The 111,820-nt window shown below is 36.0% G+C and overlaps 1 protein-coding gene across 1 annotated transcript; it reads right to left on the bottom strand.

The window, feature by feature from the left end:
• Window positions 1-11,996: 11,996 nt before the first annotated feature.
• On the bottom strand, window positions 11,997-111,530 carry LOC149803237 (lysosomal alpha-mannosidase-like). The gene is made up of 26 exons (XM_089952879.1): window positions 111,114-111,530; window positions 108,803-108,905; window positions 105,751-105,924; window positions 104,832-105,025; window positions 99,061-99,169; window positions 97,359-97,456; window positions 91,383-91,454; window positions 90,653-90,769; window positions 82,788-82,994; window positions 81,532-81,604; window positions 80,716-80,755; window positions 75,066-75,135; window positions 73,893-74,012; window positions 72,688-72,804; window positions 64,231-64,363; window positions 61,657-61,730; window positions 53,082-53,300; window positions 46,553-46,677; window positions 37,198-37,299; window positions 31,147-31,234; window positions 29,028-29,114; window positions 27,339-27,429; window positions 19,310-19,455; window positions 16,572-16,745; window positions 14,846-15,014; window positions 11,997-12,426 (listed from the first exon to the last, which is right to left on the bottom strand). Exons 1-26 carry the CDS (start codon window positions 111,204-111,206, stop codon window positions 12,290-12,292), a joined length of 3,132 nt encoding a protein of 1,043 aa, XP_089809005.1. The 5' UTR covers window positions 111,207-111,530; the 3' UTR covers window positions 11,997-12,289.
• Between the last annotated feature and the right edge of the window lie 290 nt (window positions 111,531-111,820).

Genomic DNA, 111,820 nt, shown 5'->3' with positions numbered 1-111,820 from the left:
TGCTAAGTGCCAAGTGAGGCATCTGCCAGTACCATTTTTATAAATCTTTGGTATGACTTGGTCGGAGTTCGAACCCGCGACCTTCCACATACGAGACAGATGCTCTATCCTCTTAGGCTACCGGAGTGGTCAATTGAAAATTAAATTTGAAAATTATTAGTGTCATTGGCCAGGTGATATCCAAATGAATTTAAGGTCAAACAGTTCTTTTATTTGTCTGATATCCACTCTTTCATTACAGCACAGTGTGCCAGTGATCATGGAACGACAGGTTTAACTGTGATTGGCACCAGCTGTTTCTCATCAAACCGCTATAATGATAAGAAGTTAGCTATTGAGGTATGGACACATACATTCACATAAAGTGGAGGAATTATTCACCACTTATTGTGAAGGCTGTTCTTAATGGTGTTTAAATAATTCCCGAAGTGCTGGTTTATTAACTCTGTGTTGGGGCGAAGCACTTGCCATTGTGGTTGCTTAACGCAGATGATGGGGTACTTCAATTCCTTGCGATTCTGTTGCTAGATTGACCAGGTTAGTCCAGTATTCCCTATTTTAGTGGAATAATCACGACGAGACACTCAGATTCATTTAATTTCTGTATCATGTTCAGAATATATGGTGCTGGAGAAATGTATACATTCTGTTATTCTAATCTATAGAAAGCATCAATTATTCAGATATTTGGGCCCAGGACTGGTGAGACAAATGTTGAGGGTTTTGGAATTCCACTTTGTCCCAGTAGGTCCATCATAGGTCGATCCCACTGAGTGTCTGTTGAGTAAAAACTGAGAGATGAAGAGACCATTCTGTTTGTACTAGTTCCTTTTTGCAGAACGAGTTGGCCAATATATTAGCCAGCTTAGTAAATGTTGAACTTAAGTGTGAACTGTTGCTTTAGACACAAATCTACAAAATCCCAAACAAGAATACAAAGATCTAAGTACTTGTTCCGCTTTGCTGTTGAATATGTGTCACCACAGTGGATTTATTGGACAGAGAGAGAACTCCATTCTCGCATAGATTCCCAAGCTACCATTGAAAAGCTTTCAAAACGGTTTCCATCTCGATGAAGACGACATGTACATAATGATGCTGCGGGGGCCACGCTCCTTTGGAGCTCGAAATGGCAGGCAACATGCTCACCCTAGTTCTATGTATTCGCATCTGTAGTGATCGTGCTTGCCTGACGGTTGTGCTAGCAGAGATATCGCGAGTCCAAAGTGGTTTCCCTGCCTTCGTGATGTAATCTCGTATTGTTGTAGACTGTGAGATTTGTCCCACTGGTCACAGGTTTGGCCTCCCCCTGGACCATGTAATCATTTAGATGGTGGCCAAATAAAGCGACCAAGGACTAAGATCTCCGCTAACGCATTGAGCGAACCCTGGCTGGTGAAGGAATTCTTTAGCAGATGGATTGCTCCAAATAGGCATGGAACCTACAATTGCATGAATTAAATTCTCAATCCAGGGTGACACATCCTTTTTACTTGAACATTGATTCCAGACTTAGTCGACTGAATCTTAAATGGGTACGAGTTCGGAGATGTTCTTATTGACAAGAACATTGCATAGTCTCCACAATGGACGGCGTAAGGACCCATTATTGTATTCCATCGCAAACCCAAGAGCATCACAGAACTCAGTGAATCCACCTAGGTTGCTGACCAACTGATAAGTTTTGAGTTGTAGGTACGCTGAAAGTGATACCGAGTACCAACAGAATTACTGATGGGTCCCCATATCGTGGTGGTAAATCTTCCCCATTCAGCCATGCAAGATTGGAACCTTCTCTAAATCGGGATCTGTGATAACAGTGGAATGAGGGTATTGTGTGTATGTCATTTGAGACAGGGAACGCTGGTGAAAATGATCGACCACCCTCTGACTCTTCTACTTAGGGAATTGTAAGATTGTTTCCCCAGTATCATGCACTGTATGGACATCCCTGTGACCTTTGTTGGTTGCCTTGCATATCCCTCTGTTGTAGCCGAGACTGAGAGGGATGGTGGCATGTGCAAATTCCGTCAACTTGATCATTAAAGAGTTGAATAAATGATGAAGGTTGTGAGCGTATATTGGGCCATGATTTGTCTGTAAAGTGGAGGTAGAGAGCATTGCATCTTTCCCCCCATATTTTTTAAGTTTATAGCTGCTATTACGGCTATAACATGGTCTGCCTCAATGTTATGAAGTGCACCACTCTATGAATCTGCTCTCGCTTATTCTGGTGAGATTTATGGTGGGAGAATGTAAGCTGTGTTCTGCCTACTGAGGATCGTCATAAACATTAGATGCAATGTTGATCTACAGTCACGACATTGTGAATCAACTCATGGATACCCCAATGGAAAACAGTGATATCATTTGTGATAAACATCCGTAGATGCTTGGAACATGTAATTGATGATGTACCCAGTCCCAAAGCGTCAGTAAATTTTCTGATTGCTCAAGCAATTAAATCCAGTATCTTCTGTACAAAATTTCATCTGATATCAGAACTGTAGACCCGAAAAGTGATGTAGAAAAATGAGGACAGAAGTTTGATTGGATTGTATGGGAAACTTCAGTTTAAGCCTGCATGATGGAGTTTCACTCATCCAAGTGAGATCTAAAAACGATGAAGAAACTTGAATGCCATTTTCTTCGTTCATGGATTAAGGTAGTGAAGTCAATGTCTCCTGCGCTACCTGTGAAGTAGATGAAAAAGAATATTGATGATGGTGGCCCACTCTACGTCCTGTACTTATTAGTCAGACTCCATTACTTCTAATGTGTCACTAAGTAGAATCTCTTTGGTTGGCAGAGGCTTGAGGGTGAATAAAGAAGACATTTCTTGAAACGGAGGCCCCAAGATGAACATCATAGATCAAAGGTGTTTTGAGGTACCTTGGGGGTAAGATTAATCCATGAGGGTGTCTATACATAGTATATGTCTTCCACAGGGAGTGCCCAGCAGCACTATGCAGTTAGACTGATACATTTGAGTGCCTGTATAGACTGGGTGTCATCTATAAGAAATGCCTAACTGCTAGCAATATGCGAGTTAGACTCATCCATATATAACTGGTTTCATGAAATTGGTTCTAGGGTATTATGGCACTAAACCCCACATAATACAAGTGATGAAACTGGACAAGTTTGTTCTTCTGGTGGCTGATAGTGTATGATCCATTGTGGTTGTTGCCCATTGCCATCAGAGTTATATGGACAAGTCCAGTCGTGAAAGAACATTGAGCATCTTGGCTGGTTTGACATTGTCCAGTTCTTGAGGTTGGGATGGAGTATGAATATTGATCCACGTATCTGATCCATAATTCTGACATGCAAGGCTGTAACTGATGCTTGTTGCTGCTTTCCATCTTGCTGCCCAGAAAAGATGTGGTTCTAACCCTTGCATGCAAGATGTTTTTGTCCCCCAAGCCGTGATTGTCTTCTGTCCATAATATGCAAGTCTGACTTGTATTCAAGTGATGACGACAGAGAAAATTTTACATACTGAGTGGTTGTCAGACTAGTCTGTCCATCGTCTAAATCTGCACGACAAAACAGAGCAGACCTTTTATATATATATATATATATATATATATATATATATATATATATATATATATAGTATAGTATAGTGCACGTCCTGCTTTATGAACTTGTGAGTAACCTTGCATTTACGCACAATGATAAATACCTTAACCGGGTGCATGTGACCTGTACAGGCAGAATTAGAGCACTGCTATTAATATTTAGAAAGTGGATGCTAAATAATAGATTCTTTTAAAAAATAACCTGTAGACATGTGAATTTGACTGGCTGTACAGGTAAAACCACTGCAGCATAGCATAGAATATTAACATTAATGAAATGGAAGGAAACTAGTCAATTCTTATTACAGCTTATCTATAGGAAGGCCCACTTGTTTGATTGCCTATACAAAACAAAGTCATGCAATCATCGCTTATTGTAAAATGCATGAGCTGAATGCTACGGGATGTATAGAAAACTTACCTGTACTCATCCAACCAGAGGGGAATCTGTACAGTAATTTAAACAAGTTTTCTATCTAAAACACAAAAACCTGTACATAAAAAAGAACTGAAGAACCATTGTTGACACTTATGAAGAAGGTGCTACAACATCCATTATGAGATAATTTAACCTGTAGGAAAATGACCAAAAACATTCTATACAGGAAAAATCAATAAAGAGTCACATACACAACTATGAACTGGTGCTAGCAGACACCCTGATGAAGGGGATATGCATTAATATAGATCAACTCACAATAATACCTGTAAGGAAGACTCAATGACAGCCTATACAGGTAAATTCAGTGAAGCTTGCCACAAAGACTGTAATAATGCATTGGTAAAGAAAACTTACCTGTATGTATCTGGTTGAGGCAGAAATTATACATATGTTAAGAGTTTTCTATAGCCTACTACAGACCTGCATGCATATATAAATTAAAACTATAACCAGAACTATTGGGAAGTCATATAGGCTACCTGTACAAGTACATAAATAGTATTAAGTGATGACAAAGAGATAATTGTAAAGGCAAAACTTTGTCGACATAGGAAGAAAGTAAAGTTGGAAATATTATAGCTGGAATATACTTCCCTTTTGAAGTGAATGTGTGTAAGTGTGATTTAGATTTTTAACATAACTTTAAAAAAAATCACTATAAGGTCTGCAGTGTGGCAGTTTATAGTGATGTCTAGCACTGGGGCATCATGCCGCAGACATGTAGCTTGATGTCCCAACCATTCACATTATCCTGACACCAAAACCACAAGATATCCTGAAAACCACAAGATATCATAGAGAACAAGGAGCAGAATTTTACAACCACCAAAATAAAACAATAAATCATGCACAACTTTAAAATGATTACTATATCTAGCTACACAGCATGTGGAAAAAACATACAACTTTTAAAATACTAAAGTTCCATCAACTGTAGAAGGTCAGACTTTACTAAAGAAGAATGTGTTAATGAAGATGGTTTAGAAATAGACCACATTAAAATAGACCACATTATTCATCACCTTTCCACTAGACTAATGCTAGGTATCAACAGATCTAGAAAGATGTGGAAATGCCATCAAAGAAAGAGCAGAAGAACAGCATAAAATAGTTAAATCATTTTTAATTCATAATTGAGAAATGATAATCACTGCAACAGCTGCAAAGCATGTGATTAATGGAACAAAGTCATCAGTAACAATGCAACCAGTACACGTTTATTTTTCAAGCATTTTGTTTCAGATTCTTTGTTGTTTTGTCCTTTTGAAATCTAAATGTTAGAATGTCATTAAACAAAAAGTCCAGATGGAAGAAAAGGGGAATAATCCCCTGAAGTATCCAATTCTGTTTAATGTCATACTGACATGTTTAAGTTCATTTTGTATATTATCCAAGTTGTAAAGTGCAACAAAACTGCTTATGATTGATGTCACATTGTGAATTACAATATTTAACAATGATATTTACATTTTAACACCGACAGCATTTGCAATTATTTCTATTGCCTTCTATATTTGTTTTGGATCAATATTTTTTTACCACTTCTTCGTCAAGTTTTTGCCAGTTATGTATTTGTTCCATTCACAATAGTTATGTTCAATTCCAGTTTTGAACTCTTCTATTTCTGTAGAAACTTTGCAATTGCTAATTTTGTCTTTTAAAAATCCCATATTTTGTTCAGTTTGTGATGTTGTCATTTCATTGTTATTCAAACAACAAAAAATTAAAGTTGTTTCAATGGTCTTTATTACATACATTGAGGTGTAATAATTGCTGAAGGTAGTGATTATTAAACGAGTGTGTGTATGTGTGTGATCTGGATTTTTAACATAGCTTTAACAATTATTCAATCATATCACTATGATGTTTGCAGTGTGGCAGTTTATAGTGGTATAACATTGAGGCATCATGCCACATACATGTAGCATGATGTCCCACCCAGCTGCATTATCCCGACACAAGGCTGACCAGTCCTAACACTAATTTCTTAATGCATAGTCAAGCAGATGTTAGTACCATTTTTTAGTAAGTCTTTGGTATGACTCTGCTGTGGTTCGAACCTGTGACCTCCCACATCTGAGGTGGATGCTCTAACCACTGGGCCACCAAAGCAGTTGATTATTAAAAGAAAGAATCTGAAAATACTGCATATGATGATTATGATGTTCCAAACAGAAGTTGAAAATACTTGCTAATGGCTTTGTTGATCAAATTATATGTTTTGGTACAAGACAACACCTTATCAATAAATGTGCTATACTGAAACTATTCACAAATTCTGGATATATAAAGTGTGGTCTGAAATTACAAGAAAATATGCAAGAGGTATGTATAGAGATAGTAAGGGCAATGGACACACAAGGCCATATACACATCTGATGAAATGTTATCATGTTCAGTAAAGAACAAAGAATTAAATACTGAAGATTTATCAAATAAATTAACTGTTCATACCAAATGAAGTTCATAATAGATTAAAGAAAGAGAGAGACAAACAAAAGAAACACAACCTCAATATCTGATTGAACCTGAGGAAACAGAGATGCAACATTTCAGTCTTACAAATCAACAAATAGTAAATTCTGACCTGTGGATTTGGACAGTATGAAGAAAGGGAGATGGGAGGTCATACTAAAGTTGTTGTAACTGCAACCTGAAAAACAGAAGCTCTCTAAATAGAGCTCAAACATCATGTCAACCAAGTTAAAATGCCTGAAGAAGAAATAATGTAAGAAACAAATATTCATAATAATTTGTTTACAAAATAAACTAGACAAGGTAAAAGAACTAGTTGGAAATAAGAAAATAATGGAAAGGTAAAATCTCTTTATTCAAAGGTCTTTCAATAGCTAAATAGGTACTGCAATAGGTATGCTCTATTGCTATTACTTCAATAGTTATATAGGTACTGCAATAGGTATGCTGTCTATTGCCAATACTGTCAATAGCTATATAGTTACTGCAATATTTTTGCCCTGTCTATTGCTAATACTGTCAATAGCTATATAGGTACTGTAATATGTATGCCCTGTCTATTGCAAATACTGTCAATAGCTATTTAGTTACTGCAATATTTATGCCCTGTCTATTGCCAATACAGTCAATAGTTATATAGGTATTGTAATATGTATGCCCTGTCTATTGCAAATACTGTCAATAGCTATATAGGTACTGCAATGGGTATGCTGTCTATTTCCATTACTGTTAGAGGTGTTTTTAACTAGTGGTAGGGGAGCTGGCAATTTTGAACCAGATGTATACAGTGCATTTATCCAAAGTCATTGATTTGTAACCAGACTTTGTCTTCCATCCTATTTCAAAAGGAAGCTTTAGCAGATCCATCAGTCATTAGCATAAATATAAATGACTGTTGGATTTTTTATAATGGTTGATATATATTTATTCACTTTCTGGCGTGTTTCATTACAAGGAGGAGGAAACACTAAAGTAGAAAAATATTCATCATAATTGTAATCCAAACTGTCCATTTTTGAAGGATGTTTTTCTTTAAATATCATGTGGAAAATACATAGATTTTGATTTCCCACTGCGATGTTGATACTGAAACTAGTCTACTAAGTTTTACAAACATAGTGTTTGGGACACTGCACAGACATGTGACTTGATCAATTTGCAAATTTGTAAGCAATAGCATGACATAAGCCACAAGTAAAAGAATTATATTCATGTGGTGTTTGAAGTCTGACATTTGAATATAGCCCATCATGTCACAAAGCCACACGCACCTTAAACCAGTAAGCTGGATTGTGAACAAATACATGTATAAATACAAGCTTTAAAGTAGCACAACTTTAAACAAAAAAACAATATCTATATCTACATAGCTGAATTCACCCTGGGGTACATTTTGGTTTTATTCTAAGAGTACAATGTGAGAATGGCTGATACACTGCTTTAAAAAATACAGTTTGTGTCAAACATGTTCAGGCTAAGATTTTTTTGTGCATAAATAACTTACATCCAACTGCCCAGCAATTGAAAAATTGCAACTAAAACATAGTATTCCAGATTTGAAGCCAGAGGTGTGTGTCAATTAAACTGTGAGATAGTGAGAGAAATAAATGTGATATAGTTGCATCCATCAATAAGTAAGCATGACAACACTCTTAGTTGCATCCATCAATAAGTAAGCATGACAACATTCTTAGTTGCTTCCATCAATAAGTAAACATGACAACACTCTTAGTTGCTTCCATCAATAAACATGACAACACTCTTAGTTGCTCCCATCAATAAGTAAGCATGACAACACTCTTAGTTGCTTCCATCAATAAGTAAGCATGACAACACTCTTAGTTGCTTCAATCAATAAGTAAGCATGACAACACCCTTGGTTGCTTCAATCAATAAGTAAGCATGATAACACTCTTAGTTGCTTCCATCAATAAGTAAGCATGACAACACTCTTAGTTGCTTCCATCAATAAGCAGCATGACAACACTTTTAGTTGATTCCATCAATAAACATGACATCACTCTTAGTTGCTTCCATCGATAAATATGACAACACTCTTAGTTGCTTCTATCAATAAGTAAGCATGACAACACCTTGGTTGCTTCCATCAATAAGTAAGCATGACAACACTCTTAGTTGCTTCCATCAATAAGTAGCATGACAACACTCTTAGTTGCTTCCATCAATAAACATGACATCACTCTTAGTTGCTTCAATCAATAAATGTGACAACACTCTTAGTTGCTTCTATCAATAAGTAAGCATGACAACACTCTTAGTTGCTTCCATCAATAAGTAAGCATGACAACACTCTTAGTTGCTTCTATCAATAAGTAAGCATGACAACACTCTTAGTTGCTTCCATCAATAAGTAAGCATGACAACACTCTTAGTTGCTTCCATCAATAAGTAGCATGACAACACTCTTAGTTGCTTCCATCAATAAACATGACAACACTCTTAGTTGCTTCCATCAATAAGTAAGCATGACAACACCCTTGGTTGCTTCCATCAATAAGTAAGCATGACAACACTCTTAGTTGCTTCCATCAATAAGTAAGCATGACAACACCTTGGTTGCTTCCATCAATAAGTAAGCATGACAACACTCTTAGTTGCTTCCATCAATAAGTAAGCATGACAACACTCTTAGTTGCTTCCATCAATAAACATGACATCACTCTTAGTTGCTTCAATCAATAAATGTGACAACACTCTTAGTTGCTTCTATCAATAAGCAAGCATGACAACACTCTTAGTTGCTTCCATCAATAAGTAAGCATGACAACACTCTTAGTTGCTTCCATCAATAAGTAGCATGACAACACTCTTAGTTGCTTCCATCAATAAACATGACAACACTCTTAGTTGCTTCCATCAATAAGTAAGCATGACAACACTCTTAGATAAAGGCATACTGGACATTTTTGAAAAACATGAGCAACTACATCAGATTTCAGTTACATTTTGTAGACATCTAGAATCATTGATTCACTAGACACAAAAAAGTCAATACAATTAATATCACAGCTGCAAATAAGTCACTGTAGACTTTGTTAAACATTAAGACCTTGAGTTTTTATCTAAGACATTCCTATGAATGTTTGATCTTCTCTTGTGAACACTTGTGGAATCTCTACTCCACAGTAATCTCATGTGACATCTGATATTTCCTTGATACAACCAGATCCAAATGATTAAACCACTTACACACTTATAAAACAATATTTCATAACCATTTTATTCACCTATCCTTATTCAGTCACCAAGTAAAGTTGTAGGTAAATTTCAATGATCATCCACTGACACAAAACAGGAGATATACTTAAATCACAATTTTATTCAAAAACCTGAGCAATGGACATTGTGACTGCAATGTCTCACTTTTTATAATATTTGCTGCGAGACAAAAATGTTGTCAATGTGCAGATGACTGTCACAGAATATGGCAAAGAAATAACTTGGTTTTGTCTTAAAACAATTAGACTATTTCTCGTTGTACATGTGTACAACGTTATATAGGGTGAATATGTTTTTCCAGGTAAGCGACTGTATATCATGTACCTAGCCACAGATTACTTGTGTCGGGTATCATGACTAACATGAGGTGCACAGGTATTCTACCCCGACTTGTACTCACTCTCCTACGGATTTAAGTAAGACGAATCACGAAAAACCACACTGGTCATTTTTGGATCACGTCAAGGAGTATACACTCTCCTTTATTCTCTAGCCATAGGGGTAAGTGTTAAATTTACATTCTATTTATTTGATAGGCGAAGCTTATTCAGTTTGTACTGTGTTATCGCGTAATAATGTTTATTACAATGCAGATTTTTAAAAGTAATATCATATATATAGAAATTATGCATAAACTATTATGGTAGCTGACCGTGACTGTAGCCGTGAATGTATATGAAATGTTATTGTGAATATAACTAGAGTGGTCCAAAGCTGTACGAAGCATTCTAAAGTTTCTTGGAGTCATCTGGAGCTTCCAGAGCAATGCTGTCTGTTGTGATAACATTATTGTGAATCTTAGTCGTGATAAGATTATTTTGAATCTTAATCGTGTCAAAGATTATTTTGAATCTTAGTCGTGTCAAAGATTATTGTGAATCTTTAGTTGTGTCAAAGATTATTGTGAATCTTTAGTTGTGTCAAAGATTATTGTGAATCTTTAGTTGTGTCAAAGATTATTGTGAATCTTTAGTTGTGTCAAAGATTATTGTGAATCTTTAGTTGTGTCAAAGATTATTGTGAATCTTAAGTTGCTTCAAAGACTATTTTTGAATCTTTATAATTTTGTTCTTGTTGAACAACATACTGTTTAAGGGGTAAGTGCAGCCCATGAGGGTTCTTGGATCTGCACTTCATTTTATTCAATATTTGTTCTGTTTATTTTCAATTGTATTTTTACATCATATATTTATCATTATTAACTCATTCATAAATTTCCATCTTTTTTACATTGTGTTTGGCTTGTTCATTTCGTCCAAAAACCCACTCGGTTACAATTCTGTGACAATGACAAATACTCCTTCCTCAGTACCAGTGAGTGAGATTTATCATATAGTTATTTTTGGATATACTGTAATGAGTTTATGTACACATGACATATAGGACTGAGAATTAAGATGGAAAAGAACTAGTGCAATTTGAATTGGTGCATTACCAAAATTTAAAAATTATTATAAATCTGAATTGTCTGTTGCTGTTGTTTTGGGTCTTAATGCCATTTCTCAGTGCAAGATAGGCTATATACACCAGCCAGAATAAGTGGTGGAGGAAGGACCCATGAAAACCCAGTAAGAACAACCGATTCATGTGAAGCTACTGGCTGTTCTCACATTGGCCAAGCCTGAGACTCACACCCATGCAGACAGAGGTGAGATGGCAGTGATTGGTAAAAGTAAGTTCTTTAGACCATTTGGCCACTAGTCTCTTGAATTGTCTCCCTTGACAAATAAAAATTTGACTTGAATGGGCTTTGGAGATATATTGTTTACACTACTTTTGCTAAGATCATAAAATGTATTACTATTATTAGTAATAAAAATTATATCTGGTTAAAAAAATGGAAGCTATACCATAAGGTATGGATGAACTAAAATCCCTTCAAGACAAGAATTACAGCTGGGACACTAAGAGAAATGACTTGTTATTTATTTTATTGCTGAATCATTCATAAAAAACTGGTACATCACTAAGCATGTAACCTAAAGCACATTGTTTACTGAAGTTCAAAAGAATGAAGTAATCTAATTATTTTAGTATTGGAAGAAATCACTTCTATTTTGCAAATTTTATGCTGAAGTTTGAAAACTTCCTCTGCAATACTGTAAGAATAATTGTTGTTGAACTTATAAATGTAATCAGGTTGTTCTGCTGAAAGAGTATCTGCACTTCACCCACATGAATAATACTGAACAATGAAAACAATAAATGCATTATCAGCTGGCACAGTTAAAAGTTCTATAAGTAAAACACAAATATGAAAATAAAAGCACTTTAATTTTATTATGCATACACAGCATTTTATTTTGTTTAATGGAACATAGGTATTGAAAGAAGCAAGGATAAACTCTGTACAAGTGCATGTATGCGCATGCATTTGTGTGTGCGAATATTCATAAATTTGTTTTACAATGAATGTTAATCTACTCTTCAATCATGCACACTTCAGTATAAACTTAACATAGCATGGTAATATGAATTTTTCCATCAATTATCAATATCAAATTAATGAATGATTAAATTCTTTATTCCACAACAACAAAAAATGAAATCAAGAGAAGACTGAGAACTTGTTTTTTGTGCTTGGTGGATGTCCATCAGCCAGATTTACTTGGAAGGTACGTATCTGCATTGGGTTAAGAGTAACTGTTAGTGGGTCCTGGTCAAACGTCCAAACTGCATCTTTGGCTGTAATAATAATAATAATAATAATAATAATAATCTTCTTTATCTTAACTCAATATTTAAATCAAACTCTGGATAAACAAGAACCTGGATGACTAAGTCTGGGTTATGCCAAACTGGGTGGCATACATGTGATTCTGATAATTTGATACATTTGTGTAAAAAAGGTTTGGATAAACAAGATTTGACTCTATTAAATAATTATTTAATTGCTCAGTTAAATGATTAGGAACAATCCTCATCATTTCATCTTCAAGATGGATATTTCTGACATTCTGAAATTTATTGGTATCCAAATATACCCATTATATTAAAGAATCTGACAAACAGAGATCTGAAACATAAATCAATGATTATCTATCATAAATATCCAATCAAAATAGTTTTCCACAGCATTACTATTTAAACAGTTATTTCCTGAACTTAAATCCTCAAATATGAAAAATGTATATAAAATACTTCTTAAGAATACTCATTGTGTTTGGTCATGAATGGTTCTTGCCGCTCATGGATATACTATGATTCCATTTCGTTTGTGAAATATTTGAAAGAAAAAAGGTAAGCACATTCACAATGTCAATTATCACAAAGTAAGGGTTGTAATACAATGCATACTAAAATGTATGTATCATACAAAGTCATGTCTCACAAAGTAAAGGTTGCAATAAGATGCACAGTAAAATATGTGTCATACAATATGTCATGTGTCACAAAGTTAGGGGTGCAATACAATGTATAGTAAAATGTATCATAGCAATATGTCATGTATATTACAAAGGGATGCAATATGATGCATAGTAAAATGTATCATATAATACATCATGTATCACAAAGGGCTGCAACAGTAAAATGTATGCATCATACAATATGTCCTCTATCGCAAAGGGCTGCAATATGACACACAGTAAAATGTATGTATCATACAATATATGTATCACAAAGGGCTGTAATATGACACATAGTAAAATGTATGTATCATACAATATGTCCTCTTTCACAAAGGGCTGCAATATGACACATAGTAAAATGTATGTATCATACAATATATGTATCACAAAAGGCTGCAATATGACACATAGTCAAATGTATGTATCACACCATATATCATGCATCACAAAGTAAGGGTTGCAATATGATGCATAATAAAATATGTATCATATGGTTGGCTGGCGATGCATCTTGCGGAACAAAGTGATGAATGTGTACAATTCCTATGTGACCCAGGTTTGTTATGACTGAGTGTGCGAGTGAATGATCGATCAGTGCATAAAGCACATGAAGAGGACAATAACAGTGAGCATCTGGCACCTGATAAAAGCCCTAGGCACCTGTCCCATTGGTTGGAGACAAAAAACGTCTTGCTCATCTTGTATAGGCCTAAGGTGGCAATCACAATTAGAGAGAACTGTAACATTTGAATATTTGGGGTCATCGTGTCTGGTGTGTTATCGTGTTGATATTGAAATACTGGCATGCAGGTTGTGTATTGTTGTGTATTGTATTTAATCTGTTTTGTTTCAGTATTGTATATTTAAGTATTCGTTCTGTCTTGTTGTAGGTTTTTCTTTTTTCTCATACGTTTCCCTGATGGATAATAAACCCCACGACTTGCGAGTGTTGTGTTTATTTATTTTATGCAACGCCCAGCTCAAACCTACCATGATTTTCATCCTTTATTAAACAGGCAATGGCTAAGAAAGAATTCTAATAATCTTCTCTGACTTTTAATACCAATCTCTAAAATATCTAGGATCAATGAAATAGTGTATGGTATTGAATTATGTATTAGCAACATTCGATGGAAAATGGACCATGCAATGTGCAGTGTGTGCCATCAATTAATAAGAGATTTCACTTTTAAAAACAGGAATACTCAAAATGAATTTGCCTGGTTTGTAATATCTGAACTACATTGCAAGCAGCTCACACATAAGGAGCATAAGAGAAATAATAAAAAAAGAACTGGTCCAGAATGTCTTTTAGTGTCAATTTATTTCAATCTATTTTTGTGCTTTTGACTAAATTGTTAATTTTGTTGGTCCATCAAAATTCTACTGAATATAGGTGTCCATTTTCATAAATTGACCCTTTTCCATTGGGTCTTTAAATTCATGGCTTGTAGCTACTATGAAATCCATAAAAATGGTACCATAAAAACAAAACAATATATACTTGTAGCTATTATGAAATCCATACAAATGGTACCATACAAACAAAACTGAATATATACTTGCTTGTAAGCTGGGTTCAACCTAAAAAAATCTACTCTGATCCATCAATTCAAAATGCACCAGCACATTAGGGTCAATGTTGTTTATTCAACTGATAACTCCTAACAAAATGTATAGACCCATATATGTTGTCATATTATGCAATGACAGATCTAGGCCTGTGCAGTTCACAGTTGGGGCATATACAGTACCAGTGTGTTTGGGTGACACTCTATCTTTGGCACGCCATTTGAAGAAGCTGTTTTTCTTTTCTTGCTCCTTTGCTTTATTCCACTTGAGTCGATTCAGCTGGGAGAGTGGCAAGTTGGCACCCAATGTCAGCTCCACTATGCTCTCAATGGTAAATGGCACAAAGAGATCCTGGAAAAAAAAAATGAAACTTAGACAAAGGTATGACAGAATACCATGACTCATTTGCAGGCAGTTCTATATTGCTTCCAAAATCTTCTATAAAATCAGAACCATTGTTGATGAACACTGATAGCTATGTCTAGTCATTTTACAATACTGATAAAAAGTTCTTTCACCAATGGAATAAAATCTTGTATCCAAATTACAAACAAACATGTTTATTGTAAAATCTTCAAGATTTCATTAGCTGTTATCATCTGGAAAAGGTTGATTCATCTGCAAAATATGGCAGTTTTAGGTAAAGATGAGTAATTTCAGAATGTATGTTATACTAATCTGGACTCATTTGTTTTCTGAAGTAGCACATTTGTATACTTTTAACTTAATGACATTATCATTAGAATTTAAGTTTGTGGAGGGGAAGAAAGTTCAGATGTCTTCACAGACAAATCAAGTTTCATTGGGTAAATTCCAAGTGTGTGAGGACTTTTTTTACTGAAGCACTTATACATGGGCAAATAGTGAAAATCAAGCAATCATAAAAACCACGAACACTGGTTTGGTTTTGGTTTTGTGGGGTTTAATGCCATTTTTCAGCACTTGATAGGTTATACACGGCAGCCAATATATTTGGAAGAAAGAACCTGGTAAGACCCACAGAATGAACCACTGATCCACAGGAAGTTACTGACAAGCTTTGTCACATACCAATGTTGTTTGCAGAGTCAAGACTCAAACTCATGTGGACTGTGGTGAGATGGGTGAGTCACCTGTGAAGGCACCTTAGACTACCTGGGCCACCTGAACCAAAGTTGGTATTGAACAAATAAAAATGAATTCACATGATATAATTCATGTGATACTGTTTACAAATAAATATTAAATCAATGCATTCCCATATTAAATAATGCTGATTTGGCAAGAATTAAACAATTCACAATCTGTGCAAACAAAATTAAAATCATCAGTACCCTTCTTTTGAGAAGAAAAAGTTGATAAACCTCCTCCAAGCTTTTCATAAACAAAGGCTAAAATTCACATAATATTTCTCCTTTAAGCTGCCTTAAAAGTTTTGAAGAAATGTCACATGAATTATAGTGACCTCAGTGTGATAATTAATTTATGGAAATCTGTTTCAGGATCAAATCGTCTGCGTTATACACTAGTATTACTGCCCATAAAAATATCATAAAAAATATCTTTGGTCACAATTATTCTACCTTAATTACCATATATGCTTGTGAATGAATCCAACTGCAAACAATAGTTACCCTGATCTGCTGTCACATGATGCACTGGCATATTAGGGTTTATGCTGTTCAGTCTATTGATTACTCCTCACAAACTACATAGATCCTAATCTGTCAGTGTATACATGAGATTACAAATCTGGCTCTGTGCAGTTGGCAGCTGAACTCAACTTAGACATATAATTTTTCAAAATTTGACAAAACATAAAGACTTTGAAAATTGTTTCTTTTCCTAACAATGTTCACTTCCTCTCAGTGTTAAAGTGCCTGGTTTGCACTCATTATTTTGTTTCCTTTCCTACCAATACACACTTACACTCAGTGATACGGTGGCTGGTTTAGACAGGTCAGGATCCTCGCCATTCTCATAGATATGCTCCAGTCGAATGAGGTATGGCTGTGATGTTGATGGCGTGAAAGCAGGTCCACCCCACTGCTCCAGGGTCAGCATGTGGACGTTGGCAGGAAGCTCCTGCTTCAGGCCTGACCACTGGGGAAGAAATGATACAATCAAGTCAGTTCTTTCTTATCGATTCCAACCAGCTTGCAACATATGAATAAAATCTAGTGCCATCTGATCAAGCAGTTTTTGAGAAATTGTATGAAGTTTTTTTCCTAGATAACCTTCCATGCTCAATAGCTAATGCTCGATAGTAGCTAATACTGGCAATTTACATGACAATTTTATTCATATGGTACTGTTTGAACAGTTAACGAGGCACAACAAAAACCAAATAGGTTACCATTTTCTCTTACTGAAGTAAAAACTATCATACTTCACATAGTGTGGCAGTCATGTTGGTGTAACCGTAATTTATCCGACTTTTCTGTGTGGAGATAAAGTCAATTTATTAAACTTTTTAACAATATACAAATTAAAAATACTCTAATGATTTTAGCACCGGCATTTTATTGTGCTGTCATAGTTCTGAATTAAGTCTGTCAGATATGTAATGCAAACAAGTCGTTCTTGTGGCTCGAAAATATGTAACACTGCCAATTTATATCAAGTTTGTGACCAAAATCAGCACACCATATAGCAAATTCATAACTTTTCAAACACCAGATATGCAATTTTAACAGAAATGATCAACAGCTTATGAGGTATAAATTTCTGTCAATTTTGTTATTTCTAGATTTCAATTTTTGGAGAGCTCCTGGTGTAATATCTTGGGTTTTATGGGGAAAAATATAAATTCTTAACATATTTGTAATCGGGTAATCTTCCTATATCACACATCAAATCTAAATTTTAATTTTTTAAAAATTTCTATCATCTAGTTGAAATATTCCATCCATCAAATGGCTGAGCAAGAAATGCAAGCCTGAAGACACTGACCAAGGTCGTGTCAAGTTTCAGGCTGATTGGATTAAAGTCTTCCCTGGCATTGCAGATGTATCCAAGTTAGGATCTTCACTTGCTTTTTGTGTGTGTGTGTGTGATTACGATTTTTAACGCAGCTTTAACAATTTTTCAGTCATATCGCTATGATGTCTGCAGTGTGGCAGTTTATAGTGATGTCCAGCACTGGGGCATCATGCCGCAGACATGTAGCATGAGTCCTACCCAGTCACATTACCCAACACCAGGCCGACCAGTCCTAATACTAACCTCCTAATGCTGAGTGCCAAGCGAGGCAGCTATTAGTACCATTTTTCTAAGTCTTTGGTATGACTTGGCCAGGGATTGAACCCACAACCTCCAGCTTCCCAGACGGATGCTCTAACCACTAGGCCACTGGAGCGGTCACATGCTTTTTGTAAAATATGCAGTAAAGACATTAAAGTGGTGGTGTCGAGCATGTATCATCTGGATGAACACTTCAGGACAAAACTGAATGAAAGAAATTTTGAAATGAAAAGTGTGTGATTAAGATTTTTAATGTAGCTTTTAACAATTTTTCAGTCATATTGCTATGATGTATGCAGTGTGGCAGTTTATAGTGATGTCTAGCACTGGGGCATCATGCCACAGACATGTAGCATCATGCCCCACCCAGTCACATTATCCTGACACCAGGCAGACCAGTCCTAACACTAACCTCTTAATGCTGAGCGCCTAGCGAGGCAGTTGTTAGTACCATTTTTGTAAGTCTTTGGTATGACTCGACAGGGGTTCAAACCCATGACCTTCCACATCTGAGGTGGACACTTTAAGCACTATGCTACCGAAGCAGTCTTGATATGAAGAAGGGAGCATCCATCAAAATCTTCTTTGCTCAGCAAAAGCAGGAACATGATTGTGTTATTAAATAAAAAGAATGAAATAAGAGTTTCAGAAATGTAAATAATTATGTAAATATGTGTTTAAAATACTTTGTGTATAGCATTTGTTGTTTCAAAACTGTTGATCTTATATAATCTATGAATACAATTTTTCAGGTAAGTTTTTTTTTGGTCTTTGTAAGGTTTTTATTGGTCTGGTGTAAAGGTTTTCATCTCAAGGGGTTGACACCTATGCCATTGTGTTGAAGTAGTTACACGTGGGTAAATAGTATATATCAAGTTTTTCTTTGGTTAAACGTGAAGACTTAACATAGTGCTGAAGTTGTTACACATAGGTAAATAGTGAATATAAAGTTTTTCTTTGGTTAAACATGAAGACTTAACATAGTGCTGAAGTTGTTACACATGGGTAAATAGTATATATCAAGTTTATCCTTTATTAAATGTGAGAGGCTATCATTGTTGTGAAGTAGTTACACATGGGTAAATAAAGAACATCAAATTTATCCTTGGTTAAATGTGAGGACTTAACATTGTGTTGAATTAGTTACACATGGGGTAAATAGAGAACATCAAGTTTGTTGCTGGTTAAATGTTAGTGCCTACCACTGTGCTGAAGAAGTTAAACATGGATAAATAGAGAACATCAAGTTTGTTATTAGTTAAATGTTAGTGCCTACCACTGTGTTGAATTAGTTACATATGGGTAAATAGTGAACATCAAGTGTAATCTTGGTTACATGCAAGGACATACCATAGTGTTGAATTAGTTACATATGGGTAAATAGTGAACCTCAAGTGTAATCTTGGTTACATGCAAGGACATACCATAGTGTTGAAATTGTTGTTCCACTCCTCTAATGTGTAGTCCATACTGGCAAAAGATACAATGGGTGACATGTAGCCCTGCAGTGCCATGTCTCTATGAAGACGAGCAGAACCTGCTATATTGTCCAGAATCAAATGGTGCTTACCTGGTCAGAGAAGTAAGTGCATTATGTAACTATTATGTAAAAGTGCAGATTTGTTCAAACATAAAATCAAAGGTAGTTCAGAATTATCATATTTTGTAATTAATTAATGCTTCTCAAATAAGTAATTGTATATTTATTTATGATTAACATTCTCAAAAGTATTTTAAATGAACATTTCATGGTCTTATCATGAAAGTAACTTACATAGCAGTAATACATCAGTCAAGAGGTCATTTAAGTTTCCAAAAATAAATTCAATTCTGTTCCCCTGGGACAGAACCATTTTACATACCTGATCTCTACTTTGTAGTGTACAGTAGCCACTGTAGACATTATTTATCATGCAGAAAAATGAAGTTCAAACTGAAGTGATCTTGTTAATGTAATGATGACATCATTTTTCTCTTTACAATTTAACTTCAATAAAAAATTTTAATTGAATTATAATTGACAATACCTACCATAAAAGCCACAATTTTTTAAAAACCCTACGACTACTGCATGTAATGAGTTTTATTCAGGACTTTAAATTATTAGGACTTGTTCCTGTAATTCCTGGATTATTTTGGGATTTAATTCACAATATCGTAAGTTCTTTTTTCTCATTTTCACTTTGTATTCTAGGAAAAACAATTATTTGTTAAATATTACAAAGCTTGTTGTCTTTCACTCTTTTCTGTTATTTATTTTAAGAGCGTAGATTCGTAACAATATGAAAATCCATGAATTCAAGTAAACGGCACATTTTCTTCCATCTTTGGTGCTGACTTTCTTTGCTGAAGGGTGTTTTAATGGCTGAGCTTGGTCCTAATACTACTACATTGGAGTGTGACACCTGGGATGAGTAGGATTCTTACCTGCTAAGGAGGGGAGAATGGAGTAAACTCAAACTCTTGCTTTCTGTTCAACCATAACACATGATGGTTCATTTATTAAGAACACTGAATAAAGTTGCAGTTCATATTCATGACAGAATACTATCACTGTCTTGCGGTTCAGTTTGGTATATTATAATTTCACACAAGGTCATGGTATACATTAGCACTATACTAATCATTCATTATATTATTACTTCTTTCAATGAATGAAAATTATATAAGATTTATCATATTTGGATTTACTACATTGCGACTGTATTGCTCCAAGAATGAAAAAAGTTTTTTATTTTGCAGTACATAGCGTGTCATGCTGTTGCTCATAACAATGGTTCAGAAACTGTGTTATGCACTGTTACAATATTACCAAGGTAGACTGTATGACAAGGCAGTCAACACGTGTACATACCAAAGAAATAAAGAAGAGTAAACCAAACTTAAATGACATGATGTATAAAAATTAAACAACAGGGGCTATAAACACACTGAGTATGTATCATACAGTCTTAAATGGTCAACTAGAACTTGTCATTAGTCAAATTATCAAGGATGCCAGTCACCAGCAGTGATACTCCCTAATTTCACTAACTCAAAACATGTCGACTATACCAGCTAACAATTATTCGAAGAAGAAAACAAAACATAGAATCATAGAAAATTTTAATGTTAACTCACTTGAAAAATTTGCTAGTAATGCACTGAATAACAAATGAAAAAAATCGAGACCAAATTGGGTGGCTTGCAAGAATTGTGTGCATGTATATTTCACTCCCTAAATGCAGGTTATTACAGTGCATTGCTTTTGTGGAAGATTGTAGCTATCTTGCTTTGATGAAGGGTATATAATGTAATTGAAGTCACCATAAAAGGCCAACTTTGGAGGACCAAACAAATACCCATTAATGCAACAGCAACATTCAAGCACTTTATACATAATTTTGGCCTTTCTAAGAAATATTCTTTCATGTATTGTTAAAACCTTTAAATTATTCATTGCATCCTGAAAAATTGTCTATACACTGATATAGAATTAAATGGCAAGCCCTCTTTTGGAGTCTTAAAAGTATTATTATGTTTGAATTAGAAGTATTATCCCAAATTATATTACAATAGACCAGATACGGCTGAATATAACTTTTATAAAAGACGACCCTATACTGAAGAGGAATGTATGTTTTAATTTTCCTCAGTAGCCAAAGATAAGAATTAACCTTTTTTGAAACATGTTCAATGTGAATAGACAAAGTAAGATTGTTATCTATGAATACACCAAGAATTTTATCATAAGAGGTTATATTAAGGCTCACAATGACAAACAGAACCTGGAGTTTGTTGCTATCTAACCATGCATTTTTGTTTTGTTGTAAATAGTAAGGCTTTTGTTTTTCCTGCATTTATGATCTTACTGTTTTTCTTGCACCATACTTTAAGTTTGCTGAAAACAACTTATCATTTATTTTCAAATACAATTTGGTTTTATCCATCTCAGACAGTGTATTATCATCTGCACAGAGGTCAGTGGAAGTTCCTATCTTAAGCAGCAAGTTGTTGATAAATAGAATGAATAACAGAGGTCCAAGGATAGAGCCCTGTGGTACTCCATAATTAATATTTTTACTTTCAGAAGATGACCATTTAAAGATACATTTTGCACTCTATCCATCAATCAATAAATCAATTTAGAGAGTTTTCATTGCATTGATAGATTTTCAGTTTTTCAAGCAAAATTTCATGTTCCACAATATCAAAAGCCTTATGAAAATCAACCATAATGGTGCCTACAATTTAATAATAATAATAATAATAATAATAATAATAATAATGAGGACTTTGTATAGTGCCTACAATTTACTCCATTATCTAATGGTTTCAGCCATTTATCAATCACAGACATAAGTGCAGTTTCACAAAAGTGATTCCATCCTCAGCCAGACTTATTATCACGAAAAAGGTTATAAGTATTTAAACAGCTGAGAAAAGAATCAAGTAACTTTTTTCAAGTAATTTGGAAAGACAAGGAAGTATAGAGATGGGTTTTGCTTTATTGCAGCTAAAGTTTTGTAGGAGATCCTGCCTGGCTGTTGTTTTAAAGGGGCATGTTTGTTTACTTCTTATATGAAAAGACATGTCTAAGTATCTAAAGCATTATTAATATCTTCCATGGAATTTGTTTCAGATCTTCTAGGAATTTAACAGTATCAAAGTTTTGAAAAGATCTATAAGTAATGGATTTATGGATGTTATTTTTCTTTGATCTGCCAATGACTTTTTGTTAGAAAAATTGCAAAGTGGTCACTTAAACCAATTTTTGAAACCATTTACTTCCAAAACATTTTCTTTTTGTATTAGTATAAATATGGTCTATAATTTTTGTTGTTGGAGGTAGATGTTATTCGATTGGGTTCATTTACTAGTTGCTTCATACCTAATGAAGCAATAAATCCATCCAATTCAGTTGTATTTGATTACTGAGAAGGTCTCTTTTTATACTATTTAGAATGTAAAATTCATTTTCTTCTTACGATATTTGTTTTATTTTAAGTTCAAAGCATTCACACCAATCAGTGTGTGATGATGGGGGTCTGCACACAAAATACACCTAAGTAGGGCTTAGCTTTTTCTAGAGTAATCTGTAGCCAAATGGATTCTGTTTCCTGTATTTCTAGGCATTCCCTTCTTTTAATAACAGTACCAGTTCTAACATACACAAGGAGCACACCTCCTCCTGCTTTCCTATCCCTATGATTAGGTTAGTCAGAGCCACTGATAGAGAAGAAATGTTCACCCTGATTTTCTGTTAACATTGTTTCAGAGAGTCCAAATAAATGGATATTATTATTTGGAGAGGTTAGCAATAACTTCACTAGATCCATCTTTCCACAAATACCCTGAATATTGAAATGACCTATGTGTAAACCCTTACCAGAAATTCCTAAATTCATGAAATTTACACAATTTCTGTCACAGGCACTCAAGAAGTCATTAACAGTATTAAAACTATGATCACAATGATCATTACTACAATTATCATTACTGTATAAAACATAAGTTTTTCTTTTCATTACATTCAACTTCTAATCCAACGAAGTTACTACTTGTATTTACACTATGTATTTACACTATGTAAAATACAAGAACTTAGCTCAGAAGCATTTACACATTCATTGAAATCAGAAACACTACAACAGCATTTATTATTTTTATATTCACATTTGAATTGACAGCTACACTTGAATATGTAAAAGTAGCCAGTAAACTTCCACATTTAGAACACAGAGCTATCTGCAATGGGATCAAAGGATGCTTGCTGTATACGACAGTCCTTGATTAGTCCTCAAGCTGAAGAGTCTACTTGTGGAGTTGAGATGGCCTCATTGCCATCTACCTATTCCACAAATCTAATGTGAGCTTTGCCTTGTGTTCAAAGCCACCACACTGATAGCACTGAATTGTCCATTCTTTGCCTGCATTCCTGTAGTGAATGTTTGGTCTCCTCACAGTTATCACATCCCTGAGTGTATTGATATGGCTGACCATGGTGTCAATAGCTATCTTAACTTTCATTGGGTTTATAGTGACTGCTGAAGTTTGTAATACGGCTACAAGATGAGACTATATGAATGACTGCATTTATATTATTTACCAGTTTTCCACCCCTTTGGGTGGAAATTATCTCTTTTTCCCACTAAATGTTGCATCACTTGCCTTCCTCATCCAAGAAACTCATGTAATTGTAAACAATATCATACTCCCATTAACATGCCAGTCTTCAGATGACCTCACTGGTATCCCACACATAACAAATCTCCCTGGGGGCCATCTCACACAATGCAACATGATAGCTTTGATGTTGCTTATGGATGTGTGTCAGTAACTGGTTATATAGTTCTTCAAAAGGTTCTAGATCAGTCCCTTCACTGGCATTGTTCCTTCCAATACAGAGGACAATTTTTGTAAACTTGAAGAGATCATACATATATCTTCCAGTATCATCTCTTTTTTAGTACCTGAAATAGCATGCTTTATAACACAGTGCCTCAGTCCTGTGCTGTTAATTTTATGTAACATGAAATACCAATAAGGAGGATCTTATCCCTGGTTGTAGAAAGCAAAGTATTATGTTTGCTTTGCATTGATATAGACTGTCTCTATGGTGGGTGGTAGAAAGCAAAGTATTATGTTCGCTTTGCACTGATGTAGACTGTCTCTGTGGTGGGTGGTAGAAAGCAAAGTATTATGTTCGCTTTGCACTGATGTAGACTGTCTCTGTGGTGGGTGGTAGAAAGCAAAGTATTACGTTTGCTTTGTATTGATGTTGATTGTCTCTATGGTGGGTGGTAGAAAGCAAAGTATTACATTTGCTTTGCATTGATGTAGATTGTCTCTATGGTGGGTGGTAGAAAGCAAAGTATTACATTTGCTATGCATTGATGTAGATTGTCTCTATGGTGGGTGGTAGAAAGCAAAGTATTACATTTGCTATGCATTGATCTAGACTGTCTCTATGGTGATTTATTAATCTTAACTTTATCAATACTGTCTGAGTCAGTGGCAGAGTTGGAAAACTGCATTGGGTTTTCTTTTGGCATACTTCAAGTTTAGGAGCAATGGTTTGTGCTAATAGTCAAAGGTTTCTCTCTCTAGGCAGCTAATTTAAGCTTCTCATTTATTAGCTTGTCAATCTGTTTTTGCATCTTACCCACTTGCTTCTGCAGTGTTTGTATAAGTCAGCAGCAGGTCAGTATTACACATACATGGACAGTGGCTAAGGAGTTAGAGTCACCTGAGTGCTATTACTTGCAGTAACCCTAGAAAATGGGTTAGTTCTCTCATCAGATAATTCCTGTTTTCCATGACTACACCCTCATTCGAATCCACTATATCTAATAAACATGTGCAACTGAAACTATCCTCCCTTATAGGGGATTTTAAAAGATCAGTGGCCATTCTGATGAAGTTCTAATCTTTCCATTTCATTGACCCTAAACTTATCACCTCTATTAGGCTTTCAACACAATTAAAACTTAGTACACATTTTAGTCCATCAGCATGTGCTGCAGTAGTAAACTGAGCTGAAGCAAAAGTGAATTCCATCTTAATTTATTCCAGGAACTGACGGAAAAATCCTGTTGTGAAAAATGTTATTGTGAGATTGGATGAATTTAAATGGTGTACATTGTAGATGATACCCTCTAAAATACCCTCTCGCTGTACAACTGAGGAATTTAAATGGTCTACATTGTAGATGATACCCACTAAAATACCCTCTCGCTGTACAACTGATGAATTTAAATGGTGTACATTGTACATGATACCCTCTAAATACCCTCTCGCTGTACAACTGATGAATTTAAATGGTGTACATTGTACATGATGCCCTCTAAATACCCTCTCGCTGTACAACTGAGGAATTTAAATGGTGTACATTGTAGATGATACCCTCTAAAATACCCTCTTGCTGTACAACTGAGGAATTTAAATGGTGTACATTGTAGATGATACCCTCTAAAATACCCTCTCGCTGTATGACTGAGGAATTTAAATGGTGTACATTGTAGATGATACCCACTATAATACCCTCTCACTGTACAACTGATGAATTTAAATGGTGTACATTGTACATGATACCCTCTAAATACTCTCTCGCTGTACAACTGAGGAATTTAAATGGTGTCAATTGTATATGATACCCTCTAAATACCCTCTCGTTGTACAACTGAGGAATTTAAATGGTGTCAATTGTAGATGATACCCTCTAAAATACCCTCTCGCTGTACAACTGAGGAATTTAAATGGTGTACACTGTAGATGATACCCTCTAAAATACCCTCTCGCTGTATGACTGAGGAATTTAAATGGTGTACATTGTAGATGATACCCTCTAAAATACCCTCTCACTGTACAACTGAGGAATTTAAATGGTGTACATTGTAGATGATACCCACTAAAATACCCTCTCGCTGTACAACTGATGAATTTAAATGGTGTACATTGTAGATGATACCCTCTAAAATACCCTCTCGCGGTACAACTGAGGAATTTAAATGGTGTCCATTGTAGATGATGCCCACTAAAATACCCTCTTGCTTTACAACTGACATGTGTTCAATAGCATTATATAAAAGATTTATGATTAAAGTGTTACTTATAGAGCCCTTGCCTACATAATCACCTGCATATGACAGTGAGGTCAAGGAAACCTAGTCAAATGATATTTATGATGATCAGACCATGACAATTTATAAAAGACGATGGAGGATTTCAGAACTTTATAGGATGATGATGAATTCTTGGGTTTTTTACCAGATGACATTAGATAGTGGCAGTCATGGGATACTGTGAATCACACCAAAAAAAATCAGACATATCTTTCATTACTTATTTGTAAGACGTATGGAATTAATAAACATATTATTATGGGATATTATGAATCAGATCATTCTGACCTAGTTTATACCGATATGTGGCCTATAATTGATTTCATTGATTTATCATATAAATGGATCTAAAATGTCAAGCATTATGTATTTTAAGGATTTAATTAGGACAAATTGTACATTGTCAATTTATTTGTGACATATTCTCTTCAATAATATCATTGTATTTTACACTGGTTCTGTTATTTTCCATCTATCCACCCACCCACCCAATCAAATCCTTGAAATAGATCATCATCAGAAGATCTCCCCCTCCATATTTTGTCTGTAATCACATCTGGCTGGTTTGTCTGTGTGTTGCAATACAAAATAGGCCAACAGTCTAAATGTATGCATAAAATGAAGTACAGATGAGAAAATTCATAACTATGCATTCAAACAAAATTGATTTATCTCTTATTAATCTTATTATGTAATTTTGCTTTCTTTTCATGAAAAGTTTCCTTCGTCTAATTTCATAGTTACCTTCTCTGCATTCTGAACCAACATAAAATACAAAACTTTATCAAATTTTTGTTTGTCTACATGTATGACCAATAAATGATTAACATATATTAATCAAAACACTCACCTCGAACAATAAGACCTTCCCCATCAGCCCCTGTTTCATTCAGCGGTTCTCCCACTCCCAGAGAATCATCATTCAGAACACGACGATGCACCTATGAAGAAGGAAAGCTACATGAAATTATTTTTTTATGTGCCCCTTAACAGAACAGTGCAAGCCAGCAACAAAGTTTGGTAAAGGGACTTACTGTAGAATAAAACTTTTCTTTTGCAGAAACCCATTTCTCCTTGAGTCACAATTTACTTGAGCTTTGACCTTTGACTACAAAATGAATAGGCCTCTCTAGTAACTTAAGTGGAAGCTCTCCAAAAACGTTGGTCAAGGTACATTGGCTAGAACTAAAGTCATTATACAAAACTTTATCTTCTTTCAGTCAATCTGAAATCATTAGACATCTTTCTTATCCAAACTATCAGCCCTCCGCAAACATTGATGATAGTACATGGTAAAGAACTATAAGTTCTTATGCAGAAAACATTTTTCATTTTTTAGCCACAGGGACCTTGATCTCAGACCCTTTTATCACATAATCAATAGGCTTCTTTCTTATTCTAGCTGTAAGCCAGCCCAAAAAGTTTAGTCCAGGTTTGTTATGTAAAATTAAAGTTATTGTGCAGAAACCATTTTTCTTCTTCCACTTAGAGTAACATTGTTCTTCGACCTTTGGCCCCCAAAATCGATAGGTTTCTTTCTGAGCCTACAAAAACATGTTTAATCAGGTCTGTTATGTCAAACTAATTTTGCTGTGTGGAAACAATTCTCTCCTTTCAGCCACAATGACCTTGACCTTAGATGTTTTGAGCCTAAAATCGATAAACTTCTTTCTTACCCGAGTGCAAGCTGTCCACAAAGTTTAGTTTGGTCCAAGTCGGTGATGTAGAAAAAAAGTTACTGTGCAGAAACTTGTTTTCTTCTTTCAGTCACAGTGATCTTGGCCATTAACCTTTTGACCAAAATCAAAGGGCTTCTTCTTTACGATAAATGCAATCTATTTACAAAACTGGAAATGGTTTTGATGGTGAAGAACTTTTTAAAGAAGAGCGAAATGATCTGGATTAGGTTTGGTGGTAAGACAATTTTTAAAATTAGATTTGTTCTGCCATGAATATGTTCGTCATATTAGTTAAAACCTGCCCTTTTGACAAGCTGGATGAACCTTTCAACCCCATGGCAAATTTTTTGTCCGTTTATTTTATCTTCAAGTCATCAGGGAAAATATATGTTCATACATGAGTAACAGTGTAAGCCAGCCTATACAATGCTAAGGGATGGAGTAACAATGTAAGCCAGCCTATACAATGCTACGGGATGGAGTAATGATGTAAGGCAGCCTATACAATGCTAAGGGATGGAGAAACAATGTAAGCCAGCCTATACAATGCTACGGGATGGAGTAACAATGTAAGCCAGCCTATACAATGCTAAGGGATGGAGTAACAATGTAAGCCAGCCTATACAATGCTACGGGATGGATCAACAATGTAAGCCAGCCTATACAATGCTAAGGGATGGAGTAACAATGTAAGCCAGCCTATACAATGCTACGGGATGGAGTAACAATGTAAGCCAGCCTATACAATGCTACGGGATGGATCAAGTGTTAAAGCGGGAAAACAGATTTAAAAGCCCTAACTGTTCATACATTTTGGATTCAATGTTTTTGTGTGTCTGTACATCTATTTTCAATCTCACCATAAGCTCCAAGCTGCCATCACTAAGACTGCTGCCCCCTTCAGATCTGTCAGTCAGCACTGTCAGCTGCACATTCTGCGCCATATCCTTTGATCAAAAAGAAGGAAGCAATTAAGTGTTCATAATTCAAACAATGTCAATAGATTGAGAATACTGCAGAGGCAAAAGTATGACGGTTAATTTGTAAAGGAATGGCAAATTTTGAATTTATATCTTGAAATCTAAGTTACTGTAATTTTCTCAACATACATCAACATTTTATTCCAAGAGATGAAGAAGTACAGCATATGTGTTGGTAGCAGCCAATAAATATTATTCTCCATATCCCAGGTTGTGGCTTGAAGGCTTAAGGAATATACCAGTATGTCTTAGAGTTGTGAAAATTCTATTACTTATTATCAACAAATCTAAAAAGGGGTGATATGAATTCAACTTATTTATCTGGGATCACAGCTAAGCAGAATCCCTCTGTAACTGTACTTGGTTTATGCCCACAGCTGCATGAAGAACTCAGATGGCATCAGTCACATACGTGCTCTAACAATGTGAACTATAGCAAAATCTGTGACAGAACATCTAACAAATAAACAGTCCTCATTCTACTTGTGAAACAAAGCTATCTTTTGACATTACCCTCAAAACAAGTTGACAAATTATTCAAACAAGTCCTTGTTAACTGTCTCCATTCAGGAAATTAGTATTGGTTTAACATTTACAATAAATTAGAAATAGTAGCAACCTTTCATGTTATCAGTTCCAGGTTCGTAAATAAATGACATGTTTGTGCATTTGTTACATTATAATGAATTGCTTTAAATTTACTGCATCCCCAATTCTTTCTTATATAGAACCAGATCTCATTACAGGGACCAAGATCAAACTGACTCAAATTTTTGTTGTTGACATCATCACTGAAGGATTCTAAAGTATAAAATTGAAGTGGAATGAATAATGTGTTGAAAATTACGATTCTGAGCTAAGACAAAACACAAAATTAAAAGAGATCATTGCTGATCTAATCAATCTTTATCCAGAATTTAACCTTATAGTATGGTCTTTCTTGAATACATATACGACAGTTATGTGAATATATGCTGGTTATGTGCCTAATATATTAATAAATATTCATTAAACATCTTTCCATACCGATTACATAACTTTGTGGGATAGCTTATATCAATGAAAAAGGAAACTTTTGAGCACCTTGAAACAAAGTATATAAAACAAATGGTCATAGGGCAAAATTGTGATCTGAAAGAATGAGATTTACTAATAATGCAATACTGCATATAATATTTTTTGGAATAAACAAGGTGATACTGTGAATGATGTGTAAGTAATGTACACAATAGTACACATCTCCTGGTAAACTCTGAATGGCCTGTAATTTATCAAGTGTTTATTTACCTTACCTTTATTCATGATGAACAAATCAGAAAATATGCACATACAAAAAAATAACAATAAAACAACCACAGTCATTTACAACAGTTTACTAACATGGTAACTAAACAAGAGCTGGTCACTGCTCTGTGACATATGGCAGTCATGCTGATTTCATCTTTACATTTTTGTGTTTGCCACTGTTGGGACACAGAAAACGTTTTTTTCTAACATGCAGACAAGTCTTGGGACTTACAAAATAATAATTATATTTTTTCCTGTACCAAGATTTACCATCATTACGGTACTATAATAGGAATGTTCAAGAGTCTCAATAAATTTATGAAACAGTGATTCAGACTAAAAAAAATTTAAAAATCATCTTATTTTTATTGTTGCTCTAAATAATGTATAAATCCACAGTAGTTAAAATATGGTTTCTAATTTCCTGCATGTCAAGTATGAGTTTTTTTGGTCTCAGTGTTTCATGACAACAAGGTCAGGTTTTCAGTAATATGAAGTACATGAATGGGATACCAATCCATTGCAAGTACACTCCTAACCTAACACCTGTATCCATTTACAAGTTCAACAAGAGTAGTGCTATACACCTTGGTCTGATTAAATTAACAATGAGATGTGACCTGGTCACACAATACTGTAATCTACCACTAGGCCATGATATCAAACTCAAAATATTCCACTACCTTAAACTCCTTCTCCAAGTGTACCCTACCTGTATGTAGATCCTACTGTTGACAGGATAATAGTTCCCTGCAACTTGTTCTGTTTGATTAAATGACCAGGTCTCTCGGTAATCCAGCCTGAAAGAAAATTAAATTATGGATCAAGAAAAACTATAGGTATAACTAAAGAAAACGTATACCATGTTGAGCAATTTGTTCATGTAAACATACACTTGCTACTTCCACATCACATACTTACCCAATAATGAGTTGAATTTATACTAAAAGAAAAAGCGAATAGTTCTTCTGAAATTAAGTTTGATGATTTATCTTCTGATTATGACTGTATCATAATAATTGCCCACTGAACTTAGACACAAAGACACAGTGATCATATTCAAGAGGGCTCTCAAAACTCACTTATTTCAACTGCAAGAACAAATTTAAAGACCTAATAATGTTTCTTACCTGAAATATTCTCAGCATGTTTTTATTTTTTAATGTTTTTCTAATTTTATGTTGTTTGTTTTTGTAATAATATTATTTTTTTCTTATCTAACAGGTGTTGTCTAATGTTGTAAAGCGCTTAGAGCTTCTAAAGATTAGGCGCTATACAAAGTCCTCATTATTATTATTATATACACTTAGATAAAAACTGCAATAGTTGGATTAAAAATTCTGTCCTCCAGCTGTAAGTGTAAAATAGCAATAACTTGTCCACAAAAATCATGACAACACAAAGATTTGTTTATGTGGTCATGTTTAGATAATGACCATAATATGTACAAAGTTTTGCAACGATTCATAAAAAAGTGCAAGACAAACAGTTGGATAAGTTGTACTAGCATGATTGTGCATGAAGCTATAAGAGAAAAATAGTGTTGTGCACTGCTACAAGACAAAAAATAGTGCCATACAATGCTAAAAGAGAAAACAGTGTCATACACTATATTAAGCTACAAGACAAAAATAGTGTCATACTCTGCATTAAACAAGATAGTGTCATACACTGCTAAAAGAGAAAACAGTGTCATAAACCACATTAAGCTACAAGACAAAAATAGTGTTATACATTGCATTCAACAAGATAAAATAGTGTCATGCAGTGCTAGTAGACAAAACATATTGTTATACACTACATTAAGATCAAGATATAAAACAGTGTCATACACTGCATTAAATGACAAGACAAGACAGTAATATGCACTGTTAGTAGAAAAAAATAATGGCAAACACTACATTAAGCACAAGACAAAAAAAGTGTTATACACTGCATTAACCTATAAGACAAAAAAATAGTGTCATATACTGCATTAACCTACTAGATGAAAGACAGTGACATACACTGCATTAAGACACTAGACAAAAGACAGTGACATACACTGCATTATGATACTAGACAAAAGACAGTGACATACACTACATTAAGATACTAGACAAAAGACAGTGACATACACTGCACTAAGACACTAAACAAAAGACAGTGACACACTGCATTATGATACTAGATGAAAGACAGTGACATACACTGCATTATGATACTAGATGAAAGACAGTGACATACACTGCATTAAGATACTAAACAAGAGTGACATACTGCATTAAGATACTAAACAAAAGTAACATACACTGCATTAAGATACTAGACAAAAAAGTGTGACATACACTGCATTATGATACTAGACAAAAGACAGTGACATACACTGCATTAAGATACTAGACAAAAGACAGTGATATACACTGCATTATGATACTAGACAAAAGACAGTGACATACACTGCATTAAGATACTAGACAAAAGACAGTGATATACACTGCATTAAGATACTAGACAAGAGTGACATACACTGCATTAAGATACTAGACAAAAGACAGGGATATACACTACATTATGATACTAGACAAAAGACAGTGACATACACTGCATTAAGATACTAGACAAAAGAGTGATACAAACTGCATTAAGATACTAGACAAAAGAGTGATATACACTGCATTATGATACTAGACAAAAGACAGTGACATACACTGCATTAAGATACTAGACAAAAGAGTGATATACACTGCATTAAGATACTAGACAAAAGAGTGATATACACTGCATTAAGATACTAGACAAAAGAGTGACATACACTGCATTAAGATACTAGACAAAAAGGTCAGTAAAAAAAATTGCAGGATGAGCATGCTATTTAGCAAGTTTCATGGCAATCCATCAATATATGCAAAACCAGCTGCACTAATGAGATTGTTTGACACACTATATTAAACTACGAGATCAAAGTAAATATAACAAATATACTGTGGATGCAACATTTTTTATATGTGCACCTTTATAACCATAATATTTGCTAAGTTTTTCATGATACAAGTTTTAGGAAACTTGTTCTGTGAGCTTCTTCCATGGGCTTCAACATGTTTTCTTATTGAACACTAGTAAGGAAGTTAATTTTTTCAAACTACTAGCATGACAAATTAATTATCCATTTTTTCTGACTACTAATCCCTAATGCAAGGTTGTTTGTTGAAAAGGTCTATTTACCATCAAAGGGTCTGAACAAGCTGCCAAATGGAAACAATAAATGAACAATTATTACTTGTTCTGAATTCTATGCAGTGTGTTTGTCAACTGCATACACAAAATACATTTTGCATTAGATGTAAATATTTCACTCTGATAGTTCAAAACATACTGCAATGAGTAAGGAATAAATAACAATCATGTGATAACTGGTTCCACATGGCAAGTGGTGTAGAACCTATAAACACCCAAATAGCCCATTCCACCAAACATACATCTTATGTACGATACATCTTACAAAGCTATAGCCATATTACCATAGGCACTATTCAACTGTCTTAGTCTATTATGTTTATATTCATCAGTCTGCAAGAGAAAATAATTGAAAAAATAAATAAAATGGCAACTGTGTTACTTTGATAACCGAAGTAAGGCAAGCTGGCTTCCAGCAATGGAAATTGTTATTTAACAATTACAAAGGCATTGACTACTGCAACCTACATAATAACTGCTGTCATAAACATTAAAATCAAACCAAACAATTTATTACTTCCCAAAATGACATTTATCTTGAAACAGTCAATTAGGAGTAAGCATGGCATGGGCAACATCAGTTACTATGACGTCCACATAGCTTTGAATAGATAAAGGCATTTATGACATTTTGAGACAATGAGGAGTTATTTTCATATTGGGAGAAGTATTAATTGGCATTGGGGGGATGACATACTTTTGAACTTTTTAGCCATTATTCAAAGTGAGCAATATGTTCACATAAATCTACTCAACTTCTCCCACATCGCACCTCTACCTTCAGAATGGAAATGAGACCATATTTAAGAAAAAAAGCACACAACTCTGCAAAAAAAGCATAATATGTACATTATAAAGCAACCCAATGAAAACAGCAAGATTAGTTGCATTTACACAATTCTATCATACAATGCATCCTACTGTAAGTCAACAGGGTAGTAACTGTTACAAGAAGAGGCTGAAGTAGGCCTGATATCACATACCAGAGTGACTGACACGTGACAGTTTGTGAATGCAAATTCACACATGCACTGTAGTGGGAAGAAGAAAAAAAATTAAAATACTTGCAACATTGCCTATTAATGCTAGTATCATTTATCATTTTTACTAGACAATATATATATATATATATATATATATATATATATATATATATATATATATATATATATATACATACATACAGTATGACCCCGCTATAACACAGTAGTTGGGAGCCATAGAACCCAACCATATTATAGGCCAAACCATATTATAAGAAACCAGGTCAGTTAGCTCAAGAAAATGATGCATGTACCCCAAAAAATTGCAGGGGGGTTATGTAATAAATGCGGGCAGTAAAATATGTGCCTCATTGGCACAGTTACCATCTTAAATCGATGCATATTAAATGAGAAATACATCTGTAGTGAAAACAGAGAAGGCATAAATAATAGTTTACTTTATTTAGAGAACCACGAATTGGAACATATACGTGAATACTGTTTATATATACATGTCTAATGTATAGCATGAATAGAGTATCAACACCATGTACCCACCCGTGAATCTCATCATATACAATGAATCCAAAATACAAGTGATTCCATCGAAAATAAGCACAAACAGATTTAAAATATTCAATAATTTTGTCACAGGTCATAATGGTCTGAATTCAGTGGAAAAACATAACACAATCAAGTTTCGAATGATGAAGCACATTTACTTTTCAGTACATCCCAAGTCAGTGAAAGTTAGTTTGCATTTTAACTGCTGTTGGTAGCGTTCATAAGCATAAACTTTTTCCCTGCAAAAAGGAAACTTTCACGGCAGAGTTAACATGTTCCAGTCACGTTTGAAAATGCAAAAATCCATCAGATTCCATTACTTTTATTTAAGTTTGGTACTGACTTCCTTTGAAGAAAAGTTCTTTGTTTTTATTGAAGATTGTAGTCAGCTTTCTTTGATGAAGGGTGCATCTGCTATTGATGTCACCAATAAAGACCAGCTTTAGAGACCCAAACAAATGCCCATTTTTTATTGTGACGGCAACATCAAATAATTGTACTGCATGATTTTTTCTTCTCCATTTGCTAAGCACATTTTCATAACAATTGATGTTTCAAAGGTAATCTGTTTCCTTGGAAATTTCAGCAAACTTATTTATCTGGATACCATTTTAAAAAGGAATTGGCCATTGTTTGAACTAGTCTAGTTATCTGGATACTACTTTAAAAAGGAATTGGCCATCATTTGGACTAGTCTAGTTATCTGGATACTATTTTAAAAAGGAATTGGCTGTTGTTTGGACTAGTCTAGTTATCTGGATACCATTTTAAAAAGGAATTGGCCATCATTTGGACTAGTCTAGTTATCTAGATACCATTTTGAAAAGGAATTGGCCATCGTTTGGACTAGTCTAGTTATCTGGATACCATTTTCAAAAGGAATTGGCCATCGTTTGGACTAGTCTAGTTACTGTTCCTCCCTGCCTATTGAATAAAATAATTAGAAATTTTTTTTGTAATAAAAAATTTACATTTGTGGTAGCAGTGTGTTGCTGCCTTCCACGCATGTGTCAGAAATTTAGTAAAGGGTCAACGGACGATAGAGACGCAGGTGTTCTGGTCTGATGACAGGGATGATTACAGGAAATATGAGTGTTCTGAAGGATTTAATTCTGAGTGAAAGGAAGAGGAATTTTACTTACCATCCACATACAAATGCCAGTCTTTGTAAATACATTAATTACTAGAGATCAGCCGAAAATCCGACGAAAGATAGATTACGAGATAATGCCTTGTCCAGTTGATCTCCATTAACAGAAATGTCAACAACAAAAAAGTAGATATCTCACAACATACAGAACTCATGCTAGATGTCAGGATAAGCAGATTATGATATAACAATGCACTGTTTCGATGCTTTGTCAATATGGATAAAGAATTTGTTTATGTAACAACAGATAAATTTCAGTGCATTTTTATATCCAGTTTGCGGCTTCCTTTCATGGGGCCTCTAAGTTTTCCTCTCTAAACCAATGGTTATATATACAAGCTTAAACAGCCAACAATGTCGGCAATACAAAAAATCACCAGATGGTATATTTTGCCACCAATAAGGACATAAAATCAAAGTCTGCGACACTGGTGACACCCTACGCAATCCCAAACATTTTATATGCTATTTTTCGTACTTTTAAGAAGAAAAAAACTATTATTCATAAGCGATCTCTTCTCCAAAATGATAATAAACTTTGTACATTTCTTCTTACTTTAAAGAAAGATTTTGTCTTCATAAATGAGAAAAATACATGTATATGAAATTTCGAGAGCCACACCATGACCGTGTTATATCCAAATTCGGGTTATAATGGAGTGTGCTATAGCGGGGTCACATTATGTGTGTGTGTGTGTGTGTGTGTGTCTGTGTCTGTGTCTCTGTGTGTGTGTGTGTGTGTAGTGTAAAAACTGCCCACTACAAAAAGCACCGACATGTACCAACTGACAGTAAATCTCCTATTCAGACCCATCAAGACTGGAGATTACGAAAACAATTCACTACTTACACTCTTTTCAGAATTTCTCTGCCATTTGCATCAGTGTAGAATGTCTTGTCCGTTTTCAGTTTGGTGTTATATCTAGCAATGACCTCTTTGCCATAATTATCCCTGAAATAGAAATGTTTATGTTCTACTATTTCATCCAACTGGATACATCTATATGCAGCATGACAATCTTTGATCAAAAGGACTCTATGAAATACAATATTTTTAACTGTTAGACCTAAACAGGAGCAAAATTAAGTTTTGCCAACCCAACCCCTCAACTAATCTTGGACTAATTGTGAATTATATATATATGTGTGTGAGTGTATGTATAGCGGGCATAACTATGGAGAAGATGCATTGGACCATGATGATAGAAATAATATAAATTAATGTCTGCCAACACTTAAATCAATTCATCAGTGGCTGTGGGACAAGCAGCTCACAAATATAGTGTCCTACATATATATAACATCTGCAAAATGTGCATGTTGACCTCATGCCATGCTTCAACGGTCTCCATGGAAAAATGTTTGTACAAAACATGCGCATATACATACAGGATGGATGGACTGGCCTAATGCTATATGCACCTGCATTATCATGACTGCTGCATAAAAATTTTTGTGCTCTTCTGATATGAAATAGCAAATTTTTAAGTAAATTATGTTTATCTGAGAAGGCCTACCAAATCACACCATGTTAGGAATATTAGCCTGCTACCTCGTGAATCCAACCCTACTAAAAGATGAAAAATCGTCTTTCCCTGTCAATATTAAAAGACAAAGGTCAATAGCTCTTATCCATTACTTCCCCTTAGCACCACCTGCTGTTGCTAATTTTTATCTGAGCAAGATTCTAATAATGCTTGCATTGCAGGGTGGTTGGGAGGGTTTTTAAGTAATAATAATAATAATAATGATAATAGACAACACATATAAGATATAAAACATATAATGATATGATTACAAAAACAAACACCATGAAATTAGAAAACATAATGTGATTAGGTTACTATACTCTGAGAAACATAATTTACTTAAACATTTGCTTTTAAGGGTTTTTAAGTAATGTGATTGGGTCTCTATTCTCTGAGAAAGATAATTTACTTAAAAGTTTGTTTTTTCCTTCAAAATATTCCTCAATCACATTATGTTAGGAGAATAAATAATAGGAGGAAGGGATGCTGAGCATCTGACCTCTACCTTTTGGTATCATTGATGGGAAGAATAGCTGAATTCCCCCATGTCAGTGCTAACCCATTCTTCTTATTACATAAGCAACACAGCCTGGGGTCACTTGACTTGGCTGACAGCAACCAATTCTTGGCAACTAGGCCTGGTTGTATAAGAAGGACTACCGAACAATCCAAACTGAACAGAAGATAGTTCAGGTCAACTGAATGGGCATGTAGCTCAAGCTATCAGGAAGCATGTCTTGTATGATAGGAACTTTAGTGAAGCATGAACAAGAGGTTCAAACTTGCTTGAGTTGAGCCAAGTTAGAACCCAAGAAAAATTCCATTTTGGAATCAATGCTATGGATTTTGGTTGCTGGAGATCAAATTGTCAAACAGATATGAGATATATTTATCATGTCCAATGTCACATCTGCCATGATGTCAGAATGTGTCTGAGATCACAGATCCCTGAGAATGTGAACAGAATTTTGCATGGCGGCTGCTCTCGACCTTGCTATGGAAGAAAGTGATCAGGGACACTGATTGACTACCAACATATGGTAATCTGTTCTGGGCTACGAATTCTGATGGTATATTGAGAACCACCGAACTCTCAAGTCTGAACTGTTGAAACTAAAGCTATAAATACATGGTCTACATGAGAGTGACTTTAGCGATGTGTAGGCCAGAAGTTTGATGGGGTTTGAATTTAGCCATTATAAAAAGCCCTGACTGGATCCCTTTATAGACAAATAAGGGATATGGGTCAAGATCTGATAGGTCTCTATCCCACCCAAACATGTTGTCATGATGCCGGAATGTGTCCAATATCATAAGGCAGTAGCCTTTGGTAGCGATTGGGGTCCAATGTTTCTCCTCCAAGAACAGAACCAGAGAAAGTTGGCCAGTTAAGGGAGAGAGATCTCCACAAATGAAGGTTTGAATTGTCTGACTCACAAGACTGTCCTGGTAAAAGCCATGCATGTAGAAGAAGAGGGCAGTCAATTCAGGCTGGCCGGAATCTTCCTGGGTGTATTATCATGGGAAAAATAGATCAGTGATACAGGTCTTGTGGCCTCAATGAGGGGCTATTGTTGTCATCCTGCCATTCTGATCCCATAATTGTAGCACCATAGGACGGGTGGCAGACAACCCCTCCCAGATGGATGACTGCATCTCACAGCCCAAGCTGCTGTGTCTGGAACTGGGGAGACAAAGGTGGGTAGCTGTTGACTCCACCTTGTCACCAAGTGGTTGATTATTGGATGCCCTTGAAGTGTGTAAATCCGAGTGATGACCAATTGATGCAGGGGTCATTCCATGTGAAGGACCTGAACTCTTCTGGATTGATTCTTGGTGAAGCCACTGATGCAGCCAGAAGGTGTCTGATTTGTATGTTGAAATGGAGATTGTTGCACCCATCACAGAAAATGCCAGATCAGAACACAGGGCAAATGGTCTGGTACCTCCCTGTTTGAGGATATAGGTTGCCACCACAGTGTTGTTGGATTGAAAGAGGTCTGTTTTGCTCCAGGACTGATCTTTACAGAAATGAAAGGTACTGATGAAAGCCTTTCTTTCTATAATATTGATGCATTGAGGCTATTCCCCAGGTGTCACTAACAATAGTGAAGGTCAGCAGCAGGAGGGTACTCGCACCATGTGTGCTGGCGGCAGTACTTTACATTATTTCCACCTGGGCTTCTTCAGCAGGATTCCAATGGTCAGCCAGCCTGGATTGACCCACTGACATGGGAGTGATTGAATTTCAGGTGTGATCATGACTGCTTGATTAAGACGATGTAAAACGGGGTGCCAATGTTCTGGCAAGGCCCGCATAATTATACTGCCAAGCACACTGTCGTATAATAGCCGAGGAGTTGAAAGAGATCTCCCGATGAAATCCAAGTCTTGATGGAAACAAACTCGAAGAGTTTGATGATTCTGGGAGTGTGAGCACAAGGGGATGTGCCAGATTCTGGATGGTTAATAAGTCTGTGCCCAAATGGATAAAATTCTGGGATTTACAGAGGTCTGCTGTCGATGTAGATGAAGTTGCCCAGAACAGGAAGATGGTGGAATCCCTTGTGTGAGTGAAAGTGCAGGGGTTGATGATGGCTGAAGGGAAGAAGAGTGAGTTGATGATGGTGTGGCAGTAAGCAGAACCTGGAAACTAGCAATAGACGGGGTGGATAGGGATGTGGAAGTATACATTTGTCAGATCAAGGCTAATGGCATACTTGCCCCATCTGACAGAGAGGCGGAATTACATTCCCTTTCCCATCCTGAATAGGGTGAGGAGACCCCAGTCGATGATGGGCCTTCACCTGCTGTATGTATTCCAAAAGCAACAGTCTTAAGTAACTCACTGGAGAATGTGTCCTTAGCACAAGCTCCTGTGCCTTTTATAAGCGACCATATCCTCTGTTATTGAAAGGCATCAATCTCCTGATCTGATGGTGAACGGGCAAGGTTGATGAACGAAACCTGAAACCCCTCCGACTGACCTGGATCAGCCCCCACCTCTTAGGAACCAGAGAGGTCCAGAGAGCTCAAATCGGTTTCATACAGACACTGTACTGCTGCATGATAGGGGTCAATGAGGGTGCACATGTGACTATTGAGGACTTATCACCCTCAATGTGTATGAGGTTCTCATCTGGCTTGTCTTCAAGGTCAGCATAAGTCATGATGGGTGACCTTGATGACTCCACTGATCATGTTAAATTAATCAAGGAATTTATTTCAACTAGAATATTTTAGATGACATGGTGCAAAGTCTGCAATATTTGCAGAACAATCGGTACCCTCACCCCCTCGTAGAAGAGGTGGGATATTTTCGTCTTAATCTTTGGCTATATTTAGATTTAGGCTGTCGTACATCACCTCATTTCAATTTCAACGTAAAATGTATCAAGGAATCCATTGGAGAAGGAATCTCTGAGATGACGCTGTACAAAATGTGCAATATTATCAAAATATTGTGTTTACCCTTTTCCTTCATCTTTGGCTATTAGTAAAAATATCTGTAAAAATAATTATATGATGAACTGGTGGTTAAGCTTGAATACAAGATAACGACTGCTATACTTCAAATCAAAAGTATTAGTAAAGTTCATATTGTGTCCTTAAGAAAGAGAATATTAAAGAAATAAATGTGCCGCAGTTAGATTAATTAGGTCTCTCCATGTGAGGCCATTTGTTTTGATCACAAGACAATATGGCGTCGGCGTTAGCCTGACTTAGTATAGCGGAGTGCAACGTGGAGAGCATACTAAGCAGGCAAGCAGACTACTGTTGGTATTGCCCACACTGCCATCCTTTCCAGCACTGCTGGCATCACTGTCCTTTCGGGGCCCCGAGTGGCCGAGTGGTCTAAAGTGCTCTCCGTTACGGATCACTGCCATCTCACCTCTGTCTGCGTGGGTTCGAGTCTCGGATTCGGCTAATGTGGGTATGTGAGAAAGCTTGCCAGTAGCTTCTCGTGGGTCAGTGGTTCTTTCCGGGGTTTTCCCGGGTTCTTCCTCCACCATTAATACTGGCCGCCATGTATAGCCTATCGTGTGCTGAAAAATGGCGTTAAACCCTACAACAACAACAACAACAACACTGTCCTTTCCCACACTGTGAGCATCGACACATCTAGCCTTTCCAATACTGTTGGCATTGCCAGACTACCAGCACCATCACTGCATATATGTTGGCCTGGAACACACCTGTGCCAGCCGCTCCAAAGCCTTTGTTGGGCAGATGTCTCATTGAAATTGCTGGTGAGATAATGATATGTTGCAGGCTGCCCAGCTAGATGGATGGATTTATCACTAAGATCCCCATAATCACTGTGTGGCTCGACCATTCCGGTCAAGAGATTTCCATGCTGGGACAGCTGCTGGACGGCTATTAATGTCAAGGCAACCACCAGTGTTGGCTGGACGGCTGGTGTCGGTGTGGCAGTATTATTATTATTTTGGTCTAGCTGATCAATTGCTAATCCAATGCATACTGACTTACCAGCCCGAAAGCCATACTCTGACATATAGAGGCTTAGACCATCTTGGTTGCTTAAAATTGGGGATTATTCCCCTAATGGTTTGCTCAGATTGATGAGAGTGAGTCTTTGACTGCTGTACCAATTGACACATCTTATCTGGTGATGGATGGTCACCTCCTTTATCCTCTCCCTCCCCTGACGTGACAGTATATGTTGGTTCCATGCAATGGACTACAGCCGGGGGAAAGGGGTGAATCCATTGTCCCCCACAAGGCTTGATTTGGGGTGGAGACAAAGGATGTCAGAGGTATCCTGCCATGACCTCGAATTGTCTCTCTTTCCCCTTTACCACTTTCTGAAGTACAGCAGTGCATGAGATTTCCAACCAAACACTGTATATTTAGCTCCTTCCCTTCAATGCTGAACATGACAATCTTTGTGCATGTGATGCTTGTAGTAAACATTCCTCCTGAAACAACACAAGATGAAAGAAAATAAAGCATAGATTAGCAAATTGGTATATGACTAACAAGCTAATAGTATAAATCATCTAACTCGGCAGCCCAGACTACATATATAAATGCTTTATATCAGAAACAATGTATACATAACATAAGTCATGGTGGAATTCCATGCTTCGAAATTGCACAATGATCGATTAAATTAATATTCTGCAGAAATTACACAAAAGACACAAACTAAAGCAGAAGCTGGTAATGGGTTGAAAGTACTTGGTCGCTAAAACACTGCCATAGCAAACAGACACATGAACAAGTCGTATCATAAAGGTATGTACTATATTAAGCTTAAACACAATGCATAGTTAATAGAGAAGGGACAATGTGTACATATTATAAACCAAACTAGTCATGGTAGGCTACCATGCTTTGATGCAAGAAACACACCGAAGTAGAAACTAGTAATATGTTGAAATTACCAGGTCGCTGAAACAAAACACTTTCATGACTACATGTTATAGACGCTGTGTAACAGAAACAATGAATACATAACATAAACAAAACAGGAGTCATGGTAAACTTCCATTCTCTGAAGTGGCCTGTAAAACATTTAATTGATATATGCTGAAATGACACAAGACACAGAAAATAAAGCAGAAACTAGTAATGTGTTAAGTTACTAAAAACACTGTCATAACTAGCAGACCAGTAAAGTGTCATATCAGAAACATATGGCCCTTTTTAAAACTTATGCCCCATGCTTAGTTAATAATTAAACAATAATTTTATCAGAACAGCATGACATATAAAATCAAGCCTAATTATCAGAATGTTGATATTACGAGCTCCGTAGTGGATGAAGCAAGCGAATAAAGTAAAATGTACACTAACCCATAATGACCTTGTGTAAAGTCAATGATAGTGTGTGGGATGTTGGTCCTACAAAACAAAATCCTGATAAGTAACAAATCTCTCAAAATATTAGCAGACAATTGTAAAATGAAGCATACAACCTGCACTAGATCAATAAATCTGTACCATAAAAGCAAAATGTACACTGGATGGGTCCATAGGAACACAAAAAGGGGCTGGATTGTCCTAGGCTATTGCACTACATGTGTCTCAGCACACATCGAGGCTAAAAACTGGTGACACCTGTGGTATCAATGGAAGGTAATGGGCAAGTGTTACTGCCCTTTATTTATCTAAATATAGACAGGATAAGATGATTTTCTTCTTTTTCTAGGGTTGGATTCATGAGGTAGCAGGTTAATAGTCCTAATGTAATGTGATAGGGGAATGTTTTCAAAGGAGAAATAGGGGAATGTTTTCAAAGGAGAAATGTGAGCAAAACATCGCACGCATCCATTCCATACAATTATTACAGGTGGAGAGACTATCCTAAGCTAGCATGAACATTTGCACCCACACTCTTAACCCTGCCCACCGTTAATACCTGTGATTAGACAAAGCATGACAATGGCATAAATAGTTGAAATCGGTCAAGTGAAGTGAATGCCCTGAATTATGAAACATGCATGTGAAAATGCATAAGGAAAACAAATGATCATTTACTCAATATAACTTTAAAAAAAAGGTTCAATACTAAGCTGAATTGTAAGTGCTACAGACCCATGGAAGGTAAATAATATGGTGCCTTAATAGATTAAATTAAAACAAAATTATACAAAGCACAAAATATATCCATCTACTATGAAGATAGAGCAAGATTTATACAGAAAAACACATGGAGTATAACTTCCAAAAGGTGAAAACACCAGGGAATTGGTTGCAAGATCTTGATTACGGTATACTGACATGCAGAAGTAGTAACTGACAACTGATGTGATTTGGTGTCAATCACTCTCATAGAGAGAATGGCTTTTTAGCCCTTCGATATACATGTAGCAAAGTTACCCAGTGCAGTGCACTATAAACAGAACACCTGTTACCTATTCGACTCCATATAAATAGGCCAGCCTGTTAAATGTTAAGCAGTAGTATCTGTTACATTTAACATCGATTTTAACCATTTAAAATTTTTGGTACACATATAGTATGTACGGAAAGGTTTAAAAGTAAAATCTGCTCTTTATAGCTGTATAATTATTTTTCAGGAAGAAATTTTATGTGCTTTAAAATCTTGAGAGAACTCATTCACTGTCAAGTCAGTGAAGCCGTGTGACCAATTGTTACTGCCATTTCTCATACTCTAAATTTACAAGTTCTTTGTCTGTGTTTACATCATTAAATCAGCTAAATATGATAATTTATAAAACTAATTGCTGCCTACATCAATATCAGAGCCTTTGCTTAAGTTACTGAAGCTTTCATAGTTGTGATTCTAATCGTGAAAGGTCAAGTAAGTACTAACAAAATCCGTGGCCTCCATTTTTGTGGGTGGAGAATATGATCCAGCTACTTAAAAAAGCAGATTTCGACCAGATCTTAAACAGTGACCACGTGATCTGACTGTCATTCACACCAATGAATGTAGTATCTAACAGGGGGTTTTCTTCGATGGCTGGTGTTTACAGCAGGCGTCAAAAGGCACTTCCATGAGAATGGTGTAGCGGTGTCAAAAGGCACTTGTATTCGAATCGGGTAGACATGTCAAAAGGAACTTGCATCAGGTAACGGGTTAACACTTTTGTTGCTAAAACAAACCAATGTGAGCTTGTGAGGGTTTGCAAGGTTGTGGATGTACCACTAATGTATCATCATTGGTATTTGAAGAAGAAAAATATTTTCCAAGATGAAGAGATCCATCAAGTTTCATGTCAGTGCATACAACAGTGCCAGAGAAACTGTGCAAACTGCAAAGACTTAATGCTAATGATAATGACAACAATGATTCAGAAAAGCAATCTCTATGTCTCACCTATGAAATAGGTGAGACAAACATTCATTGCAGTTAAACACTAAGAGTACACAACTGATTATTAGTATTAAAGAGTAAAGTGACATTCCGTATGATTTTAATTTTTTTTTATAGCAAAACAACTCACTACTCTCTTTAATGTGTGTGTGTGTGAGATTTGGATTTTTAACGTAGCTTTAAAAATCTTTCAGTCACATTGCTATGATGTCTGCAGAGTGGCAGTTTATAGTGATGTCTAGCACTGGGTCATTATGTCACAGACATGTAGCATGATGTCCCACCCAGTCACATTATCCTGACACCGGGCCGACCAGTCCTAACACTGACCTCTTAATACTGAGATCCTAGTGAGACAGCTGTTAGTATCATTTATGTAAGTCTTTAGCATGACTTGGTTGCAGTTTATACCCATAACCTTCCGCATTCGAGTCCAATGCTCTAACCACTATGCCACTCGAGCAGTACATTAATCTGTAGGTTAATGAATATACTCCCTTAGAAGTCAACTCCAACTGTAAAGAACATACAGCCTAATCTACCACTGGCACTCAGGTTTATGCTGCTTGTTCTACTGATTACTCCTAACTTCAATGACCCATATCTGGGTCTGTACAGTTGTAATTTGATTTATAAGTGAGTACATATGGTAATTCAGAATGAAGTTCATATCATCACATTAAGACTTCTCTAATTCTGGTTCCTCTCCTTAAATTATCAAATCATGTCTTAGTAAATTTCAGAAAATTGGAAGTACTTAGTGTCTGAAGTGTTGAGAAAGAGTCTTGAGGATCAGAAGTGTTAAAGAATACAGGGCCTAAGATGTACTTATAAATAGCAAATGAAAAAGTGCCAGAAAACAACTGTACGTGATATCAATAGGGCCAACGGTCCATTCTGCTTCAACATATGGAGCATCTGAATCTGCATACATCCGGATCACCTGGACTGCCGTATTTCCAAAATATGTATGTACCTCACTCACCACTGGACCCTGAAGATGAAAAAAATGAACAGTAATTTATAGTCCATTTATTTGATATATAGGTCAGCCAAATTAATTTAGTGGTTTTACCTTCCATCAACAGACTTGGAATGCCTGGAATAAAGAAGATAATTTGTTATCATCAGGCATACAAAATACATAAACAAAATAGCATCTTTTCAAGAGGACAAGAATCTGATAAATAATCCATAAAAAGGTTAAACCATGATCTTGTAAAGCTGTATGAAGTTTGGTAACTGCACCAATAATATATGCATGTGTAAGAGGTATGTGTACATATTTCTGTCAAGTGTTTATACCTATTCCAAAAATAAAAGTTTACACAACAACAACAAAATTGTAGCTGATATATTTATTTTTCAACTGTATTAATGATATATCCATCTATTTACAACTTTGGCATAGTGGCTAAGGACCTGCATCTGTGCAACTAGCTATGGAGCTGCATATACCAATCAAGGGGCAACTAACTATGGAGTTGCAACAGGACTGCAACTAACTATGGAGATGGATGTACCAATCATGGTTTAACTAACTATGATGTTGCAACAGGGACTGCAACTAGCTATGGAGCTGGATGTACCAATCATGGTTCAACTAACTATGGAGTTGCAACAGGGACTGCAACTAGCTATGGAGCTGGATGTACCAATCATGGTTCAACTAACTATGGAGTTGCAACAGGGACATTAACTCTGAGCATGCAACTGGCTAAGGAACTGCACTCAGAAACTGAACTACTGCAAGTAACTAAGGATCTGATGGAGGTAAAGGTAGTACTGGGGACAAGATAATGAAGTAACACAAAATTAAGCCCCAACTGAAGTGCAAATGAAGTCATCAGATGAAACTGCAGTGTCCCCAATATATAGTTATCTTTGTTACATTTTTGTAAAAAAAATTTTAAATGAAGGAAACAATGTAGCAAATCTCACATACATGGCAAATATAATACATGAAAACATTCTGCATGTCCTAGATAGAGACACATGTGCGCATAAGTAAAGCATATTACAAAGTTCTGACCAAATGAAAACTGAAAATTCAACTATGAACACAGAGATGTTTGTACTTGCTGCAAAAAAATGTCCAGACACATTAATATACCTGGTATAACAGTCAGACGACTGTCAAGCTAAAGTCTTGATCAGGTGATCTATGTGGACACCAGCTGCTGAATAATCATCCATTAGAAAATGTCAAACATGAAAGGCTTGTAGGTGTGTCCATAGATAATAATTTATTATGGAATGACCACATTGATAAGCTTTGGAAAACACTGTCATCCAAAATTGCCCTTCTCAGCAGAATCAAGAAATATTTACCTATGGAAACTCACAATCTATACTACAAGTCATATAGTCTTCCAACAATGGATTATTGTTCTAACGTATGGGAAAACTGTGCTAAATCTGAACTTGACAGGATTTATAAACTTCAGAAATGAGCAGCACATGTAATTTTAGATGCATCTGTTGATCATCCCTCAAAATGATTATTTACAGAACTCAATTATGGTTCACAACATATGACAGGATAGATTTTGACAAGGCAGTTCTTTAATATAAATGTCTACATGGAACTGCACCAGAGTATCTTCAGGACTTATTCAGGCCTTTTTCAACACAATACCAGTTGAGATCAATATCACATGGAAACCTTCTACCACCAAAACCAATAACAGAGCAATTTAAAAAGAGTTTACCATACTCTGGTACAGTTCTGTGGAATAAGCTTCCACTACATGTAAAATCTGCTGAAAATATTAGAGTATTTAAGAAGAGATATCATAAGCATATATATGTTTCTAATAGATAATGGAATTTAGTATCTTAAAAATAAACATGTTAAAATAAACAGTAATTATTGCTATCTTCATATGATGTACATTGTTATACTTTCCTTAAGAGTGCCTCAAGGGAGAATAGTCCTTGACTAATGAGTCACCCTCTAAAAATAAAGCATTTATTATATTATTATTATTATATTTGCAGCACAAATATGAAATGAGTGTCCATTACACAAGTTTTGATCGGCATGAAGAGTCTGCAATGAACTGCGTAAAGTATTACGAGCAACAATCATGTCAGTGCCTGGTTAGATGGATCCACAAACAATGGGTCCATAGGAAGGGCACCCATGCATTTACGCACTTGCAGAAATTCCAACATCACTAAATAGGGTTATACAGAGTTGCTTGTATTGTAATAAAACAAAGTAATCCCTCTGCAGAAAGGAACAGTTTTGGAGGATTTAAGTTTCAAAGTAAAATAATTAGCAGCATCAGAGACATCTTGAAGACATAAATGGAGCACAGTATCAAACTTGCCAGTGGAAACCATGAATTCACCACACCCTAAAAAGCCAAAACTGCAACACATGACACTACTTCCATCAAGAGATCCATATATGGTGAAAAATGTCCTGAACTGAAATAGGAAGCACAACTGCCTGAGCATCTAAAAGTTAAAGGTAGCTTTGGTCTGTTAAGATTCGATCGCAACCATTTAACTTCACTCAAAATAGTGAACAAACAAAAGCATTGATGTCCCTCTGGCTGTAAAATTGGGTTTGGAAGTCGACTCTTTAGATATGTGAAACAAATTGCATACAAGGAAAGTTTAGTTGTGTTGTAGCACAATTTCCGCATTCCATAACAATGAGCTACATAATGAAGAAGAGTATCCTCAGAAAGTCTGAGGAAGTCCCGAGCCTGGGTGTTTCCCAGTAATAACCATGAAATTGAGGAAATGCTGCAGGCCAGATTGATAAGATATCTGTGTTGCAGGGCTGATGGCAGCATCCCAAAGATGACTAATAACATCAGTTAATACATAATCTTGTGCAGACTTGGGCATGTTTCCAGAATCCACTTGCTTCTAGTGCAAGCTTATGAAATCTGCTCCACAGAAAACAAGATAAAGAATCAGCAATGCCATTTTTTACACCTGGCAAGTATCGGGCAGTCACAATATAACTGTGAATCATAGCACATAGTGTGAGTCTCCACAAGAGTCTCATGATAAGTGGGTTCTTTGAGCAACTTTTGTTAATTATAGCAACTGTTTCCTAATTGGCACAGTTAAAGATAATTTTTTGGGACGTCCAATTATGACCCCAAAGCACAGAAGCTGCAACAACTAGTTATATTCAAGAAAAGCCACTGATGACTCATTATCATGAAAAGAAATACTATTAGGCCATTTACCTACAAACCATTTCCTTTGAAAGTAAGCACCAAAGTCATGAATGGAAGATGCATCAGTATACAGTTCGAAGTCTGCAAAAATGAAGGATATGCCATTCCATTTCTGAAGAAAGGATTGCCACATTTCTAATTCATGTCTGCATTCAGTATCCAGATACAAATAATGATACAGTTCTTTGATGTAGGCAATAACTAAAGGTAAGACACAAAAGTTCTGCCCTGCACAATAATCATGGATGCAAAATTAAGATGCCCATGTAAACTCAAGAGTTCTTTCTTTGTACTCTTTTTCCGATGTAAAATCTGCCAAATAGTAGCAATGATCCTGTCAATTTTTTCCTTTGGTAAATGAGCTTCCATTTTATTAGTGTCCAACACAATTCCCAGATACTAAAGAACATGACATGGGGAGAAAGTGGGGTATTTAGTTATGCAAATATCAAAGTGATAAGTGCCATGGTGCGGTCAGCATCTGCATCAGGAAAATCTATTGCCAAGTAATCATCTAATAGATTACACAAATTACTGATACCATAGTTCTTCTTTACAATCCAGCAGATGGCTAAATCAATGAATAATTTTTAACTTGATCTACATCCAAAAACAAGACGAGTAAAAAAGAAATATTGATTCAAGTGTTTTACACCCTGAAGGCACCACTGAGAGGGTTTCACAGGTATAAGTTTAAATGCATCTGTTATATTGGCCTTACACATCCAAGAACCACGTCCCAAAGCCTGCAACATTTGATCATCAATCGTTAAATAGGTTATAGAACATTTTCCCCTATCAATAAGATCATTGATGCTCATGATATCTGAGCAGTGAGGGGCTGTCATGTCAACAACAGGTCTCTTTTTACCAAGGGGCTGACATGTCAACAACAGGTCTCTTTTTACCAAGGGGCTGACATGTCAACAACAGGTCTCTTTTCACCAAGGGGCTGACATGTCAACAACAAGTCTCATTTTACCAGAGTATTTGCCCTCAACAATACCAAGTGGATTGGTTCTGTAAATGTCAGAAGGGGAAACAGAAAATGGACTGAAAAGATAACTTTTGTCCAACTCTGTCTGTAACAATTCGGAAACCATACTGGGTTGTTTACATGCTATCAGATTGTTCTTATATTCCTGACTCTGTAGTACAGGAGCTTTTAAGCCAATGTCAAAACCCTCACTCAAACATACAATTAATGTTTCAACTACTGATTTGTCATGATAATCTTTTAGTTCACGTGCAAGTTGCATAATGTTAATTTTAATGGAAGCCTTCAAAGGAAGGTCTGAGATTAGTAGTCATTTTCCACAGCGCACTTTAGGATGTTCCTTCTTACAATTAAGTAAACATATTTATGAGTGCATTTTTCATGCCTGCAGCCTGTTTCTGAATTAAAATTATTACATATTTCCTTTCCTTAAAAAAAGGGCATGTATGTCCACGTTTATCAGAATTCCTGTCCTGAGGCAATTTATGTGGGTCCAGATCCTTTTTTAAACAGGTTTGATGGGCACCGTGGGGAGAAATGGTTCAAGTTATTACAGTAATTACATGAAGTAACTTTTCTCCCAGCTGAAATATTTGAGAAAATATAATTATCCTGTATGCCCCAGTTAATCCCAAGTTTATGTTATACAAACATAGCAACTGCTCTTGCTGAGAAAGCACAATGATAATCATAGAGAACGCTTCCTCCAAATTTCATTGCAATTTAATTTATCTCTCTCTCTCATACTTATCAAGTTCCTTCCTATGATTTGGTTACACCTCACACATAATAGTTTGATATTTGGAGAATGCTGTTAGGAATTCTCCTAAAGTCAGTGATCGAGATAGGTGTAGATCAGTATTCTGAAACTGGACTTTCTGCCCATTTGACTGACTGGCTCAAACACTCCTAGTGTCAACATTAGGAAGTAGTAAAGAAGCTAAATTCACATCCTTAACAGTCAGAATTTGCTGCCTAATATGGTCTGGCACAGTCTCAACATGAGGTAAGGACTGTGAAGGAACACCCACCATTGCCACTAGAGATGTGTGAAAAGTCATCTCCTGTCCACTTTTTCCATTGCCATGGGCTGCAAAACCAATTCATCTTGCTCAACAGGGAATCAACTGTTTTTGTCAAGGAGGCAGTAGCCACCACCATGTTGGATATGACCACATGATCAGATATCGCCAGCAGGGGGTGTGAGCCAGAAGTCACATGACCACAACTGTCTGGCCTAGATGATATTCCATTGGTCTGGAGCTCCTCCACTCCAGACACATTGCGAATAATACCATCAATCTCAGATGGTGATGTGATAGTTGCTGAAAGTTGCCTTCTTTTCCTTCTGTTGTGCTCAAAGAGTTGAATTAGAGCTGACTTTTGTGGGCGGGGCTTCATACCATTACAAACAAATCTCCGTTCTCAACTGTTCCAAAGTCCAGTTCCCTGGATTTTCCATATCATAACGTGGAATGTGAGCTGATCTGCCACTATCCAGTAAACTTTCAGCATTCCCATGCATCAGCAAGCACAAACAAGTTGTTATCCTTGTTTAGGCAATGTCTATTTAAATCAAGGGCAGAGATCATGAAATGAAAAAAAATCCAAGTAAATGAGCTTAAATTGTTCTGCACACAATGAAGTACACCAGTGCTATCATTGGGAATATGATCCAGACAGGATCCACGATGAAAACAGAATAATTACTGCAGCAGAAAATGTACATAATCACATGTGATGCACAAGGACTGGTGGTACATGACCCCCATGCAAGACAACAAAGACCCCCTCATTTCTACATATAGATAGAGGCCTATGACATCATACAGTGAATCATCAAATAAACTTATCTGAGTGAACTGGTGATACAATATAGAGCAATTGTAAACAGCATCAAAACCATTTGACTTCCATATGAATGGAGAGGAGAGGCTAGAAGGAATTTTGCCCTTAATTTATTTGAGAATGTCACAAATTTGAAGAAACTAATGCATATACACTGACAACCATCATACAAATATGCTCAATAAAGGTGTGCCTCAACCCCAAACCACAGGCTTCTTTAATAGTCTTTATCTGAACTTTATTTTTACAACCATAAACAATCTTTGCATGACTCACTAGAGGTAACTAACATGTACCAAAATCACATCAAGCTACATTAAGTACAGTTTAGAAGACATGTAATCTTACCTTGATATAGTATGCCGTACTAGGTCCAAAACTATGTGCCTGGGAGTCATTAGGCCTGAAGACATAAGCTCCTGAGGCCTGAAATATATCTCTACTATTGTTACCCGGGAAACTGTAGTAGAAAAGGAACTCTGAGGTGACATTTATGTCCTGGTTTTTGCGAAGATTTTTCATGTGTTCCAGTCTACCAGTGCTCCCATTAAATTTGAGAGACAAATGCTGAAAAATAGAAAGAATTTAAAAGACATTTAAAGAAGTCTACTCTAATTTATTTGCCCGAGTGCTTATCTAATGGTAATATATCATCCTGAATGGGTCAATTAACTGATGACAGAAGCTTTAATTTGTTTATCCAAAATAATGGTTAATCTCTTCTTCTTAATGAGCATGAATATCTTATAAATTGGTTCACTGTTGACTGTATATTTCTCAATTTTAAACCAGATAATTATAAAAATATGTTGTAAATTTGTCAAGAAATGGAAAGAAAGAGATTTCAAACAGATCTGTCATGTTGGGTCTTATTATTGTGTTAATTTCATTACAATGCTAAAATCAATTGCATGGTGATGATAATCAAACTATAATTGAGCCACACTGATAACAACTGACTCTAAGTGTCAAAGGACAAGATATGGTCCCAAGATTAGAAAGGACAAGATATGGTCGCAAGATTAGAAAGGACAAGATATGGTCCCAAGATTAGAAACAATTCTTAGACTGAATCAATTAAAAACTCAGATGACTGATGGGCTAACTAGGTATTAATAATTAATCTGACCAACAAACAGAATAGAGGAAAAGGCCCAGAATCAAAACACTGCAGTAAAATACATCTAACCAAAGTCAGTGAAACATTATATATATATATATATATATATATATATATATATATATATATATATATACACACACATACATACACACACACACACACACACACACACAGACTCACACTGATGGTTATGTGTGTTTGTGCATGTGTTTTGGATTTTTAATGTAGCTTTAAAAACATTTCAGTCACATCACTATGTCTGCAGTGTAACAGTTTATAGTGATGTCTAGCTAGCACTGGGACATCATGCTGCAGATATGTAGCATGATGTCCCACCCAGTCACATTATCCTGACACTAGAATGACCAGTTCTAACACTAACCTCTTAATGCTGAGCACCAAGTGAGGCTGCTGCTAGTACCATTATTGTAAGTCTTTGGTATGATTCAGCTGAGGTTCAAACACATGACCTCCTGCATCCGGGGCAGATGCTCCAACCACTAGGCCACCAGACCGGTCTATATGGTCACGAGATAAATGCAAAATCTTAACCAAGCTAGCACAGTGTGAAATGCAGGCCACAGGGAACCAGTCAAAACATACCTAAACTGAAAATTACCCCAGTCAAAATGTACTCATACTGAAACATACCCAAGCCAAAACTTACTCAAGTCAAAAGGTACCCTAGTCAAGATGTACCCAGATTAAACATGACCCACTCACTTTAAATAATGACATAATTTTAGTGTATTGTTTCATATGACAGTGACTGGTCTGATGAGCAATGGAAATCGGCATATGCAATGGAACTATCTTAACTTATGATGTAGCTCCGACACACATTAAGAAATACATGTTTAAGTTAAGAAGTATAATTTCAATATTTTTGTGTTGTGTTTGCAGGTGGAGAAAATTCTACCAACTGATATGAACCATGCTTGATGAGTTTTCAATAGATTCTTTATTTTTTAGTTGCATTCCATTTTTCCATTTCATATTTTATTTTATTTCCATTGCATTCCATTTTTCCATTCCTTGGTTTAGTCATACCAGCTTAAATCATCAGCAATACTTCTTTTTGTTAAATACTAATGATTTTAAGGGGTATTTATAAAATATTTAGCTGCATTAAAATCCATATATAATCCGACAAACTTTTAGATTAATCAGATCAGCTTAACTTGACAAATTCAACACCTGCAATCCACTCAAATCCAATGTAACACTTGTAATCCACCCAAATCCACTGTAACACCTGCAATCAACCCAAATACAATTTAACACCAGCAATCCACCCAAATCCACTGTAACACCTGCAATCCACCCAAATCCAATGTAACATCTGCAATCCACCCAAACCCACTGTAACACCTGCAATCCACCCAAATCCAATGTAACATCTGCAATCCACCCAAATCCAATGTAACATCTGCAATCCACCCAAATCCACTGTAACACCTGCAATCCACCCAAATCCAATGTAACATCTGCAATCCACCCAAATCCAATGTAATGTTCAGCAGAGATGTTAATTATCATTAAAAAGTTCACTGGCCAACAATTTTCCTGCATTATATGCTCTTGCATCTGTTTGCATGGAAGTCCAATAAAATGCAATTATTACATTAATCAAATGTATCACATATGGACAAGTGAACTGGAAATATGTGCTGACTCACAAGAAAATATCACCTAAATCCAGCTAAATTTATGGTGCTTCTGTTCTTGGTATTTTCTGCATTTTTTGATCATGAGCAATGGAAATTATGGAAAATAATGGAAATAAAATAAAATACAAAATGGAAAAATGGAATGCAATGCAAATAAAGACACAATGGAAATTATTTTTGTGTTTTATTTTTTTTAATTATAAAAAGTCAAATGTAAGCTTTTTAGTCATCAGATGGATGTTTTGACATGGGTATGTTTTGACTTGGGTATGTTTTGACATGGGTATGTTTTGACTTGGGTACGTTTTGACTTAGGTATGTTTTGACATGGGTATGTTTTGACTTGGGTACGTTTTGGTCTGGGTACATTTTGACGGGTATGTTTTGACATGAGTATGTTTTGACTTGGGTACATTCTGGTCTGGGTACATTTTGACGGGTATGTTTTGACTTCAGTACGTTTTGGTCTGGGTATGTTTTGACTTGCATACGTTTCGTTTTGGGTAAGTTTTGACTTTGGTACATTTTGACTTGGGTACATTTTGACTTGGGTACGTTTTGAATTAAGTATGTTTTGGTCTGGGCCTGTTTTGACTTGGGTATGGTTTGATTTGGGTACATTTTGACTTGAGTATGTTTCGGTCTGGGTACATTTTGACTTGGGTATGTTTTGACTTGGGTTATGTTTCGGTTTGGGTACGTTTTGACTGTAAACCGGCCACACTGACCTTCCACTATGCTAAGGGTGTGGTACTAACAGAGATGCATACAATCATCTAGTTTGATGATTTTAACATGAACAAAGATTCAGAAATAAACTTTAAACACAAAATTGAACCAAAGTCACAGTGACCTAATTTTATGATGATGCTGTAGTACTCATCAAGATGCATCCCCTCATCAAATTTCATGATTCTAGGTATAACAGTAATTATACAGTGTGCAATAAAGCAAACATTTTAGTTTAAGAATACTTACCCAATCACACTAACATTAGAAAAGGTCCACTACCTCTCAAATCCAGAAATCATGAAAATACAAAAACTTTAACCCTTCCAGACTATACAGGTGGCACTCTACAGTTTTGTATTTTGCAATGGGTTAGATTTTAAAGTATATATCCTGATGTCATGCCGATGGCGCCATTATAGGTAAACTGGGCTGTCACCGATCCACTATGAGGACTCTATCCATTGTCATTTCATCATCCCTGACATATCATGGGCAACTGCAACCTCACAGAGCCCATCACTCTCCAGGATGTAGACCACAGCCAATATCCATGTTACTGTATGTCTCGCCCTGGTCTTGAACACATGGTTGTTGAGTCCATCTTGGAACCCCTCTGCCTTGGCCATTGTCTTGCAAGACTTCACCCCCTGTGATATCATGTTACCACCAACCTATTTTACACATAGGTTGGAAAACTCATGGTGGGAGAAGTGTCTTAAATCTTCCCTTGCAAGATTTGTCTTGCACACTGCCTGTCCAGTCCTAGAAAATTCTTAATGCTGAATGTCAAGTGAAGTAGCTCTTGATGCCCTATTTTTTATTTATTCTCTTTTTCTAAGATCTAAGGAAAGATTCATATCCAGGACTTCTTGCATATGATGAGATTCTCTAACCACCAGACCACTGAAGTGGATACTGGTACAACTACCACTAATGTACAGGCAATAGATTACATCACTGCTGAAATGAAGATTGTCAGGACATTAAGACCAGCAAAGAAACTCGAAGAGCTAACCCATGAGACGTTCACTCATGACCTTAAATGGTCTATATATAAAAATATTGCATTTGTGACCTCTCAGTTGATTGAATAAATTTCAAAACTGTTGGGGGTGGGGGGGGGGAGGGGTAAGCATCACCCAAAAAACCCTCCCAACTGACTTATAGTGTATCTACAGTCCTGGCTTCTGGGTCTAGGACTGTAAAGATGTGGAGTTTGTGACTGCACCTTGTCGCAAATATTTCTGTCAAAGAACTTCGACAAAGTGCTCCATAGGTGAACAAGTCTGCTGAAAGATCTATGGATGGTCAGACCATTCTGTGCAGAAGGTCTGGCCCATTGTCAACAATAAAATCAGCAACAACACTGAGTTTGCCAGGGATATGTCTGAAAATGGACTGTTATATTCATATGTGCACACCAGTACATAAAGTCGCAAATTATAAATCACATATCTTGTTATTTTGTACCCAATGTTTGAGGAGGTAAGCCTTCTCATCATAATGAGGACAACTATTCCATGTACCTGATCCTTCCAGAAAGGAAATATATTTACTATGTCTATATTCTGTCTCCATGTTTAACCTCAGTGCAGTTATGTCACTGAGGTTTATGATTCACCTGAGATTTCTCTTGGCCTTTGTCCAGTGTTTGATCTCCAATCTTTTTGCTGATGACCATTCCATTTTGGACTGACTTGGCCTGAAAGCCAGTGCAGGCAGCAAGGCAAGCTGGAGAGGAAGTTCTTGTGATGCATGCTTCTGTGCCTCCTCCATTATACTGCCAAGCAATGGCATGCAGAAGGGTGAAGACCAGAGAACCAAGGAATAAAGTGGCTTTACCACAGCTGATGGAGACAGGCATCTTGTCTTAGTAGATCCTGATTTGCTGAAGCCATCACTACCTCATTTTTTGCCACTGAAACCAGTGCTGGACATGCAAAGACTGATGAAGCAGTGACCATATTTCACACTAAAGATGCCAGGCATAGCACAGTTGAAGCATTGAAAATCTTTCACACTATCATGTGGCATGTAAATCATTCTTGATCACATTAAGCACCAGAATGTTTTATTCAAGGAAAATAGCCCAGTGATAAACATTGTAGAGTGAGAATGATACCCAATTATTTTTTCTGTTTGGTAGCTGGATATTTCTTTGAAATTCACAGCCAGAAAGAGAGCTAAATTACATCATTTTCCACATTTACCAAGTTCCAGATAGATAAGCTAAGCTGGCTAATGATGGAAGAAATTAGCAAGACTATATATTTCCTCTACAGCTTCCTTAAAGCTAAACTCTGCTGGCTCCATTGTGGGTTAGAGTCTGCTATGTCCTCAAGGTTATCCCTGCACTCACTGTGGGGATTGAGCCCCTCAGGCATCGTCTACATAAGAGTAGAACATTACCTGGGGCAGGGAATGGTAGTGACATCATCCATGTGTAAGATCTGGTATCTCCCAATGGGTGGGTGTGCTGTTTGGTGGCTGGGCAAGTGCCGCAACTTGTCTTGCCAATATTTTTTGCAGGGAAGTGTATTTGCGTGTCTGTTGACCACTCAGTTCAGCTACTGGCTGGTTGGAAAGTAAAGTTCAAGGCTGGTTGGTCAGCTTGGTAATCACCTGAATGGTATGTGCAACAAAATGGATCAGCTAATCAGATCCCTATGCAGATCCACACATAAGATCCATCCTGCCATCATGCAGCATGGCTCATTGAATGACTAATTCACAAATTCACCTGAGACCAGCAACTGTATCATTGCCTATTTGAGTGACCACCTCATCTGCAACTCCATAAATGTCTGTGAAGAATGTAAGGCCACCAATTCAAATTTCTTTGCTCACGTATCTCAAGCTGACTTAATGGTTGCCACTGACATAGTTTACATTACTTTGAATGGGGAGAGTTAAGCATCATGACATCCCCACACTCCTGTGATGACATTTAAGGATACAGACTTAGCATGTCATATTCCATCATTCTGGACTTGCAATGTCTCTCCAGTTCTCAAGATTTTATCTCAGTACTATGAACCTGATTCCTTCTTACCACATAGCAAAAACTGAATGTTCATTTTGAAGAACACCTGGAACAAGCCAGGCAAAATCTCATGTGTATCCTTGAAGGCTTTAAATCTCATGTGTATCCTTGAAGGCTTTAAATCTCATGTGTATCCTTGAAGGCTTTAAATCTCATGTGTATCCTTGAAGGCTTTAAATCTCATGTGTATCCTTGAAGGCTTTAAATCTCTTGCAATTAATGTATTTCATTGCCATTGTCTTTCACTTTCTGAAAAGACAAGAGACCAAAATTTAAACAAGCAAGAAAATAAAGGTAGTGTCCATCTTTTACACTTCTAAGTCCATGCACAAGCAAGGATATTGACTTCTGCCCAGTAAACTGCCAAACTGGATTAAAAATGGTCCTTATTTCATCCAACTCATTCGTTTGACATTTTTGCTTGCTGTAGTGTATCATGAATGATTCATATGTAGGTTGAGCAGAAGCACTAAGCATACCTTTGACTAGATCTGAAGTGGTCATCACCGCAGGCATTATTTTAGGTATCTTTGTCAGGGGGTGGGGAAGCATCTTGATGTCCCCCATAAATCTGGACAACAAAAATGAATTTGGATGAATGCTTAATACTTTGTATTTGGTAAATATTTTAATGTGCCTTTTTATCGCAGCACTTCACTTGTCTTTTCCAGACACTGAACAAATGTCTTCTGCTCACACTGCACACATGCTAGGAGGGTGTGAGGACGAATATTTTGTGCAGGCAAGGCACATCTTATTGTTGTCCTGCATGGCATTAAAGTGTCTGCACTTTCTGCACTTATCTGACCTCTTTGCAATGAAAGATGTCAAAATAAACTAATGCAAGAAACAAAGATAAAAACTGTTCCAATAGGTGAACTCACATTACAATGATGTTTAAAGTGGGTAATAAACCAAATTTAACAGTGCAACGCAATTACACAAGTGAAAACATCAGTGTTACTAATACACAATAATGACCAGTAAAACAACAGGAACAAAACAAATGTAATAACCAGGTATATCAACATTCTGACATACTTTACCACTAAAAACTATTCTTGTATGGTCAAAATCAATTATAAATTCCAATGAATCTTCTGAGGAACTGTTCATAGTTGCAAGGGAAAGTTTAAATTAGTAACATCTGGAGACATGGGTAGACATTTGTAGACAGAACGTGGGCAGTTGATGTGTAAAAGTTACTTCCATTTATCTATGGGTTATATATATATATATATATATATATAGAGAGAGAGAGAGAGAGAGAGTAACATTTTCATCCCTCAGGGAAGTCTGGATTCTGAGGTATCAAAGAGTAATTTCTAATGTAAATGTTATTAGGAAATGTATTTGACAGAAAATGATGACTACAGTATGTAATAAAATACATTATACTCAATACAGTACTGACATGGTCCAGGAATGACTGTAAAATCTCAAACATTCATTGGATTTTGAAAGGTAAACGCCCAAAAAATGTAAACAATTGTTACCACCCAGCCATGGTCTGAAGAGGTAATAAGTACGAGTTTCCATTTGCTACACAGACAGTAACGATGACATTTTGTGTCTTGTCATGACTGCTGGATCCAAGTAGTAGTGGAACTTGTCAGCAGAAAGGTGACTACTCCATCTTGCTTTACCATTAATATGGGTTTGACAGAATTTAAATATATCACATATCTGATACCCAGATGCTTAAGATGGTCCTACTAGGAACAAATCTGGCCTAAGTATTATGTTAAGTGAATGGGTTATTCCTACTAGGAACAAATCTGGTATTATGTTAAGTGAATGGGTTATTCCTACCAGGAACAAATCTGGCCTAAGTATTATGTTAAGTGAATGGGTTATTCCTACCAAAGTGTTATGTTAAGTGAATGGGTTATTCCTACAAGGAACAAATCTGGCCTAAGTGTTATGTTAAGTGAATGGGCTATTCCTACTAGGAACAAATCTGACCTAAGTGTTATGTTAAGTGAATGGGTTATTCCTACTAGAAACAAATCTGACCTAAGTGTTATGTTAAGTGAATGGGTTATTCCTACTAGGAACAAATCTGGCCTAAGTGTTATGTTAAGTGAATGGGTTATTCCTACTAGGAGCAAATCTGGCCTAAGTGTTATGTTAAGTGAATGGGTTATTCCTACTAGGAACAAATCTGGCCTAAGTGTTATGTTAAGTGAATGGGTTATTCCTACTAGGAACAAATCTGGCCTAAGTGTTATGTTAAGTGAATGGGTTATTCCTACCAGGAACAAATCTAGCCTAAGTGTTATGTTAAGTGAATGGGTTATTCCTACTAGGAACAAATCTGGCCTAAGTGTTATGTTAAGTGAATGGGTTATTCACCTGATTCTTCAGAAGAAGGTCCTGACCTGGCCTGAAGAGTCTCTTTTTTGACAAGTATGACTGACCCTCACAATCTGAAAATGAAATTCATACAAATCAAATAAAAGATACAACACCACCTCATATGCCATTATATATACTAAATGACAAAGTGTAACCATGAAGGCACCAGTACCAAAATTGTGATAATCACCCAGATTAAATTACTGTATTGAATGTAAGTTTATTGTTGACTCTAAATAATCATTTCATAATAAAAAGACAACTTTTATGTTGTTGATTTTCTTTGATTCCATCCATCTACTTTCATTGTACATTGTGTCCAAATACTGTGTAAATGTTGTTGTCCCTTTATGCAAATGTTGTTGGGTGTCTTTGAGAGCAAGGAATTTTAATCTATATCAAATGCACAGGACAACTAACTTTTACCCAGACTGGCATACAGACAGTCAAATGTCAATTATCCAAACACTGATTATCTGGATATTTTGTGCATACAGACTACTAACATGTCTTGCATGCATATGTAAATGAAACTGAGCTGTAGATCGCAACATAAAAAATAAAGAGAGAAATCAGAAACAAAATTAATCAAATACAATCTCATACAAATATAATACAATGGCATTATGAAATCTTGTACAATTACTATGCATTATGAATAGCTCATTTATATTTATCAAGTAGAAATAAATTAAATTAGGAGAGAAAGAAAATAAAACCACAGCAAAACAGCCCATTGTTACATCCAAGCATCACAAAGTGTGTGCTGCTATGACAATATGTAATTTGTGATAAAGAAATACCAGGCTAAACAAGCATTATTCAAGACCTGAGAAAGTCCAATACAGGGGAGTCCAAGCTGGCATAAATAACTATCAATCACCAAAGAATGGTTATTTAAAAGCTGATAAAAGTTTATTACATACCAGCACAGGTGTGAGGGTTGTTCCATTTAAATGTACATGGTACCCAGGGAAGGCGGTTTTTTAAAAATATATGCCAAAGTACTCTGATTACTCACAAAGTTCATATGAAATTGATCAGAAATTCCAAATTGCATTTATAGGTGACTACTCTACACTGACAAAACATTCCCTGGGTACCAAGTATGATAAAATGGACCAGTCCTGCATAATATCTCATGCCAGCCATGTTTACCTTGATCAAAGCCCTCTGACACTTGTATTCATAAAATCGTATACAAAATGTCTGTCCATCACACCTATGGTATCAATCCATCATGGACAGACTGAATAGATTTTTCCAATAGGTTTGAAGTATTTAATTCAAGTATCTGAATAATATTTTAAGCCAGATACTTCTATTCACAGTTCTACATTTTGAACACATTTTGAAATCCAGTTGACTGATTATTTGATGGCTCAGGATAACTGATATTTTAATAAAGTTAATATAAGTTAAGAATTAGATATTCAGATTAAAATGCACATGTATGTAGATCTGTAGGCATAAAATGAAATAAAGAAATAATGAACTCAATTATATTGAACAATTACACCAGGATGAAGATTTTGCCTTTTTTTTAAATCCCAAATTTTTAATGAAGAAATAAAGTTGACAACTGAAACATCACATCGAACATACTGACTCTACTGTCTGATAAGAATTTCCAGGAATTGAAGATGAGTTTTGAAACCATCTGTGACATTGCTGAATGATACAATTTTCAAATTAGCTGCTATGGCAACCTAATGAAAATAAGAGTGGCATCATTTCATTAAGAAAATCCCATGCTTATATGACCATCCATTCAAGAGAATAAGAGACAAGATTTCAAAATCTGATCAGCATAATTTTTATTTAGGACCAACAAAATATCATAAGAAGTCTTTCTGTGACAACACCAGCTTGATATGAAATCTCTTTACGACCAACAAGATATCATAAGAAGTCTTTCTGTGACAACACCAGCTTGATATGACCAACTATTTATGACCAACAAGATATCATAAGAAGTCTTTCTGTGACAACACCAGCTTGAAACGACCATCTATTCAGGAGAAAAATATTGACAACAAGATTTTCAAGATGGCTGCTGTGGTGGACATATTGGCTGTCTGAGCAGTGCTATTTTCATTTAGGACCAACTAGATGTTGGGATGAATATGTGTATAAAGTTTCATGGGAATTCTACAAGTAGGTTAGCAATAGTAGTAATAACAATTTTGTGCTAATGGGTGGATGTACAATAAGCAATCCTGGTCTACAGAGCTTAAATGAAATAATTAGCATTTTGTTGTAGACAACCAGCATTAAACTTTTCTGGTCCAAATATGATTTGTTATCTTCGAGTCCTTTATACATACCCAATCTCCCATCTCCAGTCCTCTCTCCCCTAGTGAGGTAAAGGAGGAGCTGCATTATGTACAGCACCATACAAAAACATGCAGACAGGCACAAAGACAAAATCACCTAGTTGCCACATTTTCTTTAAAATGCATAAATACAAAAGAAGCAGATATGCATGTTGTTTTTTATAATGATGATTATTATTATAATTATTGTAATCGTTATTTGCAATAGTATTAATAAATTAGAAAAAACAGTGACCTTGACATCCAGGCTTAATGAAGTAGGTGTTGAAGCCGAGAGCTGGGACCTTGATTGAGAATACCAGCTCATGGTCTGCTATAGAGCCACTCCTCTCAGGTATCTTCTTAGTTTCATCTGACACCTCTAATATCTGTCACATAATAATACATAATTAGTATTACCTACTATGTCCTAAATATTTATGATCAAAGTACAAGTTCTGACAATTTATCTAAAAAACAACATGCTGTTTATAGCTCAGATGCTGAAATGAAGGGTCTTTTTGCTGACTTTATTCCTATTTTCTCTTGCAGAACTTAACTGTTATTACCTGTTACATAATTGACTATTATTACCTGTTACATATTTTAATATTATTACCTATTAAATACTTTGCTATTATTACCTGTTAAATACTTTACTGTTTTACCCGTTACATAATTTTAATTACTATATAATCAGAGCCATACTGTATTATTAATTTTTATATACTTTACAATTAGTACCTTTTACATACTTTACAGTTATTACCTATTTATATTTTTAATTTACTATTATTACCTGTGATTTTCAATACTAGTATTACCTACTACAAAATGTACCATAATTGCTTGTTATGTACATTACTATCATTACCTGTTATATAATAAAAAAGTTTGAAACGTATGCATTACTTTACTCATGTAAATTTATAATCAAATGAGTAAAATAACAGTTTACATAACAAATGGCATATGAACAATGATTATGAGGTAGCTGCTGATCCATGACTTTTCACCACTTGCATAGAATAATCAAAATCAGCACAGAGATTCCTTTACTCTGTGCAGGACTGGGAATTGAAGTGGTATGAGTAAAGGTGGGATTATTGGCACCTTTGCAAATCGGGGAAAGAATGTTCAGCTGCTCAAGATCAGTTGTTGAGGTTATGGTTCAGAAGCTTGGTATTTCACCTGATCATAAGTGGGTCCAGAATGGGTCAATGGGGTTGTGATGTGAAAAGATGTGACTGCTGATTTTCTTAGGTCTATGTTTATTTTTAACGACAGTCATGGGTCATCAGGGCAGGGTCTGGCCCATTCTCTAACAAGGTGCTGATAATTTCTCCCACTGTGGTATCAAATGAGGGCAGCAAGGGCATGGTGATGTTGGGTTTTTTTAAGGTTGCTAAAAAGAAAATCTGGGTTTAAATTGGAAATTTTCTTCCAGAATCATGCCCTAATTCACTTGGCCATAACAAGGTTTGCCCTACTGAGTACACAAACCATATGTGAGATGGACTCCTGGACATGTCTGCATGCAAAGTTCTTGATTGAAGGGTCCAGGCAATGCTCAGATTGATGAAAGCAAATGTTTTAGTAAATTATGTTTCTCCAAGAATACTTAACCAATCACATAACCTTAGGAATATTAGGCTGCTACCCTGTGAATCCAGCCCTAATAAAGACAAAAATCATCTTATCCTGACTATTTTTAGATAGACAATGGGCAGTAACTCTTTCCCATTATCTTCCCTTGATACCACCAGGTGTTGCCAGTTTTTAGCCGAGCAAGATATTAACACAGACGCTCGCATGGCAGGGTGGTTGGGAGGGTTTATAAGTAATGTGATTGGTAAGTATTTTTGCAGAAACATAATTAACTTTAAAAATTTGCTTTCTCCTTCAAATACATTCCCCAATCACATTATGTTAGGAGAATAATAGGAGGAGGGGATGCTGAGCATCCAGCTTCTACCTTGGGTATCCTCATGGAGATAAGTGGCTGGATTCCCCATAGGGAAAACTAACACATTCTCCTAATGACCCAAGCAACACAGCCTGATACCCCTTGATCTGGGTCTCATATATATGGCAAATCCAGCAAAGTTAATGGGCTAAGTATGTTGATTGATCTAGTTGCATCTAGTGGCCATCTGTGCCACAGGCCCTACCAGATCCAACGTTTGTGACTGCGACATTAAATCTCTGAGGTAAAAGCTCGTGAAGCCAGCCAACAACTGCTATGTCTCAGATTGAAATGTTACATATGAGAGCAAGGCTCAAAGAAATGGCTCTAATCTCATAAGCTGTAATTCTCATGAGGTGACTCTGATCTTGAGAGATCTCAGAGTATGCCAAGCATAAAAACCACATCAGCCACGAAGCAAGGGCTTGAGGGGTGATGTCTTGGGTTTGTCATATCTGTCCAAGACATGAGTTCTCCCTTGAGGATTAGCCATGAGTAATCTAATATCTGACATATCCAGCACTGTTGGTATTGCCCACCTTTCTAGTACTGCCATATTATGTAAGCAGTATTAGGTCGATATGGGGACTTTGTGCATATATGTCATTTCGGATAGCACATGTGCTCCAAAGCCATTGCTAGATGGGCAGATTTCTCATCAATATCGCTGGTGAAATAATATTTTGCCGGTTGCCCAGCTAGATGGATGGATCTATCACTAAAATCCCCATAAACACTGTGGCTGGACCATTCTGGTCAAGAGGTTTCCATGCTTGGACAGCTGCGGGACAGCTATTAATGTCAGGGTGACCACCAGTGTCGGCTGGACTGCTGGTGTAGGTGTGGCAGTATTATTATTATTTGGGTCTAGCTGATCAATCGTTAATCCAATGCACACTGACTTACCAGCCCGAAGGCCATGCTCTGACGTGGAGGCTTACACCATCTGGGTTGCCTAAAATTGGGGAATATTCCCCTAATGGTTTGTTCAGATTGATGAGAGTGAGTCTTCAACTGCTGTACTGACTGACACGTCTTATCTGATGATGGATGGTCAACTTCTTTATCCTCTCCATCCCCTGACGTAACAGTATATGCTGGTTACATGAAATGGACTTTAGCTGGGGGAAAGGGGTGACTCCATTGTCCCCCACAAGGCTTGATTTGGGGTGGAGACAAAGGATGTCAGAGGTATCCTGCCATGACCTCGAATTGTCTCTCTTTCCCCTTTGCCACTTTCTTAAGTACAGCAGTGCATGTGTTTTCCAACCAAACACTGTATATTTAGCTCCTTCCCTTCACTGCTGAACAGGGCAACCTTTGTGCATGTGCATGTGATGTGTGTAGTAAACATTCCTCCTGAAGCGACACAAGAAGAGAGAGAACAAAGCATTGATTAGCAAATTAGTATCTGACTTACTAGCTAATAGTATAAATTATCTAACTTGGCAGTCCATACTACATATTATAGACACTGTATATCAGAAACAATGTATACATAACAAAGCAGGAGTCATGGTGGACTTCCATGCTTAGTATGTGACTAGTATAAGCCATGAGTACTCTAATAAGCAGCATTACCAGTAAAGACAGCACTGCCAGAATTTCCAGCACTGTCAGCATTGCCATACTTTCCTGCAATGTCAGTATCACCCACACCACCATCCTTTCCAGCACTGCCAGCATCACTGTCCTTTCCCACACTGTGAGCATGGATACAATGATGGTTTTCCAGCACTGCAGGTATCTCCAGCCTTTCCCATACTGTCAGCACCATCACTGCATATATCTTGGCCTGGAACACAACTGTGTATGGCCGCTCCAAAGCCATTACTGGATGGGCAGATTTCTCATTGAAAAGGCTGGTGAAATAATGATATTTTGCCGGCTGCCCAGCTAGACAAATGGATTTATCACTAAGACCCCCATAAACACTGTGTGGCTGGACCATTCCAGTCAAGAGGTTTCCATGTTTAGGGTCAGCTGGCATGCCTAATGGATGGGCCTCTAGGTAAGAAGAGAAAGGCTGGATCGTCTGAGGCTATAGCATTGCGTGTGCACTGCTCAAAAGCAAAGCTACAAACTAGCAACAGCTGGTAGTATCATTTGGAGGTAATGGGCAAGAGTTACTGCTGTTTGTCTATTTAAAAATAGACAGGATGAGACAATTTTCATCTTTTAGTAAGGCTGAATTCATGAGGTAGCAGGCTAATATTCCTAATGAAATGTGAATGGGGAACATTTATGAAGGAGAAATATATTCTAGGAGACCAAGTTGAACAATGACAACAACACTGTAAATCAGTTGTTGTGTGAAAAGTCTTGCTAATATTAGGGCCTTGAAGTTGCCTTTTGAACACTGCAGAATGTTAGCAACTCAAACAAACAGTATAAGCTGTTTAAAGAAGGTTTGTCTGTTCATTAAATTATCGGCTGTTGTAGGAATTGATAAAACAGGAGGGGATTAGAGACTAAGGTCACAGAAACTAAGCTGGCAAAGTGGCATGTTGGAGACACTGAACAAGGATATGTGTCCTTCCATGCTCAGACACAGTGAACTCAAGATAAGTTCAGAGGAGGGACAGTCCCTGTGGAACCAGGTCCAGTGATGGACCTGTCTGATGCTGGTCCATGATACTTCCATTGATATGGTACTGAGTCAAAATTGATAAACTCATACAGCTGTGGCAAAAATGCTGGACTAGTACCTTTGCTGCTGTTGCGAATGTTGATTAGTTAGCTGATTTAGTTTGGTTTGGTTTGTTTTGGGGGGATTTCAATATCACGTTTCAACATGGCAGCCAATATATTTGGTGGAGGAAGAACCCAAAATAACACCAACCAAACTGGTTGATCTCTGACAAAATCTCACTCTGTGAGATGTGCAAGTGATATGTAAAAGCAAGCACCTTAGTACACTTGGACACATGGAGCCACTGTTGTTTTGATGTTTATGTCTAAACAGCCAAAGTCATTTTAGGCACGAGACCTTAGGCTTCGGTAGATCATTATGGCCTTTACACCATTTTCAGATCAAGAGAATCTATATATGGCAGCCAGTTTTACTGCTGAAGAAAATCCAAGTACTTTTGAGACACCAAACACCACTTATGTAGAACCATTGGCCTTCCACAAGAAACTGGCAATATTCTCATGTACACACTGAAGGCAAGTAATCACATGACAAGCATCTTGTACCACTGCCATGGAAGCCCCTCAGATCTGTATCACAAGACAATCATCTTAAACCACTCTGCCATGAAAACCAATCAGACCATAGGTATAAGTCTCATATGAAAGACTAGAAGTGGGAGATAGAGCCTGTGACAACTGGATTGAAAGTGTAGAATGTTATTGTTGTGCCATCAGTGATGATGATGCAGTTGACAATACAGTTAACTGCAATGACGTTGATTTTATGAGTACCCTGGGGAAAAAATAATTCCTTCACTTTCATTCATTTAAAAAATCTAATTTATGATATAAAAATGCTTGACTTGCTATATTTCTTTTTTTTTAAACTTATATTAGTCTTGCAACAAGGCATACAAATAAAGATGTCGGTACATGAAATGAATAACAAGAAATGAAATAATGTAAAAGTATGCAGAAAATAAGCACCATCACTTCCACAAGCATTAATGTTTTTTTGGCAAATCATTTGTTATAAGTTTATCAAAACATTTATTGAAAAAAATAATAACAAGGAATCAAAGCATCTGACCACACATTTGAAGCAATACAAGATTTAACTATTATTCAAATCAAAAGCAGCATGCCTGAGAACAAATAAAAATAGCAAAACATAGTGTTCACTTCTGAAAACACACAGCTTAGTATGGATATAAATTCATGATTTCTTTATCAGGATAGAAATTCCTATTATAAAATCTATATTCATGGATGTTAAATTAGTAGGTATTAAGGGTTTGATCAATGACATCTACAAATAAATTATTAGGTATTAAGGGACTGATCAATAATATCTACAATAAATTAGTAGGTAATAAGGGTCTGATCAATATCTACAATAAATTAGTAGGTATTAAGGGACTAATCAATATCTACAATAAATTAGTAGGTAATAAGGGTCTGATCAATGATATCTACAATAAATTAGTAGGTAATAAGGGACTGATCAATGATATCTACAATAAATTAGTAGGTAATAAGGGACTGATCAATGATATCTACAATAAATTAGTAGGTAATAAGGGTCTGATCAATATCTACAATAAATTAGTAGGTATTAAGGGACTGATCAATGATATCTACAATAAATTAGTAGGTAATAAGAGTCTGATCAATATCTACAATAAATTAGTAGGTATTAAGGGACTAATCAATATCTACAATAAATTAGTAGGTAATAAGGGTCTGATCAATGATATCTACAATAAATTAGTAGGTAATAAGGGACTGATCAATGATATCTACAATAAATTAGTAGGTAATAAGAGTCTGATCAATATCTACAATAAATTAGTAGGTATTAAGGGACTAATCAATATCTACAATAAATTAGTAGGTAATAAGGGTCTGATCAATGATATCTACAATAAATTAGTAGGTAATAAGGGACTGATCAATGATATCTACAATAAATTAGTAGGTAATAAGGGTCAGATCAACGACATCCACAATAAATTAGTAGGTATTAAGGGACTGATCACTGACATCTACAATAAATTAGTAGGTAATAAGGGTCAGATCAACGACATCCACAATAAATTAGTAGGTATTAAGGGACCGATCAATGACATCTACAATAAATTAGTAGATAATAAGGGTCAGATCAACAACATCCACAATAAATTAGTAGGTATTAAGGGTCTGATCAATGACATATACAATAAATTAGTAGGTATTAAAGGTCAGATCAACAACATCCACAATAAATTAGTAGGTATTAAGGGTCTGATCAATGACATATACAATAAATTAGTAGGTATTAAGGGACTAATCAATATCTACAATAAATTAGTAGGTAATAAGGGTCTGATCAATGATATCTACAATAAATTAGTAGGTAATAAGGGACTGATCAATGATATCTACAATAAATTAGTAGGTAATAAGGGTCAGATCAACGACATCCACAATAAATTAGTAGGTATTAAGGGACTGATCACTGACATCTACAATAAATTAGTAGGTAATAAGGGTCAGATCAACGACATCCACAATAAATTAGTAGGTATTAAGGGACCGATCAATGACATCTACAATAAATTAGTAGATAATAAGGGTCAGATCAACAACATCCACAATAAATTAGTAGGTATTAAGGGTCTGATCAATGACATATACAATAAATTAGTAGGTAATAAAGGTCAGATCAACGACATCCACAATAAATTAGTAGGTATTAAGGGTCTGATCAATGACATATACAATAAATTAGTAGGTATTAAGGGTCTGATCAATGACATATACAATAAATTAGTAGGTAATAAGGGTCTGATCAGTATCTACAATAAATTAGTATGTAATATGGGACTGATCAACGACATCTACAATAAATTAGTAGGTAATAAGGGTCTGATCAACGACATCTACAATAAATTAGTAGGTATTAAGGGACTGATCAACGACATCTACAATAAATTTGTAGGTAATAAGGGTCTGATCAACGACATCTACAATAAATTAGTAGGTATTAAAGGACTGATCAATGATATCTTCAATAAATTAGTTAGGTAATAAGGGTCTGATCAACAACATCTACAATAAATTAGTAGGTATTAAGGGTCTGATCAATGACATCTACCATAAATTAGTAGGTTAAGGGTCTGATCAACGACATCTACAATAAATTAGTAGGTATTAAGGGACTGATCAATGACATCTACAATAAATGAATAGGTATTAAGAGACTGATCAATGACATCTACAATAAATGAATAGGTATTAAGGGACTGATCAATGACATCTACAATAAATGAATATGTATTAAGGGACTGATCAATGACATCTACAATAAATGAATAGGTATTAAGGGACTGATCAATGACATCTACAATAAATGAATAGGTATTAAGGGACTGATCAATGACATCTACAATAAATGAATAGGTATTAAGGGACTGATCAACGACATCTACAATAAATGAATAGATATTAAGGGACTGATCAATGACATCAACAATAAATGAATAGGTATTAAGGGTCTAATCAATGACATCTACAAATAATAAGCCACCAAGAAAATTTGTGAATTCACAATATCAGAAACATAAATGACTGACAGCTTAACAAACAAAAGGACAAAATATTGATTATAATGAATGAACACAAATAAAAATATGCACTAGATAATATGATCTATAAGAATTCAGTAGATTACCTCCAGCCAGCTCTCATTTAAATTGCTTCTGTCCCCAACCCAGTATTAAAATCGCTTCTGCCGCCCACTAACCCATAGCCAGAAATTATGTAAAAAATAATATGCTTCTGTAGGGGGAAGTGTTTTTTGACTAAAACATATCTGATGGTGGATCATGGATTTTTTAAAACTGCTTCTGTTGTGGGTTGGTTTAATATGAAAGTGCCTTCCTCAAAGGGGGGGGGGGGAAGAGGGGAATATATGTTTTACTGGAACAGCCCTGCACCTTCATCACCCACTTATGAATCTTACCCAACCACCAGAAAACTGGCTTCAAACTTTCTCCCATCCAACCGAAAAAAAAGCCAATAATCTTGGGCTATCTGATAGGCTGGCACTTTCAACTCTGGTACTCCACTTACCTGGCTTTGAACGACTTGTCCAGTGGAATCCATCACTACATATGATGTTCCTACTACAGGAATCCTTAGATGCCTCTTCACTGTGCGACCAATAGGATTGTACACTATTGCTGCAAACTGGAAACAATCAAGTTACAGTGCAGTTTGAGTCATTGGTGTATTTGAGGACTTGTATCAGAAGAAGTTTATTAAATGAATACTGCCAATGTTACAAGTTACACACATCACTACTTGAATCAGGACAGTATGATAGATCGAACCCCTTTCCCTGACTTGCATATGCATTGCTCAATCAGCAAGCACATTCATGTAAAATCTGTGGATTTTTTAAGTTTGTAGAAGTTTTTGAATTAGATGAACCCCTATCCTATCTTACCTTAAGCATTTTAATAAATATACATCAGCTTATCCTTATTTGCCAATGAGCCCCTCCCCATATTTTAATCAACTGGAAGCAAACAGATATAAGAAAAGAAAATTGACCACGATAGGAAAGCTGAATTACAAGAAAACAGACCACCAACAAATATGACAACAGGTTTGTTTGGTCAAATATAACAGTGTCTCAGAAACTAAGCTAAAGTGAAACTTTTAAGAAATTGCATATGTATAAAATACTGGACCGAATTTTGTCTCAAAGGTGTGATACTTGACTCATCTATGATTCAGTCTTCATGGGAATAGTGCATTTCACCCAATTAATGTCTAATTCACATATTCCAAAAAGGCTTTATCTGATATGCAAAACATCCACTTTCAAAATATAATTTAAAAATAAACTGTATATGTATTAAGGAACATGGATACTCACTAAAGTAGTTGAAAAACTGATCTAAACGCAAACTTTGTCACATGGACAGATCTATATATGGATGGAAGGATAAACAAGGTTATAACACCATAACAATAAAATCTAACTAAATTTTTTAAAAATCATCATGCCACTAGGAATATTTTTCATACTTTTTCTTTACTTCATTCTGACTGAAAATATGACAGTTTACTACTTCTAACTGCCACCTTCTATACTACATTAAAAAAATGACAATGTTTATACCAAATACCTTGAAGCCATCCTGTAAACGATTCCATCTGTCACTTGTTGCAGGTATCTTGTGCATTTAGTATTACAAAAGTAAACTTAATCTCTAACAAACACTATTGCAATAAACCACACTGAAAAAAACACTTGCTAATCTCTTTACCTGTTTATTGTGCTCAGTGAAATCACACATGCTGATATTCAATAGGTTGCAGAAGTACTGGGCAGGGGCTGCAACTGACCCTTTAGGAAGTAGCTTCTGGTATGCATCATTAACAACTTTCTGAAAATAGTTTGCAATAGTATTGACACAGCTTTCTTGCAATGTTATGTCTTGGTGAATACCCAGATGTCTGACTTTCAAAATCATGGACACATTAATGATATTACTGCTGCCATCTTAACATTTATATTTCAATATTTGTAAAGCATGTTTGAGATGAAAAACAAGATTAATGAAGCACTGAACTGAACTCATGGCAAGCCATCTTCTGTTTAAGAGAAAAACTCTATCACTGAAGGAAATTAGAAAACACACATACAAATTATAATAATTTTAGACAGAATGCTATCTCCAGACTGCTCTGTCAAGGCATATTCAAAATACACAGCAAAGCCACTGAGTGTAAAAAGATATGTTACTGTGACCTCTTTGTGCTGATGATGAGCAGTACCCTCTATGATGTATACATCCATTAAGTTTCATGACTGTATATGCAAGTGTCAGAGAAACAGCTATACATAGAATCCTAATGTTAACCCTTATGCCAACATCAACAACAGTGCTGTTGGAAAGTGATACCAGTGTCTTGCCTAGACTTCACAGGTGAGTCAAAAATGTAATCAGATTTTATAAATAAGTAAAAATATGTCCTCATATATACACTGTGTTCTGAACGTTGTTTTTTGTTTTGGGTTAAATGTATTTTGCAAATGAACACTGTATCTCATGTTAAAAAAAATATCTAAAATCTGTGTAAAATAAACGGAAATTTAATGGAATGCAGAAAATATGAAGAGTGTTCAAAATTACTCAAATCACATCAACAGATGTATGGAAGTAAGATACTTTAGATTTGAATATTATATAAACATATAGGGCATGGGGTTGTCAATCAGAAAAGGATTTCTGAAGTCACAACTCTGCTTAAGCAGGTGTGACAGAAGCTTATAGAATATCTATAAAGTTTAATGAAGCAAATTTTGTAAAAAAAAACAACAAATAAAACTTTGAAAAAACTTTAAGAATAGTACCTTAAACTTTTGTTGATGGTGAAAAAGTGACACCTATGTCGCACTACTTTACTGGTGAGAGTGAAAAAAAATGGTGACTAACTTCACATTCTGTGGTGCCATAAGCCAGACGTTCAGCATAGTCATATGCCACCTGTTGCTTCTCAGTGCCTCTGAAACAAAACTTGTTGGATAAGTACATAACATTGAAGAACTGACTTGTTAAAAAAAAATCAACATCACACTTTTACACAGAAGAAAATTTATGTAATAAATTATATTTTTGCAAAGATACTTACCCTATAACATTGATATTAGGAAAACACTTCATCGCCTCCCAAATCAAACCCTCTCTAAAAGACAATAAAATCATCTCTATAGTCTCTGTGATCATGGGAAGTAACTTTTACAAAGATCCTCCTGTTATCCAAGCTAGATTGTCACCAATATATTGGATTTACCAGAATAAATAAACTGGATGCTTATACAGTAGTCCCCCCTCTTATAAGGCCACCCCTAATGCAGCAGGGAAGTGGCCTTATAATGAGGGTGGCCTTTCTAGAGGGGGATGACAAATGCGAATAGTAAATAACTATGAAGAAAGTCACAAGTACATTTAATTCTAAAATATTTAATATTTTCATTAAAAAATCACATGCATGTTGTGAAATAAATGTAAAACAAACTGTGTCATCATTTTCAAAAGAATGCTATGAATAACCATTAATATAGTTTTAAAACTGTCTTTATAGCTATGTTGCAGATCACATCATCTGTCACTTTGTTGGTAACAGTCTAAAACACAAACCAGTCTCGTCACAATTAAAAATATCCTTGCTGTCATATCCCCTGCATATATTGTTTAGTCTTTTGTTCCAATCTTCAACAACTTCATTAATAACATCAGCTGGTTATCCACTAAGGACAGAACACATAATATTGTGTCGCAATTGAAATCTGTGCAACCATCTGTTACTTGCGGTTAAGTCGTCATATCCCAATTCAACAGACAAAATTGTTGCTTTTTCTTGTCATTCAAATCAGGATACAAACGTCTCCTGGCTCAAACAATCTTCCTTTCTCCGTCCATTTCACCTTCCCACTTCTGCAGAATTGTTTCATTATCTTTCACGATATTGTTCATCTGAGTCTTTCCGATATCAGTTTTCTGCAAGGATCCTCGACACCCTCCACCCCACCCCCTTTTCAGTCAGGTGAATTAATTTCACTTTCTCTTCTAAACTGAGAATTTTTATTTTCCTCGATGACATGTTGATCTTTTTGCAGTAAGTTATTCCAACTACAATACTGATAAAAACAATTTTGTATGCATCTAAACAAATTGCCGTATTTTTAAAGGAAGTGATCTTGTCACATGATTCGTTAGTCGCAGTCTGGTACCCTATTGATTTTATACATTACTTGGTTAGAGAAGCCAAAACGGCTTCAATATGTACCATCAACATCATGCAGATTTGACCTCGCGGCCGTTAGGATTCGTGATTTTGACAATTATTGTCAGTAGTAATAGCCACTAATTATCAAACTGAACACGATCAACATCTTACTAAGGGAAGCCATAAAAGCTATCAAACCATTTTCCTGCTGACTTGGGTATTGTACATCGATACTGCCACCTCTCAGCTGTTACTACTGTTTAATAATTGTAATCTTAACAATTATCAGAGTGACTAAACCGGACATATTATGAAAACACAGCAGTAAGGTTAACTGGATTACATCTACTTACCCGTTTGTATGGAGTCTTTCTCTGTTTTTATGGAATAAATTTGGCTTCTCGTGAAGCATAAATGATATAATATTAACCTTAGTGGTACATGTAATTTACTCAAAACATGACATCGGGAAACAGAAATTGGATTATGTAATACACGTTATGAATAAAATACTGGTTCTGGATACATATTCAAATAAAATGAGGCCACTTGTGAGGGGTAAATTTGATATTATTGCACTAATATGTTGGCCGCTGGTCGCATTAGCCGGGTGGCCTTTCGCGAGAGGTACTTTTGAACACAAAATCGTCGGTGCCATCGGATTCTGGCCGTAAGGAGCAGGTGGCCGCTGGTCAGGGGGGCCGTTCAAGAGGGGGACCACTTTTATTTGCATGGAAAGATGGAAGTACTGATACACCTCTCCTTTGATAACTCGTGCAAATTGGGTCCAAAAACATAGACCGCAATATAAGCGAGGGCGTGAGTTACTGAGAGACCTCCCAAAAATCAGCTAGACAAAAGACATCCAGAGAACCACAGGGTTGGGGGGAGGGGGAACTGGGCTATTTACTGACTTAAACCTTGTTTTATAATCGTGTCAAAAATAATTGTCAATAAAGTGCTTTTTCTGATGAAGTTCTTTGTTATTCTGTATAAATTACAGTTATTTTCTAAATGTCCAATATCTGAAAGATCGATAACATGATTCCAACTGATTTCAACAACCAGCATGGAACATGAAAACATTTGTGTATTATGTCATGGCTTTTTGTTTTGTTGAATAGTCTGGTTCCTGGAGTGGTGTTTAATAGTATTTTGTGAAACAAGGAGTCTATGAAGCAGGGAACCTGACTAACTGTTGATACACTACCAAACAAGATTCCTTTTTATATATAAAAATGCAACATTTTGTGAGACAATTGTCTATGTCAAAACTGAATTTGTGAATTGTTCAATTAGTAAAATATTGTTGCCATAATTTCATTATAAGTAACAGTGAAACTTCTTATCATCCTTGAGAATACCTCTATGTGCGGATTCAGGAATTCTCTGAAACTCATTTTCCCCACAATGGTCTGTATCTGTGAAACAAAGCACTTTATTTTATGAAGTAGTCATTTCACTCGGTTGCCTTGCTATCTTTAAGCACAGTTATGATTGAGTAGGTTAATGTAAGGTAGTTTAATTAGATTATGTACACAATAATGTTTATAACAGTGTTCGATTGATCAACTGGAATGAGTTACCCATCATACAACTGGAGGTGCTGGTTGTTAAGGATGTAGGATTTGTATGCCTTTTAATTTTTTTTGTTTATTCCACCTCCTTTATTAGATTCAAAAGATGTAATTAATGTGATAATAGAAAAGGAGACCCTCTTTTTATTTAGTGCAACAACAAATGTTTCCACTAGTCCAATATCAAAACACTTTCAGCACCTAATTAGGTTCTCAGAGAAATGCTCGTGGACATAGCTGTTATGGTAGATTGACACATTTTATGTTTAATTACAACAGGACACATAGCATTTATAATGATTACACTTAAAAGGAACTAAAAGATGGAACTTGAACACAAATTTCGATTTATACAAAAAATTATTAAATTGGTATTTATTTAGCAAAGTACTGCCTCCACTAGGCGCAGCTGACATTTTCATTGATAAAAATTTCCTAGAGTATCGTTAATCATGGTGAACTAAGAATGTCATTTGGAGAGAAAATGCAACAAATTTTATGACTTCTTTTTTAAAAATGTTGGTGTTTTCTCGTTTAAAAAATGGGATCAATGCCTTACCCCATGCTTTTAGCGAGTTCACGAGTGATCTGGGCATGAATTATCGAGGGAGTGGTGTAGTAATGCGATCTAGTAACTATTCACTGAGAAATATAAATTTCCTTTATCCATTAAATACATTACCTGATCACATTTCATTAGGAGAACAGGTAATCAGAGGAAAGGCAAGAGTAGCCAACCTCTACCACTGCCATTCCGATGGGCAATATGAATATGCCTTTGAAAAAGGATAAACATTCTCCTAACATGAAGGCAGTACAACCAGAAAAGTAGGAACATATCATTTTCTAAGCCAACCCATGAGGTTCTGTGCACAGTTGCCTTACAGACTGGAGTTTCCTTGGGGAAACTGAGTGAAAGCTATAAAACCCATAAGCAAAACAAAGATTGTACTGTCATAAATGGGGCCTAGAAACAATGTCGACAGCTCCAAATGTACGATGAGATGCACACCTCCAAACTGCAGTGCCGTATCATGCAGATGAAAACAAAACTGGAATATCAGCAAAATGACTCCATGATGTCAAGAACTGAAACATGATGTCTGAATACAAGAATTGCTGAAATCATTCAAATTTCACGAACTGAGTTGTTCATGAGGATTAACTAGTCCTGTGAGCTTTGAATATGCCAATCAAATAACCCACCTTACCCATGCTTGAGAGGAAAAAATGTCATACTTTCCCCCCTTAATAGGCAGCAAAAACCACTGATGGGCACCAAGGATGTTTTCTGTGTTCCTCAGATTCTGCTGCCTGTGTGCATGAATCAGATCCTGCAGCTTCACCACTCTTGATGAACTGATTGAAAACAATACGGCATATGATTGCCTATAGATGGCAACCTGTTACTGGTGCCCAAACCAGTTTGAATCATCATTATATCGGAGCCATATCGATGATTGGAACTGAAAGTTCTTCCGATACACAGGCATGGCATGCAGTTCACTCATCCCGAATGATGAAGCATGTCTTAAAGGATAACAACATTAGTAGTCAAAAACAGGAGCTAGCTCAAATTGGAGGAAGTTGAGCCACATAAAGACGCAGGAGCAGCTCCATTTGTGAAACAAGATAAGCTAGTGGGGCCAGTTGAGCCATGTCAAGACCCCGGAGTGGTACCCTTTGAGAAATAAGATGAACAAGCAAGGCATGGACTGGCTGGAAATGGACAACAAGAAAGAAAGATCATTGTTGTGACCGATTTATTCTCTCACTATGATGTCTGAATGTGTCTGAAATCATTAAATGATACACTCTGATAGTGACAGATGCTAATTTCATCATCATGGGGTCCCTCATAACCAATTCGGAATGGAGTGAAAACAGCTCGACTATGACTGTTGCTCCAAGTCTTCAACTTGTTTACATAAGGTGTTAGAGAGTACTCCCTCAGCCCATGTATTGTAGACAGTTAGTGGACTAGAAGACAAATACTTGGATCAAGACAGGCATGGTTGTCTTCAAAAATTATGAATTGAGTGAACTTTTAGCATTTAAGAGGCATTTCATCTGAAATGATAGAAAGAGAAAAAGGCAAAAATTGCAATTTTGAAAAATGAAGAGAAAATACCTTATAACGCAAATGACTAAATGAACAACAGCAATTATATGAATACGTAGGTGGATACAGCTACTACGCAGAAATTTCCATCTAACAAACTGGCCTGCAATGACTGGCCTACAACATGACAAAATTCAGCCAAAAGGCACAAAAGATGTATACACAGAATATTAACACTAAAGCTGACTATATCACCAAAACATGTAAACAGATCACATAAAACAATGTCAATGGATTCTGTAGGTACACTGAACTGTACCTGCAGTGCTGAGCAAAATCTTAAACAGGGCAACATCTGGCGTATGAGTGACCACCTAGCAAGGAATGGAGTAATTTCTTTAGGAGGTAGTGGAGTTTTCTTTCCCTAATGTCAATTTGGCCAGATAATCCAAGGCAAAATTTAATTACATTACTCAACTGTAAAACATGTCAAACCTTTACACACACACACACACACACACTGTGGATTTTTTTGTTGTTGTTCCTTCCATTTTTTGATATAACATGTTCCTAACTACTTTCCAAATAATTAGATACATAATGTTTGAAAAAATAAATTTTTCCCTTAGTAAACAAATTAAGGTTTATTAAAAGTTTCTACTACATGAACATATACTTCTAAACTTGCACATGCATTTCATCAGATAAAATACTTACGATACACCGTCATGGTGCTGGACCACACCCATTGCTTCCCCTTGAAAAAAGAAAACAATTCCCATCTGTCATTATTACTTTCAATAGTCAGGTGACATTAGTATTTCGAACAGCACCAGAATTCTTCAGTGAGGATCTCCAATAATTTGTCATATAAAAAGAGATCACAAAATTAGACAAACAATTTACAGCAATAAATATTAAATGAAGAAATACAGAATTTCCTGTTGATTTGCTACAGCCCTTCATATGATTTTACATATGGTATGTTGATGCAGGATATTCTGCTCTGATTAGTAAATGACATTTCTACATTAGCAACAATTTAAAACTTAACACATAGAATGATATTACTCATCTTGATAAAGTACACATAATTTTAATATAATCTTTCTCTTCTATGACTGTTGTCATATTATAATAAACTCCACAAGGATCATGCACAGTAAGAGTTTGAGTTATATCATTTATGAAAAAAGGGAGAAAAAGAGTATCTTTAACATAGACTTAGCACTCTGGTGTACTTACTTTAACATAGACTCAGTACTCTGGTGTACTTATTTTAACATAGACTCAGTACTCTGGTGTACTTTAACATTAACTCAGCACTCTGGTGTACTTACTTTAACATTAACGCAGCACTCTGGTGTACTTACTTTAACATTAACTCAGCACTCTGGTGTACTTTCTTTAACACAGACTCAGCACTCTGGTGTACTTTAACATTAACTTAACACTCTGGTGTACTTACTTTAACATAAAATCAGTACTCTGGTGTATTACTTTAATATTAACTCAGCACTCTCGTATACTTACTGAGAATCTGAATATTGAATGTACTGTTGTCAGAATCTGTCAACTTGGTGAGGGCATCCATCTGTTTGCATACCTGAAATAAATTCAGCATTAATGTCTACCATATAATCTGTGCATTACTTCTAAATGTGTCATATAATCTGTACATTACTTCTAAATGTCTTATATAATCTGTGCATTACTTCTAAATGTGTCATATAATCTGTACATTACTTCTAAATGTCTTATATAATCTGTGCATTACTTCTAAATGTGTCATATAATCTGTACATTACTTCTAAATGTCTTATATAATCTGTGCATTACTTCTAAATGTGTCATATAATCTGTACATTACTTCTAAATGTCTTATATAATCTGTACATTGCTCCTAAATGTGTCATATAATCTGTGCATTACTTCTAAATGTCTTACATAATCTGTACATTGCTTCTAAATGTGTCATATACTCTGTGCATTACTTCTAAATGCCTGTCATATAACCTGCTCATAACTTCAAAGTATCTGCCATATAATCTGCATATTCTAAATGTCTGTTATTGAATCTATGCATTACTTCTAAGTTTCTGTCATATAATTTGCACATTGCTTCCATGTGTCTGTCACATAACCTCCTCATAACTTCTAAATTTTTGTATATAATCAGCACATCATTTTTAAGTGTTGGTTATACGATTGGCACATTACTTCTATGTCTGTTTGATAATCTGTGCATTACTTTTAAGTGTCTGTCATATAATGTGCACATAACTACTAACGGTGTAGGAGGAGTTCAACAACATTACACACGTACAAATGAATGGACAGGTTGTAGCAATATAACACCCTGAAGAAAATTCTTTTACCTTGCACAGTACAACTGATCAATCCTTGTCTTTTTCAACCCAAGGTCAGTTGACACGGTTATCATTCCATTTCCTTTGATTCAGACAATGGTTAAAGAAAGAAACTCACACTCAACATTACTAATCCATAACTCAGAACAATACATCAAGGACAGGAACTAAGCCATTAATTTAGGAAAAATATGTGATTAAGAACTTTAACAAAAACCAGAGAAAGACCACTTAAGATGCCAGTGCTGGAAAAGTGACTGCTATGTCTAAGTGGGCTGACAAAAATTTGTAAAGTTCTATGAATATAATTTTATTACAACTTTCATTTATGAGTCTTGACATCTTTATAATGATGCAAGCTTTACTTCTGCACTCTAAAACTGCGAAGAACTTAATTTACCTTATTGGTAATCAGCTTACCTGCAGGAAGTTGTTAGTCTTCCTTTCATAGCCTTTCAGTGCGGCTCGACTTGTGAAGTAACCAGTCCAGAACTCATGGGGTCGGCTTGCATAGGGAAAGAAATCATCCCTCTTAGTGGTATACTTCTTTCCAGCTTTGTTTACATAATATGTGTAACAGGATGGAGTAGAATATAACAAATTTATGGTACTGTTATTGGTTATTTGCTGAAAAAGAAAAAGAAGTAGGATAAGATGTTACAGGATGGAGTTGATTATGACTCATTATGTTACTGTTATTATTTGCCATATAAATAAAGAATCATGACGATGTTACAGGATGGAGTAGAATATAGCACATTTATGATACTGTTATTGGTTATCTGCTCTAAAAGAGAGTAGGACATGGTTACAAAACTGGATACTTGTTCTGCAGATTTGGTGAAACACCTAGTACATAGTGAAAAATTATATAAAATCACGTGAAAGACTTAACAGGCAGAAAAGAAGAAAAACTGCTACAACTTCAGAAACATACTTCCAATGCTCTGATTGCCTATGTCATGAAAACAACTGTTTAAAGGGTTCTCTAATTTTAAATTCTCAGGAATATTTGATGGTATATCAAAATCATTTGTCCCCACTGAAAGACCTTTCTGCCAAGATATCACCAAATTTATTTAAATTCTATATAGCAACAGGTGTAGATGAATTCATTTCAAGTTTTGTTCTATTTTTTTTTTAAATAACAGTAGCATCATTGTTACAAAATTAAAAAGTAATCAAGTTAAAATGTTTTCTGTATAGTGCAACGGAGTAATTCTATGAAAAGAAGTGACTGGAAGGTTTTTGCACTGGTAGCAATGACAATCATATTTGACAACTGATTGTGCAGCATTTGTTCAAACTTAAAATGACAGGTGCTTTCTGTCAAATTAGCTCATGTTCTGTTGAATGGTTTTGATAATAATTTGTTTTAAACACTGCTGCAATATTTGATGGCAGATTTGCAACATTTATTTGGACCCCAAAGTACTTTCCACCAGGGACTGTTCCATTAACTTTAGTCAAATTATGTTGAGTAGTTTTTTTAAATTATATATAACTGTTTAAAGACTTTTCTATCTTTAGTAATGGTGGCAATATTTGACAGTGAAGCGGGGGTGGAGGAGGTGATGAAACTTGTTTTAATTACAACTAGTGCACTGATTTAATTCTCCAGGATGTCAAGCATACAGTCAAAGCTAACAGACCCAGACTGAAATGGGCATAATCACAGGCTGAATCCTTAGTCATAAAAAATATATATCTCTTTGGACTTGAACCAAGATTAGAGTAGGCTGGGAGGAAGGAATCTTTGCAACAGCTGCTAGTAAGTACTACATACTAGAAATTAATTTTAATAGCAGTAATATATTACCTGCTACTATTGCACTGCTTAATTTACAAGTTTGGAGGAAGACTGATGGCATCAACAAACACTGGTATAAGAAATAAATGGTCTTACGCTTACAGCAGACGAGTTGACTACTGTGAGCTGGTAGATGAATTATTGCCCTATTTTGTGATGTCGCAATGGGACACAGCAAAAAAATACCTTTGTTCTGGTGTGCCAAGAGTGAAAGTAAAATTATGAAAAGATAGCATGAAAGAACCCAAAGACCACTCTCAAAAAGTTGTCCAAAAAGTACTGATTCAAGTACCCAATTATAAGGGAACCACTGACATTGAGAAAGAGATGGTTATAACCTTCCTTCTACCATTTGTGGAAGCCATATAAAACAATAAGGCACAAGCTGAGCAAAGGAAATATCAATCAGCGCCATCAGAGATATGACTTAGAATGAGAATCTCAACAGGAACTAGAGCAGCTGATGCTACAATTAACCCCAGTTGATGAAGAAAAGAAACCAAATCACTGTTCCCACTGAACTGTAAGCAACACTTTTCCACGTATAAAACCTGAAACTCACTCCTTCTACTTGCCAAGAGAGCAAGATGATGGTCTTAAAGATAGAGGAAACTTCACAAGGTTCATTAGTGGGTTTTGAGAACGAAAAAGAACACATAAAACAGTTCATCTAGATAATATTAAGTGAGACACAAGTCTCTTAAGTTCAAAAATATGTGATGAGATCCGAACGGTTAAATTCCAACATAACTGTATAATGCCTAGAAAATCTGAGTGTGTGTTTGTGTTTTGTATTTTTAATGTAGCTTTAACAATTTTTCAGTCATATTGCTACGATGTCTGCAGTGTGACAGTTTTGTGATATCTAGCACTGGGGCATCATGCCACAGACATGTAGCACGATGTCCCACCCAGTCACATTATCCTGACACCAGGCCGACCAGTCCTAACACTAACCTCTTAATGCTGAGTGCCAAGTGAGGCAGCTGTATGTAGCATTTTTATAATTCTTTGGTATGACTCGGCTGGGGATCAAAAATTTGAAACAAAGAGCTTTCCAACAGCTAATAATGGCAGAAACAGAACATTCTCTTTCCTTCAATAGAAAAAGAAATAAAGAGAATAAAGCCTGCTATTGCATTTAAAGGGGTGGGGTGGGTGGGAGGCCAGAACCAATCTGTTTATATTGCACCTATTACAGAAGATTCTCCATTTATAAATCGTTAAAGTTTATTTTCTCCCTGATTGAATGATGTACCCACAATCTTGCTCATTAACTGGACTTGGCAAATGAATCATATGAGATGAATTAAGTGTGAAAGTGGAGAAGGACTGTCCCTCATCTGTGGCAACTTCTTGCTTGCCAAAAGGTCAAGGAGATCACTGAATCATGACCACTGGGACCACTAGGGTAGCTACCAGGGTTAGCTGACATGTGGGACTTGACAGATTTATCTGAAAGGTGCAAAGGTGTAGGAATACAAGCAAATCCACTTTAGACTGAAAGCAACCACCAAGGTTCTCTGAGGAAAGATATATGGAAAATGTAAAATGTTGTTCAATCTGAAATCAAACAAGTTAAATGTTGGCCTCTCCACAGCTATAATGTGTCCCTGCATCTGACTGGCACTGGGACCATTCATGGAGGACCATATGTCCCTGTCTGGATGGGCTGTTTGTGACGACATATTCCAGATGCACAGAATATGACAGACTCTATAATCTCTGAGGAGACTGACCAACAACAAATGTTCAAGGCTTCCATGCAAAGACAAGGTGGATGTGTACCTCCTGGATGCCTGAGGTATGCTCTTAATAATGTATTGTTGGAGGTGATCACAATGCAACAATATAAGAGGCTGATGCCCCCCTTAGAGATTTTGAAACATTTCTTGCAAGGCTAGGTTGTTTATATGATGGGTTGCTTCTTCCCAAGACCATAATCTCTAAAGGACTATCTCTTCAGGCTCAAGGTGCACAACCCATCCCAAACTGAAAGAAAGGAGTGGGATTCAAAAGCATTCATCCAAACTCTGGTCAGAAACCAGTCCTGATCTAGCCACCCTCTCAGGTGGTGGTGAAAATTGATTTCCTGTGGGATCCAAGTTGATAATTTGTCCTTGTGTGGTCTCCAGTTTACTAGTTGCAAGAAATGGTATTGTTTAAGTGATGTCTCAATAGGGGATTAATTCTGCTGCCATTCAAAAGAGATGGGGTAAAGTTGAGCCGACAACAAAGTCTTACCCATAAGACCCACTATATGTGCCTGAATCAGATCTCTGGTGGAACATGAACCCTCCCTTGAATGATGAGCAAACTTTATCGTCATATACACATAGTCCTAAAAAAAGGATGAGACCTGACCTCAAGTTTGGGAATGAGACTTTGATGACTCGCTATTGACCAACAATGGGAAAGATCCTTTAGAAGAGAATAACCAAAAGACACAGAGTATCAACCAATTGATGAAATACAGGAGAATGGACCTAACATGCACGACTATTACCCACATCACCTTGATAAATGTTCTTGGGGAGGAAACAAACTCAAACAAAAGAGCCTGGAACCAAAACACCTCCTAATCAAGACAAAACTAGAGGTATTTCCTGTGAGGCAGGAAGATGGGAATGTGAAGTTATGTACCCTAGAGATCTATGTAGACTATTCAGTCATAGCACAAGATGGCATTTCTGACTAACATTCTTGTTTCTATAAATTTTTTTGACATGATAAGATTGATGAGTATTTTAGGAATATTAGCCTGCTACCTTGCAAATCCAGCCCTACTAAAAGACGGAGAAAAAAAAGTTTTATCCTGTTTATTTTTAGATAAGGGATACTGGTTGAAGAGACCAAGATTGTCTAAAACATCCAACAGGTCTCATTCCTGCCCGAGCATGTTGCCATAATGCCAGAATGTGTCCAATATTATGGGGTGGTAGCCTTTGGTACCTAATGGGGCCCAACTGTTTCTCCTTAGGAACAGAGGCTGAGAAAATTAAGCCAGTTGAGGGAAAGAGGCATGCAGAGGGACAATATAGATGGTTACTCTCAAGATTCTCTCCACAACTCAAGGTTGTAATTATCTGACTTGCAAGGCTGACCTGATATGAGCTGAGCATGTAGAACAAGAAGGCAGTCAATTCAGGTTGGCTGGAATCTTCCTGGGTGTACTATCATTAGGAAAAGTAGACCAGTGCCCCAGGGCTTGTCCCTGCCTGAGATTTGATCATTCCCACAATAGTGGGGCAGTCCGGGTTGGATGACTATTGGAATCCCACTAAGACCCCATGGCAGAAAGAACAGAAGGTACTGCCACCAGTGTGCATGGTGGGGTGCCCAACTGTTGCCAACCTTCATTACCGTGATCTACACCAGGGGAGTTTCCTCTATACATCAACATCCTAGAAATCAATACCTTTCGTTTCTATAAAGACTGAAGTAATAACGGTCCTTTTTCGGTCTGACAACCCTGTGGTGGTGACATATCTCCTCAAACAGGGAGGTAACAATCCTTTCAACTGGTGTGTTTTGATTTGGCATTTTCTACCAGGGTGCAACAACCTCCATATCAACATACAAATCAGACACCTTCTGCCAGCATCCTTGTCTTAGCCGGTTGGTTAAGAACTCCATACCCAGATGGACAAGTTCTGGGATGGACAGAGGTCTATCTTTCCCAGTTTGTGAAAAGGCCTAGGTGATCTAGAAGACAACGAAGATCATTACCGCCTTGAAGTAAGATAAAACTTAGCATGTGTTTCTGTAGGATGCTGCTCAGGTACTCTGCTGTCAATGTAGACGATGTCAGTCAGAACAGGGAGACAATGCAATCCATAGTCTGAGTGAAAGCCCGGGGTCTAATGTTGAGGCTAAACAGAAGACCAGTAATTGATAACGGTGTGGCAGTAAGCAAAACAGAGAAACTTGCAATAGATGGGGGTTGATAGGGACATGAAAGTATGCATCTGTCAGATCAAGATTGACAGCCATGTCTTAAGGAAAGGTGGAAAGACCTTGCCGCATCCATCTTGAATTGGGTGTGTGTGACTCCAATCACTCATGGCCCTCCACCTGCTGTTTGCATTCCAAAAAGAAACAGCCTTGAGTAAAATGCAGAGGATCGTACAAAAGCTCCCATGACCATATCTCCTGTTGTAGAAAGGCATCCATCTCCCATTTTGATGGTGTATTCATGAGGAGTGGAGAGGAGACTGTTGATGAACGAAACCTGAAGCCCCTCTGAATGACCTGGATCAATATCCCCCCACCCTTTTTGAGGGAAAAGGGAGGTCCAGTGAGTTCAATATCAGTTTCATAGTGCTAGTGTATGACTGCATCCTAGGAATCGATGCTGGTAAATGTGTGACTAAGGATATCCTCTCTCTGGAGGCTGCTGAACATCCCTTCGCACTGATGGGGACTGAGTGGTTCCAAATGCCTGTGTGGGTTGAGCCACCAGGTGAAGGGGCAGTGCCTGAGCTGTCTGCCTCCAATCTGCCTCCAAAACAACAGAGACCTGAACAATGTTGCCCCAAAAGGGAGGGTGTGATACGGTAGGAGCGACATGGATCGCACACATGCGACACGTCACATCAAGAACAGATTGGCTTAACCTGTCAAAGAAAAGAGTTGGCTATGGTATGGTGTGCAGCCCTGGCTAAAAACTCTAGCCTCCCAAGTGTGGGTGTGTTGGATATTTGCAACAACATCCCTAACCAGCTCTGACGAGCATGGAGCATATTTGTCCGCCCTAAAAAAAAAAAGATGGACAAGCATACATATGAACAGCTACTATGTTCTTGAAGTTGTTTGCCGCCATAAGTCCATTTCTTCCTCCTCAACAAGATCTACAAATTCTTTAGAACAGTGGTATGGTGGGGGGGGACAATCTGAAGTAACCAACACCCGAAAAAAGAAATTGTCCTTGATAGCAGCTGGAAAGTTATCTCCAGTCCTATTCCATGGATTTGATGGAGTTCCATTGCATACACAGTGTGATGAGTCTTAACTGGGTCTACCTGCAGCCCTGAGGAGACATACCAGGTGGTATGAAGACTCAATTCCATCCCTAGTAAAACTTCTCCCTTGTGGACTAGAAGTGAACATGGAAGTCCAGTTTGACAGGCAAATGGTCAGCCTGGAAGCTGGCAAAAAGATATTGCAGCTATCAAAGGTACCAGCCACTCCAAAGACCTGGCTGGACAAACAGATTTCTCACTGAAATCTCCATCATAGAAAGGGTATGTTGCCGGTAGTACGTTGGATAGATGGATCTGTCACTAAGTTGCCCGTAAATCATTGCTGTATGGACCTCATGTTGGAACAGGTGGACGGCTGGTGACAGTAAGGTATTCAATATGTTGAAGACGAAAAAGGTGTCAGGCCTGGACGTTGTTTTTAATTCTGGGAATATAAACATATACTGAAGACTTAGCATTCTGGAAATGGAAGGCAATATAATAATAGCAGGTAATGTATTACTTAAATCACCACAAATAGCTTTTTAAAAACCTGCAGATTACCAGGAAGCTTCTGTAAAAAATTTATCAATTTCCTGTTGTGAGCTTTTCTGGAAGAAATTGTTGACATTTTAATTTTACTAATGGCAACCAAATATATCAAAACACTTTTAAAACAAGCAAAGCCTTCATACCTCGGTACTTTCTGCTAAATATGTTCAAGTTCTGTTGAATGGTTTTTGTGAAGAAATTGTTGACAGTTATTTTCTTTGCAATGGTGGCCATATTTTACATTGGATTGGCATCATTTGTGCACATATGAAAGCCCTTTAAGTTGTCTCAAGGTTTTTCTCTATTTAGTACTGGTGGCCATATATGATGGCAGATCTCCATCAGTTATTCAAACATGAAAGACCATTATATACAGAGGCTTTCTGTTGAACTTAGCCAGAATTTGTTGTGCAGTCTTAAGGGGACAAAAACTGCTTAACGGTTTTACTATATTTAGTAATGGTGGTCACAAATAAGGGCAGATAACCATCATTTGTACCAAACAGAAAGTCTCTTTATGTGAGGTTGTTTTCCATCAGATTTGGTCAAAGTGTTGGGAACAAGTTGCTAATATATTTACTGGTGGATTGGCATCACCTGTACAAATCTGAAAACCCTTCATTCCAGGGTGCACTTTGATACACAAGTTAAAATATGTGGTTTTTGAGAATTTCAAAATAACAGACGTAAATATATCACCTTCTAATTAAGGTGCATATCAGTAAAGGTAAGTCAATCTGGCCACTATCTGATAAGAAACCTCATACAAACAAACTGTTATTAAGAAAAAATGTGTGTTGATGGAGGCTACTTACCAGTTCTCTGACATACTGAATAATCTGATACGGGCAACATAACAGTTTACTGACATACTGAATAAGTTGGTAGGGGCAACATAACAGTTTACTGACATACTGAGTAAGTTAGTAGGGGCAACATAACAGTTGGTAGGGGCAACTTACCAGCTGATTGACATACTGTATAAGTTTATCCATATTTTTGAACCAATGTGGAGCATTCTGATACTGGAAGTCAGATCCCATGGTCATAATCAGATGATCTGTTGTAAAATGTTTGGCCTGAAATTGATACAACGTCAAAATGTGAATAAACAAACCTTTTGGATATACTGAAAACATATGTGCTGTTCCAAATATTAAAGACATAGAAAAACAGAATTAGTAGGGCTATGTTCAATTACTTCAAGTGAAGGATTGATTTGGGAAAATTGGGTTAAGGATCTTAAAACTGAACTGTATTAATTCATTATGCAACTATATCAGCTTCTGTCCTCACCTATTAAAAGAAAAACAAGAATTTTATAGGTTTCACATAATTATAACACCTGTAAACCTTTAAATTTAATTGGATTTGATAATGTCAGCATGACTTACAGGTACCTTGAAAATTCCTGCAAAGTCAAAACATGGATTTACACATTTATACTGCTTACCTAATAATACTGCAGATGTTTTACTTTTTTTGAAATTTTATTCAGGAAGTAATCTGACATGGACTTCTGGCTGAAGTGAAAGAGTTTCAATAATGTCACTGAATATTTAATTATGAGTAGTTCCTCAACCTGAGTTTCTATCTAACACCTTGTAAATATCACCAGCTGTATTATTTTTTTTCTTCAGAAATCTTGTATAACTATTTTTATTGCTAAACAACATTCTGAAAAATGTATACCTGTTCATTTACAGCACTAATGAAGTGTTTCACTTTATCATCTTTGTTGTAGTCATGGAGACGATCATCATCCTGAAATGAAGTTACATAAACATTCAATGAAAAATGATGCACTGATTTACATTTATTTGAAGAATATGAAAATTTTCCATTTTTGTTCACTGATGGATAAGCTGATTCACGATATATGAAACAAGCAGCTTGTTGCAAGTGCCATTTATTTGTTTTTAATAAATTATGTCCATACATTTCATGCTTTTACAAACACAAGTCTGAGATTCTATTTCTCACATAGGACAAACGTTCAATGTTCCCTCACTATAAGGCACCTTTGTCATACACAGTTTCATTTATAAGGTGATAATTGTCATGGATATTATTAAATTATGTAGCTGTAGTACTCTAGAATACAGCTAACTCATATAACACAGCACATTTGTATGGCTACCTTTAACAGCATTTTGATGGTATTACTCTTTTAAATGACACTGCTATGTGATATACCCAAATATAGGGCAATCTCACATATAACACAATACACTTTTATGGCAACCTTTAATGTTGTTGTTGTTGTTGTTGTTGTTGTGGGGTTTAACGCCATTTTTCAGCACAAGACAGGCTATACATGGCGGCCAGTATTAATGGTGGAGGAAGAACCCGGGAAAACCCCGGAAAGAACCACCGACCCTCGAGAAGCTACTGGCAAGCTTTCTCACATACCCACATTGGCTGAATCTTAGACTCGAACCGCCGCAGACAGAGGTGAGATGGCAGTGATCCGTAACGAAGAGCGCTTTAGACCACTTAATAGCATTAAAATATTGGATCACTGAACTAAATGACATTGCCATGTGATATCCCAATATAAGGCAACCTCACATAACACAGCATACTTATATGACTACCTGTAACAGTATTAAAATGTGGGGTCACTATATCAAATGATATTGCTACGTGATATCATAATATAATGCTACATCACATATAATGCAGTATTCTGTCATGGCTACCTTTAACAGTATTAAAGGGTGGAATCGCTGTGCTAAATGACAATGCTATGTGATACCCCAATATAACATTACCTCACATATCACTTTTATGGTAACCTTCAACAGCATTAGTGTGTGATCAAAGAAATAAATGACTTTGCTATGTGATGCCCCACAGTAAGGCAATCTCACATATTACACTATACACTTTCATGGCTCTCTTTAAGCATCATAGCAAGAAATCACTGTGCTATACGATACTGCCCAATGCCCCTACCAGGTCAAAAAGTGAGCTCCCTTAGAAGAAAAAAATGGGTTGTAAATATCTTTACCTTTTCCTATTTATTAAAGAAATTAAAACACATATAATCACAAGCAACTATATCATGGGTTTATTAATTTCTACAGCACTGTATGCTTTGAATCAGTCACTGTGGAGTCCGACTACAGCCCTATATGCTTTGAATCAGTCATTGTGGAGTCTGACTACAGCACTGTATACTCTGAATCAGTCATTGTGGAGTCCAACTACAGCACTGTATACTTTGAATCAGCCATTGTGGAGTCCGACTACAGCACTGTATACTTTGAATCAGCCATTGTGGCCGAATCCGACTACAGCTCTGTATACTTTGAATCAGTCAATGTGGAGTCCAACTACAGCACTGTATACTTTGAATCAGCCATTGTGGCCGAATCCGACTACAGCTCTGTATGCTTTGAATCAGTCAATGTGGAGTCCAACTACAGCACTGTATACTTTGAATCAGCCATTGTGGAATCTGACTACAGCACTGTATACTTTGAATCAGTCATTGTCGAGTCCGACTACAGCACTGTATACTCTGAGTCAGTCATTGTGGAGTCCGACTACAGCACTGTATACTTTGAATCAGTCAGTGTGGAGTCCGACTACAGCACTTTATACTTTGAATCAGTCAGTGTGGAGTCTGACTACAGCACTGTATGTTCTGAATCAGTCATTGTGGAGTCTGACTACTGCACTGTATACTTTGAATCAGTCAGTAGTGCAACTACAGCACTGTATGCTTTGAATCAGTCAGTGTGGAGTGCTAATACAGCCCTATAGGCTTTGAATCAGTCACTGTGGAGTCTGACTACAGCACTGTATACCTTGAATCAGCCATTGTGGAGTCCTACTACAGCACTGTATACTTTGAATCAGTCACTGTGGAGTCCGACTACAGCACTGTATACTTTGAATCAGCCATTGTGGAGTCCTACTACAGCACTGTATACTTTGAATCAGTCAGTGTGGAGTCCGACTACAGCACTATATCTTTTGAATCGGTCAGTGTGGATTCTGAATACAGAACAGATTTCTGCAATTTGTTTGATTGCTAAAATAACTGTGCCCACTGTTCAGAAATGGGTTATTTTATTTGACAAGGAAACTGAAGTAAACCATGCTTTAGGCTGATTCAAAGTATATAATGCAAGAAAAATACTGTGTACTTAATTAATCCGTGGCCAAGTGCCTGTGATCATTATTAACCTCCCCTGTCAAAAGCCTTCCATACTGTGATTTTAATTCCTCATGCTCTAGTCACCATTTTCGTTTGTAATTTATCTTCGACATCTGCATGTACATTTTTTCATCCCTGTATACTGGGTCTACTTTAGAAATATATGCAGCACTGTTTTCACTAAAGGTATCATCTTATCTTCATTACATTTTCTAACGATGATCCACCATGTACTCATGGTTGGTGCCAAGCTAATCAAAATCAGTAAGATATTTTGGTCAGCCAAGGAATGTTATGAATCTTTGGCAAAAAGCACACTTCATTCAGTAACTTTGGGATGCACTATGGATAAAGAGACCAACTCAGAAGCGACAGTTTCTGTTTCATCTGAGACATCTGAAAGTAGTTTCTGGGTTGTGACATGACGTAGATTATCCTTTCTGCTGGTTCTTTTCTCCTCTGCCAGTTGTAACTGTTTTTACTTGCTCCTCTGGAGTCCTTTGCCAAGACTGTGCCTCTAGCAATTGCAGTTCCAAGCAAGTTCTTCCCAGCGATCCACATCGATATACAGAGCCTCGATGTCTCTTGTATACATCACTCAAGAGTAGATGTGAATAACCTGATGGCCTTTTGCCAGAGGTCAGCTCACCATAGAGAATGTGATTTATCATGCAGCCATCATTGATTTAGTTTACATGTCCAAGCCACAATAGGCAAGCCTGTCTGAGAAGTGTGAACATGATGGGGTGTGCTAACACTCAAGGACCTCTGTGCTGGAAACTCTGTCCTTCCTGTACATGCCAATGATGCATTGGAGGCAAAGCAGGCAAAAGTATTTGAGCCTCTTTTCTTGATGTTAGTAGAGCCTCTTTTCTTGATGTTAGTAGAATGTCCATAATTCACTGCTATAGAGGAATATATGCTGATGACACAGGCTTGATACACTTTTATTCTGGTGTAGAATGTCCATGACTAACTGCCATAGAGGAATATATGCTGATGACACTGGCCTGATACACTTTTATTCTGGTGTAGAATGTCCATAATTCACTGCCATAGAGGAATATATGCTGATGACACAGGCTTGATACACTTTTATTCTGGTGTAGAATGTCCATGACTAACTGCCATAGAGGAATATATGCTGATGACACTGGCCTGATACACTTTTATTCTGGTGTAGAATGTCCATAATTCACTGCCATAGAGGAATATATGCTGATGACACAGGCTTGATACACTTTTATTCTGGTGTAGAATGTCCATAATTCACTGCCACAGAGGAATATATGCTGATGACACAGGCTTGATACACTTTTATTCTGGTGTAGAATGTCCATAACTCACTATCATAGAGGAATATATGCTGATGACACAGGCTTGATACACTTTTATTTTGGTGTGTTCAGTCAGCTAGCTCAGCCTGGATATTACTGAGGATACATTTCCATTGTGGGAGTTCTGCATCAAGCAAGAGGTTGTCCATGATGGCAGACCCAAGGAATGACAACTTGCTGACAACACCAAATTCATAGTTGTTGATGTTAATGGAACATGACTCTTCAACACCTTGACCCATGACTACTTTTTTCAGGCTGATGGTAAGCCCAGAATTCTGGCAAGCTTGTGAAATTTCGTCAGTAAGGTTTTGGAGCAAACCCTCTATGTGGCTTTCACTGCTGCATTATTTTCAAAGAGTAGGTCACAGATGAGAAGTTTGTGGATCTTGGTTTTAGCTCTAAATCATGCTAAGTTGTCAAGTTTTCTGTCTGACCTTGTGTGAAGGTAGACTCCAGGGATCGTCCTGGGCTTCGCCAATGTCGCAAATTGCGATTTTTTTTCCTTATTGGCGAAAAAAATATCCCATCTGGCGATCTTTTTGGCAACAGACTTTTTGGTTATTTAATTTGTACATACAATCATAGATTTGGACTGGATAAATTAAAAGGGAGAACGAAAGGAAGCCACAAACTTGACTAAGCAATGCATTGGAATCAATCTGTTACACAAACAATCCTTTGTTCGTATTGACAACCCCATCTTTACAGTGCATTGTTACATCATAATCTGCTTATGCTGACATCTGGGCTGAGTATGCTGTGATACAGTCAATCATGCTACCGAACTATACCTACAACTGACCGACTTCTGAAGACGCGAATAGAACAGATACAATTAATTGAATGGCTAAATCTTCTGTTGGTTTTTTTTTTTTTTTTTTTTTTACGTATACCAGTACAATAGTTTTGCTGAACCTTCATAGAAAACTGATAACCTTTGAAGTACCGACTACTGTGTATAAATACAAAGCAAATGGAAAAATCTCAATCACAATTATGTCTGTCGCCAGTGCAGCATTTTACTCATTGATCTTTTCCTTTTGCCATCAATCCGTGTTACGGCTGCTGAGACTTAAACTCCGAAACAAGAAATAGCACAAAACAAAAACAACAACCAGTTTTGCTTAATTAATAATAATTATTTATTTCTCAAAATACAAGAGTGAAAGAATCTCTAAATTGGGTGTGAATTTATGCTTATATATACGGTCCAATATTGCCAGGTGTTGATTCGTGTAAGTTTCATTCGTGGGAATGTAGATCCTATTTTGTTTGTCGAGAAAATTTATACAGCATTCAGTGATCATTCTTGGGATTTAGGAAGCAATTCACTACAAGCTTTGTTAAGCTAGCCATAAGGGGGAGGGGGGGAGGCTGCTGATAGACTACTGGTGTCACCTGTCAGTGCTGTGGACTGTGAACGTGGATTCAGTAAGATGAACCTCATAAAAACTGACATCAGAAATACACTCTGCATCTCATCTCTCGAGAATTTCATGAGAATCAGCATGTACGGATGTGAAAAATTAGACTTTGAAACTGCATTCAACAAGTGGGCAGCCCTAAAATTGCGACGGATCTTCATGTAACACTTTGTAACATTTTGTTAATGCTTGTTGTAATTAAAGAATTAAGTAACCCATCTTTTGTAATTTTCATTGCCTGTTACATTAATAGACTAAATTAACACTTGGAAAAATGTACACTACTTGTTCTGGCGACACTTTTTGAAAATTGGCGACAAAATATTGAGGTTGGCGATTTTTTTGGCGACAGCTTTTTAAAAGCCAGGACCATCCCTGAGACTCCCTTGGTTGACAGGCCAAAATCATGTTTCAGTTGGATAGAGAGGAAGGTCCTAAACAGGGTAGAGGCAAGAATAAGACCCTGCTAAACTCCACTATTTATAACAAAGGCCTCTGAGTCTGTGCTCTCATACTTGACCATGCTGTGCACATGTTCATAGAAAGACTGGATTACAAGAACTCACAGAAATCAGTGTAAACAGAGTTCAGGTTACAAACACTCACGGACAGACACATGCACAACATACACAGATGGAAGAATATACCAATGAACATAAATTGCCAATCACACTATATCTGTATAAATGTTAATATAACATGTATATATAATTTTATGTAGACATAAAATACTTGCCATTATCGGATCATCATTGCAGAACTGATCAAAGCAGAAACCATCAGGTGGGCCATAACCATTCTGCAGTACACCAGTAAACAACTCAGCTGCCTGCCCTACAGGGTTAATAATAAATATCTGATAACACTCTGTGAACACAACAATAGACATACTGGATAATCAATGCAGAATTGTTCATTATAATACATGGATTTTGTTGCTTGTCTATCTTTGGATGTCAATTCTGACATTTCGGAAAACGCTAATGCATGAAAAGATTTCAATTATGGAATATTATTTTGCTTGATCAAAATTCAAATAATCTTCTGGAATTCATCCACCATAGCTTTATCAATTTAATTATAACTATGTGCCTAGAGATTTTTCTGACATTTTTTCTTCGAAATAACTACTTTTGAGATTGCCATGAACAATCTAATTCAATTTGTTTTTGATTTCCCAGAGTCAGTCTCATAATTAAAGGAAATACACAATGAAATGAATGACCAATCAGAGGCAGGTACATATAAGTTGGTAAGTAAAAGAGTACACATAAGAATAAAATGAATGAATAAAAGAATGAACAAGAAATAGATGTAAGAAAAGATATACAAATAAGTGAATTGCAAAATAAAAGAATGTACACATGATTGAGGATAAACAAGATGGTAATAATGGACAAAAACACTTTGAAACAATCATTACAATTTTACTACAACCAGAATTGGAAATACAAGATGAAGATTATAAGGATGAATGGAGGTTACTACTGAATAGGCTTTTATCAGACCAAACAATAAAACAATTATCTTCTTAGCCAACAGCTCATTCTTCTCCTCAAATTAGAGGACAAAAGATTATAGAACAAGTCTTTATTTGCTTTATCTACTAAATCAGGTCAACATGTTTTAGCTTTGAGTGTTATTTTGTATAAATTGATATAAGCAGAGCAACATAGTTCAAACAGTAGAAGACACGGATCAGCATTAGCATCACTCTGATGAGTCCAAATGTAATATGCCAGTACACTACAGGTAATATGAGTAAATGATGTCAATTTATAACAAGGTGAATATGTAACCAGCATTACCAGATGTGCAAAGTAGCACCATTTTTAGTATGAACTAGACAAGAAGACTTGCAATGAAACCCCAATGTCAATAAGACCATGTATATATATTATATATATATATATATATATATATATATATATATATATATATATATATATATATATATATCCCCAAAAATTCTATTGGTGGGTGATTTTATTGGTCAATAAAGTCTGTCAGTGGTGGGTCCTGAAAGGCCTTAATCACATCTCAGGGTGGCTACCCAATTTCAAAACTGCCTTCCACAGGGTCCCATGTATGTTTTAATGAAAAAGCCCTAAGCACTTCTGATTTAAGACCAGCAGAGAAAAAACATTGTGAAGAGTAGGTGATTCAATGCAGTGGTGACTCTACTTTTGCTCTGTAGCCTATGACATGCTATACACAGTAAACTCTCATAAATAAGAACATGAGTATGGCTTGATAATAATATTGGCTCCATTACCAGTCTTAGTAAATGAGCTCTACTGGATAATAAAAGGAAAAGATTAGGTTGCTTGGTTTGATTTTGTGGGGTGGTCTTAACATTGGGATAGTCATTGGACATATTTTTATACTGTTGTCTTCTTCTATTAATCTCAAAAAAAGGTACAGAGTTGATACTTTACCCAGATTGTTTGGACTGGCCTCCCACAGCATTTCCATTGTTGCATTAGTCTCCCGGGTGGCTTTATCTTGATAGTCAAGGCGGCCAAAGAAATATCCATCAAATCCAAACTGAAAAATGCAGATTATCGGATATGAACCAAACAACTTTTTTGTGTAGTTTACTGGCAAGTTTCTGAGTACTACTCAGTTAAATAAACACAATATAACCTTAATGATACAAACTCTTCAAAGGAAATAAACACAAAATCTTAATAAATGGAAGATCAAATGAGTTCATTTGTGTTGTACAAAGTCTGTATGCTCCAAAGCAGGCATGTGGTTCAAACAAACTCGATAAACTGACTTTGGATAACTGATATTGTACTGTACAGACCACCATATATAGTCATATACTAGTCCAAATACAAGCTGTTTAGACACTGATCTGCCATGTTGCTTGTTCTACTGATTATTGCGATCAAACTGCATTGATCAATATATGCCATGTTGTTTGTAACTCTACTGATTATTCCTAATGAAATGCATAAAGTGCAATAGACCCAAATACTAAAGATAAACCCTTCTGAATAAATATGCAAGATAAAATGCAAAGCTGTCTGAATGATTTAAAATGTATATAAAATGAAAGATAAATAAAAAAATGTAAAATCTTTCAAATTTGTTATATAAACCACATTACACACCAGAAGACTCTGATGGACCATCATCATAAAATTCCATAATTGAGCTGACATTAGGAAACTTCTGTCTCACTTTGTGGAAGTTAATATATTCAACAAGAATGCTTTCCACTGATAGTGGACACTGGCAGGCATGAACTCTGGTCAAAGTTTAACATTCTGGAGCTACAAATGGATCAGGTAAGTGTATCCTATTCATGAAAAATACCTCACCACATCTCTGTTATTTGTTGGGGGCCCTGAGTGGCCAAGTGGTCTAAAGTGCTCACCATTCTGGATCACTGCCATTTCACTTCTGTCTGCATGGGTTTGAGTCTCTGGCTTGGCTAATGTGGATATGTGAGAAAGCTTGCCAATATCTTCTTGTGATAAATTCATTTGTTTCATTACCTCAAATGAAGTCCATTAACTGAACACAATTAATAAGAATAAACTTTAATCAAAACTTATGTGGACAGGAGGGCATCACTCTGTGTACCAATTATAGATCTGAACAATTTTAGCTTGGTTAAATTTGTGATTTCTTCATTTTCAAAAAAATGCAAAACTAAATTGCATGTGAATATCTTACATGCAGTAACACAGATTTTGAAAAATCCACTTATCTGCTTGTCGTTGTTGTTGTTGTAGGGTTTAACGCCATTTTTCAGCACACGATAGGCTATACATGGCGGCCAGTATTAATGGTGGAGGAAGAACCCGGGAAAACCCCGGAAAGAACCACCGACCCACGAGAAGCTACTGGCAAGCTTTCTCACATACCCACATTGGCTGAATCCGAGACTCGAACCCACGCAGACAGAGGTGAGATGGCAGTGATCCGTAACGGACAGCACTTTAGACCACTCGGCCATTCAGGGCCCCTATCTGCTTGTCATGCTAACATCTAAGTGGACAAAGAAAAGTAATGTTTTTCTATATAAGCAGGCAAGAAGAAAAAAACAAGGTACTTGCTTGTAGACACAAATCCCATTGCCAAAAGAAGCACAACTGGACTATCTGACAATATGACTCATACAGCCATGGAGAGAATTTTTCAAGGACTTCCAAACGTTGTCAAGGAATATATTTTTTTATACAAAAAGATGACCCATTTTGAACTGTTAACTCAGATTATTGTTAGTCTGATCACATTCATTACTAAATTTGCAGATGTTATTAGCACACAACAACTCCATATGGTAACTACCAGGTATCACATGCAATTTGATCCATCCTATTTTATTCTGATTTATAAATTATTTGGAACAATATATAAATAAATCTTAAATTTAAAGATCATTATATATTTTTAGTTTTAATATTTTGTATTCTCTCTGATAGATTCAAAGAGTTTTTCTGGACAAATTCAATGACTTTCAAGAATGAACAAACTTTTTTTGATATTCAAGGAGCTTTCAAGGCAATCCTTCAGATTCAAGATTTTTCAAAGCTGTACAATCCCTAACAATATATAGGCTGGTTAAGAGGAAAATACAAAAGTCACTCAGGCTTATACATAAGGTCACACTGAACTATATTTGGCATGGTTGAGTTACTCTCCCTGAGATGCACTAACATACTAATACAAGTAAAAAATGGTCCAAGATATTGAGGGTGCAAGAAATAATTGAAAACAAAAGTGACTGAAGTGCAAAAAAATAAGTCACAATGACTAATTATTACACTGTAGAAATACCCATGTTGATATATGTCCCCACTGCAATTTTCATCAATCAAGATGAAACAAGGTCTTAGGTATCAAGGCAGTAATTAACTAAAACCAAAATCCATTAGTGATAATATGGTCACACTGAATTAGTGTTGATATGGCTCTTATTCACCATATCTAGTTTCAAGAGTGTTATTGCAATGGCCCATAATATTGTGTGTAATGAACAAACTGCTGAATATTCAAAAGTAATTCATGTCCGAAAATAAGGTCACACTGATCTAGCTTTCATACGGTAAAGTTACTTTCTTTGAGATGTAATTATATACCAATTTTTATATGTGTTGGTGCTTGTATGTTTAAGTTACTTGTGGAAAGAAGTATCCACATGACAGCTTTACCAGTTGTAGGTAAAATAGGTCTAAGTTATTTAGGTGTAATGAACAAACATGTATACGTCAGTAGATAATACAATGCAGAATGGACCTTATCACAGGAACTGGTATGGACACGACATTAAGAACATCAATGAAACTAGAAGACATCATAAGTTATCTTGCACTCAGGTACAAGAAACACTGTTCTTTACACATCACCTTATCATCTAGTTCATTCAATTTGACAAGTGTACTCAATGTTATCAGATAACCTACTGGACATTGCAACATATCTATCTAAAATCTGTGGGAAGATTTTGATTCTGTATTGATAATTCCCTCTAGTTCAAGGCCTAGATAAAATTGTGCTGAATCTAAGATTTGTTTCAATTGCTTCTTGCATAACATGGGTGGTTTCTTCATACAGTTCTTCAGGAAACAAAGCCTAATGTTAAGCCTTGTGACTGTTATAGGGTCAGTTTTGCCAAAACTCAACATTATGCATGGTAAATAGCTTTCTGGTAATAAATGTACACATCAAGAGCCATTTTATGCCTCTGCCATAGAAAAAGGATATAATTTAATTTGTTCACAAAATTCATACATCCTTCCTGTCCAGGCTGTACATTTTATTGCAATACATGATTAATACATAATTTGGAATGCATGTAAGATATGTTGCACAGCACAAACAGGTCACTGTGACCCACCATCTTGGATTTATTAAAGTTTGCAAAAGTATGTTCAGTCTTTCATTGCAATATCTTGTCAGCTACTGCATCCAAAGTTTTAAATGGGATGCATGTTAAGATAAATGTGTCCTTCACCAAAGACTCGAACCCACGCAGACAGAGGTGAGATGGCAGTGATCCATAACGGACAGCGCTTTAGACCACTCTGCCACTCAGGGCCCCTATCTGCTTGTCATGCTAACATCTAAGTGGACAAAGAAAAGTAATGTTTTTCTATATAAGCAGGCAAGAAGAAAAAAACAAGGTACTTGCTTGTAGACACAAATCCCATTGCCAAAAGAAGCACAACTGGACTATCTGACAATATGACTCATACAGCCATGGAGAGAATTTTTCAAGGACTTCCAAACGTTGTCAAGGAATATATTTTTTTATACAAAAAGATGACCCATTTTGAACTGTTAACTCAGATTATTGTTAGTCTGATCACATTCATTACTAAATTTGCAGATGTTATTAGCACACAACAACTCCATATGGTAACTACCAGGTATCACATGCAATTTGATCCATCCTATTTTATTCTGATTTATAAATTATTTGGAACAATATATAAATAAATCTTAAATTTAAAGATCATTATATATTTTTAGTTTTAATATTTTGTATTCTCTCTGATAGATTCAAAGAGTTTTTCTGGACAAATTCAATGACTTTCAAGAATGAACAAACTTTTTTTGATATTCAAGGAGCTTTCAAGGCAATCCTTCAGATTCAAGATTTTTCAAAGCTGTACAAACCCTAACAATATATATAGGCTGGTTAAGAGGAAAATACAAAAGTCACTCAGGCTTATACATAAGGTCACACTGAACTATATTTGGCATGGTTGAGTTACTCTCCCTGAGATGCACTAACATACTAATACAAGTAAAAAATGGTCCAAGATATTGAGGGTGCAAGAAATAATTGAAAACAAAAGTGACTGAAGTGCAAAAAAAATAAGTCACAATGACTAATTATTACACTGTAGAAATACCCATGTTGATATATGTCCCCACTGCAATTTTCATCAATCTAGGTGAAACAAGGTCTTAGGTATCAAGGCAGTAATTAACTAAAACCAAAATCCATTAGTGATAATATGGTCACACTGAATTAGTGTTGATATGGCTCTTATTCACCATATCTAGTTTCAAGAGTGTTATTGCAATGGCCCATAATATTGTGTGTAATGAACAAACTGCTGAATATTCAAAAGTAATTCATGTCCGAAAATAAGGTCACACTGATCTAGCTTTCATACGGTAAAGTTACTTTCTTTGAGATGTAATTATATACCAATTTTTATATGTGTTGGTGCTTGTATGTTTAAGTTACTTGTGGAAAGAAGTATCCACATGACAGCTTTACCAGTTGTAGGTAAAATAGGTCTAAGTTATTTAGGTGTAATGAACAAACATGTATACGTCAGTAGATAATACAATGCAAAATGGACCTTATCACAGGAACTGGTATGGACACGACATTAAGAACATCAACGAAACTAGAAGACATCATAAGTTATCTTGCACTCAGGTACAAGAAACACTGTTCTTTACACATCACCTTATCATCTAGTTCATTCAATTTGACAAGTGTACTCAATGTTATCAGATAACCTACTGGACATTGCAATATATCTATCTAAAATCTGTGGGAAGATTTTGATTCTGTATTGATAATTCCCTCCAGTTCAAGGCCTAGATAAAATTGTGCTGAATCTAAGATTTGTTTCAATTGCTTCTTGCATAACATGGGTGGTTTCTTCATACAGTTCTTCAGGAAACAAAGCCTAATGTTAAGCCTTGTGACTGTTATAGGGTCAGTTTTGTCAAAACTCAACATTATGCATGGTAAATAGCTTTCTGGTAATAAATGTACACATCAAGAGCCACTTTATGCCTCTGCCATAGAAAAAGGATATAATTTAATTTGTTCACAAAATTCATACATCCTTCCTGTCCAGGCTGTACATTTTATTGCAATACATGATTAATACATAACTTGGAATGCATGAAAGATATGTTGCACAGCACAAACAGGTCACTGTGACCCACCATCTTGGATTTATTAAAGTTTGCAAAAGTATGTTCAGTCTTTCATTGCAATATCTTGTCAGCTATTGCATCCAAAGTTTTAAATGGGATGCATGTTAAGATAAATGTGTCCTTCACCAAAAATTGGTCATTGTGGCCAACTTTTCAGGGTTTGTTATTATGGTATGAAAATAATACTGTGCCATGGAAGCAATGATATATTGTGTTCTCCTGCTCATTAACAAATCTCATTTATATTAAATTTCTGACACTATGAAATTGAAATCCCCACCTGAGCAAACAAAGAAGCCAGTTCCCTGGAGTGTCCAAAGGGATCAATCTGCCAGCCAATCCGAGGCCTGCCACAGTCCCCAAAATTCTGCCTCAGGAACTCAAATCCCAGTGAGTGCTGATCAATGATGGCATTGTAGTGTGTGGAGGCTTCATCATTCATACACCATCCACCAAGGATAAACTCCAACTGACCTATATATATATATATATATATATATATATATATATATATATATATATATATATATATATATATATATATATATATTTGCATTTTGTTTATTTACTTTGTTGACACAGAAATTTATACTAGAATCTAAACAATAAGAAACTAGTGTAAATATTCATGTTTTTCAAATCTTTAATCCACAAATGCCCTGATGCAGTGCTTTCTTTAAATCTCTGAAATCTGTCGAGTCAAAAAAGTATATTACAGCTGAAGATTAATGAACAAATGTGAAAACAAAAGGATGAACATGCCAAAAAAGAATTCCTTACCCTCTGTCATCACAGTTAACAAATAAGCAATTCAATCCCGTCAATATGGTTTGGAAAAATTGAAATAAAGCGGGGACATTTTAATTTCAAATGGACATCTAATTTATTTTATTTTGAAGTAAAAAAACATGCTGTATGTGGAAAATGTGCTGATGCCTCAAAAAGAATAAAGGTTAAGAAAGATCAGAGCAAAACATGGACATAAAAAACCATGGTTGGATTCTCAATAGTTCTTTTTTAAATGGAGCATTAAGCTCATTATTTTGCAATAAATACACCATATTTGGTCTTCTCACTTTTTGAAACTTAACCATATTTATCATGCAATTTTTGGATGACAGATGATCTGAATTGAGACATTTCTAACTTATTACCAAAGAGCACAAATCCAATAAGATCAAGTTTATACTACATCATACCCTTGTTTACAAGCCCCTTGACAACATGTCGCATACTGTCACTTAATTCCCTCCACCACCTGGCAAAGAATGCAATTTCCACATAAATGAAGCGTTTGGATGGGTCATTCCGCAGCTCAGGTATAACAGAGTCAAGGATGTACTGTACTCCTGCATTCTGAATGTCATTTCTGCCTGGAAATAGAAATGTTTGCATGATTGCACAAGCCATGAATATAAATGGGTTTGATTGGTCTTTATATAATTTTTATTGCACTGCTTAGTTAGGGATTTAACAACCAAAAATATAATGAAGAAACCTCAGTGGTGATATACCAATGTCGTGGATTCATTGTAGACTGTCGGTTTCTACTCATTATGAGTCATTTAACACAGCAACAGCAATATGAACAGTGTTTTATCTACAAATGGCTTCATAAAAGTCATTTGACTCATCAAGGCAAAAAACAGTGAGTAAAAATCTAAATCCACGAGTCTTATTCTAGCCAATGATCAGTTTTCAGTAGTTTTCAAAATATAATTACATTGTTTAAATACACAATGAAAGTATTAGTTATAATATGACTAAAGCCAATAAGGCAATTCACATGCCAGAAGCATCTGAACATTATATAGGTGTTAAAAATCTTGTTGAAGGTTTCATGTCATCAAACATAATCTGAGCATATATGACAAGGCGTTTGTTGTTAGCTGTGTCAGTGCTTTCATCTGCCATTGCTGCCACAAATGACAAGTTTTGCACGTCACATATAAGACTATCCTCAACAACATTTGATAGGCGCTCCAGTAAATCTAAAAGGTAGTAGCCAAGTCATACTGATTGCAGAATTCTTCAAAATGCCAATGACATCAATTTCTTCAGCTACTACCGGTAAGTTGTGTATTAAATTAAGAAGATATTTGTATTTTAAAACAAGGGATGTCTTCTACACTCAGCCAATGTACACACTTAAGTCGCAATTTCACTGCAATGTCTTGTTTGGAAGAATGTTTCTGGAAGTTATTGTTTTTTGCACATTTGGTCATGGTGGTTTTATTAGCCTTTGTACACATATGACAAAATATAAAGGCATCTTAACTGTCACATTCTTCACTCGACTTAACTTCTTTTTGAAAACGTTCCCAGCTGTGTTTTGAACCATTACTGCATGAACTACGTTTTAAGTAACCATTACCTCATCTTTGGATGATGAAGGCTCCACCGGTTCAATAACAATACCAGAGATCTTGGAAACGCTTAATCACGCATATTTGGACACAATTTGCTTACCTGGGACGCAGAAAATCACTTATACAGAAGTCCTATGCATGCACACATTTGCCGAACAGCAAATTCATTGACTTGCTAATCCTGCTTCAACCATCTGATGAGTGAGTAAATGTGTTGATCAAATGATCAGTTAGCTGTACTGATTTTTATAATGAGAAAATTCAGTGGCTGAAAGACCCTCAGTTGTACATGTTGTCGTTGTAAGAGTACATCTGAAACATGACCCAATAGCTTGGCGGCAAGTTCAAAGACTTTAGTAGCCGCTGAGTGGTGGGAAAATGTGCTGATATTTACAGTGGCTGAATTCAGAGGCATTTCAACCCAGTCATGTACTTTTGTGTAAAAGTACATCAAATGAACAACTTTACCTTTCATTATTGTGTTCATTTCCAAGTGTAGCCGAATAAGCAGTGGTGTGACCTTGAAATCATGACATGTTGAGAGTTAGACAAAATGCTGTTTGCAAATTTAGATAAGTATTTTGGGGCAAATTGGTGAAGATTGTAATGAGATTCAACAGAGTTCTAAAAGTTGCTAGAACTGATATTTCACATGGAACGCTTAGCTTAGGGCATGGAGTAAGATGTTTCCTTGGCCTGATATAATTCACTCTCACTTTAATTGACAAACAAGAGCTATGTCAGTGGTGTAAAGAAGCAAGAAAATTAAACTCAGTGGCAACCACTGGTTCTACTCATCTGGAAATGTAGCCAATTCAGGTATGCCCAATATGCTTCTGGTAGAGAACTGCAACTTTTGAAGGTGGGACTCCTGTTGTTTTTTTTTTCAAAATAGGAGTCCTGGACTCCTAGTTTTAAAATCCTAGCAAGACCTCTGAATACTATTATCATCAGTCGGTCATAAAAGCAGTCCAAAAGATAATTTCATTTGTTTTGGATCTATTTTAATGCCTTGGATGCCATTTTCATTTGAATGCTGACAGTATATTGGAACAATGCAAGGAATAAAATTTAGAGAATAGAAATTGTTGCTTCATTGTGTGAAAAGGTGCGCATAAAATAATAGCTTCTCATGAGAATCACTTTGAAATCACATGTTTATTTTCCTCCTCTTTCTTGTGTGTGGTGATTATATGGTTCTAACATCCTGTTGCTACAAATGATGGGGCAGTTACAGGTCACATAAGGTCAGCTCCAGGCTCCACACTCAGTTTTAACCCTATGTGTTATGATAACATTAGCATAGGAAACTGATGTGCGCATGTTTTCCATTTGAGAGAGTTGTAATCTTGCCATTAAAGTAGTTAGACCAAATATTAATTTTGTTTTAATCAACAAAACATAATACATTACTGAAGTGCATCCATTTATCTACCGGCGACGATTTTTAGACCGAACCTTTGTTTTTGTTAATGAGTAAAATACATTGGGGTACGTCCATTTACTAACCGGCAAATATTTTTGTGCGTCCAATCAGAAATATCTGCGTATTTGATGCATGATAAAACACTGTATGCATCCATGCCACAGAAACCATGATGTACAAGATTTTACAGTCAAAATAAGGCAAAGTTATTAACCTTAGCAAAAGTCATTTTGGATATTTTGGGCAAGAAGCATATTTCATCTGTGAAACAAATAACTCTCTGAATTCAAGAATTTCTACACAGGTTGTAAAACAGAGAAATTAAACATACAACTATTCACAACTTTTATCATGGAAAGAATTAAAGAACTAAAACACAGATTTTTTTATTATTATCGTATTATTAATCATATTCAGATATGTAATTCTTAAGGAGAGTTTTGAATTGGAGCTTACTTCCATAGAAATACTGGTCCACTGTTTTTAACCACCCAACATCATCATGTGTATGAGGTACCAAATGGATGTTGATCATGCCATCTTTGACAGGGTTACAGCTCTATAAATATAAAGCACCAGTCATTACAGATTAGATAACAATTAAAATAAAAAAATAAAGTACCAGTCTTTACAGATTAAATAACAATTAAAGTAAACAACAAAATACCTGACATTAAAGATTAAATAACAATTAAATAAAACTAAAGTACTGGTCATTATAGATTAAATAACAAATAAAAATAAAATATAAAGTAATGGCCATTATAAATTAAATAACAATTACAATTAAAAAAATAAAGTACTGGTCATTATAGATTAAATAACAATTAAAACAAATATTAAAGTACTGGTCAGTATAGATTATATAACAATATAACAATTAAAATTAAAATACCAGTCATCAATTAAATAACAATAAAAACAAAAATAAAGTACCAGCTATTGTAGTTAAATAACAATTAAAATTTGCATGTATAGTAGAAACAGTAACTTGGGATGCAGTATCTTTCCAAATTTTATAACCAATTTTTCTTTTAAAATGTATAACAGAATTATTGAAAGAATTTTATTGTTTAGCAGGTTTTACATCAATAGTTTCCATAATATGATGCAATATACACATTTGGGCAATTACACTTGGCATTAATACCTAGAAAATAAACCTAAAATATTTTCACTATACAATGTACTAACATTTTCATTTTTTCCCCTACTGCATCAATAATCAACATCTGGTAATTTCTACTAAATGGGACTGCCAAAGTGCCAAAGTGCTGGTTTTTCTGAGGTGACATCTAAATGACAGTGCTCTAAGACAACATCCTATTAAATTGGGAATTGAATAATGCAGTGACCATCAGTATTATAGTATCAAAATAAAATCAAAATTAAAAATGTCACAAAATATTATGTAAAATCAAGAATTAATAAAAGTATTTCAACATTAAATTCTTAAATTTAATGAAGATCTTTATATCTCCAAGTTGTAGTAAATCCATTCAACAATTATTATTTATAATATTCACATGTTATTTTTAAAGTTATAGTTGTAGTTAAATGCAACTCCGGTAAACTTTCATTGCATAAAAAATGCATGCTTAGAAAACATCTTTAATGAATTTGAAGAGATCATGAGGTTCATTACTTTGCTTTTGTACCATGGATCTATAAAAAAAAACACTGAAAACAAATTTGTGAGTTTAACAATACAAACTTAATGCCCCCACCCCCATTTTGAAAACAGTTTTATCAGAGAGAGCAACATACATGTCACCAATTCAATTTGTATTGTTTAAATTGCGAAACTAACAATTTACTGATCATGTGCTTTGCATGATTTTATGACTCAAAAGTACAATAAGGGGATTTAATTGGACATGGTATGGATGGGATTGTATCACATACCTTTGTACATACAATGGCTTTATCCTGAATAAAGTATTTTTCAAATTTGTAATATTCATGACTATGTTAACTTCATGACATGTAGGTTATTCAGAAACTACATATGATGACATCACTGAAATAAAAGTGTTTTAAATGATGCAGTAATAGGATATACTATCGTAATACCTGAACTGAAATTACAAATATCTGTATATATGTTTGTGTTATTACATACACCTCTAATAATAAAGCAGTTCTCAATCATTTTAATAAAAATTTTAAATACCTGAATATAAATGGAGCAAATATATGTGTGAAAAGATCTTTAAATATTTATCTATCTCAGAGGCAGCAGATCGGTTGTTAAGAAAGAAAAGAAAACAACTTAAATATCCATCTTCAGTGGCAGGGATGGACTGGTAAGAATTTTTTTCTTCAAATAGTTATCTATCTTTGGAGACGGAGCTTGTTTGGTAAAAAAACAGTGATAATAATATTGATTGGCTGTACTTCATTTTCTGGAATCTAAATCTGATCTCCGGTTTTTAAACTATTTTTATTTATTTAATGTTAGCAAACATTCTACAACAGATAAGCATGTCAAGCTTTTCTCCTACTATAAGCTGACGATCATATGTTTGTATCGATGTTTACAACATACGCAAGCATGCAAATGACGTTAATCCGTTTAATTAATACTGATTTGTATTAAGTTATTGTAGGATAATGTGCAAGCGGCATGATGGTAAGAGTTACAAGTACTGCCACTTCAATATCATTAATGCATGTTTATATCAATACATAATACATGTACCACCAGGTTTGTACATGTTAGGTAAATTAATCAACGATACTACCGGCTATAGACTCTTATACCGACCTGGTAGCCACAGGCTGTATCTCTGCTATGAATCCCTGGTCTAGCTGAGACTACAATGCTTAAAGCTGTAACCAATGCACAAATCCCGAACATCTTTGACCGGCGAACTTTGGAAATGCAAGCCACCTTTTATATCCTCCACTGTTGACTTAGGATCTCAAGGCTAGATGTGAGATTCTACATTTAGCCTATATAGGTAATACACGGTTAAATTTTCAATTACCAGATCTGCAATTTCACCACAACAGGTCGGGTTACTTGAAAATTTGTATATAAACTTGTTTAACTCTATTTGTCAATTTAGGTACACAAAACAAAAATCAATCTATATTAACGTATTTTAGGCAAAGTTTATGCAACCCCCCACCTAGGACAAAAATATAGAATAGTCATCAGTCATGTGAGTTTAATAGTCTGTTCCACTGAATTTTACCGTTTACTGATTCTCAATTGTAGAGGGTATAGATTAAGAAAAGTTAGGTTACCAGGCAAGTGAATCAACGTCCACTTCATTCGGAACTTCGCAGCTTTTTTATGCAAGACAAAATTATGCCTCTGGTGTATATTAGCGCAGTCATTTACAAAATAAAATCATATTGTTCGCCAGAAATTTCTGCGCAAAACAGAAACTCAAACTATTGAAATTGCCACAACTATGCTATTATGTACTTTTGAGAGTGACTTATGAAAAGTGAAGATGTTTGCGT

This window comes from Sinohyriopsis cumingii, chromosome 3 (genome assembly GCF_028554795.1).
Source record: "Sinohyriopsis cumingii isolate HCF-2022 chromosome 3, ASM2855479v2, whole genome shotgun sequence".
In the NCBI taxonomy this organism is placed as follows: domain Eukaryota; kingdom Metazoa; phylum Mollusca; class Bivalvia; order Unionida; family Unionidae; genus Sinohyriopsis; species Sinohyriopsis cumingii.
This window is presented reverse-complemented; position numbering and strand designations above follow the sequence as displayed.

What these genes read in the sequence shown, in the direction of transcription:
- LOC149803237 (XM_089952879.1), bottom strand. Translation starts at nt 111,206, where the DNA reads ATGTTCGGGATTTGTGCATTGGTTACAGCTTTAAGCATTGTAGTCTCA. An exon ending in GGCCAGTCCAAACAATCTGG is followed by an intron (nt 97,457 to 99,060) that starts GTAAAGTATCAA and finishes TTAACCCTGTAG; the next exon opens with GGCAGGCAGCTGAGTTGTTT. An exon ending in GCAATGATGATCCGATAATG is followed by an intron (nt 91,455 to 97,358) that starts GCAAGTATTTTA and finishes ACTTCATTTCAG; the next exon opens with GATGATGATCGTCTCCATGA.